At 38.9% G+C, this 110,352-nt stretch overlaps 6 protein-coding genes and 1 long non-coding RNA gene across 15 annotated transcripts; 1 reads left to right on the plus strand and 6 right to left on the minus strand.

Annotated features, from left to right (window-relative positions):
- Positions 1-18,944: 18,944 nt before the first annotated feature.
- On the minus strand, positions 18,945-19,469 carry LOC103711121 (uncharacterized). Its single transcript, XM_008797139.6, has one exon. It carries the CDS (start codon positions 19,464-19,466, stop codon positions 19,098-19,100), a length of 369 nt encoding a protein of 122 aa, XP_008795361.5. The 5' UTR covers positions 19,467-19,469; the 3' UTR covers positions 18,945-19,097.
- Positions 19,470-26,536: 7,067 nt separating this feature from the next.
- On the minus strand, positions 26,537-33,176 carry LOC103711122 (uncharacterized). Its single transcript, XR_604724.4, has 4 exons — positions 33,024-33,176; positions 32,766-32,898; positions 31,287-31,666; positions 26,537-26,895 (listed from the first exon to the last, which is right to left on the minus strand). It is a non-coding gene; the product is annotated as an uncharacterized LOC103711122 (long non-coding RNA).
- Positions 33,177-35,495: 2,319 nt separating this feature from the next.
- LOC103711123 (zinc finger CCCH domain-containing protein 17-like) lies at positions 35,496-50,325 on the plus strand. The gene is made up of 9 exons (XM_008797140.5): positions 35,496-36,070; positions 36,174-36,269; positions 36,349-36,438; positions 36,610-36,711; positions 36,847-36,993; positions 38,709-38,828; positions 38,964-39,023; positions 49,726-49,823; positions 49,912-50,325. Exons 1-9 carry the CDS (start codon positions 35,639-35,641, stop codon positions 50,051-50,053), a joined length of 1,287 nt encoding a protein of 428 aa, XP_008795362.3. The 5' UTR covers positions 35,496-35,638; the 3' UTR covers positions 50,054-50,325.
- A 4,984-nt stretch (positions 50,326-55,309) lies between these two features.
- On the minus strand, positions 55,310-69,237 carry ABCB28 (non-intrinsic ABC protein 8). Of its 3 annotated transcripts, XM_088723660.1 has the most exons (18): positions 68,723-68,862; positions 67,176-67,300; positions 66,591-66,778; positions 65,969-65,992; positions 64,546-64,647; positions 64,137-64,227; positions 62,114-62,214; positions 61,878-61,928; positions 60,043-60,171; positions 59,638-59,700; positions 59,245-59,524; positions 56,965-57,113; positions 56,783-56,872; positions 56,465-56,599; positions 56,317-56,373; positions 56,194-56,250; positions 55,820-56,094; positions 55,310-55,722 (listed from the first exon to the last, which is right to left on the minus strand). In XM_088723660.1, the coding sequence occupies exons 2-17, from the start codon at positions 67,183-67,185 to the stop codon at positions 55,858-55,860; spliced, it is 1,764 nt and encodes a 587-aa protein (XP_088579786.1). In that variant the 5' UTR covers positions 67,186-67,300; positions 68,723-68,862; the 3' UTR covers positions 55,310-55,722; positions 55,820-55,857. The 3 variants fall into 3 exon arrangements, with proteins under 3 accessions (XP_088579786.1, XP_008795363.4, XP_017699281.3); XM_008797141.6 differs by lacking the exon at positions 67,176-67,300 and having other exon boundaries at positions 55,310-55,709; positions 68,723-69,237; XM_017843792.5 differs by lacking the exon at positions 67,176-67,300 and having other exon boundaries at positions 68,723-69,236.
- Positions 66,695-77,341, minus strand: LOC103711126 (cell division control protein 2 homolog A-like). 7 transcript variants are annotated; one of them, XR_016395786.1, is made up of 10 exons: positions 77,163-77,336; positions 76,786-77,034; positions 76,511-76,695; positions 74,609-74,729; positions 73,501-73,674; positions 72,908-73,071; positions 72,716-72,803; positions 72,413-72,466; positions 71,232-71,394; positions 66,695-66,778 (listed from the first exon to the last, which is right to left on the minus strand). XR_016395786.1 is itself a non-coding variant. In XM_088723662.1 (10 exons), exons 2-10 carry the CDS (start codon positions 76,937-76,939, stop codon positions 71,305-71,307), a joined length of 945 nt encoding a protein of 314 aa, XP_088579788.1. In that variant the 5' UTR covers positions 76,940-77,034; positions 77,163-77,336; the 3' UTR covers positions 70,941-71,304. The 7 variants fall into 7 exon arrangements, 4 of the variants coding, with proteins under 4 accessions (XP_088579788.1, XP_008795365.1, XP_017699277.3 ...); XR_015988085.1 differs by lacking the exon at positions 66,695-66,778 and adding an exon at positions 70,941-71,144 and having other exon boundaries at positions 76,786-76,841; positions 77,163-77,338; XR_001879682.4 differs by lacking the exon at positions 66,695-66,778 and adding an exon at positions 70,941-71,144.
- Positions 77,342-87,519: 10,178 nt separating this feature from the next.
- On the minus strand, positions 87,520-91,327 carry LOC103711127 (uncharacterized). The gene is made up of 3 exons (XM_008797144.5): positions 90,199-91,327; positions 88,717-88,864; positions 87,520-88,209 (listed from the first exon to the last, which is right to left on the minus strand). Exons 1-3 carry the CDS (start codon positions 90,868-90,870, stop codon positions 87,662-87,664), a joined length of 1,368 nt encoding a protein of 455 aa, XP_008795366.3. The 5' UTR covers positions 90,871-91,327; the 3' UTR covers positions 87,520-87,661.
- Positions 91,328-102,410: 11,083 nt separating this feature from the next.
- Positions 102,411-103,520, minus strand: LOC103711128 (dehydration-responsive element-binding protein 1E-like). Its single transcript, XM_008797145.4, has one exon. The coding sequence runs from the start codon at positions 103,437-103,439 to the stop codon at positions 102,807-102,809; it is 633 nt and encodes a 210-aa protein (XP_008795367.1). The 5' UTR covers positions 103,440-103,520; the 3' UTR covers positions 102,411-102,806.
- Between the last annotated feature and the right edge of the window lie 6,832 nt (positions 103,521-110,352).

The following is a 110,352-nucleotide window of genomic DNA, read 5'->3' on the forward strand; positions in this document are numbered from 1 at the left end:
TGGAGAATATTCGGTGGGCGCTACAAAGCGTCCTATCTTTCGGCCGGTCGGACCCAGATCTCCGGAGACCGTGAGATCACGCCGGATATTCGCCGCTTGGGTGCGGGAGGGGCCACTATTATCACATGACAAGAACCTGTGATCGAGTTGATGATCATGATCCAGTACACAAGGATGAGGACATCTGCACGTAATGGTATCTTTAGACACTGTTGTTATTTCCTATAATAAATAAAATAGTTAATGCTGTAACCATGTTTGCTGCATGTAATTATCATATATCCTTGTTTTAAGCAAGGCATTGTGATATCGGCTGCTGGTTGGAGGGCATCTCGATCATTCCATCCCTTTGCCGTAAGAAAATAGGTTTGAGATTGGGTTAGAACTCTGAAATGCACCCATATAAAGAGAGGAAAAGAAAGTAGAGAGAAAAAAAAAATTGAAAAAAAAGAAAAAAATAATAAGCAGAAGAAGAAAGAGAAATAAAAAAAATAAAAAAATAGAAAAATAGTAACCAGCCACGTATACTTATCATATATCAAAAGACCCTCCATAATTATTATAAAACCGTTATAAATTAACATTAGCAGTTATTTTACAATTTCGAAAAGGAGAAATTAAAATTTCAATAAAGCTATAATTTTTGCTAAACAATGATTTTTTTTTTTTCAAAAACCTCTATTCATCGTTATGATGCCCCCATTGAATGCTATTTAATAGGCTTTTTGCTTTTGATATAGCAGGTTGTGCTCATGTTAGAACAGCATGAGCTGCCGATGCAAAAAAAAAAAAAAAGAAAGCGCTATTTAGTAGTCTAGCCAGCTTTTGAGTTAACTTAGTATAATATAATAACTACAAAAATGACCACGACTATCATAATATAAAAAATATATTCTTTACCGATGACAGGGAATGTGCAGTGAATATATATAAACAATAAAGTTAAAAATAAAAATTATCACCTCTGTAATCATAATAGCCGTTACAATAAAACAACGACGAAATGGTGGTCGTTTAATTTTTTCCATCATCCACCGATGTACGATGCAGCGGAAGGCCTGGGAGAGCGGGGAAGAAGGGAACGTGGCCCGGTGAGGTGCTTGTCCCGTCGGGAATCGGGATGGACGGCCACAACGAAAAGGTGGCGTCTCGAGAGCGAGAGCCATGGAATCATTAGCCGAATATGCTTGTGAGGTCCATAGAAAGAGAGGATTTGACAGCGGACTGCGCGGACCACCACCGTGCGAGTGGGTCCCGCATAATATCATAACTTCTGACGAAGAAAGTTGGCTTGAACAATAAAAGTAAGTGTGGTGCTTATGGACACGTTTGTGATGTCCATGTCTCAACTTAATATGTTAACTCTTATGTCAATTATTTTCTCTGCACTGACACTGATAAATATAAATAAGTTTATGTATGTATGTATGTGTGTATGTATATATATATAATAGAATTTAAAAGTTGCCATCTAATTTTTGCGGAATCATGCGTGTTCCAAATCTAAAAGCTGGCATTTACTGGGCTTCAGGATGAGAAATAAACATTATGCTGCAAGAGGTGCAAACCTGTAACTAATACGAGTAAAGAAGGCAAGTATGATGGTTAGTAACATGGCAAAGGAAAATGAAAATGGCTTCGTGATTCCCACAAAATGACAAGTTTCATTGGTAAACAAGATGTTTGCTGGTTACACCACTAAAATTTGTCCGTGTTTAAAGAGGATATAACATCTTTGATCCAATCCTTTAAGGTTCAGAAGCTGGGTCAGCATCTTTGAGTTAATTCCACATGTAGACAATGTTCTTATCTGGTGAACCAATTCCTTTGCACCTTGTATTGTTAAATTTTCAAATGGCAACATGTTGCCATGCGTGTTCTTTTCAGAAACAAGCTGTGAAGTGGATAACATCACCAGTCTACTTGGAAACAATGGCCGAAGGCCAGAGGAGGTGGGACTTGGCCTAAACTAACCCAGGGCAGTGGGAGAAGAGAGGAGGAAATGAACATGGGTCCCGGATTGGGTATCGTACGTGTGGGCTCTACCTTGAACAAGGTGGTGGGTCCTTTTCTTTAGAAAATATATGCAATTCACATTTGCGATTTTTTTGAGAATTTTTTTTGATAATGCTAAGCAGCGCACCTTCTGTATGCAGTAAAATTGCTTGGCCCTGATGGATTTCAGCTATTATTTCATATAACTTTTTGGCACATAATCAAGAATGATGTTGTTGTAGCCATATATTAAAGTTGATGCATTTTCCCAAAAAATTTAGAATATATTAAATACATGATTGTTTGTATCTTATCATGTACCTAGACTATACATTTAATTATTAGTCTACCTAGGAAGATGTGGAGACATCTTACGAAAATGTGGAGACACCCTAGAAAGAGGTGGAGATTAATATATGTTCATGAATGGGTTTTCTAGATTCATGTAAAATCCACCTATAAATATCCATTCTTGGTGGTGTCTCTCATCTCAAAAAAAAAAAAAAAGCAATCTATTTTACAAGAAAAAAAAACAATCTATTTTACAAGAAACTGGAGAGAAGTGCTCCAAGAAAAAAAATCTTCTCTAGTTTTCTTCTTATTTCTCAAACACTATCCCCACTAAAATACCTTCTAGTTTTCTTACAACTACAATTTTCCGACCCTTAATTCATTCTCTAACACCATAGCAGAAGGATTGGAAATCTCCATATATTATGCTCACTCCTGAAAAAGATAATGCATTGGTGCTTAAAGATTTCAGACTTATTAATCTATGTAATACAATGTATCTGATTATGGAAAAAGTATTGGTTAATAGAATGAAGGATTGTATAGCATTGTTAGTTTTAGAGGAACAAGGAGCCTTTGTCCCAGGCAGTCATATGTCGACTGATAATATTTTGATTGCTCAAGAGATAATGCACTCCCTCGAGATAGTTTCAAAGAGAAACACGCTTATGGTTATTAAAGCAGATATCGAGAGGACGTATGATAGAATCAAATAGAACTATTTGTTCTAAGTACTTGCTCATTTCGGGTTCCATCTTTGATTTATTGCTTGGATAGGTGGGTGTGTTTGTGACCCGATGTTTTCTATATATTCTAGTAAATCGATCACCATCATCGTGGTTTACTCCAAGTCTCCAAGTTTGGGATTGCGTTAAAGTTGCACCCTATCGCCATTTTTGTTTGTTTTATGCCCAGACATGCTGTCAAAAGCTCTTTAGATAGCTGTGACTGGAAGGGACAGCATTGCATTTCAGCCAGGAAGAGATTTTATTCAGCCCAAAATTGAAGTTAGAGTTAAAGCAAGATATTTGTTCTCTACTATCAATCAGAGTTAAAAACGGGACCAAAATTAGTTCATCAAATGATGCCTGGCTTAACAATACCTCTCTCAACAGAAGGCCTATCCCAATGAAAGCAGATATATCCTTGGAGGACTGGTGTGTATCTAACCTTATTACTCAACCGAGGTCATGGAATGTCTAGCTGTTGCATGAAATTTTTGTTGTAGAGGTGGAAAACTCTAGGAATGATCAAATATTCTATCAGATTGCTACGAATCCGGCTTGAATTGCTGAACAAGCTTTCAGATGGGCTCTTGAGTTTATTGAGGCATCCTGATGCACTCAAATCACTAATTTCTGGGATATCTGCAGGTCTAGAAGCTCTCTTTTGAATTCTTCTATGCAGGTTCCCCTCCCCTTGGATTGGTCATGAAATTTAATTTTGATGCATCTCTGAAAGATGGCCTATGTGGTGCTGGATTCGTGATCAGAAATTGTTCGGGTAGGGTTATTCTTGCTAGCTCAAGATGCTTCCCAGCAATATCAGTTCCATGTTCAGAGTTAAAGGCAGCATGGGAAGGTTTAATGGCAACTATTTTAACGTTAAATTGTTCCAAAATTTTTGCTCGAGGGAGACTCTAACGTTGTCATAAATTGGATCAAAGATAACTCCTATGCTAAGGCTTGCAACCCTTTACTCATGGACATTCATCATATTATTCCAAATTTAGAATTCTTCCGGGCTGATCAGTATTTAGGGAGGCAACTTACGCTGTTGATTGGTTGGTAGGATGAAAGACTAATTTTGATCTCCCATTGGGGTCGTTGATTCCTTTAGCTGAATATGGATGAAGCAAAAAAGCATTACCTGGGTTTCTATGTCCAGCAATTGGCACCGCAAGGCTCTTTTCTTAAAAGATTAAAAAAAAAAGAACGTTGGTATTGCATTGTATGACTTCCTCCTTTATCTTGTTCCTTAAATGCTATGGTTTTTAGTATAAGGTCTGAAATTGTCTTAAATGATGTAAGTATTAGGGACAGTTAGTGTGTTCCCTATTTCTTGATTTTCTTACTCTTTAATAACGAGTTAGTTTATTTACATTTTTCACTTGTTTATAGTTTTATATATATGTGCTTTTATTTTCTCTCTTTTGGAGATAATTTATCGTAGTATGTTCATGATGCCTTCAATAAACTTTTTGTTGACCTCAAACAGGCTCCTATAATATGTGGATAGCTTAGGATATATTGTATTTTAATCTTGATGCCGCTATCTGTTGATTAAATCTTTTATGCACGTACACATATGTTTTTATTCTTTAAAGTGCATGCAGCTTAGGGTTTTTTTTTTTTGGATTTAGACCTGAGAAATAGAACCGTACCATTTAAGACCAACTTCAACCGTACTGGTGACATTTCCGCCACATTATTTTTTGCGTTCCAAACTCCAGTCATATCTGCCGGTGATGAAACTCCGAAACGTAGATGCTAAACGAAAGTAGAGCTTTAGGGAGAAAGGAGCATGATTGAAGTATTACAAGTTCTCTGAGTGGAAACTACGGGCTCGTTTGGCTCGCAGGAAGTATTTTTCTTTTTAGGAATATGATTCCTAATAAGTAGTTCTCAAGAAAAGGATGTCTAAGAAAATACTTTTGGCATGTTTGGTTGACCATGGAAAAATGACAAATTTCTAAAGTACTTATGTTTGGTTGACAATGCACTTTTCTGAGAAAGTTATGTATAATTCCTATTATACCTTTAATAAAAATTAGGTCTTTAATGCCTCTTTAATGCTGAAGGGTCTTTTTGGGAAAAAAATAAAAATGAAATAATTTCCACCTCATAGGAAAGTAATTTTTCCATGTTTCTCATAGGAAAGACTTTTCCATAAAATGTAGGAATTATATTTCCATTAAAATACAATTTTTCTATCTCTTTCCTTTGAAAATTCCAACTAAATAAGAGGCATCTCATTACTTTCTCGTTGACCACACTTTTTTCCTTATTTTTTTCCGCAAACCAAACGAGCCCTACGCGTTATGTTGTGACAACTCCAAATCATGATGCTAAATAGAAGTGGAGCTTTCGAGAGAAATAAGAGCATGATTCTTTTAATATTGCAAGATCTCTGAGTGGAAACTTCATGCTTGGCATTGCCAACAGTTCCAAGGCATTATTAGGGTTTCACACTTCCACTTCTTAACAACGTCACCTTCAAAAGTGTGGGTTCCCCATATTATCTTGTTCTTCCAAGATGCCGTTACCACTCACGTTAAAAAGCGAGAGAGAGAGAGAGAGAGAGAGAGATTGGAACCGCATTTAAATGATGGGAAGTTCGTGTACAATCTGAAGGTAATTTGTCTCCCCTTTTCTTAAAGATATACTGAAGTCCCACAGTTCGATGTAATTTCTGTTATCAGTTTGAGAAGGAATCTCTGACAAGGTAAGAATAGTTTTTAGAAAACATCAGATATATCATGGAGGACTTTCTCAAAAATAAGGCTTGCATTGTTTGTCTCCGGGAAAGAAAAAGATGATAGGATATGATTTTGTTACACACGAAAGCAAAATAGTTAAAAAATCATGATTAGATCGACAGTTACATGTGTTAAATCACGGACTGTTTGGGGGATGCAGACAAACTATATCAAAGAAGTTTTTTTGAATAAACTCTATTGAATTATCTTGGATTATGTAGGGTTGTCGATTTATTTAATTGAATAGTGTAGGATTTTTCTTTTTTTATTGTTTGATTGCATCTCTGTAGGATGCTAGAGTACAAATTTGTCCTAGGGGGAAAAAGATGAGTTGAATCACCTATTTAGCTTTTAAATAAAGATATTAAAGAGTAACATAGGTAAATATATGTGAGGAATAGATTCCCAAATTTTAAAAATAATGTTGTACTCGTACAAAAACATGTTATTATTTTTAGAAGTGATTCGAGCCAGGCTACTGATTTCTTGGAGGTCTTTCTAGTGCCTTTTTTGTTTTTAAGATAAAAACTGCATTGAAGCCCTTCCACCGATCAATATGATGATCAGAAGTTTGGATGTTCCATCCTTAGTTGCATCAAAGATTTGTACATGGTGCTTAAAAAATGGCCTAGTTGAATAATAACACCTTACAACTACAACCTTGGATGTTCCTCTCTTCTGGCATGGATAGTCTCCTAGTAATCTTGATGGATATGCTTCTTTTGCCTATCTAAAATTTTTAACTTTCAATATCATCAAATCTCCTGCTCCATGATAACCATTTTGGCTAAAGCCTATAAAGCATGTCTAATTCTAGCTTTATGAGCCCAGCATTAGCAACTATGGCATCCTACTGAACCTTTTACAAATCTATAGACTAATGCTGGAGGCACCTCCACACTTCCATTCTTAAAAAAAACATTTGCGGCCTGGAAAAGTAAAATGCATAATTTCTATAAAATTTCCATTTGATGCATTGATGTCTATCTGTATCTCTCATATTCTGCAATTATCGAAATCCAAAAGCTAAAAATAAATCAAGAAGCCAATTAATGTCTTGTAACTTAATCTCGTGTCGTGTCTCTATATTACCATTCTATCCTTATAATTTAATATTTGCACCATTCCGCATCAAACAAAAATTAATTTGTCATCATCAGCAACCATGTTTGTCAATTAGCTCAGAATAATATCAGCATTTTATCCAATCTGGTCCAATGAATCATTTCCTCTTAGAGCCCCATGTCAACTTGTAAGGGACAGAATGCTGCCATGGTGACAACATTTCCTACACTAAGCCATTGTGACAACATCATCAAGAAAAATTTAAAACTCTTCCCCTTTTCAAGAAAAATCACACTCTGACAAGTGTTTCCCAAGCGTTATCATCGTACAATGGCTTCAAAAAATTATGAGGAATAGGGACAGAATGCTGCCATGATGACAACATTTTCTACAGTAGCCATGGTGGCAAATCATCAAGGAAAATTTAAAACTCTTGCCCTTTTTAAGAAAAATCACACTCTGACAAGTGTTTCCCAAGCGTTATCATCGTACAATGGCTTCAAACAATTATGAGGAATAGGAGTAGTCAGACAACAAGTATTTTTAAAAGAATTTGAGAGGCATGCCACTCGTAAGACCTTGCTCCACTAAATAAAGCATTCCCTTGGGAAGCTACCCTGTAGCCCGTCGACGCGCGGTGATCAACAATGCGCCTCCCGGCAGCATAAGCACTTAAAAGACATCCGCTGTAAGGTCCACAGCCATCCCACCAAGATGGCAGCATAGCTGAAACAGAATGTCCGCCTTCAGTAGTGGCCTAGATTCAAAATACACAGACGTTGATTAAATTCGGAGATCGGATGCTCTATATCTGGATACTGCTAGTGGGAGTACTACTGGTCCGCTGGTATCAAGGTAGCGTTGGGATGACGTACTCACATATGGGTGTTGATCCCAATTGGAGAAGTTCACAGGTCGGAAAGGGTACGTAAAAATTTACAGCCTGTATTAAACATTCCCTAGTGGAAGGAGGACCTAGTGGGGGCTGCTACACGGGTGAGGTTTCCTCTCTCCCCTCCTACTCTGTACCCCCCCCCAAAAAAAAGTCCACAGCCACACATAACCCACATATTGGTCTAAAAAAATTTTCAGACTTGATACAAAATATTTTGGCCATTATAAAAAAGAGTTGGACAGAGTTCAAAAACGAGATCAGCTGCATTGAGAAGCCGAATCATTGTTCAAAATTTTGCAGCCCATAATTTAGTTGAATAATCTTTTTTTTTGAAATTGAATATCTATTCGAGATCTACAATTTTGGCTAATCATACTAAAATTTTATCGTTTAGGGCCCAAAATTAACTGATCAAATCGAAAGTTTCTTTTTGAATAAGACTTTAACTAAGCATAGCTCTCTATCCGAAAAGAATAAGACGGAGTAACAAAAAATAGAGTTGATGTAAAAGTCGAGATCTACCATCTTAAGAATTTTAGGTTTTCTAGAATATTTCTAAATTTTAGCCTTTTTCAAAATATTTATATTAATTATATTTATTTTAGAATACCTTGTCCTATTCGAACTAGATAAGAAATCCAATCCAAATTGTGGCAGGGGACTTTGCTAGTATTATAAATAAAGGCTATGTACCTCAGTTTAAGATGTAGATGATCAATGAAAGAAAAGAGGACTTAAGTCCTACTTTCTTAATTTTTCTTCATTTTTTTTTAGGATTTGAGTTGAAAAGATCAAAAAAAAGCTTTTTTTCTTCCCGATTAGATCATGTATCATGTCTCCCAGCCCCTCAATCATACTAACAGTTCCATAAAAGTTAAAGCGTGCGATTGGGAGGGATGTCAACAGGAATTAATACCAAATATTTTATCCATCTCCTAACGGAATGGGATAGTTTTAACCTAAATTAAAATAGGAATGGTTTCAAGAATTAAAAAACTATCCAATTTTGGTTTCTATTATGATTTCGATGATTCACTAATTGAAAACAAAATCTGAAACCAAACCTGACACCAAACCCAAACCAAAATCGAAACATAACATATTTGATATTTAATACCCTTAATACAATCCAAAATATTATAATATAAATTTAGTTAGATGATAAATTATATTATAAAAATTATAGATGAATTTTTTAATTTGGGTATTTATATGTGAGAATTTTGAAATAAATAAAAAAAGATTAGATGGTTTCTATTTTTTATTTTAATTTTAATTTTAAATATTAGCTATAATTTTTTTATTTTAGTAACTGTTCAATTTTAAATTCGATTTTAGGAGGTGCAGCCGATTTCGATTCCGAATTTGGTGTTTTCAAATCTGCTGGTTGGCATTCCTAGGTTGAGGATGCAAGGCACTCGGAGGGGCGGAAAAAAAGGCCCAAAGGGTGTTTGGGGCCCATGAGAGGGGGGCCCACGCTCGAATGGAGATAATGTTGCATGCGGAAATCCGTGCACGTCCCATGCTGCAAAGTTTTCTTGGTTCGCTGCGCTCTGCGGTCTCTGGGATGCAGGCCATGTTATGAATTTGATAACAGAGTAAAGGGCAGGAGCGTGCGAGGGAGGCAAGGATTCATTCAAGGCTTTTGATTTCTAATATAGCCATGCTTTGTTTGGGAGCACTAGTTAATTGAGGAGGCTTAGCTGTCTCTGTTTGGATAAAATAATGAATTGGCTGCTGACCAGTAAAATTTCTAATTTTATTTTTTATTTTTTATTTTTATTATTTATTTATTTTTTTTGGGTGAAAACGGCTCTATTGGAATGCATAAGATGCACTGGTGATCCACTAGCTTGCGTCCCATATAGAAAAGCTTTTATGCTTTCTTCTGCCCTCCAAACCTATGTACCAGTAAGCCATGCTCTAAATTATGGTACTAGTAAGCTTTTATGGTTTATCAGGGGCACACCCTTGTATGCACTACGTGGCCATACATAGAGCTGAAATCAGATCAGATACGGATTGGATACTAACTTATCTATATCCATATTTATTTTATTTGATGAATATAGATACAAATACGGAGGTTAGTCGGATCCAAAAATTCATACGTATATTTGTTTTAAATAGATACAGATACAAATCAGATATCAAAAGTAAAAATATAAATTGCATAATTAAATTTTATGACCATATAATCAAAAAATATTATTATGTGGATGGTAAATCAAGATATTAATGTGGCCGTTTATTTTCTTAAAAGTCCATGATTGTCATATAAAATTAAATAAAATTATAAATAAAATCGAATATTCGAATACGAATCAAATAGTTGTATATCCATATCCATATCTATTTTTTATGACGAATATAGCATGGATATGGATATTAGTCAGATACTCCAATTTGTATCTATATCCGAATATATTCAGAAACCAAAATAGATCCGGACGGATATTATTCGATCTATTTTCATCCCTAGTCATGCACCACACCAATCACTATAAGATGCATTCCTTTGGATCCCATTCATCATGCGCTAGTCTGGTGATTGGCCCACATAAATGCATCTTTGTAATTGGCATAGTGCACGGCCATATTGGTGCATGCGGTGCATGATATAATTTCTTCTAAACATGATGGTAATATGGAGAGTCAAATAAGTCTGTCAATTAGTATTATAATAATAGAGATAAACAGAGAGGATATCCATGGTCCTTCAAAAGAGCAATAATTAATAACTGGTGGCTCGGCAACTTTTTTTGGGGCAATCAATGTTGCGTGGTGATGTATCATATGCTTACCAACAATTATCTAGATAGAATTTGATATTACACGAGCCCACTCAAGGGTCGTAGGTCCCATGCTATAATTAGTAGATGGAGATTTGACACATCACTCCCACGTTCCTAAAGGGAGACAATTGAGCCATTAACTTTCTAAATAACACAACCAATTCTATGAGCACCCAAATACATACTTCATGTGGCCCTTGTTCTAGTTGTCATTTAATGATCAAGGCTTACCGATCAAAAATTTCCTTTTGATCTCCCGTTTACAATGGCAATTTTATCTTTTAGTTGCTAACCTATTTACAACACAATTATGTAAAACAAATACAAATATGTTTGTAAAATTGACATAGCAAGAAAGTATAAATGTGTATAATTATATGTGAGGACTAAAAAGTAAATGAAATATCGTCAAGGACCGACCATTAAAATGCAGTCACACCAATTCGCCAGAAAGGAGAGCTCTGCTTCATCTCTGCAACGGTCTGTGAATCGTATTAAAGGTCTTTGGTCATATTCCTAGGATGAACGAGAGCCACCTATTTTCGAAATGGTTGATATAGTGGCCATCCAAGATTGTATAGCTCTCTATTGTGCAAAACGTGCACCGTATAATTTTAGTATAAATAAGATAAATAATGGACTCTCAGCGCCATATACTTGGTTGTCATCATCCTTTGCCAAAACTATTGCTGTCCGGCACAAAAGGCAAAGAAGCTTGCAGCTACAATTTGCGATCGCATGCTCGGGTTTGGGAGATCGTTGGGTACTCCCAACCGGTCGGCCCACGCGGCTTATCGTACGGTCAACCAGGCCAGGGATCCCAATTGACATGGCCCATCACGCGGCCCACGCGGCCCACTCCTGCATTTTAAGTGGGCTTGGTGCAGTTTAAGCGGCCATCCGAGTCAAAACCATCACACTGGATTTGCCTATCCTAGCACTTCGTATGGTGCTCTCGCACGCATATATACATGGCATAAGCACAAACAGGATACCTATCATCTAAGCAATGGTTAGACACATGTTTAGAGATTGTCCCTTGAAGCTTGCATTAAACTTTTTCCTTTCGGTTTTATCGAGTTGTGATTAAAGAGAAGATCGTTTGCCGCCAAGGCGGTAGCTCAGTTGGAACGGAGCTCTGCTTCTAACCAAGCGGTTCCAGGTTCGAAACGCGCGGGCGTCGATTAAATGTGGAGACCGGATGCTCCTAGCCTGGACGCGGGGTCTAGAAGTGCTACTGGTCGGCTGGTAGCCTTGGTGGTGCCAGGTGTGACGTACTCACACATGGTACTCGAGCCAGAGCCCTGTGGGGTAACTGAGCCGGGGCCACGGGTGGGGAGGGTATGAGTAATATATGGCTGGGGCCTGGTGAGCTGGGCCTATACCAAACGGTCATTCTGCCCGAATCGAACATAGTCCTGGCGGGGGCGGGGCCCGGTTGGGGCTGCTACGCGGGGGTGGACTTGTCCTCTCCCCCCTACCCCCTTTTTTTAAGCAAAAAAAAAAAAAAAAAAAAGAGAAGATCGTTTGCTGATTGAAGAGAGGATTAATTTTTATTTTTTATTTTTTTGCATTATTTGAACTAACTTGATCAAGCCCTATTTTGGCCTGAGCTCGCATTTAGCACATGAGATTGGGTTTCATAGAGCTTAGAGCAGGTGTATGGCAATCCATGTTGAGCCCTAGATCACTTGTGGTCCAACCCAACCTGCCTGGTATTCATCCGACCTATCTAGTAGAACTTTAAAGAAAGTCCTCTTCCAAACTTTTTGAACAAAAAAAATGAATATTTAGTATTTTCCTCTGTACACTCTTTTATCTCATCTATTTCACCAGCAAACTCAAACTCCTGAGTTGGAGGCATGAGACTCGAGTCATCCATGTGGGTTTCACCATGTTCTCTTTCTCCCTTAAATGTTTTCGTATGCACTTCACATGTCGAAATTTAGCTTTTGATTTAATTATTTCATTTCAGACTTGACCACGTCTTGACGTCTTGAGTCATTTTGTTCTACAAGCTATACATCGTGTATGGTCGGTCCGCATTCCCCTTTGAGGTCTAGGATTCAAATTCTAATGGCAATCCCACTTTATTTCTCTCAAAAAATCTCAATTTATTTAATACTATCGTGATCCATCTCACAAAACAATTCCCGCACAAGAGCACTGGACCCAACAGCAATGGCTCATAGTTTAAATATTCCCTGGTCTAGTGTGGACGAAGCTCATTTGGAACAAGAGAATCCTCTATTCATGTAACTCTATCTTTGATGCAAACAAGTTAGTTGGAACTACAGAATCCTCTCTTTTTGCAAGTCTTTTTTTTTTTTTTTAAATCTAACTACTTTATAGAGCGCTTGAATAAATACATCCAGTCGTATATGTACCATTGATATATCGTGAAGATAAATTGATAAAGTAAGAAGTATTTCACAATGTAGATCCACTATGATCGGCCACATGAGAAGCCACCCAATCAATCACCTAGTTAGCATATCTGAAAACATACTGAATTGCACATAAGGCAATACTTGATTTAATTCTCCAAATATCGATTACCAATGGATAAATAGACCCTTGATGTTGGGTTCATCCAAAAAATCTGGAGATATCTTCTGTTGAGTTGCCTTCCAATATAATATTCTCTACCTTTATAACAGTAATGGCATAGACCATGCCCTCCCATGCCAACTCTTATTTGAGTCAATAGGACAGTTTCATCCATGAGGAAAGAACCATCAGTTGCAACAAGAGCTACCTTGGATTCCCAATTAACAAATCTTCCTGCACCAAATTAACTCATGTTCCTCGCATTACCATCGAAGTTGAGGCATAGGGGTTCTCATGTGAGGTATACCACATAGAACCTGCAAAAGAAGAATCTCAGATTTTCCTAATACCCATCAATCCCTCCGATGTCTTAGCCTGCATAAGTTCTTGTCAGACTAAGGGTTCAAATCATGGATCCGTATTGCAGTATTCCCTAGTTCACATAGATTATAAGCCAGGTCCGCTCTGATATCATTTTTAACAACTCAGGATCTCACCGAAAATATTTAGCCGAAAGATATTATTTGGGTTCCTTGATCTTATATAAGTACCCAAGATATACCCAGCGAATAACTAATGTGGAGCTAAACACATGCCCAGATGAGTCCTCACTATATAAGAAGTAAGAAAATCTAACCAAGAGAAAACAAGGAGATTAGAAAGGAGAGAAGGTTGTCTATTAAACAATAGCCATACGTTCACCTATAAGCCCTACGCCAAATAAAAGCCCACGGATCCCAACAAGGGTTGCCGTATGGTGCTTGGGCCAACAAAGAAAACCAACCATAGCTCCGTGCCTCATGATATGTGCACCCTTTGTATAATAATACTTCTTAGTGTTCACTCTAAAGTCTAAAATGACGAAGAAAGAGAAGAGAAGCAAGTGAAATTAGATGGAAAGTATATATACATTCCAAAACAACCTTGATTGCTCGGTCATAGCCGTCCATCAAATGATCTTTTCTTTTGAATAAAACATGTCTTCTCCTGAATAAAAAGTACTTGAAGGTACAACATTCTTCTATATCTTTTTCCAATGGGAGCGGGCCTGTTTATATATCTCTCTTCTTGATTCTATAGTTTAAAATACTGAGAACAATTTTTAAATTTATTGGCTAATGAGTACTTTTTTTATACGAAATACACCATCACCCCCTTTGCAAAAAAAAAAAATTACTGAGGGAATGAGAGAGTGAATATTTAACTTGGGAGTGCAATCATTTCAAACAGACAATATTTTGAACAAGGTCAATGGGATCGTAGACATTGATCGTTAAAAAACTCCGTCCTACTATCAAATATATGCGTCATGCACAAGGAATGATGTTGGGAGAGCAGAATTTTCATCAAAAAATTGACGATGCATGCAAAAGTCCATAGCACCAACAAATAGGTCAACCAATTCAGCCATTATGTAGGATCCCTCTAACAATGTTATCCAAATTCCAACTCCTGGCTTAGAGCCTTGGAGGCATAGCATGTAATCTATTTTGGCTCCATGGCATGCAGTTTGACATTAGAACTCTTTTAGTTCACAGAAAAAGGAGAGGAAAATGTGTAGTCAATGTAAAATTAGAGAGTACCTCTAGTTGGAGTTTTTAAAGGAGAAATATAGAAAAGTAGTATTTTTAGACAGAAATAAATCCACTATCTATTTACATCAAACAATACATAGAGTAACTCTCGATATGATAGTAAAAACAAGTCGGACAGGAAATGGTGTTTCCAGTGGCAGATAGGTGAGTAATAGGTAAGAGCCTGCCATAAAGATTTTCTTTTTTCTTTTTCCCCTGAAGTAGTAGACAAGGATTCATCCGCCAGGGTAACTGCATTCCTCGCCACAATAGCAGGAGACAATAAACGACCTTGAAGAATCGGTTCATTCCCGGACTTTCCAAATTCCCCAAAGAAAAAAACCACCAACTGAGCAAAGATAAATAAATAGATGAAGGAGAATATTTCTGCTCGTTGGCCAGGAATAACGACAAATGGGCTGGGCTCTGCAACATTCACTGACTTTAGGCTCACATATCACTACCAGTTAGCAATTAAGCCCATATCATATGCATAGGCCGAGGAGAGGTAGTAGACATAGACGAATGGGTAGTAGCATGATCATGATCTTTCTAGTTGTGTGTGGTCTTGCCTGCCGAATGTGGCTCCACTGTGGGGGTGAAAGGCAAATTTGATTCATGGAGGAAGCACAGAATGTGCAAGCCTAATTGTTCTTGATTTTTTTTTATATGATTTGTAAAAGAAATTAATTAAGAATTATTAAGTTCTTTTTGAATTATTCATGAATTAACTAGACTAATTGAAGAAATCTTTATAAATTACAAATTTTGATGCGCTCTTTTTCTGCTTGTGGTGATGGTTTGCTATAGAATATTATTAGGACCTCTTCTACGATTGTTTTATTAGTGTATACAACTAACCCAACATCTTTTTATCTTTTCTTATGCTTAATATTTTATTTTTTTGTGCTCTTCTTTTTTTTTTTTTTGGATATTCTATCAAAATCTTTACTTCTTTTTTTTTTTGTGTATGTTTTGAGTTTACAAGCTCTAAAAAGCTAAAAAAAAATCTTTTTCTAAAGTAGAGAAAAAAATCCTCCAAGGCACCATATACGTACAGGGTGCGGAGGCCGAGCTTCTATTAGTTGAACTAATTTAATTATTGTATAACATCAATTTGAGTCCAAATTGGTTCACACTTTTATACATCATTTTTAAAAATCTAAAAAAAAAAAGGAGTCTTCTAGAGATCAGATATATTAGAAGCTAAAATTTATGAGAAAAACTTAGAACTTTATGATCTTCAATTTTTTTAGCAAAATTTTTGTATTATTTTTGTTTCTAAATATAAATCAAGAAACTATATAAATATAATATAATTATATATTTTTTATTTCATTATTCTTTCCTCCTGCGCAACGCCCTTCTATCTTTTCCTTGAGCAGTCAGAACTCGTGATAAACTACGTACCTAACCTTGTACAAACAATTAAACCTGAAATGCCTCATATTTCATTGTCGGTTGCTTCCATGGGCATGACGCAAGCCCATCGCCCATCTGCGGCTCCTGTGAACCATTCCATGGAATAACGACAAAGCTTTCTCATCGCGACCCTCTCGGTGGGAAGTTTAAAAAAAACAAATCGCACCTCACGAGCCACATATAGCAGCAAGCCAAGACGCTTTTGTTGACATTATTTCATCAAATCTTTGAAACCACTCTACTCACTCTACATGGTTGCACCCCGCTGCCGAGTATTCATCACTCGAGTAACTTTGTTAATTGTTGATGCCCTCGTGTTTAAGTTCTGCCATTTTCATCTGACTAAAAATTTAAATTCATTCAAATCTAATCATAAGTATCATGATCGACCTATGATCAGGCTTTATAAATTTGTGTTGCAGTATCTCCTAGCCTATATAGGTTATAAGCCAAGTTTGTTGTGATACCATTTGTCAAAACCTATGATCTTACCCAAAATTCCTAGTTAGGAGATATTTTTTAAGTTTCTTAGTTTTGTACAAATATTCAAGATCTTTTCAACGAGTAATCGGTATGGGACTAAACATACATCCGTACAGATACTCACATATCACCCCTATGGTAATAGTGCCACTGCATCTGATGCATGGTAACTAAGTAGCAGACAATATATGTTGAGATGGGTCGGGTGCAGCTGGAAGAAATAATTGACTCTAGAGGGTGGTGACGGTGGGTGACAAAGCATCGCCTAACCTAACCAAAACGCATTCTAAGTTCATAGGCATCTCTCTGGATTGGACACTTGTCAAGTGGGAATTTCGTCTTTAAATGATAAAAAATGATTGCAGAAAGGGTATAGGATTCCAGTTATCCAATATTTACCTTTGTGATTTTCTTATAGAAGGATGGATGACTTCAGAGCCTCTTAGCAGACGAACTACTAGGCCACTAGATTTGAAATTTGACAGCCGAGCATTAGCTTTGTCCATTCCTATCTTATTATAAATCCTATCCTAGAATTATCTTTCCATTAGAATCTCCAAAAGTCGTCACCCTTTTAACTCTTGAACAAGTAAGAAGGAAAAATCTTAGCATAATCCCAATGAGCAAGTGGAGGGTTTTACTGATTAGGACATCATCAGCTTTTGGTAATATGACAGGCAAATGAAAGTAGAATCGGCCATCATCAGCCTACCATTTACATTTGCTATTAGCATCATTTTTCATCTACTATCTTGTTGGCTGCAGCTGTAGTTGTACAGTCTGATCAGCCATGCATAAGAGCCACTTGGACTGGACCTTGGTCCAAGTTTTGGGAAAAAGTTCCGGTCGCCATCTTGTTGTAGTTTAAAACAAGCCGAAACCAACAGGCACGCCATTCCCGACTAATTGGCATCACAGGCCGAAGAACAGGCCTAGCCCATGCCCCATAAGCTGTCTCTCTCTCTCCCTCTCCTTCTTTCTTTCTTTCTTTCTTTTCTTTTTTTTTTTTTTTTTTTTTTTTGCTAAGACGAATATTTCATACAATACGAGTACAATACTTTTAATAAAATTAGAAAACAAAAGGTCATGGAGTGCCCGAGGCAGCGCCTCCTCTCTGGCCCATATGATGCCTCTGGAATGGCCGGCTATGTAGGCAACCACCCAATTCGCATGCCTCTCTAAATACATGCTTAATCTGTAAGGCTATCCCATCCCTCACCATTTCATCTCTTTCAAATGTGATTTACACACTACAACTAGTTTATTACCAATGATTAATATATTCTCAATTTGATGGCTTAGACTAACCATTACTTGAGAAGATGCCTTCCACGAGCCTATCAATACATATGCGTCGATGTCATCCAGTCCCCAGTATCTTTTTCTACTTAGTGCAAATTTGGGCAAGAGAAATTTAGATTTTCTCCTCATTTTTCAAATTAGAGCTCCCAAAACTGCTTTCTTCTATAATTCCATCATATACCCAATTAGAGAACCAGATCGGATAAGAATTTTTTATTTTATAATTAGTTCTAAGTCTTTCTTCTCGCAAAAAAAAAAGTTATAAATGTTCAAGATGTATATGCTAAGAAGAGATTTTGGGCTTTGAGCCTTGGACCTGATGATGACAACCTCAGGATGGTCTCACTGTATTCATCAAAAAACAAATCAATACAGTTTAATCTCTCAAAGCAAGATGAATTAAACTTCTCTTCAAACTTATAATTCTTTAGGCTTCAAGCCATCCATATGATCCTAATTAGCACTCTATCCTCAACTTGTGGACTTTATAGCCTCAACAGCCACATCCAAATCCTAATCAATTCATTTCATCCCGGTTTATTCTTATCGGTTCATCCAAGTCACCTTGTGCCTCCCACGCAAAGCAAGCTGATTCTTGGTTCTTGAGTGACCATGACAACTAGATTGACATTTTTTATCATAGCCCATGTCATAGATAGTTGCCCTGTTAAAATCCTACACGCAAAATGATAGAAAGATGAGAGCAAAATTAAATTAAATTAAAATTTCTACCACGACACGAGTGGTTCGGTTGCCTACGCTCCTTAGTGGGCCCGAATGGCTACCTTCGCCCTTGAAGCCGCGAAGAAGCCCGTGAGAGCCCACGCTCCCCAACCCCTCCATTGCGGCAAACGGCGGCCTACCATAAGCTAAAGACGTGCCATCAATACCAACGAGAATTATTAAATTATGCCAAGCGGTATGGCGTTCCCTCGCCGGATTTCTATGATCCGACTTGCTAAATGACCCACCACCTCAAAAAGGCCTCAAACTCAGGTTTGGAATCCGTATGCCATTTAAGGGCACGCGTTACTAATAATCTATAAGTATCAAGCAAGAATAAAAAAGAAAGACATGACTCAAATATCAAAACGAAAGCAAGGCAAATCCAAAGCTCTATTAATTCTTGAATTGGTATCCAGTATATACGAGCGATGCTCAAATGGTTCATATTTGACCATGACCAACCATGCCTCGGATATTAGGGAGGAAAAGGAAAAAAAAGACGATATAAAGAGTCTCTCTCTCTACCTAGGCTTGGAGGGGGTGATCTTGATGACGAGGCCGGGGAAAACGTCGTCGGGGTCGTGGATGTGCGGGTTCTGCTCGACGATGAAGGGGTCGCCGCACTTGTCGCTGATGGTGTGGAGGGTCTCCCCCTCTCCCACGACATATATCTCGTCGCATGGCCGGCGGCCGACGAGCTTTCCGCCGCGCACCGGTTCGATCGTGTTGTCCACCGGGCTTTCTCGGAGGGAGCTGAGCAAGACGAGGGCCACGAGGGCCAGCGCGCAGTACCACGAGGCGGCGTCGGCGACGGAGATGACAGTGGAAAGAGGTCGCTTTGTGAACGAGGCCATGGTGGTGTTTAATGAGAGGAGTGGAAGAGGAGTCATGGGGGTGGAATTTATAGGGAGGTGAGGGGAGATCCGTCGTGGGCCTTTGTGGTGGGTTCGTGGGGTTTGGGCTTTGAGACACGGGTTTCGCCCTTGGGAATGATCGTACGAGTGACGCATGATGGGTTTTGGACGTTTAGGGGAGTTGGCCGAGTTTGCTCTCGTAAGCTCTGCTTGATTGGGAGTGGACCACAAGACAGAAGTAGAGGCTCACAAGGCATGAAGTGAAGTGGAAGGGAAAGATAGTGAATGCTATTGGGTCCAGAGGGGTGATTTGGATCTCATTGCAGAGTCCAGAGTGTATGGTTTTGTCTTTTTGCAACTTCTTTTATTCGGACCGAGTAATTGATTGGCCAGGGACACTCGTGATTGTGGAAAGGATTGGGAGGAGAATGATCTTCAGCAACAAGGGATGGCTTTCTTATCTCCAAGCTCGTCATCCGAGTCTTATCATATGTCTACAATAAAGCATTTGCATTTCTTTTAAATTTTAGAGAGAGGGATAACTCTTTTGGGGCTCATCTTAGAATTCATAGACAGAATCCAAAATTAGTTTGATAGCCACTAAGCATAAGTTAACACTGATCTTTTATCATTTGTGAATCTTTGTTTATTTAGTTGTCTAACAATGTATGGGTAACAAGTTACAAGAGCATTCTAATTTCGATCTATAGGCACCTTGAACATGGTAGATTTTGATGAAAAATGGGTTTGGAAACAAATAAACGATCATGATGAACATTGTGGATCATCAATTTGATTTGCTTGATAGATGCCTGTCTTGTGGGCATCCTTGGGGTGGATGTCTAATTGGTGAAACACATTCTACAAACAATTTCATTTTTCTGTAAACAAATATCAAATTGCTATTATCCGGAAGGGTTGTTAATATATATTCCTCAATAGATGTGTTCAAACAAGTAACCTTGCATTAAAATGTACTATAAATAAGGTCTCTAATGTAATTAGGTTTGTATTAAAATGTACTATTAGATTAGGTCCTCAAGCAAATAAAGTCTCAACTAATGTATGAGGCTCCCGCTACTTCTTCATCTCTACGCATATGGAATGCATATGATATAAATATAAAACTAGCATATAACCCACGTGATGTATGCAATATAGCGTTTTCTTCTTTTTCCAACTACTTGAAACATAATATGACAACATACCATGTTATAATAAATACAAAGCTTTAATAACCAAATTTCTATTGCATATTAAATAATAAACTTTTAATACTGGGCAAGCAAATTTTTCATTATTAATATTAGAGTCATCAATACCAGCTTCCATAATGGATAGAGAACTCTACACGAGCCTTTTTTAGAAACTTATATCATCAATACCATTGGCTCCAGGCTATGCATGGGTATAGCTTTTTATACTTTTTTTTTTATTTTCAAAATTCAAATATACTAATTGTTAGGGGAATACGGCTTTCCCCCCAGCAATATAGTAACCCCGCCTCCAAAAGGCCGCGTAGCCGCCGACCTTAGATGACTGAGGTCGGCGTCCGACCTCGGAACGACCGACCTCGAGACCTCCGACCCGGAGAATTTCCGACCCCAGAGATCTGTCCTTGTCGACCACCTACTGCGGCCGTACCCCTCCGAGGTCCAGCCGAGGGCCATATCCTGCCACTGCCCCAGCATTTATTATGCGTGACCTCTGCAAACCCCTGGTTCACTCAACAATTAATACGAATCTCCGGCTTACTCAACAATTAATGCGCATGGCTCCTGTTATCTACGGACCTACGGCTCTCCACGGCAAACCAACTCAGCGGAGTCCAGTCAACAGTGATAAATCTCTGATCTCGGCCTCACCTCCGACATCAATGCAATGATTCACCTGATCCCGCACCAGTCCAAGCAACATGCCGAGCCGTACGACGGTCTCGCCGCATCACATCACAGGTAAACCGACCCCCTATAAAAGGGAATCCTTGCTTCTCAAAGGAGGAGAGAAGAAACTCTGAAAAAGACGGTTCTCCTTTTTCTCCCAAAAAATACAGATTGCCCCCCTTCTAACTTAAGCATCGGAGGGCCGGCGCCGGAAAACCCGGCCACCGGCTTTTCTGCAGGCACCCCGACGGAGGACGCCGCCCGCCGACGGACCGCCACTTCCCTGTGTCCACTTGCTGCTCCCCCTCCTCGACCGACGACCGCCCCCGGGTCCAATTTCCAGCAACACTAATCATCCATGCCAATCTATAGAAAGATAGGGTTGTGGATGATTAGTATTCCACTAGACTTTTTGGGACAAAATTATTATCATCATCATCATCATCTTCGTCTCATTACGTGGCCATGATGTTAATGATGGTGGGTCCTCCCACTGGTCGCCTGTTCCACCACCACCTTAAGCAGCTAAGCGAAAACCAAAACCAACTCAAAAATTATCCCAGCCATTCCTTGTGCTCTCATCCAACAATCAGGCTTCCACTACGACGGTGTGCTGCCGGGGACCCGCAACGTATCTTGGAATTTTGTATGCATTATGGTTGGGGGGGGGATGGAAGCAGACAAGACTTGTACATAACTGCCTTCTGGAGGACCAAATATTGTAGAAAAATCACAGGGCTGGGCAAGTGAGCAATTAACAATCGCAATTAATGTACTTGCTTTCAAGGATTAGCAATTTAGGATCAGCAAGAAAGGCTTATTGTACCAAATTAAAAACATACATAGGATAATCATAAATTACTATTACGCATCAAAGCATCCAATTTAGCCATTTTATATTCTTAATCAAATATTAAAATCAGGGTGCGCAAGCACCATTTTCTCAGAAAATAAATCATGCATGAAGATGGACCAAAACAGTACTGGACATTCAGAATTTCATATTATACAGAGACATCTTTTAAGTTTGAATGCCTATTCCAATTTGTTCTAGGAGGACCACTAGCTAGAATCAGATATGACACAAATGGGAGATAGGTTTTTTTTTAATTGAAATGAGAGGATGTTATTCCACCCGTACAAACATGAGATAGTTGATGTGGCTCATAATTTTTTCAGACATTAATGCCATTGTGGTGCATGCAAAGCTTGATTTATTTACGTAACGGAAGAAAAAATTGTTTCATGGAAGGTCCAATGATGTAAACATGTCCAAAACTGCATTTGTTTTTTTGCGTGTATGCAGGGGTTTATCAAATATGGTACGTAATAGTCATCTTTGATACTACAATTTATCGATAGAAAGATAAACATCCTCTTAAAGAAGGCTAATGGATGGATTAACTACCTGCTTCAAATAAAAGAAGAAAGATAGGAGAATGAAAATAGATATTTGTTTTTTAAATTTTTTGACTGTTCTATAGTTAGAAGCAAACTCTAGAGCAGCGTACGAGGCTTCGCTTGGAGGTCATTTGTCTGCAGCCACATGCACTATGCTTATCAATTTTTACTTGTTTAACTCATTAAAAGACCAAGAATGAGATTGAAAAACTAAATATATCATGCTTCGAATTCATAATTGATTTTATACCAAGACTTCAGCAAAAAGATTAAATAAACTATTCTTGTTAAAACTTGAGTTTTTTAAATTATGTGTTTGAAGAGCTCAACTATGTCAAATTATTTTACATAAGGTTGTAGGTCTTTGAAGAGCTCAACTACTTCAAATTATTGCCCTTAAAATTTGCTCAATTATTCCTCTAAATATGTTGCTAGGTTGTCCCGTTGGACTAGTATCCAAAGGTTGCACACCTCTCCTCTCCTCGCACATCCATGTGTAACTGAATTCAGATGAATGACCATTGCATCATTATTTGAATAAAATAAAATAAAATAATTTATTATTATACTACAATTGACCTCTTGTTTTCTAACAAAATGCTCTTCAGAATTTTTTTTCTCGAAAAGCTTCATTGATTCAGTGCATGTAGAAAGGGAGATGGAAAACGGTACCAACAAAATTGATGTCCATTAAAAAAAAAAAAAAAACATGTCCATCCAAGAATGACACCACCTAAGACTTGCACGAATGCCAGAGCCAACAGGGCAATGCCATTTCGGCTATGCCACAGCCAATTCCACGAATCATCTCTCACGGCCGTTCGAGGGATAGTGGGAGGGATAATTAGAGGAATGACCTGCCCACTACAAAGAACCTTTCGGTGTAGATTTGACTCGTAACTGGGGACATGTCATGGCCCATTTTATTCCACCATACTTCCCAACTTATCCCACTGACACACATGTAGCTAGGGTTGCCTGTTTTCTTATTCCTTAGACCTCTCTACTTGAGGTGGTATTTGGTCACCTAAATGAAATCACCAAGATTTTTTTATCTCGAAATAATCTAATTCTTGATGATTTAAGATCACCATATTTGATATACTATATTCTAGTATGAAATATTTTTGGATATCTATGAATAACTTATTTGGTATTCTATGAAAAATCTAAGATTGTTGATCATATAATACCAAAAATGTCACTGATATATTGCATAAAAATATATTTATTAATCATACAAAATATATTACAATAAAAATATTAATATGATTATTAATATATTTCATAAAAATATATTTATTAGTCTTATAAGTTATTAGTTCTATCAAGATATACTAACTGTTATTATATAATTAATATTTTATTTGTACTTAAATCATCATTTTTAATACTAATATTTATTTTTATTAAAAAAATAAGATAAATAGAAATAATATATTAAATAATTTTATTATATAATATAAAATACAATAATATATTTCAACTATAATTTAAAATTATTATTGAATAGTAATATGTTAGGAATATCACTAATAATATATCATTCCATCATACATCAAAAATACAATATTATATATCAATATAATATAATATATTAATGGTATTGATATATAAATTTTTTTGGTTGGACCGAGAAGCATTTTTGTTCTTGAATTTCAGCCAAATATCACTGTCATGAAGTGATCTTGGATGGCCAACCTCAAGGATGGGCATCCTCTTGCTAGGCTAGATGGTGATTTGAGGAGCGCGGATGGTTAGGAATTATTATCACAAAAGATCATCATGAAACAACTAAAGTGATAATCTTACCATCTTTACTTACATTATTCTTGATCTTGAGACGATCATAAAGGTATTGTGGGGGAGGATATGTGTAACCCTTTAAGCCAAGCTTGCAGCACCGGCCATCCGTGAGGCTAAATTAGCTTTTGTGGGGTCTCAGATAATGATGGTTAGATGAATGCCCACCACGTCATTGATCATCTATAAAACAAGCAAACCCTTCTTCCATCCCTTGGGAAGGAATCTTGTATCGAGCCTTTATACCCGTCCTTGTTTCTAGTAGTGGGCACTTTGCAGCGATATTTTTGGTTGCACGCGGGTGGGCGCGACTTTGCCATCCGGCTTTTCCCTTGGTGCCACTGTATCATACTCACCGGCGGGCCCTCTGAAGGTACCTCTAATTGCAGGGAGACAAAATAATGAACGTTGCGTGCTCGTGTTAGACTTGCTTGGATATGATAAACACTCCTTGATGCACGTGCACTACAAGTATGGGAGGATACTTGAATTAAGTAGCTCGAGTATGTGATTAACCTACAAAGCTACCAGTAATAAAGTATGTTTTATTTTTAAATTCATCGAGTAGAAGGTGTTTTTTTTAATACTTAATGAAGTTGAGGTGGATACTAAAGCTATGAATGACTACAAAATGAGTATTTCCGAAGAGGATGGGGAGAATCCCAACCAAAGAACTTTTTTTCCTTTTTTTTTTTTGATAGAAAAGGGTGGTGACCCACCTAGAATTTAAGGATGTGAGCAACCAAAGAACTTGTAATTGACAGAAAAGAAAGCACAAACAAGGCTCCACTTTGGACAAACATGCAAAGCCAGAAAAATAGGCACCAAAAATAGGAAGGAGTACCTCAACATATATAAAATGAACACAGCCAACCGGCAATAGGAAGTCTTAAATCTTTGTTAGCCTTTTCGGTCATGAACTTATTTTATTTTATTTTATTTTTATTTTATTTGCTTTGGCGGATTCATCATATAATGCGTGTATGAATACATCCAATAAGATCAAAAAACACAAACTCATGGAGCACCCGTGGCAGCTCCCCCACTTCTGATCACAGAGTGTATCCTAAATGGTGAGCCGCGTAAACAGTCGCTCAGTCGGCTGTTCTGTTGGCCTTTCTAAATACATGCTTGGCCTGAAAAGCCACCCCATCCCTCATCATCATCTCTATATCGAAGATCAAGAAGTAGTCCGTGCTCTCGCCCCTCAGACCTCCTTAAATCCACTTAAATCCACTTGATCACCGTAGCTGAGCTTATTACAGTCGGAACGTATCAATGCAACAAAAAAAAAAGTTGCACTCTTCTCCTACCGCCGCTCTCCTTCCAAATGCACCGGCAGATCACACAAGCAAGGGAGGTCCCAAGCTCTCTGGCATGCAGATTTAGCTCTCCTCTCCCTACAGAATCCACAGGATTGGAGAATGTCAGGCCTTCCCCTAATTCAATCACTAAGCTTAATGCTCAACCCAAAGAACATCTCAAAATTATTTCAATATCAATATGAACAATAAGGTCAAAATCCAAACCCCATGCGCTAGGAGCGAGCAATTGATAATGATGAAAAATTCTCTCACATGGAATCCCATTGTCTCTGTGTTTCGCAATATGGAGCATTGATCCATCCATATGAGTGCTGTGTATGAATTTATAGTTTTACTGTCAAAACATCGGCATAATGTAAATGCGTGTGCTGTGTCAACCGGTTTGGCAGCGATACAAGGCCATCCACAGTTAATAGTTAGGAAGTTTCTCCCCATCAACAATTTGCAAACGTATTCGTTAAAGTTTTTCTAAAGAAATGCCTGACCAAGATGCAATCACTGCAGCACAATGTCTATCCAACTCTCTTGATTAAAGTCTCTCTGCTCTATTCTTTAATTTTATTGTCCGTCTCAGCTTTCCACTGCTCAAATTGAGTTATAAATTAGGAGAAAAAGATTAGAACATTTACTACTTGGCCTCATTTGGTATAAAATAACTAATGCCATTAGTCAGAAATTGAAATTAGAGTTAACATACATGAAAGAATCTAGCTCTATTTCACAAATAAAAAAAATAGATATGTCATAATACAAAAGACAAGTAAAGAACACAACAGAGACGATTCGCTGATAATGATAAAGAGTTTTCTACAAGGGTTTAAAGGACAATCACAATTAGGGAAAATAAATTCCCTTTTCCATTCAGTCTTGCTTCTACATATTGCATTCAAATTTCTTTCTTTTTGCCTCGCATATCCTCCAACAATCAAACCACAAAGCGGCACATGGAGGCATATTGCACATAATGTGAAAAGAGAAGTGCCTGACTCATTGGAAGAGGACTACTGCAATGCATTTTATCCTACTACCAGTTTCTTTTACCTTGACTTCTAGCTATTCAACCAAAAGGAAGAAATTAATACCCAACCAGGAATGTTAGCATAATATACTATATGCATATATAATGGACAGTAAAACATTGAAATATATTGTAGCTACTGCCATTACCTTCCCAAGCATTATTTTTCTATATTTGTATCAAAATATGAAAATGCTGAAGTAATTTTAGAAGGAATGTGATGCATAATGAATCTTGTTGTTACTAAATATGAAATATAAATGTTGTGGAGAAGAGATAAAAGAAAGGCATAGATAATATATTAGCAATAATTATCAAATTAGGAGAATTATATGTAACTTTATGTGGAAGTATTGGAATTTTATACGTTATATAGAAAGTGGAAGGTCAAGAGATGAAACTGTTCTTGCATTGGGTTCCAATCAATTTATATGGGGCAATATTGCTGTTCTTTCCCTAGAGCTTTGAATCAAAAAAGGGAACTCTAACCATGCAAATGCAATTTGACTTCCTGTGAACATCTTAATTTGTATAACAAAAATATCCCTAAAAATAAAATTAGATATTCTAACAAGTAGATACTAAAATTTTACAAAAGAATAGTGCAAGAAGAGCACCAACATAGTGCAGTTCTTAAAGTCCTAATTCAAGAAAGTGACCGGGCATTACATTTCACCTGCCATCTAATACACTTGGGTTTGATACCAACATCATATTCGAGCAAGAGATACAAAACAATCTAAAGGCAGACAAATCAAACCAAAGAGGCCATAGTGATTATGTTAATCCTTTTGTTAACTATAGGTCATTGATAGCATTCATTAATTATAAATCGAAAACTACCGCAGGTCTACATATCAGAAAACAATATTTTCAAACACTATCACAATAAAATAATAAAAGACATATTGACAAACATCTGGACGCCATAAAGAGCAGCCTTCCATGAGAAAACAAAGGCTCAACTAAGGAAGCCTTCCTGGCATTGCTGTTTCAGCACTATGGCGAGCATAGCAACACGGCAGAGGGGCCTTTGGACTCTCATTGGATAATCGATCTATACCATGCCACCTATGTTGCTGAAGAAGAGATAAAAGACCTAATGCCAGATGGTAACTACTGTCTCAAGCATCAGCCTGATGTGAGAACCATTTGTGAGTAGAAGCATAGAAAGAAGTGAGGACAGAACAGCCCTTTGGTGAAATAAGGGAGTGGAGGGCAGCAAGATAACCCCTCGGAGAAGGAAGCAGAGGAAGGAAGAGTAGATTGCAGGATAAAGCCATCAGTGAGTAACCTAACTGGTTCACCCACAACTGATATGTGAAATAATTTGAGCCCAAATGCTATTTGGCTGGACCCACTTTTATGAACCCAATTAAGGCGAAAACCATTTGATCTCGACCTTCCACTTTTTATATAGGGTATAGATTACTAAGGCTTAGACTAGCAAGTAGCAACCTTGACACTACAAGTAGAAAGCACTATGTAATATAGGTTTTGCTCCCATCGTGCATATATGCCTAGATTGTCTTCTAAAAGTAGTGAACAAAGACTGCATGCCATCCAACACAACATGTGGTTAAACTTCATGAGGTCACACCATGTTCTTCGAATAGAATGCAATGATGTATTTAACACTATTAGTAAGGGATGAAGTTTGCCATCTTGAAGAAATGATCCAACACATTTAAAATAATTTAGACTCTCAGTATGCTTTCTCATGAGCATATTCTCCATGTTCAATCACATCCATCTTCAGAATGCAAATAAATTTCTCAGCACCATCTACATCCTTCCCCCTTGAAACACACCAACAAAGCAGACAATCAAGTGGCAGTGCCTAAATGCTATGATGACCCCTTCCCCCTCTTCTAAATTTTATGGTAGACTGGTAACCAACTTCATGTTTCCTTAGTTCACATAATAATCCATAAAGATCTCTCATTTTGTTTGTATTAAGCCTTGCCGGTTCATATTCAGGAACACTTCCAAATAGCTTCAACTTTTCAACATGCCCAGTTTAGCGTAAGCTCAAATTAGTCCATCTGCTACTTGGATATCATATGTCAATTACTTGGTTTTCATAACTTGAACCATGTTTCAGAACTTTAGAAATCCTTCAGACTCATTGATGGCTGCCATCTGAATCATATTTAAATAGCTTAAATTTACCAACACTAAAGCCAGCTAAGTACTTGATGGAACTTCTAAACATCATTCAACTTGTCTAAGATGCCCTCTTTTGCATAAACTCAAGTGAATAAATCTGCCACTTAAATATCATATGTTAAGTAGTTGGATTTTCATCACTTTAACTATGTTTTAGGACCTAAGAAATCCTTCAGAGTTCAGACTCATTTATGTCTGACATCTGGGTCGTATTTAGATAGCTTAAATTCACCAAGCTAGGATAAGCAAACATTAGAGCAAGCTAAATACTCTATGGGACTTCTAAACAGTTTCAACTTTTCTAATATGCCTTCTTTAGTATAAACTCAAAGCAAATACATTTGCCATTTCGATATCATACATCGAGTACTCCGATTTGCATAACTTGAACCATGTTTCAGAACTTAGGAAATCCAGCAGACTCATTGGTGCCTGTTGCTTAAATCATGTTTAGATAGCTCCGTTCACCAACTTAGTGTAAGCAAGCTCTAGATCCAGTTAAGTACAATATTGAGACATGATTCCCAGTATGATCATATAAATTATATGCTAGTGAAAGGCTACAAGATTTTGAGCTTCATTATGCTTCTATATCTCCTCAAGAACCTAATCGACCTTGTAAAATGATGCCAATCAGCATTCCTGAAGGAAACCAATAATTGATTTCCCAGCAGAAGCATAGATGATGGTCTAAGTCATGTTATCACCTGATTCTGAAATTGACTTTGAAACCTACAGCTTATAACAATAAGTTTTAGGATAGTTATTCAGCCATGTTAAGAAAAATACTTCTGTTTTTGTCTTTATTGAATAAAAGATTCTAGTTTGGCTATTTTAGATAGATATTTATTTCACAAATACTTTAGTGTTTTCATATTTGTGGGTACCCAAACTAGTCTACTAGTCTTTTTGCAACTTGTTTTGTGAAGTACCTGCAAAATCAAGTCATGTGGATTATAGGAACCACATGGTAAACTACATGAATTTTACATGTTGACACACATTATTCAGTTTTAAGAAAGCTTCAATTATCTATGCAAGCATGGACATGGCCTAGCATATAAGATGTTTGATATAGGACGAAAGAGAAAATGATAGAATGAGACTTAAATATCTATCTAAACTACATGAGTTTAGGATTTTGTCTTAAATATCCATCATATATATCCTTCTAAATGTCATCTACTGATAACCATTAAAGTTCCATCTCCTAATCCTTCCATCTAAAATTATTATAAAAAAACATAGTTTTAACCTTCCAGATCTAACTCCTCAACTATATCAGAATCTAAATCCTACAGCCCAACCCTAGTCATCACATCAATTAAGCAAGTTAATCAGCAAAGACTTGAATCTACGCTACATCCTCCTTGATTATCAACCACAATACACAATCTAATAACTCCTTCAAAACTAAAGCCCCAGATAAGCAAACAGCCACCTTTCCTATACCAATGTCAATATCGATCTTTTTCTGAATCACATACATGAGTGGCCTGTTAGCAAGATAAATACTACACATCTAGAAGAATTACTTTGCAATTTCAAACCTAACACAAAAGAATAAAGATATATATGAAGAGATATTAAAGTATCCTAAGATGGCATCGAAAAATATTTAAAAATAATAATTGAAGTAACATCAATGGGCTAAAATGTTGAGGATCAAAGAAGATGAAGGAAAATTTATCAAAATTTTCCCATTTCTTGCTTGAATATTACTCGGATTACATCAAGGGTCCACCAAAATGGAATTTTAAACCCAAATTGCGAGCTGGCATTATTTTTTACCTTTAAATAATTAATCAAAAGATAAATCGAAGTCAAACATGAAGAAGCACCATTACTTTAGGCTTTTGAGTTCTAGATATAATGAAAACATGGAAGCAATGGAGAGAAGAATTTTTGTTTAAATGCATGTCATTGTGGCTTTGATTTTTGACTGTCCTTACCTATGCAACTGTGCTCAGAAAAAAAAGCAAATACATGCCCTTTGTGGGCCTTGAAGCTCGTGAAGTTACTTTAGAGATTATGGGCAAAATAGCAAGTTCTTTCTTGAGTACCCTAGATTTTTTATTATTCCTCTTCAAAATCACATGTCTGATGATTCAAGCTAAAAAGGTCCGTATGTCGGTTTAATTTGTTACTTTATTTATGAAGAATGTCATGAGTAACAACCAGAGGACAAGTTTGTAAGAAGAGGGGCATATAGCTGCATCACATATATAGTTTCAAAATGATAACAAAAATTGCTCACCAAAGATACGTCTGGATGGAAAGCCTTAGTTGAGAAGAGCACTTCTGGAGGCAGTAAACTGTATTGCAATCAAGTAGCAGACACAACTTCTAATACAACAGGTTTTCCATGATTCTTTCTTATATTCTCACGTTCGACCACCATCTTTCCCTGTTCATGTATACTGACATTTAGAATCTCCAAGCACTTTCTAACCACTTCCTCTACACATCTAGCTACTTCTTCCTGAAATGCTTCTATGCCACTTAGAGGATAGATCCTTCCATCCTATATTGCCATTAGCACAAATGAGTTATGCTAGCAGTCTTCTTTTCCTAGATCACGTTTGACATGGATGTGTTTTGATCCCGTGCTCCTCTTTCAGCTCTTCATCCTGATACCTATAACAAGAATAGCATGTTAACTAATCTCTGCATAATAAGTGTACATCTGCTACATGCTGTTTGTCCTCTTTACTTAACATAGTAGTTATCTAATTCTGACAAATTAATTTCAACTTTCAATATCATTCAGTTACCACATATCAGTCGTAAAAAAATTTGACATCCTTCAGTACCTTTTCTTGCCACCCTGTTCAATTTTATCCTATTCTTTCACCTTATTTGATTCACTGCATTGGTTTAATGATTAATCTGAGCACTTCCCAATTTTCGCACATTACAGGGGGTAAGAAAGTCGGACTTGCACTTTTAGCACTCAGTAAGAAGCCCTTGCTAGCTACTTAAACAGCCATGAAAAGTTATAATGCATCGCTTAAATGGACCATCACTTGCTTCAGATATATCATTTATCCTGTGAAGATCTTATGACAGCCTAGCACCAACTTCCTATAAGGATTATTAGAAAGCTCACTTTGTTGTGTAATTCTCTACAGAAGTAAAAATTGTTTCCTTTGAAGAATTCATTATAAAAAAGAAAATTACAGAAGTACTGAAGAAGAGAAAAATAGCGGGTGGGCCTTGGCACCACAATAACCTTGCTCCATTATATCTTGGATGTCACTAGTTTGAAACATAGAAACAACCTATCTGCATGCACGGAGTGGTAAGGTTGTGTACATCTGGCCCTCCCCAGATCGTCTCAGACCCTGCAGTGGTCGAAGCCTCGAGCAGTGGGGCGCCTTCTTTTTTTTAGTAGGGAAATTTTCGAGTAATTGCACGAATGAGAGCTCAGAAGTACATCCAAACGTACGCAGCATGTAATTGTCAAAATCCCAAAAATCCAATGAAAACATTCAAATAACCCAACATGAACCAAATCAAAAGCACCTCTCCATCGGAGCCTCGAGCGCAGTGGCATCAAATTATACTATTCACAAAGAACCACCGATCACGTAATAGAATTCAAAAAAAAGGTGAAAATTTCGACTGAAACCAATGAAAGCATTCAAATAGAACTCCAAATGCATCACAATGCACAAAGGCAATCTTTTTGCCCCTTCAAGGCAATATGAACAGAATAAATAGAGCTATTACTCACAGCTCCATCGGAAACTCAGGCTGCAGGCGCTTCACATTGCCCTGATGTCTAATCGAACTCTATGATTCAGAAAGGAACACGTTCGAAAAGTCAAAAAAGGGGCAAATTTTGGCTGAATCTCCGCCACAAACTCCTGAATTTTTTTGGGAAAAAACATCCATCAAGAGATCGAAGAAATGAAAGCAACAATTTAGGGAAAAAAGTAGAATAATTAGCAATGCAGAAGAGAGAGGCACGAAGATGGAAGCGAGATGGGACCTTGGGGCTCAAAGCGGAGCAATCGAGCAGCCCCTTTTCCGTGGATGAAAGCCCCAGCTTCGCGAAAAGCGGCCGAATAAAGCTGCCGGAAGTGGACGATTTAGGCCCGTTTGGCGGAGCTTTTGCAGGGCCAAGGCCCGTTAGTAGGGTTAAAGGGGGAGAAATTCATTGAGCAAATAGAATATTTTTAATTTAGAAAATTATACAAATAAAAAAAATTTACTGTTCTGATTGAAAGGCAAATTAGATTTTTTTATAAATATCTAAATTCTTATGTATTATCTCATCAGAGTTCTTATAGAATAAAGTTCTATTAATTTGGTAGAGCTGTTGGCAGCAAAATTTTCGGAAATAAATTTTTTTAAAGTTGAACTTTTATAAAAAGCTATTTGCTGTTTAGTAACTACATTTTTAAAGTATTGTATAACTTTAATATGTGTTTGGCAAACAAACTAAAAAAGTACTTTTAGTACGACAAAATGACCATAAAAGATATTGTATAGTATTATACAATAGAGCATAATAAAATATAATATATATTAATAATAAATATATAATATTACTATAATATAATATAATATTATTATAATATAGTGTATGATATTATATACTGTAGCATAATAATATAATATAATTTGATATTATATAACATAACATATCAATATATTATAATATAATGCAATATAATATTATATTATAATATAATAATAAGATATAAAATATTATAATTATTATCATTATATATTAATATTTTTATTAATATAATATTTTAGGAACTATTTTTTGTAATTATAATATTTTTATTATGGGTATTTTGGTCCAAAAAGAAAAAAATTATAAATCAAAATAATTTTTCGATGCATGCTAAAAGTGATTTTCCGAATAAGCTTCATTTTGAAGCTTCTCTCAAAAAGTTGTTTTAGCTTTCTAGCAAAGCTAAAATAACTTCTCGATTTTTTTACCAAACATTCCTATTTCATTCAAAAGTACTTTTGGAGGGTTAGAAAGTGGTTTCTAGCCCACCAAAAGCTTTACCAAATGGGGCCTTAGTATTCTCACTTTTCTATCGATATTAATTTTTATAGGGTTATATATAAAACTTCTAGGTAAAGTTTCCACCAGCATGCCATATTAGTTAGAATTTTACATAATGATATTTATGTAAATAGTGATTGTTTGATGATATACAAAAAGAAAGGGATTTAGCTGGGCCTTTCTAGTTCCACCCTAAATTGTATGGATAGAAAATTAAAGAAAAAAAGGCCAACCTTCTTGGTAATGGACAAGGGGAAGCTATCAATTTAACCAACCAAATAGTGGTAAAAAGAGTGATGAACAAAGTTATTTGATTGAAGGGTTAAAAACATATTTGATCTGCGTTTATTTTATGGAGAGGTGAAATAAAGTTAATCATATGCCTGTGACCCAAATACCTTCTAGTTTTTCTTTTATTTTTATCTTTGAAAGCTAATTTTGTTGTTATAATTTACTATCCCTCACTTTCTAAACCAAACAATGGATAACTTTATTTATATATTAGAAAATCAGAAATAAAGGTGGCATTTATGACCTAACCTACTAACTTAACTCAGAGCCAACCCAATATTATCATATTTGGATTTGGTATGAACGGATCTAGGTCATAAATGGGTAGATCCGGCTTAATTTTTTTATTAAAAAGATCAATATTAGATTCAGAGTCCTAATTTATTTAACTTGTTTTAACCCATTTAATACATATATCAAGTCATACCTTAGACTTGTTTAACCCATCTAACATGATTAAAATCTATTTAACTTATTTAAAACTTATTCAATCTGATTTAACCTACCTATTAAATGGATCATGTGAGTTAGGTTAGTTGTCAGCTAAAATTGTTGGATTTGGATTTAGATTTTTGATCTATTTAATAATTAGGTCAAGTTATCCAATTTAACCTCCATTCAATATGATTTGACCTGATTATTAGTTATAGTTTGGGGTGGTTATAAATGCTTGAATTTATCCACACCCTTACAAGATGACTAAAACTATATATAGAGGTTGTAAATAATTAAAATATATCTATTCACATCCCTATAGGATGACTAAAATTTATATGTATACTCAAAAAATAAAAATTTTATGAAAAAAATCTTAGGAGTTTGGAGAATTGGAGGGTCGCATGTACGGCGGCGATGATAGTAAACGGACGCTAAAAGGACCGACTCGACCCATTTGTGGTCCGTACACGAGTCACCTGACGAGCCACGGCGACGGGGCAGCGCGCGAGCGCGATACGCCGACAGGGAGTAGGATCAACACCGGCCGGAGAGACGGCGTCCGAGACGGTGCCAAGAAAATAGAAAACCAAAGAAGGGCTTCGCTTGCCTCCCTCCGTTTCTTTCCTCGCCATCTCTCCGACCATCATAAGAGAGGGAGAGGACGGGAGAGAGACACCACGAGTTCTCAGATCCTCTCCTCTTGGATTCTCCCCAATATCCCTCGCCTGCCGATCTTCCCTCTCCCTTCTCGATCTCGATCGCCGGAATCTATCGCAGTCCCTCTCTACCCATCACTCCCCAAATCTTTTCCGTACTAGGGTTTTGCTCTGAGTCTGCCTTCTTTCCTTGATATGGACATCGAGGCGGACGACCGGTATGGCAACAAGAGGGTCCACCAGAGGATGGGTTCCTCGGCGACGGCGGCGGTCCCGGACAGGGCCAACAAGGTCTGCTACCACTGGCGGGCGGGGCGGTGCAACCGCCACCCCTGCCCGTTCCTCCACAGCGAGCCGGCGGCGGCACCAGCCCACCACCAGGGCCTCGTGTGGCGGAACCCTAGCGGCGGCGGCGGCGGCGGCGGCGCAAACCCTGGCCCCCCCTCGAAGTGGGGGAAGGGGAGGGGGGGAGGGGCGGCGGGGCGGCTCCCCACCAAGGTCCCAGACAAGGTCTGCAACTACTTTCTTGCGGGGAATTGTACGTACGGAGAGAACTGCCGGTTCTTGCACTCATGGTTTATAAGTGATAGCTTCTCTCTATTGACCCCTCTCCAGGGGCACCAGAAGGTGGCTTTCTTTACCTCTTTATGCTCCTTTCTCCTCGGTTCATGTTCTTTTGATCGGCATCTTTGGTGGGTTTTGGTGGTTTGATCAGGAGTTATCTTGGCAGGTGGTTACAGGGATTGCACTGCCATCAGGGTCGGACAAGTTGTACTCAGGGAGCAAAGATGAATCCGTTCGGGTCTGGGATTGTCAAACTGGGCAGGTATAAATTCTCCTGGCATTCTTTGGCCATGGAACATCAGAGTCATACAATATTTAATCTATCATGTCTGTGATAATAGTGTGTTGGGGTCATTAATTTGGGAGGCGAAATCGGTTGCATGATCAGCGAGGGGCCATGGGTATTTATTGGTCTTCCCAATGCTGTTAAGGTGAGATTGTTTGATAAAATTTGTTCTTTATTTTTCTTGGTAAAGTTTGAAATCCACATTCAGTCTGCTTGCATTTCGAATCGCCTGTAGTAGCTTGGATGTGGATAGTTTTGTTTGCCTGGTGGTGAACATTGTTGTATCCGTCTCAGTTTTGCTTTGGTGGTCATGCAGGCATGGAACACACAAACTGCAGCAGACCTAAGCCTCAGTGGACCTACTGGACAAGTGTATGCTTTAGTTGTTGGTAGTGAGATGCTTTTTGCTGGGACACAGGTATTCCCTTTTCCCCTTAGGTCATGTTTCAAAATTCTACCTTAATTTTGTATCGAGTTAAGTGTAGATGATACAGGTCAACTTGTGGCACCATGCCTGAAAGAAAATCTCATGTCTTTCTTCTCTCGGCTGCAGGATGGACGTATATTAGCATGGAAGTTCAGTGCAGCAGGGAATTGCTTTGAACCGGCAGCATCTCTTAGCGGCCATCGACTTGCTGTAGTTTCATTAGTTGTGGGAGCAATGAGGCTCTACTCTGGCTCGATGGATCATACCATAAAAGTAAATTTTTTTATGATTTTTCCCTGAGTTTAAAATGCAATATATTTATAACTAAGTTGGTTGAAAGGTTCACAAAATAGTACTATGATCCATATTGGTTAGGTCAGGTTGGTACAGTGTCGTACCATTCCATATTGACATATAGTATGCATGCTGGTACCAATCAGGTGCTGGCGAGAGCAAACAAGCAAGAAAGAGATAAGAAGAAGGTGAAGAGAGAGAGAGAGAGAGAGAGAGAGAGAGGAAGAGGAGGAGGAGGAGGAGGAGGAGGAGGAGGACCTCCTAGAGAAGGGTAGCGGAGGGTCAGAGGTCATCAATTGAGGTTGAAGGTTGTCGATTGGGACTGGAGCTATTAGCGAGGTCTCTCATGGCATCGTCGCCAGAAGATGAGGGGATTAGTAAGAGGGTGAGGCGAAGGGATTGGGGGAGATAGAGGGGCGAGAGAAAGGGTGATGGCTAAGATTTCAAAGAGTAGAAAAAAGAGAGAGATCAACTAAATGCAAGGGGAAAGTTGGGGATTTTATAAAAGAGCCCACGTTGGTCTGGGTGAGCTGGGTTTGAACTGTCAAAAATCGAGCAGACTTGGTCGATTCATCTCGATTTGGGCATGTTCAAACCTTGTTTTGTTTTGGGTGGTCGAATTGTCTTGGTTCTTGGCCAGTTTGGTTCAATGCACCTTGCATTACTTGGTTTGGGATAGTTCGGTACATCCTTTTGTTGTGTTCCATTCAGTGGGTGGGTAATTATGATGTTGCTTGTGTGAACCTCATTAAAAACATATTACTACATACGATAATCTAGTGTTGTTAATTTCATGTGTTTGATTGATTCTACATCGTTTTATCATGAAATCTTGAATCTACTTGACCACTAAATGTAGCCTTTTCAGTTACAGAATAAATTTCTCACAATACCTATTCCTCTTGATGTTTTATTTTTTTTAAAGATTATGTATTGGCAACATCCTTTGGTTTGGTTTACATTGCACCATACGGCTACTAAACAATAATTGGCTTGCATCACATTTTCTACCATCCCGATAAGGTACCAATACGATACCATTGGGTACTATGCAAGGGTTGAATGAGCCTGTACAGGTTGGAACCAATCATTTTTGCCTAGTTTTATGTTGTATCGACCTGTACCACCGGGTTACCTTGGGTGTGAGAAAGGGTCTCCCGACGTTATGTCGGTATGGGAGTTGTACTATTCCATGCCAGATGGTTTGTACCGGTAAGGTACCGATAATGGTACAATACCTGGGATCGGTAATGAGTATGGTACCTAGTATTGGTAATTGGTGTACCACTATAGCGAACCTTTGTTTAACAACTGAATAATCCATATTTACTTATGTGAATTTGATTTGTCAAGTTGTTTCAATCATTGAGATGATCGATCTGTATCTTTTTTTGTTTAAACCTCCGCACCCAATGTCTTTTTTGACCTTTAGCTCTCAAGGAAGAGATTAGAATTTGCATCACCCTCCTACCATAGAGGAGGTGTCAAGGTGGCAAATGGCTGGAGCATTATGGCAGTTGGGGGATGCAAGATAATGTACAAAATTTGTGCAATTGATTGTTGACTTTGATGCACAGGATGATTTTGCTGCATCAAAATAAGATGTTTCCTTGCCAACTTTCCTCATTTTTTATTTACTTTACTAGCATAATAAACCCTTTGTTTGATCTTGTAAACATTTCATGATCTTTCAGGTGTGGGACCTTGGTACTTTACAGTGCATCCAGACCCTTACTGACCACACATCAGTTGTTATGTCAGTACTTTGTTGGGATCAATTTTTATTATCTTGTTCACTGGACCAAACAATAAAGGTCAGAATTTTTGGTATATTTAGTGTTAATCACTTATCTGTACCTGTCACTTTGGCTTATCACATCTTTTCTACAGTTAATTGGCACTCAGTCATTAGGACTGTCAATTATTTACTAACTTTTTTGTCTATGCAGGTTTGGGTTGCTACAGAAAGTGGAAATCTGGAAGCCACTTATACTCATAATGAAGAACACGTACGCCTCTATGCCCTAGAACATATACTTGTGAAATTGATTGGCCTTTTTAAATGTTTTCACTTTTTTTGCCAATAAAGAACCTTGCTTTGTAAACTGACAAAATTGTGATATGGTAACATTATAGTGCTTGCTCATATATCTCACTCTGTCACTTCTGTGCAATCATTGTATATGTTGAAGCTTTAACTTAGAAAAACTGCTCAGCTTACTAAAACTAATTATTTCTTTGTTTTGTTTGTTTCTGACATCAAAACAATGTGGTTTCACCACTATCATAAGTTCAAACCATGAAAATCACTAGGATGAAAGGTCTTCCATAGCTTGATATGTTAATTAACTACTATTAAATTTTATTAGAGCCTAATTGAATTTTGAAATCTTCATTAGTATACGGATTATTTTGAGAGAGAATATGTTGGAATGTATTTCAGTTGTCCTGTAGGGGAGGTCTTTGTGGGCTTTGTCATTGACCCAACATCAGGTTTTATGATTTCAAGGATAAGAAAAATTAAGATCCATATTACAGATAAGGACTTAAAGGAAGCATAGCAATGATTTCTGGTTGTGATGTTTTGCTGGCCTGAAGTTGGATCTTGAGGTGTTGAAGCTCCTATTCTCACTTTCTGAATTATATGCTCATGTACAATGTCTATTGTTTTCTTATAGTGTGGGTTATGTTAGGTCCAGGTACCTCCAAGCTTGGATGTGGATCAATTCCTTTAAAAATGAGCCAAATCCTACCCTTCCAAGAATCATATTAGGTCCAAGTTCGGCCTTGTTTAGGAGAGATTCCAAAAGACCCATTTAGTGTACGAGTCAGGTTAGGTATTCTAAGACTTGCACCCTACCTAATGATCGGTTATAGATCATGTCCAGTTAGGGTCCCAAGTAGGTATCGGTAGTTGATAAGCTTTATTCCCTTCATGCCATAAAAACATTTCATTGGCGACATAGATTTAAATTATAATTAGAAATTTCATAAAAATTGTGGGGATATCAGAGGAAGTCAAATTGTCGTGTTCTAGTTAGCTTGAGTTCATTATTATTGGCCCCGTACCTTATTTGTATTATATGATTAGATCAAGTTAGGTTTGAGTAAGGTGCACTTTAGGTTCAAGTCCTTGCTAGTTTGTGTTGATTGTGTTGGGCTAATATTGGTACGGGCATGCCAATATGCTGTGGTATCTTGCATGGAACAAGGTGTCAACCTGTGGCAATGGCACTTAAAACTTTGATCGTTGGACCCATACTTCGGATCTCAGCGGCATCCCTAATTTGCAAGCATATACATTCGACATAAATGACCAAGACACTTTCCTAAGAGTCAACACCTGAAGTGAATAAGTCATAACAAGTTTCCAGAGACTCCAAAAAAGTCAAAATATGGATAAAACTTAATAACATATTAAATGCTCATGCATATTCATGGGGAGATGGAAAGATATCCCCAAACTACAAGAACAAACTATCGATAATTCACTTCATGAAGAGTTCTTCATTTTTAGCCCATGTTGAAATTTGATTTGGGCTTGGGCTGATCTGGGATCAAGTGCTATGCCTAGACATACCTTTGGTGTCAGGCTTTGAAGATTCAGCTTCATGACTTGTAAGGACAGTGTTTTGTTAATTAAAAAAACATGTTTGAATTTGTTAACAACTTCGAAAGTGTTTGTTAAGGTTGGTGGTGTTGGTACGGCGGACCCTAATCTAAATGTGTCTCTTCCTTTTTCGCAGATAACTAAATTACCTATCAGTTTTCAATCTATTTGTCAATCAGGACTAAGATTGTGTCAGGTTATAGAACCACATTTAATCAGATGTATCATGTATAGATTCAATTATCGTTATGTTGAAAAGTTATAATGTTCTTAATATTTTAGGTTTTATGCTACATGCAAGTCTTATCCAAGGAATTTTGGTAAGGTAAATATCATAGCTGTGCTATTGTCCTAGAGGGGAAAATACAGTGATGCTCTTCTGTTTTTATTACGTTGGAACCTCAATAGAGAATACTTTTTTTGGTTTTAAGTTTGCTGTTATAATGGTCAAGTATTTCTCTAGAATGAGGTTTCTGTTCTGAAGAATTGTTGTGTTGGACATTTCAAAATCCTTTTAGGTTGAGATGAAATTTAATTTGGTAAACATTGCCACATTTAATAATGTAACTAATCTGCAAACTTCTAAAGTTTGTTCTCATATCCTAGCATTGTTTGTTAAACTTTATGTTCTTAAGAACAATAGCAAAATAGAGTATAAGAAAAATGTTATTGTTGTCATTTGAGCGAGTTGTCAGGATCATTTGATGCATGTTCACATTGTTTTCTATTTTATAAACCATGTGCATCTTGATGTTCTTAACGGAAATACTCCTTTGAAAATTCTTTGTGGATGGTCATGTGCTAGTCAAAAATTTGAAGCTAATGATGATTTTAACAAAGTACATCTATTTCAGGTAATCTAGCACAAAAGTTAACTATTGAGTCTAACAAATAGGTACCAATCTAATAAGATAGAAGAAAGAATTCTCTTCAATCCTCAACTGGAATCTCTCAGAATAAAATAATAGAGAATGCTACTAATTATTGAAGGCGGAGTTCGCTTTCCTTATCATTAAAGATCTATAAAACTATTACAGGGGTCCTCTATTTATACTATTGATGTATGCCCTTACTTCCCTTACGGAGTCTAGGTCGGATTGCTTTTTTAGTTAAAAGAGGTTACAATTTCTCCTAAATAGTAAATGACTAGTATAAATAATTGGAAAAAGCTAAAATCTTTCTGGAGCAAGATATTGACTTCCATATTAACTATCTTTTGTCGCGTCACTTAATTCCTCTATTTAGGAAATTTAGCTTTGCTAAATTAAAACTGAAGGTGGGAAAACTTTTGCTGCTTCATCTCTCAACTTAATTACCTTGCCTTGCTAGGAAGTTGACACTTCATGCTATTTCTTGGCCTATTCTTTTCCTCGGTCCCCATGGTCTTAATACTGGTTTCACTGATGACTTAAATTTTGAAAAGCCTCAGCTTAGTCTGGATGTTCTCGTGGAGACCTCCAAGGTAATTTATGAAGACTACATGATCATCAATAGAGATTCCTAGACAGATAACCTACTTACTGGATTCATGGTGTAGTCTTGGACATATTAATCATACTTCTGGTAGAGATACTACACCTAATCCATCGATCTTCTTCATGGTCGATGGGGCAAAATTGCTTCTTGATCAAATTTTTGAACATCCTCCTTGTAATGTCAGACATATCATGGTTTTTCATGTAGGAGTTCCATTAAGTAAAAACATGGCTAGAAAGCTTCGAACAAGTAGAAGCAACCTTCTAGACACTGCCATGTCCCTATATGGTAAAATAAGTCTTCAAATGGTCCAATCAATTATCGAAGTTCTCACCATTGACAACTCCATCATATACAAGTATCTTGATTTGAGTGTCGATTTTAAGAGGTTGAAAAGGAGGTTTTTAAGTACCCGTTGGTTGATCCTCCTCTTTGCTAGATGGCTGGTTATCATCCCTCGATGTTGGAAACATCATTGTCATAGGAATTTCAAGTGTTTGAGCTGAAGGCATTAGTCGCAACGTGAGCTTGGTGAGTTGTATGATCTATTTCTCTAGTTGCATGAGACGTCCCTTCGCATTATCATCTGCTAAGCAGCTATTTTCATTTTTTTCCTTCAATGTACTTAGGGTATCAAAAACTATTCTCTCGTCTGCTTGTTGCTTAAGGGTTTGGATCATACATCAAGACTCCTATGCTCTGATACTAGCTTTAATCCGATTAGAAAAAAGAAAAAAATTTCAACTCACTCAAGTTGAATATTCCAAAATTAAATAATAGAGAAGATTAAGCATTTTTTGAAGGAGTGGTTCTAAGCCCTTTACTTTCATTAAAGATCCATAAAACTATCGCAAACAGGTCCTCTAGTTATATTAATGAGGTCTAAAATCTAGGTTTGATTTTTCTTCTAGTTAAAAGATATGACAATTTTTCCTAAAAAGTGATTAATGAAAATAATCATGCAAAAGTTAAAATTTTTCGGTAGCTAGATCTTGAGTTCTACATCAATTTTTCCTAGTATTGCATCATCTAATTCCTTCTAGATTGAAAGATACAGTCCTGTCAAAAGTTTCCAAAGTTTGCAAAATTCGGATTGATTGGGCATTTTGGAGGCTTAAATAGCCTCAGCATTGGATCATCCAGAGCTTGATGAGCCTATGATAGATCACCACATCGTAGATCTTGAAGAGTTATCCAATTTCAAAAGAAAGTACCCCAAACAGCCATCATATGTGAAAGTAATGCCCTCCAGAATTTTTGCTACATGAATTGCTCTTGGATATGGTGGATCTCATTCCTGGACCTATCTAGATGTACTCGAAGTTGCCAAAATGGTATGCAACAGATTTGGTGATCCTCCTGGATTAGATAAGTTGCTTCACATGCTCCATATTATATAATCCTTTCAAAGAGAAATCTCTAATGCATATATTTGGCAAAGGGAGTAGAAGAAACCTTCTGAACAATCTGCATAATCAACTTCAAATTCTATGATCCTATAGATATTAAAGTTATTTACGTGGAAGATTGCATTAGCACATTTTTCTCATTAAATTTCGAATTTTGTTTCTTTTGTTGGCTTAAACCTAGGTTATCATTAGTTTTCTTGTACTTTGTATTGCGTTTGTCCCAAAATCTCTGGTTGAAGTTTCTTCTTATAGTGGCCTAAAGGGAAAAATTGTGGATTTAAGGCTCTTCATGACACAGTCCATGGGAAAAATTTTCCACTTTACAAAGGAATGTGCTATAAGATGTAGGTGGATTTACATTATCAGGTGTCATTATAATGGTATATTTTGAAGTCACTGATTGGGACATGCATAAACCTATCATGTCAACAACTTTGAGATCTTTGGTAACTTAGCATAAGTTGCAAGCTTGAAATTTTGAGTGATAATCAGCACCAGTTCTTATTGACTGTGCTAGACCTGATTGGCACCTACTGGTCGGTACCAAGTCAAAAAGGGTCTAATACCTTGTTTGTTCCCATTTCATTTTCTCTTCATATTGAATTAGAGAATAAGAGTCAAGGAAGGACTTTTACTGTAATCTGTTGGATTCAATAAACTTTTGGTTAAGCCTAGAAACACATTAACCCATGACAACCAACTCCCTCCACTCTCTCTTTTTTTTTTGAATTTTCTATGTGAAAATTCTCAAACATCACTAAAAAGGAAGGCAAAATTTTGTTTGTCTGGGTTGTCTTTTAGAAATGCTGCATTTTTTTATTTAAATCTCAACGCTTCTCTATTTTTATAATGTTTTCATAAATAATTATTCAAAATAAACTAAAAATCATTTCTAGGAGAAAAAATCCCTAGTATGAACAAGCCCAAGCCATAGAAACATTGGTGATAACTGACAGTTTCTGCATCTAAAGCTATGATTGCTGGATATCATATTCCAAGCAAACTTCAGATCTTGGAAAAGAAGGTCAAACTGGTCTAAAGCTTAAAAATTTAGATCGGGGAAAAACTCACAGATGATGGAGCTTTGGGAGTAAGTGGCTAGGCCTGGTGAATTTCTGGTAGGAGCAGGGAATGATGTTTCATTGATAATTTTAATGTCACACTAATCACACAATTTGATATAGGAAAAAAGTTGTTGACATCTTCTCTAGGTTCAAGACATCAAGGAAGGAAATGTAGGAAATCTCTAATTCCATTAGATTAGGAGCTCGAATTCTGGAGTATACTTCAACATAAGGGTATGAGCACTTTGTGGTAAGCATAACACCAAAGCAAGTAGTACATTATATTTGAGATCCATGCACAAACCAACACAACTAAGAAATAGTTGGCATGGTACAAATGGTGCATACGCTGTGCCTACAAGATTGACATGTATGCATAGGCCTACATTGTAACATGTTGTGGTAGTTGCATTTGATGCAATAATAAAACACATGGATGCGAACAATATTCTATATATGGTCTACTATAAAAGGCAAGGGTATATAGGAGTTAGAACTAAATTCCGCATCTTAACTAAATATTTTATTCAAGATGGTCCAGGATGCCTCCTTGTTCATTCCAAATTATTACTAGCCTTTTCTTGAAGCTTCTTCAATTGATGGAAGTAGAAATAACATTGACGTAATTGAATAGTTGGAATGAATTGAAGTGAGGTGTTACACAGTTCGTTTTTAATTTAATCCATTCTCATTAATCTTTTTTATTGTTTGAAAATTATCAATCGATGAGTTCTTCAATGGATTCAAGGATGGAACTCTGGCATGTATGAAGAAATTTTAGGGAAGCAATATACTTTTCCCCCCCTAAATCCTCCAATATTCTCATGAATCAATGAAGTATTTGATAATTGTTCATCTGTAACTTTCATTTTTTTCCTCGGTTGGGGGTTGAATGGCCTTCTTAAGCACATTGTGGTTTACCATAGTGAAATATTTATCAAATTGTTCTTGAAACTATTGATAACAAGGACAAAATAATTTTCTAGAAAAGGGCAGTTATATTTAAGTTTTCATGAATAGAACCCAGAATAATAAGGAAACCATTATGAATACGATAATTTGAGGTTGATAATATTAAGCAATCAATTGCTAATGTCCTGATGATGCTTCTAATAGATCTTGCCGATTTAAGAAAAAATAACTATTTATAAATAAGTCATTTGTGATCAATTGTGGATGCTATATTCTGAAGTTTAAATTATTTTGCTGCTCATTGTTGCTTTTTTTATATAAATGTATTTTTTGATAATATTATGTGAATTATTAAAAATGATGAAAGATATGTGTCCGTGCGTGCTTGCCTATATGCATCTCAAATATGATTGTGATCTTAGTTGCATCTTTTAGTATGTTTTACGTAATATTATGTAGATTATGAATGAAGTTTTTCCTTTTCTCTTTGGAGTTCAAGTTTTAGTTGATCATGCCTATAAATTTTTAGATTTGTGGCACCTGTCCTTAACTTGGAATGGGATATGCCTATGGACAAAGAGACCCTTATATGAGCCATTTGCTTCAAACTTAAATGCAAGTTAGGGGCTAGCAGGAAAAGTCACAAGGTCCCTCTTTAGGGTGGTAACCATGGAAGCTCATCTTGTGGACATGAGACATCGGACATTCAATTAGTGCAGTTTGATCTGCATGGTAAAATTTAGATGATGAAGTATACAAGAGACCCAAGGATTGGTTTCTTTAGCGTGAAATACATGTCTCATAATAAAGATACCTCCCAAACCAGTAAATAAATTTTAATTATTTATAGAATTGAGAATGAATCATAGTGGAGAAATGTCCGTATCAAGGTCTACAGTACTGGAATTGGCACCCGTGCTTGTAGGTTGGTGGTACAGTATAGTACGGTATGGTATGCCCTTGTGCCATGTCATTTTGGTGCGAGGAACCGGCAAGGGAGGGGGAGAGGGAGAAGGAGAGAGAGGGAAAGAGGGAGGGAGAGGAAGAAAGAGAAGGAGAGAGCGGGAGAGGGTGGTGGAGAGAGAGAGATAGGCAAAGAAAGGGGGAGAGTGAGAAGGAAAGAGAGGAAAAGAGAGAGTGAGGGAGAGCGAGAGGAAGGGAGGGAGAGGGCGGCGGTGCCGAAACAGGGCTGAGGGATGGGGGAGAGAGGGCTTTTGAAGCCCTCTCTCCTCCGTGCATCGGACAGGGGCAGAACCCCGGTTTCGAAAGGAAATAGGGGCTTCTGCCCTTTTTTCTTTTTATTTTTTTGAATTGTTTTAAGTGAAGTTGGCAACTGTTGCCAACTTCACTTAAAAAAATTGCATAAAAAGAAAATAATAAGTGAAGCCACTGCCAACTTCACTTAAAACAATTCAAAAAATATAAAAAAGGGGCCGAAACCCTGTTTCCTTTCGAAACAGGGACTCTACTCCTGATCCGATGCATGGAGGAGAGGGCTCCAAAAGCCCTCTCTCCCTCTCTTCCTTCCTCTCTCTTCTCTCCTCTCTTTTCGTCTCTTTCCTTCTCCCTCTCCCCCTTTTTCGTTGGTTTATCTATTTGATGGCCAGAACCGTCCCGGTTGATTGCCGATATGGCTCAGTACGCCCCGAATCAGGTAGTTTGGGATGGTTCCACCGTCCTTGGTCAATGTATTTTCAAAAATGAATTTCAGAGAAATATTGTTATTTCTAAAGAAATGAGCTTCATCATGCTTCAAGTACAACCAAGTGAAAGAAGAGAATTCTGCATAAAAGAAATAAGCTTCACCATGAATCAACTTCAACCAAGCAAATGAAAGAGAACATTTTATATGTTGCCTTCGTAAACTAAGTACGCACATGAACCTAGATATTTGAATGGAGATCAGTTGGGGAGGTATAGTTAAAGCAACTAAGCAGAAAAGCATCGATTATTTAGTAAGCCAATATCCATATGTAAAGAGAGTTCAGAAGAGGTAAATCAAGAATACCACTACAAGTAGTGAAGCCTAAATATGAAGACATGATTCAAACCTACAAAGTTAAAGGTCAATGGAAGATGCTTATGTTTATTGTCTCAAGGGAAGTACTGGAGAAAATGTGGCTTTTGTGCTTTTAAGGAAAATTGTTCATTGGTAACTGCCAGTATACTGGTTGAAATTAAATTATAGAAGTTTAGGAACATGAATAAAAGTATTACAAGGGGAGAGCACCCTATTGCGAAGCAGGACAGGAATGAAGAATTGTGCACTAGCAGGAAAGAATTGGAGATGATAACACAAGTACATGCGATGATCAAGAAGAGTGGTGAAGGTCATGTGGCAGCATGCACTTGACAATGGAAGGTTAGTCAAAGGCATGCATATTAATAAATGGAACCAGAGAAAATTGATTGGTTTTTTTCTTGGTAAAGCAAGGATTGGAGTCAAAATGGTACCTGGTAAGAGTATGATAGACAACAGTTCATAGGAAGAGTTCAAGCACTGATTAGGAATAAAGAAGCATCAAGCATCACACAATCACTAGAAACATCCACCCTCTAAAGGTAGTCTTTCACAACCTTTGCAGGAGGACAGACAAGAGCGAGCTGTAAAAGCAGAATCTACCTCAAGAAAATAAAAATCAAATTCTATTTTCCAAAAAATAAATATTATGAAGTAATGAGGTAAGGTCTTTCATTTGAAAGCCTAGACTGGGGTTCTAGCTCCAGCCACATATTAGTACTTCTGTTATGTTCTAATTATGAGTTTAACACAAATTGTACAATATAAAGCATTGTTCATTGTTTACATTCACCATTTATGCCTTTATTTAGTAATATATGAATATGTTAAAATAGTGCAAGATTTTTTTTAATAAATAAATTACTTGAATTAAAGAATGATTGATCATATACTTTTGTTTGTTGCCTAGGTGATTGCCTTGGATATAGCTAAGTCTATTGCTAGGGTCAACTGGGCTATTTTTTGATAACTACGCTCTCCTCTAGTCATCCGTAGCATATCTCCTCTCCAATCACCCACCTTCAAAAACTCTTTCCTATATCCTCTCTGCCTATAGCTTTTAGATAGCAGTTTATAGTCAGCCTGCCTGACATATCAATAATTTTGTAGGCCGTTTTATGCGGTGTCAAACATTGATATTTTATGCACTACATATTTGAAAATATAATGTATTGTTTGGATTTGTGTGGATACAGGACATTCATGTATTCTTGTAGTTTTTACCTTTAGGTAATCAAGGCTGAATCTCTTCGCATATCATATGTTGTCTATGATCCACCATTCTATTATCTCATACCATGAGGAATTTCCTAACACCTTCACTTTTGAGCTCAAAATGCTTAACAGACTTCTTTGTTGCATTCATCTATCATTTTCTTGTGAACCTTCTTTCTGCTCTGGTGTACTTGATGCCAGTTTCTCCATTAGCATTTCTTTCTGTATCTTTACCATCTGCATACCATGTAGAGCTGAAGCCTCTTGATATTCCCATTGCCTTAGGAAAAGTCACTTGGTCATGCACCAAGTTTTGGACATTTAAGAGGTGGTGCTCACAGTTGTTCTTGGCTTTACAGCTGTTATTGGTTATGAAATGGTTCATCTTAATAAAGTTGCTGTCTTTTATGGACTCCAAGTTTGCTCATTATGGTGGCCCTACGTACATAAATTCTGATATGATTTTCATAATCTAAATTAGGATTCTGTTCTCTGAAGCATATCTAAGTTGAGATGTTAATGTGCTTCAGATAAAATTGTAAGATAAGATGATGCATACCAATTTTGTAATGTGCCATGACCTACTGCTAATTCAGATCATGTTATAGCAGATTTAGGACTTCACAGAGAAATGTTGGCTACAATGATGCTAGATCTGCTTATGTATGGATTACTTTGTAAGTTTCAATGAGGAGAGGACTTCACATTTCTAAATCATTAAATGGTAGTGTGTATGAAAAGATTTTGTTGGTGCTATAAGATCAGCAAACAACTAGAATTTGGCGTGTACTCATTGAGCTTAATGTTCTTGTCTGTCTTATGGTGAGACAATGGATTCTTTTTACCCTATTGTATATTTTATGATTGCTTTGATGGAGTTGGTATCTGTTTGTTTTAGCAGTTTATCTAGAAATGCAACGTGTTTCTGAAGGTAGATATTAGACAGTTGCATTTTTAATTCACCACGGTTGCATGTTACTTAGTTATACATTTATCCTTCTTCAGGGAGTGCTCGCACTTTGTGGTATGCATGACGCTCAAGCCAAGCCAGTTTTACTCTGTTCATGCAATGACAACAGTGTCCGCCTCTATGACCTTCCATCGTAAGTATGCATATATGTGATCTTGAAAGTTGAGACCAAACTAGTTTCCTTGGACTTAAAATGAAATCTCCTTTTGCCCCTTCTCTAGGTTCAGCGAGAGGGGTAAAATCTTCTCCAAGGAGGAAGTGAGAGCAATACAAATTGGTCCTGGTTGGTTGTTCTTTACTGGAGATGGGACAGGTGAACTGAAGGTGTGGAAGTGGTTGACGAAGGAGATGCCAACTTCATGAGTTAATGACAATCCACTCTTTGTATTCTATATTCATTTTCTTATGTAATTTATAAGGGATTTCTTGAAATGCAATTCCAGATGTATGGCGGCCAATTTTGATATTTTGTCAATTGATCTGTTATGTATTCCCTGGAAAGCACATTGTCTGAACAGAATCCGGACAAACGGGATTTAAAAGCTTGTTCTCAGTACTTGGTATACAGTTAACAGTACAATCTAATTCAGGTTCCTGGCAGCCTGGGTCAGGTCTGGAGCTAGCAAAATACTATATATTGAGATCTGATTTCCCATTGCAATCTTTATATACAACCTGAAAGATCTGATTTCTGTGAGAGAAAATCAATTCTTAGGCCAATTTATTGTACCACTTGTGAGTTGGAACTCCAGCCGGCCAAATCAGTGGGTTCTCAAAAATTCTTGCTGATTGAGCTGTAACTAATTCTTATGGATTGAATGAGAATCCTTCTCTACGGCCTTCTTGGACAGGTGGAACCAGCTTTAGCAACCCAATGCTGGACCTAGTTCTTGCAGTTTTCTTTTGAGACTTGTCTCTGCAGCCCCTGCTCTGCCTCCATGAGCAAAGAAAACCAACAGTGTACCAAGGCTGAATCCAGGTCGTGTGAGGGTGAGGGACCGGCCCAGAAGGAAACTGAGATTAGTAATGAAGCTCTGCAAGGATAAGCCGTCGTGATTTGGTATTTCGAGCAGCAGTCAGTTTGCATGCCATCCTTGGAGGGGATTGGTGTGATTCATGGGACTCAACCAATTGGCAAGGGTGGTTAAAAATCCTCGTTTGCAGTTGTCACGCTGGCGCCATGCTAGATTGCGCGATCTAATTGCTCCGTAACTTCTTTCGAAAAATACTAGTATGCAAGTGCAGTGTGTATTAATTGGAACAGACAAAAAAGTGAATGTATAATTTAATAATAACTAATCACTTTTAGAATGTGTTAGGCATCACTTTTTATTTTTTGAATGTTAAAAATTAAAACAATAGTGATTGGGCTTTACTCGATAGGGGGGCCCACCTATGGTCTGGGCCCCACAATCCTGGTATCCCTGGTAAGAGATTCTAATGACTAATAAAATTGTGATGCGCAGTAGTCTTGGCTCTGACATCAGTTATCACGGACTTATAATTCAAAAAATTTAAATTATTGGACGGCGAATTTGTCCAACTTATAAACCTATATGGCATCTTTTTATCGATTGATACAGGGCTATGTCGAGGGGCTATGGTGGTGTTGATGGTGCCAATAGTAGTGGTGTCAATGGTAACAATAATAATAGTAAATCTAGCTCTCATTTTTTTTTTGAAAATTGTTCCAATAATTTTATGATCTTGGTTGTTGGATGACAACCAAAAACAATGGCCATCATTTAAACATTGGTGACATATGACTTAACAAAACAACAAAATTTTCCAAGAAATTTTTATAATAGCTATTAATAAACTATACCATGTTAAACACTAACTGCATTTATAAATATGTCACATATCCAACTAGCTAATTTTCTCTTTCTTTTTTTTTTAAAAAAATAGAGAAACCAACTAACAAAATTCACCTCATTTTATTACCTTTCCTAGAACTTCTTTCATCATTTGTACTATAACTCAAATTGGACATATTTCTTTATCATTTAAAATATATGATGTAATCTTACAAAGCTTGAATATAAAGAAATCAATAAAATGTACCTGAAGAGTTTTAACTGCACGTGCAATCGCAGGAACAAGGAGATGAACTGTAACAAATATAAGAAACTACTGCCAAACAAGACGAGCTAACTATTATTTACGACCTAATTGATTCTTACCTTCTGAAAACGGAAGAGATTGATATAACAAGAGAATTGAAAGGGATCAGATACCTTGTGATGTCAAAGAAAAGTCATTCGCACATGCCTTAGGAGAAGCCTTCCATGTCCTCATTTTTATTTTTCTTTTAGTTCTTCATGTACTCTACTACTTTGGCATCTCTTTTTCTATGCTTTCTATGTCTTGAGTAAAACTATTTTGCATGCTTATGGTAGATTGTTGCAGGTGTTTTTAATTTCGGTGAATGGCACATTCTCATTTGTGCCAATTGTGGGATCTCTTCAGCCAACTTTGTGCCAACAAAACTATATAATGACGTTTTCACTTTGACTGCATACTCGTTACAATGAGCTTTGCCCATTGATTTAGATGCTGTCAAGACTAGTTTAGGCCAAACATGGCCATCATCACCATGTAAATAAACAGTTAATTTCGTGCAAGCTAGTCTGATAATTGTCGAATATAGGCATAAGAATGATCTTGTTTTGTCTCATTGTTAATTTCATTGCCGGGAAGGCGATGCACTATAGCAGATGCAACAATCAATTATTTTAGCATGGATCAACCTCCATACAAAGCTTCATATATTGCTTTTTCTTTTTCACCTTAGATCACATCGGGCTGGAGCTGAAATTGGATTGAATACGGATTGAATACTAGAATATCCATATCCATATTTATTTTGTTTGACGAATACATATACGGATACGAATGTTAGTCGGATGCAAAAATTTATTTCCATATTTATTTTAAACAGATATAGATACAAATTGAATATCAAAAGTATAGATATAAATCGGATAATTAAACTTTATGAGCACAAAATCAAAGATATTATTAAGTGAATGATAAATCATATTGCTAGTATGTTAGTGTGGTTATTTTTTTTTAAAAGTTAATGCGTGCTATATAAAATTAAATAGGATTACAAATAGAATTGGATATTCGCATACAAATTGGATAGTCGTTCATCCATATTTTTTTTGATAGATATAGATATTAGTTATATGCTCAAATTTTTAATTATATTCTAAAAAAAATTGATAGATATAGAGCAGTTCCTCAGTTCTGTTCATTCCATGAGACGTACGCAGAACGACTTTAAAGAATACATTCTTATAATGAATTAGCATCCATGACCAATGGTCAACCAAAATATCACAAGCTGAATCATCTCAATTGTGAGGGGTATCCATTACAATATTCTTTTGAGCGTATCTGTTCCAATATTTGGTAGAATGGAGTGTATCCACGTGTTGAGCATTTTATCTATGATTTAAACATCTTATTTTTACAATATTTTTTTACTAACTAATATAAGCCGGCACCATCGCTAATAACCTGTTTTGGAGGCATGAAGGGAGTTGAGCTTGCCAACCATCACTAATAGGAATTTATTATATACTTGACCCAAAGCAAAAAGATATTAGGTATGGTCAGGCATAACTCGATATAGCTAGATGGGAAATTTGTACGAACAATCTCTTTAAAAGCCATCATAAATGCGCGTTTTTGGTTTCTCAGCAGGCCTCACATGTCAACCATTTGCATGAGCATCTTAACCCCACAACGCGGAGACGCCGGAGAGAGAGAGAGAGAGAGAGAGAGAGAGAGAGAGAGAGAGAGTACCATGGCAGCAAAAAGGGTTAAATTAACCAATAATCTGACTCAGTGAGGATCTTTTAGATGGACTGAAAAAAAAATCTACGTGAAATTCCAAGGTTATATATTTTAGAATAAATTATATATTTTATAAAATTTATAATTATTACACTTACATCAAAAAATATGTAAAACCTACGTTAAAGTTGAATCTATTTACCTCGAAAAAGTTAAAATTGTCTTTGGCTAAATTAAAAAAAACTTTCTGAGATTAAAGATAAAATATAGTTACAATTAATAGTTTGAAAAACCTACGCTTATTTCTTTGAGGTTTATTTTTATCCAATAATTTCACCCATAACAAAATTTTAGCCAAATTATTAACTTAAATAGGACTTAAATGCTATATTAGAAAAAAAATTAGAAAATTACAAAGTAGCCTTAAGTGAAATAACGTCCACCCAAGAAGGAGAACAACCATGAGGCGTCATGGGTCTGGAGCTTGATTTTTATGAATCATCAGAAAATAACTATGCGCCAAGAAAAAAACATAATTCTATATATAGATATAAAAATCCTCATCCACAGCGACGGTGTTAAGAAATCATGTCTACGGTATTAGACAAATAGAACTTAGAATTAATAAATGATACACCAATATTTCTTATCTCTGTAATATGTTGGGCCGAAAAGCAAGAACAAAACCTGATAAAAAAGGAAGAATACTGGTTAGGAATTAAGGATGTTGTCGCCGGATGCTGGTTGGGAAGGAAGCTTGTTGTAGGTCGCTCGTTGGAAAGGAACACTCATGGTGGGGCGGCGAAGAGAGAAAAAAATTCTATATAGTGAATCTTAGAGGGAAGAAGACTCTTAAAGATGAAAGGCTTTGAAGAGATCGGAGTGTCGAAAAAGTAAAAGAGGAGTTTTATTTTCTCATAGAAGTAATTTTGGCTTTTTATAATAGGTAAATTGTTTAATTAACGCTGTCAATTTAATTGGGTGTAACTGGATGTTTTACAAAAGATTAGGTATAAATATAATAAACGTAAACCTTAGAGAGATTTTTGCAAGATTATTTTGATATTTTAAAAAATTTTCTAACGTAACACTCGAGTCCCATTAAAAGTTAACGGTTTGACTAATATTCTGTTAAATTATGAGCTCAAATATTGAATAAAAACAAACCTCAAGAGGATAAGTGTAAGTTTTTCATACTATTGGGTATAAATATAATTTACCCATTATCTTAGAGATTTTTTTGTAATTTACTCTATATTTTATTACCCAATCCAGACCAACTTAACCCATATACTAATTGGGCTCAAAATTGGTCAAACATGACCCAATTAGCCTAGCCCAACATGCTTGCCCAAAAGGTCTGTCTTTTAAAGGGATGTTTGGATGCCGAAGTTCGCTATCCTCAGATTAGAGGTTCCTGTGGATTTCTTCATCTGGCCCAGTTGGTGGCCTACAGTACATAAAATCAAAAGTACAAAAATGATGTTAAAGAAGCCTGCCTCTAGCCACACTTCACAACAGCAATATGCCCCCGATCAGGCAACTAGAATTCTCAGCCGGAATGTGTGAATACCACCAGCCAACATCTATTCAAACTCCATGGTAAGACCGCTCGGATGCTGCTCTGATGGCCTGATCCAAAAATTACGGCGGGGATCGTCAAAAACCTTGCCCTACTCAGGATTGTTACCAAGTCACATCTTTGAACCATTCTCACCACTAAACAACAGAAATATCCGCTAAAACAAAAGAAGAAATTTGTTGGCCCACTGCCAAGTAGCATTCGCTGAACTGAGACAACCATAGTCCGTCATAGAATTTTTAAGCTGGCAATCAGCCATGCTGAAAGAACACTGAGATGTATAATCTGTTTCATGATTTATCTATTGGATACAGTCTCCGTTGATGGATATAAAAAGCTGTACAATTCGAAAAGGAACAAAAAGTAAAAAAAAAAAAAAAAGCAAAGAATTTTGTATCTCAATTTCGTCGTGGATGGGATGAAGCAATCCAGCCAACATGATGGCAACTTTAGGCCTGTACCTCATTTTGCATGTGTTTTTTGATTTTGGCCTGTGGTCAAATCTCCAAAACCCTTTTGAATTAGCTGACAGAAATTGGTTGCCACAACAGTGGTATTTGAAGGTCAATATTGGACAAGAAATGTAGGTCATTGAGCATTTTCCATCATTGGAATCATACCACTCCTTTAGACCTACATTTGGTGTCTGCAAAAAGGATGAAGGTTAATCATGTGAATGACAAAACTCTATATAACTGAGAATCCATGAGAGAATCTACAAATATCCACTTCTAACATCATACCTATTTATATTTCCTGCAATAATGAAAAACTTGAATCCTCATTCGAATGCAAGCCTTTGAGTCCCAACAAGTGAGGCATATTGACCTTTCTGAGCCAACAACTCAAAGTGCGTCCCCAACTCGGTGATCTTCCCATCTGAACAAAGAGCGATTTGATGTGCATTTTGCACAGTGCTTAATCTATGGGCGATCACCAATGAGGTCCTTCCCTTCATCAAATGATCAAGAGCCTCCTGCACTAAGCGCTCGCTAGTTGCATCTAGAGCACTGGTGGCCTACAACAGAAACATATCAAGAATAGTTGAGGCAGAATACTGGGTCCTGATGATAGAGCTAGCAGCCATAAATGATCAGTTTACCATTGGAGGACCTACCTCATCGAGTATTAGAACCGGAGCATTCTTAAGAAGAGCTCGTGCAATAGCAATTCTCTGCAAAGTTAAACCATTAGTTGTGATAATTGACCATGTTCAGTATCATGTAGCTTGACATTATACCTGTCTCTGTCCACCACTTAGGAGGCTTCCACGTTCGCCAACTAGTGTGTCATAGCCCTAAATTAAATAAATAGTTCTGTAATACATATAAAGATGGAAGAAAATGGTGCTGAAGATTCCAAAATACATGAATCTGAAAACTACTGACCTGAGGAAGAGAGATTATGAATTCATGAGCATTGGCAGCTTTGGCTGCCTTTATTATGTCATCTTTGGAGACATCCTCATCTGGTAGCCCGTATGCAATATTTGCTCCCAGAGATACTGAGAAGAGGACCGGGTCCTGCACCAGAAATTTATTTACTTAAAAATAAGTCATGAAATAAAGGAATGGTGGAGCATTAAAAAGAACTGAATAGAAATGAAGAAGAGAATTGTTGGATCTCACAACCAGCATAATAAGCACTAAGCCAGATAATAAGCACAAAAATGTACTGCACTGAACCCTTGGTCATCCAAAAGGTACCTGATTCACTAAGGACACAACCTTAGCCCATTCTCTTTTATCAAATGTTCGAATATCTTCCCCTGCTATAGTTATGCGGCCTCTAGTTGGCTGCAAATACAGAATAACTCATCTCAATTCTCTCTGTTTTTCTGCATTGGACACAAAGATAACGGATAATTTTGAGTAAAATGACATCTTACCTCATAAAAGCGGGCAAGAAGTTGTACTACCGTACTTTTTCCAGCACCACTAGGTCCTACTAATGCAGTTATTTTTCCAGATTCAAGTTTCAGGTTGAGACCATTTAAGACCTCCACATCAGACCTTAAAGGATAAGAGAAGTACACATCTGTCAATAATAAAGAAAATGTAAGCTGAAAAGTTTAATGTAGACCATGTATGTATCTACTGGATAACCAAACAAAGCCATTGAGGAGTAGATGTTGACATCTGACCAGTGCTCAACGTAATTGAGAAAAATAATCAAATTGAACATAGGTGGACAAGATATTAAAACTTTGAAAGAAAATGCACCATCTCCCTTATAGTAAAAATAATGCAGGACTGCTGGTGCATGTATGAACTAAATTAGTAGAACAAAATCATGCAAGGTCAAGCTGTTGGTTGATCTCAGTTATTTCAAGTCACTGTAATCCTGGTAGAGTTAAATTTCTAAATAAATAATAAACTGCAGATTTATAAGGATCCACTTAAATCAAAATGAATAATTACCAAATTAGTTATGCCATATCTCCAATTATTTAACTCGAATTGAATAAAAAAATTTGCTCCAGATGTGACTTAAGTGATTAGCAGAAGTAGAACCTGTTAAATATTAATCCAAAGTAAAGCTTTTGAAGTTATTTCAACACAAAAGCATCGGTCACTATCATCAAACAAAACAGATATAAATCAGTGTAACCTGGACAAGCCATGTATTTTAGAACTTGTAAATTTTGACACCACCGAAATCCTAGAAGTGATGCAGCACATTAGCCTTCTAAAAGGATTGTCATAGTCACTTCATGTCAGCACAAGCATCCATACTTGGCACAGGTTTTTGGAGTAGAAAGTCAAAAATAAAGTCTGGAAATTTGTAAAAAGCAGAGCTTCTCTCCCTTCAATTTTTAATATAGTTTTTATTGTGTTTACCAACTATTAAGTTTACATGCAGCAATTAGAGTGTCTGTTCTGATGCTCATGATATTCAAGAGCTAGAATGATATAGCATAAATTTGCTGAGCATTAAAGAAACTCTAGAATAAGGCAAGCTCACGTATGCTAAGAAATTCTCTCTTTTAATGATCCTAGACTAGTTTTTATAACATAAATTTGTCGAGAATTGGTCCAGACCAATGCGGGAAGATATGCACCCACCCACCACCATGGCAAAAAGGGACACCCCTTTTCTCCACCCACCGCCATGGAATGCCTATGAATAGGGATGGATATGCAACTCCTTGTTTCCTTGGAATACATTCTCTTATCTTGGTGTGGTCTCTCTGCATTCCCATTGAAGAGAGGGCCGTCCATGGGTGATCAGCTAGGCTCTTCGAGGATTCAAAGGTTCTAATTCGAAGTTTGAGGTGTGTATCCTTTGTTTTTCCAGCTCATGTGAATAGAAAGCTTATACATTGTAATTTTTTCAGATTTTGAGTTCAACATCTCATAATTTAGAAGTTAGGATTGAAAGCATGGTATGTCGTACCCGTCCGAACCGGGCGGTATGGGTCGTATCGTACCGTACTGGTTTGATACCGATACCTGGTATGGGTGGCGTATTAACACTCGGTACGCAAAAAAAATCCGTACTATATATGGCAAAGTATGGGGTCCGGTACCAAAATGGAGAATCTTGCTTGAAAGTAATGTCAAATTAGTGTTAAATATCTTATAATACTAGCAGGCACCAATATGTGCACCGACTCATTTCAATCCTTGATTATATGAAGTGGCTTGTCGGATATATTGGTTGTAGATTGTGTCAAAAACTATGTCCATAACACTTGACATCTTATATCAATTGTGTATTCCTATAACATGTCTAAATTTTAGACATGACAAAGAAATACAAATTTTCTGAACTTGTAAACCTGAAAAACACGATCACAAATTCAAAGCTTTTAGTCCAATATCCAATAAACAGCGAACATAAAGAAAAGAAAAGAAAAGAAACTCAAAACTACCCTAAGAAATCTTATATCAAGAGTCAAAATAAAAAAGATGGCCCAGTGCATGAATCTCATGCCATTGCGGGGTTTGGGAAGGGTCAAATGTATGCAGCCTTACCTCCACATGCAAAGAGGTTGTTTCCGTGTTTTGAAACTGTGACCTCTAGGTCATAATCGAGCAACCTTACTGATGTGCTAAGGTTCACCCTCTATATTAAGAGACAACACACACACACACACACACACACACACACACACACACTTCAAAAAGAGAATCAGATGTTTCAGGATATAAACAATCTAATGTACCTTCAAGGCAAATGTCACCAGACCAAGCTAGACTACACCCATCGCTAGCTGATCTCAATGCTGACATGTAATGCATATTTAGAGCTTGATTTTTCGCAGAATAACCATCACTATAAAGTGATCCAACATTAACCTCTTCCAGTTCTTTCGATTGGATTTCTTTATCTAAACCATAAGCAAGTGACTCATCAATTTCTGTTGCAGACAGAATAGAATTAATCCGTTCTACAGCAGCAAAGGTCCCACGAAGATCACCAAGGGTATTCACACCCCCTTGAACCTGTAATGCTTGTTTGTAATAGAGCACAGATAGGCTATCCTAAAAGGACGATTGGAAATACTGGATGTATATCAACATATGGATGTTCAAAAAGCATAATAAAAGGTACTCACAGCAAAGGTTAATGTGAAGGTGTAACCAATGAATGAAGTCATGGTTCCAACAGACAGTTCACCCTGCAATGGAACACATGTGCCAGTCATGCTTGTAAAGGATGATATTAGAACCACAAAACCCTCGAGTCACTGATGGGTTCAAAGCAGTAAAAATGCATGTCAATAAAAAGAGACAAGGCAGGCTGGAAGGCCATCAGAAGTAGATGGTCAGCACATTTAAGAGTAGCAATCATCTGATATCTAGTCAAAAATTATAAAGGCATGAGAATTACATGCATTGTGTGAATACTGATCAGTGTTATTTCTGAAGAAGGTGGCAGATCAGACGCTTTGCTGTTCAAGAAGGCATGTGTATGGGGGTAAAATCATCAAGGAATATTATCAGGAGATGGAGGTCCTTACCGCTTTCACTTTGCTTCCTCCAAGACAATAAAGTGCCATCAGAGAAATGTAGACTACCACTCTAGTCAAGGATTCGTTTGCAGACTTCAATGTTCCAAGTTTTATGCCACTACGCTGGTAAGCAAGTACCTATCAAAGGTTAAAAGACATACAAACTCAGTAAAACAAGAAGGATTAATCCACTCTAAAGAAAGCAGCAGCATTTACTGTGTATATATGTGTTACATGTATACATATAAACATATATGTGCATGCATGCGTGCAAGCATGTTATTATGTGCATGTATATTTATATGTTCATGAAATCGTATGGCATGTATATCTAGAAGCCTTGATTTAACACTGAACAAATATCAGTATCAGCACAATGTTGGTACTAAAATTAAGGCAACACTTATTTGGTGGCAAAAAGTATTGTAGTTTTTTGTATTACCAAAGACTATAACCAACAAGCCTTGTATTATTTTTTTCCCAAAAATCATTAGGTGGAGCCGACCAATGTCCACAGGTTATACATTGGGACACAAGGCTAAAAATTGAACTTTAATCACACCTCCAAATTCCAAGTTTGTAAATATCAGATCTTTGGTTGATCAAAGAATCCAAGCATAGCTCTTTTAATTTCTTAATAAATATTCTTAACTTATCCAAAGTTTGCCTACCAATAAACCACTAAATATGTTCATTATGTATCAATGCAAAACCCAAAGAAATCACATTAAGCAATAAAATGTTTTTCCAAATTGCTGGCAAGCTTCACAATGGTTAGAGTTACCTGCTATTCTCACTCTTGAACAAACAAAATTTTTGTTCCAAAAGCTTTTAGTTGTTGCATTTTGTGCAATAAGTAGGGGTGGCAATCGGGTCGGATCAGACCATAAACGGGTCGGGTCACATGCAGGTCGGGTCTGAAAATCATAAACCTGAACCCGACCTGTTTATTAAACAGGTCAGAAATCACAACCTGAACCTGACCTGTTTATTAAACAGGTAATCCGACCCGACCTGTTTAACCTGTTTAATAAACAGGTAACCTGTTTACCCAACCCGACCCGACCTGTTTAACCTGTTTGCCTAACCTGACCCGTTTAACCTGTTTAACCTGCCCAACCCAACCTATTTAACCTGCCCAACCCGATCTATTTAGACCTGTTTAGATCCGTTTAACCTGTTTAGACCTGTTTAGACCCGTTTAACCTGTTTAAACCTGTTTAACCTGTTTAACCCGTTTAACCTGTTTAGACCTGTTTAGACCTGTTTAACAGTTAAACGGGTTAAACGGTTTAAACGGGTCAGACATCTAAAATCCGTATCCGACCCAATTAATAAACAGGTTAAACGGGTCGACCTGTTTACGACCCAAACTTGTTTAGGCCAAACCCAAATCTGTTTATAGCGGGTCGAACACGGGTCGGATTGGCGGGTCGGGTCATATTTTGCCACCCCTAGCAATAAGTAATAGTAGAAATTATGCTAGCCAAGTCAATTCCATGTTTCGAAGTTCAAAAATTCTTGAGTTGTATATAACAGCATAACCATATTTTTTCCTGGCAATTTAGCAATGTTTTTTTTATAACAGTAATGTTCTTCTCAATTTAATGGAGTTGAACCCCATCCTTTGTATAAAGTATAGCCAGACGGCGTGGGGATATTCATGTTTTTTTTTTGTAAAGAACAACGATTAGTTTTCTGCCTAGTCACTTCCTATTTAGAAAAAGAAAAGTTTTAACATTTTTTTTTATTGAAAAATCTTACTCCCATGCCAGCACTTCCAGTGGTTCAATGGCTTAGGTATCTACTATTCACTGAAAATGTAGCACCCTGAGAAAACTTACCAAATTATCAAAGAGAGACATTTGTCTCTTTTCACCACCAAAGGACCTAACCTGTAAGAGAAAAAGGAACATTAAGTTTTCAGTGAATAGACCTGCTGGATATATCACCAATAAGTTGGATAATTGAATAAGCAAATAAAGCATTTTTTAAGAGAAAAATATCTAACAAATTGAACAGATTATTATAACACCAACAATGAAAAGTAAAGAACAGTCAAAAGAATCTTGAGACTTACAGTACGAATGGCAGAAAATGTTTCAGTTGCACAGTCTGATATGCTTGCTTGGGACATTCCATGAGATTTAAAGATGGGAACAGTTGACCGCTTGAATATAGCTGAACATGTAGAATAATTTGTAAACTAAAAGGTTGAAACAAATAATATATTTTTCATTCATGTTATAAATATGGTGTCAAGACTACAAGTATGGTGTATGAAATATAAAGCTACAAATGGTGAAATATGAAAAATGTTCTATGCTCATTAAAACAATATCATCTAGAGTTTTTGAAGAAGATACGAAAAATTCATCCATGCTTCCTGGTTAAGAGAGAGGCTAATGTAAGCAATGAGGGAATTATTACTTATAACTAACCCTCTCTTAATTATTATGGGTCCTTCAGATTGTCCTAAATCAAACTACGAGGAAAAAATCCAATCAGAAGTTAAATGTTAGTCGTGAGTTCAAAATCATTTTGAGAGATGTACTAGGACAAAACCAATAAGCATTATTCCAACTATTAGGGGTTGGCTAATATGGATCCTTGTAGTCCCCACTTATCCATTAAGGGAAACATCAACGGAGACCAATATCACAATTTCTGTTTCAATTTTTTGAAGACCAGATGAGTTTCAATGGTTTCAGCTACAGTTTCTGAAATTTCAGTTGCAAATTATCAAAAAATATCAATGAAAGTTCAAAAAATAAGAAAGGAAAATAGATGCTTTAGAAAATAAGAAGCATATCATTTTGAGGTATATTACAAATCACTTCAGGGGTTCAGCATTCAAACAATCAAAATTTTTTTTTTTTAAAATAAAATGTAATCATAGTTACATTGTAGTATGTAATTGTGTTGTTTAATTCCAATTTTAAACATGCTAGTCTACATGTCTATGACATTTGGGTTTTAGGTGTCATGTCTACAAAACAAACAATTAATTTACATGTCTTTGTGATGCAATGGTGCAATGCTTCCAAATCATCTAAAAACTCGCAACATCCAGGCTAAATTTAGAGAAAATGCTTCATGACAATTAGAAAAAGAGAAAAAAGTGCATAGATAGCTTATCTATACAATAAATTTGTTCCTAAACTTTTGGTTTGGCAGAAATTAATCAGTTTCAATTGGTTCGAGTAAACATGGAAACTTCTGGTTTCAGTTTCGGCATTTCAGGCAAAACTTCAAACATGATTGTTGTAAATGTCCAAGCCACATTAATCAATTGTTTACTATTCTATCAACTTAACTACCACGCATCCATTAAAGCAACCAATTTAACACAAACATTCTAGATTTTCCCGATATCATGTTATCTGCATGGACCCTATTAATTGCCTAAGGGCCTTATGGTTGGAATGAAATCAATGAAAGTCACTTTGGTCCACTTTCGGGCATGTCTCTGCGAAAGTGAAAAATGAGAGTCATTTTTGCCCGTAGAAGACGGGTAAAATGACTTTAGACCACCTAGGTCCCAAAGTCAGTTGAAATTGGAGAGATTCAAAGAAAGAGGATCTGTCATTTCACCCCACTTTTTCCTCAATCTCGACTATGGTCACATTGTTAATAATAAATACTAATAAAAATATTATTTACTAATAACAAATAATATTAAATAATTAGTACTTAAATATTAAATATAATCTTATTTTATTTAATCATAGTTAATAATATTAATAATCTAATACTATTAAAATATAATCTAATACTATTATCAAAATATAATAATAAAATTCTACTCACACAATTTGTGCTCTCTTGAGACTTCATATATTCATTCAAAGAATGTACAATGCCAAAAACTAACAAGAAAGAAAGGCATGCTGTGAAAATAGATAAAACACTGAGCCCATCATGAAGTTGCATGACATTGTATGTTACATACATATAAGAAAGTACTACTAACTACATCAGGGACAGTAATTCCAGATTTGGATATTAATAATGATAGCAACAGTAGTCCATGTTCACCTGAAAGATTATAGATCGCGTACTAACGGTAAGTATTGATGCAGAATAACATGCAGACTTATTACCTACTAAAACAGCTACGGACACCATTAGCAGCCCCAGCACAGGAGCAAGTTGTGTTGATAGTGCAAAAAGTAAGCATACTGTACCAATAACCTGCAAGATATGGAGAATTCTAGAAATAGTTCATCCTCAAATTCGAAAGGTCAAAAAAGTCAGCAAAACAGAATACAAGACAGCATTGAGATCTAACAGGGAAAGAAAAAATAAGGAAGAGCTTCTATGGTGCAGAAGCTAATACAACAAGAAGTCAAAGAACTATTTAACAGCATAGTACAAGTTAATGATAGAAAAGAAAGCCAGATGGCCGAGTGTCATGAATCTCAGACTAAGAGAATCATAAGTAATAAACATGTATTGGTCAAATTGTTGGCTATACCAAGCTCACGTTGTCAATAGTGTAAAGGAGCTTGCCTCAGAGAGTGCCCTCAGTCCACGATCTCTTGATATATTTTCACTGACAACATCTTTTAGAGAACCCAAGTCAGATGTCAACAAACCAGTCAATTCACCAACCTGTTGAATATTAAGAGCATGTATGTAGCGTAAGCATGAAATCTTGCCGGCAAAGGAACATACCATAGGAGATGCAATACTAGACATTAGATCAGCAATGTTCGTAAACCATATCAAATAAAAACGGCGTGCTTTCCCCAACATCAAATACAGATGGATTACAAGTATAATATCATGTGCACAAGCAGAACTAAAATAAAAAATAATCTTATGCTGCCCTATATCAAGTGTCAGCACCAAGAACTGGACCATCCCAACACTATCAGCAAGGTAGCAGAAACCTTGTTCTTATCAATAGTTCTATAAAAATTGCCAAGAATCCAAAACTGAATGAAAATTTCACAAGTTGTCTCATCTCTCTACCAATTTTTGCATAATACTGCTAGCCTAGCGAACAACTTGAGGAAATCTTTATGGATAAATATTTAAATGAAGTTTCAATGCATATTGATCAATAAATATTGCAAGTTTCAAACTGAACATGTTTGAGGCGTTGGTCACATCTAGTCTTGTGGTGCAGACAATTAACTAGAAAAATGGATGCTTATATACAAAAAAATTACTCATGACATATTTTTGTACAGATGTATAATATAAGTTGTATCATGTATAATATAGCCAAATTTTCCAAAAAATCACCACTTGCAGATATTATAACTGGGTTTCCCACATGTCATTAGATACTACTAATAATTTGAGAGAGATGTCAAGGAAGACAACATATTGTACACTTACATAGAGATTGCTATTGGCATGTTTACAGCAATATAAAATTGCTAGAATACTAATATGTAGTAAGCCTTGTAACTTTGAAATGGTACTTGACTTGCATACCCTATGTTAAGGGTCTGCCAAACCCATACTTGTTTTGTCTCATATAGCAGATCCCCATTGTTTAGAATAAGGCATGTTGCCATGTTCATAATAAGTTTTACATGTTAACTAAGTAGCAAGACTTGAGAAAGTGCAAATTGAAATTCTGGAGGAAAGATATGGAAGGCAAGGGAGCTAACATCAGTTGAAGCATACAGTGTATAGAAAATGAAATTTCCATGAATATAATAAAGCCAATTGATTATAATATAATGAACCTTTCCAGATCATCTATGAAAGCAGCCAATGAGGCATTGCTTATCTCTACACAATTCGTTTTTGAATAATGAAAAATCTTTCATATTGTATACTTCAGAGAATTAGTACAGACTATGATGAAGTGTATATAGCCATATTTTCACTTATATAAAGCTTAGTTTACTATGAATATTACTGTGCAATGCTGCCAGAAAAACAAAAATAAGAAAACTAAAGCTAATGAAATTACCTTATGGCGGTCAAAAAATTCCACCTGCAAAAACAAAAAATGGCAGTCAACTTAAGAAAAATTATCTAATTAATTCACAGAGAAACATAAATAAAGAATAGAAACTAAAGAAGTAATCAAAGACATGAAGTATATAGAATTAACAAGACAGTGAATACCATAGCATAACGTTGTTTGACCTCATCCAAGAACCATCTAACTTTTGATCACTTTGTTCTCTTTTTTTCCCAAAAAAATGCCTTAACCAAAAATAACTTCTCCCTAAGTATAGCATTATTATCCTTGAAACTTTGTATTGTCAACTAAATCCATAAAAAATGACAGTTACAGAACAGTAAACTCCTTCAGAATCAACTTCAAATGGGCTCCAAGCCTAAGAGTCTTGAAATTTCTGAACTCCTTAAAATCCAATGGAAAAGTCTAAGTGCTTGTATTTCATATACCATCTCAAACTTCATATAAGCTACATCTTCATCATCGGATTATCATATGTTCTCTCACTCTGCCATTTCTATTCCTCGAACTTACATTAACACTCCCTCCAGCTTGTTAGAAGGAACCGATGAATATTATTAGCTGGTTGCAATTATAATATAATAGGATTAGTTAAAGGAAATTGTACCTTTTGGATTAATATCCTCCTAAAAATCTGGCCTCTGAGGCTTGCCATCACCTTCTCCCATATAATGGTCATGTTAATAACAAATATAACAGTAAAAATTGGCTCCAGGGTATACAAGACAGCAATTTTGGAGAGAAGTTTCCACAATGGTTCAGAACCTCTTCCTATGAGTATCTCGAAAAATTTCCCTGTTGCAATTTGCAGTATGTGACAGATTAATAATTATGTGATCTTGATAATTATGCCAACAACATGATAAACAATTACAAGTTTTCAAATTCATCTAAAAAAAGAGAAAAATATAAGAGTTGTTCAGTTGAAAATGTTCGGCCACGAAGATTAACCCACGTTAAAAAAAAACTCTGATCAGAAAGAATTAGATAATTTTTAGAGAAAATTCATAGTATCATAAAGAAAATTTTGAGTTTCCTACAAATCTTACAAATGAACGTTCACTGATTTCTACACTCTACCATACGCGCATAAGTTGTGGGTGAAATGTACTTATTATATAGTAAATAATTGGATAAACTAGATAATATGTTGGCAGACAAATGACAGAGAATAAAAGAGAAGGGAAAGGACCTGCTACCATGGAAATCTATCTCATGCCTGGATAAATTTTAGAAAATCTTGTTAAGAATCCAAAAATTCATACAATATTCTTATTTTCTGCCTGGAATGGCAATGCAAGAGTGGAGTAAAAGCACCTGGGATAAAGTAAATATGCAATATTAGTCATTTATGAAATGAAGTTTATGGAAAATAGACTTCACAGGAAGTATGACAGAAAGTAGCTTGTAGGACAAGGGAAATGTATTTGAATAAATTATAAAAGAGAACAAACTCAAGCTCCTCAAAAATCTTGACAGAGACTCAGAGAATGGATATAATTTCTTGAATGTTAATGGAAACTCGCATGGAGTAATATCAGAACATTTTATCCAACCAGACTTGATTTGAACAAGGTCAGTTCATACAATTTGTCAGCATTTAAATGAGGCAATATGACTCACCATGTTGACATGATGCTGCTGAAAGTGAAGAAAGATGTCGAACTACCCAAAGCACTTGCTCTCAACTCCTATAAGTGGGGGTATGGACTGTATCTAGGAGCCTGGAAGAAAATTCAAACCAAAAGATGATTGGTTTCAATTTTGGCACTTTTGGCCATTATTGATTCCCGGGATTGTTCAAAGAATTGTCAATGAGGATGCGGCAACAAATAATGGTGGTCATAGTAAATGCATGAAGCATTTATAGAGATACTAGGATGATGAGCTTAAGATTTAATGCTGAAACCAGAGGAACAGATGTTTCAGGTGATGCAACAGCCCATCAGGGACTAGAGACATATAAAAATATCCAAAATTATTTAGGTCAAAGGACATATTCTAGGAGGATGTCACCATACTAAGGGTGAATGAATATAAACCCAAAGCACAAAATTTAATTTAAAATCTACAATCCGTGTACAAAATTGTTTAAAGAATAAAAGCACCAAACAATATAGATATGCAGAACATAATAAATATGTAGTTGCTACAGTGTATTTATGGATTTTCTCTAACAACATATGGCTTAAAATAGAAGTTTGCAGCATCAAGCATCAATGAAGTAAAAAGGTAACAAAGAATCCTTAGTTTATGTTAGATAGAAATGGTGATATAGACCGAACATTAAAAAATTTCAGTTATCAAAATCACCATGCCAGTAACATATGGTAATATTTTGAACAAAACACATCTAGAGACATGGAAAGAAAGAATGGTTACTTATAATACCATGGGCAACAATAGATCGATTGTAAGGTAGCTTACTGTATAATGCCGTGGTTATATGCATGACTAAGGCTTTCCAAAGAATCCAAACACAAGAATTGTGAGGGCAAACATGGAAGATTGAAAGAGGCAGCAGATCTAACTCAAATGAAAGAAATCATGAAAAAGAGCATCTGTAGATACAGCTTTTAAATAGGTACAGATGACTCGACGATGTGATCGCGCCTGATCTATGAAAACAATGTTCCGATGTTTAGGCCAAAGCCTAATGGATATTTCCTGGTTGATGCCATGAACAAGAAAACTAGCACTTTATCACAAGAATTTCTTGAAGAAAAATAGACTCCTTACCAGAAAAGAGAGGCATCGAGAGGGTGCAGGAAGTGCACCCAACGAGAGAAGCCAGCGAAATAGCCATCCTTAGCTTGTGACGCAAGAGGAGAGACCAGATGCCGCCCCAACTAATGGCGGCGGCCGGGGAGGACACCGGGGGAGCGGGCGCCTCGGGACTCGCGCCCCTGTCGATGGCGTCGGGATCGGAGGCCGGGGCGGAGACATAGGCCGCCCGGGGGCCGCCACCGCCGCGCCGCTGCCCTCCGAGGAGATACGGACGGAGAGGCCTCCGAGAAGGAGGGAGGATCAGGGGCGGGGTTCGGCGAGCGAAGCAGTGGGAGGACGAGAAGGCGGAAGGCCTGGGTTTCGGGAATCGGGAGGACGGAAGGGGGGAAGCGAGAAAAGATGGGAGAGGGAGAAGGGTGGAGGTAGCCATGGGATTGGAGTCCCCACAAGATCTCCCACGCTGCCGCGCCCTTCCTTCTGAGGGGTTCGGGGTTTTCTTGGACCCTTCGATGGCAACGGTCAAATGTTATCCACGCCGGGGTATATGGGAACCCTACGCTCGGCACACCGGTATGGGTCCGATAAAATTGAACTTGCTCTAAAGCCTTAACCCGATTGGGCTTGATAAATGGCAAGCTCTAGTCCAGTCCATTTGGAAAAATTTCTTCCTCCCGTTTGTTGTCGTTTGGTCCCGAAATCTTGGAACCTAAGCAGATGTTGAATTTCTGAAACCAAGTTGATCTGATTCAAGGGTTGGACTGACCTGAACCGACAAGCACTTCCACGGACTCGACCCAACCCAATCCAATTATATGATATTTAAGACTCGGCATAACTAGAAGGAGACATTCATTCTTGATGAAGAAGAAATAGTGATTTTGTCAGGTCATCAAGAAGGTCTAATTCTAGTGACATCAAGTCTTAAATAGGATTAGAAAACTGTCGCCAATCTTAGGACATCAAGAAGGTCTAATTCGAGGAACCCAGTACAAGAAGCAGCCATATTAGGGAAAAGTCGGACAGGGTGCTGCCAAGAGTCAGCCCGGCAGTATATCTGTTGTCTGAGTACTTCAACCACTTGTGTTTGCGCAGTAGGTAAAGTGATGCATCTCAAAATGTTGCAAAAGAAGGGGAGGTAAATAAACAAAAGCTTCGGTCGTTAAACTAAGAGATGAGAGATGCAAACGAGGAACAAGGATCTGCCTTGATCCGGGGAAAACGGGGGAACTTTTCTATATTTTCGATCAAATGTAATAAATAATGATTATGAGAGAGCAATCCATCAAAAGTTAAATCCTATTTGTGGGCAATCTGCACGAAGAAGATAAAAAGAATCCGTAAAAATTTATTTTTCCTCTTCACTGGATTTAGATTGGAAGGATATTGGGTTAATATGGACCCTGCCTAAAAGCCAAAGAGGCTCTAAGGCATTCTAAACACCACTGGTAGCCAGTCACTCGAGTACTATCCTGTAGGCTGGAAATGAAAATTTGCCCTGGGCACTCCAAGATATTTTGTTTTTTGATTTTATTGGGTGCATCCGTACTCGTCTGATATGATCCACCCATCTTAGCAAAAAAAAAAAGAAAAAAAAAATGCTAGTTCCTTGTTTCTTTTTTTTAAATGATTCCAAGTATATATTCGTGGTGATAGTAACGGTCCGATACTCGTGGAAATACTCCCAAGACTCGAATCAGTAGCTCGGTATCTCCCCCAAGCTGGGCTACTGCACAGATCATAAAAGAGTGATCATTTAAAAAATTATAAATCAGGCGGTCCCAAAATAAACAATTTCAAAGACACTAATATTTTAATTTCATCTCTGGTTTAGGCTGCGTTTCGAGGTCTCCAGTCATAAAATCATTACTTTTCCCCACTAAATTCGAAACTTTGGGGTTACGAAAATTGATACTATGTGTTTTATTGTTACAAGGGAAGGTCTCAATTTTATTTTTTTTAAAAAAAAAACATGCTAATAACAAGAGAAAATTATGAATTTGCATAATTTTACTCAAAGTATAAGTTTTAGGCTATTTATGAGTTTGTTTGCATAACACACCCAGTATTAAGAATACTTGGGATGAAGCAAGTTCAGAATCCTCCTTAATAAACCTTCCCAGCAAAGGCCAATGCTAAGAAAGAAAACTGAACAAGTTCACTCAGTTTTCCTGTAACTCAGTCAATAATCCAAATAACTTCTGGTTTCCTGCAACTTGATCAACAACTGATATGACTAACACGTTCATCACTAGAGTGGAAATATAAAGTTTTCTTGTTTGGCAGCAATAGGAATCGGGCAGGGAGTTTTCAAGTGCCTTGATCCTTCAAATGTGTTTTATCGTGATTTCAGCATGAAAGCCAGAAATCTACATAGCAAATGACATTCTGTATATCCTCAAACACAGGAAGAAAAGAGGAGATGCTTTCATGCTATCTGAGTACAGGAAAACCCAAGCATCAGCTCTCCATAAAGTCCAGGAAGCAAGATAAAGAAATGAAAACAAAGGAATTACAAACCAACCTCACAGAAACACAAGGATAAAGCTGCAAAACATCTGACATACTTGCTGATATAATGTACGGAAAAGAGTGAGTCATGGTACCAATCCAAGATCCTTGAAGTACTCATGCTGCAGAGCTTTCCGAGCTGTGATTCTTTTACTTGGTTCCAAGTGAAGCATTTTCTGACAACCATGAGTATCAATCAAATAATTAGAAACACAGCATTTTCATACAGCATTCGACCTATTATTAACAGAGTATTTCTTTAAATAAAGAGAAAAATGCGTATGACCCCAGACATCCCATTCTGAAGTTCAATAGCAGGGTTCCCAAAGTCGTACCGTAAGATAGATTACCAACCTAACATGTCGGTTTTGTAGGTGACCAGCAATGCACATACAAGGAGCAAAAAAAAATGATTGTGATCACAAAATTAAGAAATTCTTTTTTTTGTTAGAACATAATTACACCTGCATTTTCGTTTCACACACCTAGATTGTCTCAAATAAAAAGAGAAGAGAAAGCGCAATCAAGGTTGGTACATTTGCTCAAGAGATAAATTGACATAAGTGTCTTTAAAATGGTGTATGACAGACATCCAACTGGACATCCAATCTGAGTTTGCCTTATAATATAGAAGAGGTACGTTAATAGAGAAGGTCAAACAGTTTTCAGCCCATAAGATTTTTGCTCTTAGCATGCACAAATGTACAATGCATGCGAGGGTAAGATGGATAGTTGTGATCTCAAGATTACAATCTTATCAAATGAATGCTAGATGTAAAGGAACTCCTGTTTTTGGTTGCCAAACTTGTTTCTCTCTTAAGAGAGAAGAGATATCTAAGCTGAGCTAGAGTGCATTCATTAAAAGGAAGATAGTTACAGACATGCCCTCACATAGTTCGGAGACTGTCAGAATCCAGTCAGGAGTTTTATATTACAGTGAAGATAGTGGTGGACTCTTCAAAAATCTTGATTGATTGGTTCCATTGAAAGTTACCACCTTTCAATATTGAAGTAGATGACCCCATTTCAAATGCCATGAATTCTCTGATGCAACCCTATTTTTAGCATCTGAGAAACTAACTTGTATTTAAAGCAGGCAACTATCAAGTGACAAAAACAACTTCAGCTTGCGTTTATATTTCAGTTAAGGTATCTTGAAATATTATCATGTCATTTATAAAAAGCATGACTTACAGAGAGAAGATCAATTCCAGACGGTTCAAGATTTGGGACTATTGTTTCCAGATCCTGAAAAGCATGCAAAGCAGATGTGGATAAAAATTTAGAACATCAATCCAATCAATTATGTAAGTTACTGATGTTATGGTATTTGACCATAGCACATGATGCCCCAGGCCCCAAGGTCACCACAAGGTAGAACAAACATGTATGTATGGTTTCTAGAAACTAGACATGTATCTTTTATGATTCCATAATGCTCATTGGAAGATGAAATCTTAGTCAACATAGGAAAGCAAACACACTATTCTTTCATACCTTCGGAGGCCACTTGGGGAAGGCAGACTTGAAGTCAGCTAAGGAAGTGACCCCTGGCCAAGTTTCCTCATTTGGGGTACCAAGTACTCTAAAAAAATATAATACAACCAAAATAACAAAAATCAGTCTGATAGGTATCAGACCAGGGGTACATAAAAAGTGCAAATTAAGCATGAATTTACTAAAAAAAACCTGAATATCTTAAACAATTCATCAATCTCAGAATCTCCTGGGAATAATGGCCTCTGATTCACCATTTCAGCAAAAATACAGCCAACCGACCACACATCAACAGGTGCGGAGTAATGCCGGGATCCAAGTAGGATTTCTGGTGCTCTGTACCAGAGCGTCACTACCTGAAAAGAGCTCTCAAAGAAGATGAGTAAGAATCTTATACCAGAAAAAAACATATGAATTTCAGAATACTAGAAATCTCCATGAAACATGACCAAACAGTCCTATATATGTGTGCGCATGCATGCGCACAAATGCATTTGTAAGGAGAAAAAAGTCAGACTCCTCAATGCACCTTTAAAAAATAAGAATCTACAACAGGAAAGGCAAAGTACATGTAAAAAGCATTTCCAGCAATGCTAACAATATATATTAATTCTGATGTAATCAAATACTTCTCAGAAAAGAGATTTTCAAGAAGATGGCCTGTGCAAATATGATTCACTCATTTGTGCTAGAAACCAAGCATACGCTATTTACCTATCCGATCTAATTAACAAGAAGTCCAAACTATAGGAAATGGCAAAAATATTAGCAATGGGTAGAGGCACCTCATGAGTAAATGTCCGGACAGGAATGCCGAAAGCCCTGGCTAGTCCAAAGTCTGCAAGCTTCAAAGCATTTGTACGGCGATCTATCAACAAATTCTGCGGTTTCAGATCCCGGTGAAGAACCCTATGAGTATGACAGTAGGCAATGCCACAGAGTATCTGATAGAGATATTTCTGCAAAAGACAATAACAAAATGAATGAGATAAAATGGCCAAGATATGTTCTACTACTAGTCCAAAATGCACTCTTTATCATTATTATCCTGCAAAGAGCCAAATGAGAACAGCAATATGTAATGTCACAATATCTGAATGCTGAAGAGATGTCTGCAAAAGAGAGAGCAAGAGATAAGCTAAAAGATATATCTGAAGCATAGTGTACTATTTATTATTAATCTCGATCAGGTTTTATTTATTTCATGAACATACATTGCCACTACCAACAACATTAATCCACTCTTATGCTAGGAAACCTTCAAAGATCTGTGGCACATGTATGTTCATGACAGATTACATGCAACACACCAAATCAAACGTCGAGTCCAAAATGATTTTTAGCTGTGAATTTTCCAGGTGAAAATAAAGCACAAAATGTCTCATGAATTCAACATAGATTCACAATAATGCAAAGCTCATAACTGACAGACCATTGTTGACTAAATAATATCCAATTACAATTTTATCAAGAGAACTAGTTTGGTGAGAAATTCTAGAACTAGGACAAAAAACATTGTTAAATTCTGATACACTCCAGAAACCTGATGAAGCCACAAGGTGATCAAATATAGAGCAAGATTAAATCTTCTACCATGCTACCTCAAACTTAATGAAGAAGAATAAAATCTTTCACAATGTTAAAGAAACAAATACAACTACAAATGCTGACTCATAGTAGTCTAACTGTCTACCATGCAATCCCTGCTCGGAGAGCTTTTGGAAAAACAGAAATAAATATTTGTACAAAACTCATATTCTTATACATCACTAGACAGGAGAAGCTTTCAAGAAAGTGTATAAAACCATTAGATAACCACTAAACAGTCACACGATGATGTCTGTAAAACAGGTCAATCCAACATGTATATTTATAAGAGGAAAAGGATCTCACTTTAACTAGACGAGGATCTTTAGCAAACTCTGGACAGGAATCCATGTGTTTCTTCAAGTCCAAGTCCAGATATTCAAAAACTAAGTAAATCCGTTTCTCACTGTGAACTACATCTTGCAACCTGTTTTACAGGAACCATTTAAAGTGTAACTAAATATGTGAAAATAAGAATGCAGAAGGCAAGACCGTATAATGAAGCTTGAATATTCAGAATTTGAAATGATAGCGAGGATTCTGATGAACTGAAGCTTTTGAACAGTGACATAATACCCAAAAGTTTCCTGTAGCTTATGGGTTGCAAGAACAGGCAACACAAATACAAACAAATTTTTTCTGTATTGTTTTGTACTCGCTCAGGGATTATTTCATGTTTCTACTTATTTTCAGAGGATTTTATGAAATCCATTAAATTTGATAAAAATATGGCTTCAGGCCAGGCCTAAATGGAGCCATGTTTTTTAATAAAAAGACTCATAATTATGTTTGCATATGAATATTTGAGACACCAACAGATCACTAAAATCCTCCTATTGTTGAGCTTAGCGAACTTTCGTACACATCTATGGTATCTCTAAGGACATCTTCCCATCAAGGAAGCCGGGAAAAATATCACAGACATCTCTTCCTTTGATAGAAAATAATTTACACCAGAGTAATGTTTCAATTTAGGAGAAGGGGAAAAAAAACTTCTCCCAGAAACATGCATGTTCTGTAACCTAAAAAGAAAATTTTAATTTAAGATAAAAAAAAGCATATACTGCCAATTGTAGATAGAAAGCCTATAGCTATCAAGCTGTATCAACAAGCTAAAATGTTTAGATAAAGTTCCAACTCATTAAAAAATACAACTAACAATGGGCTTTACACCCATATAAATCACATGCTCCTCAAAAGATTCTATTGAAAGATTCTTGATCACAATGTCTGCAAGATTATAAGCCAAGAGAACAATTGAGACACGAATATGCCTTTTTCTGGACCTTCTGATAAATATATTGATACTCAAGTACAATATGCTTGGTTGCCAAACGGCACCTTGCTTCATTAGTAAGAGATATAAGTACATTATCATCATAGAGTAACTAAATCCATACATATTAACACCAACAAAAGTACTAAGGATAAAATAGAAATATTTCAAATGCAATGTGTTCCTAGCAAGCTTACAAATTGCAATATTTTCTGCCTTTCTAACTTATTGGGTTCGAAAAGTTTGTAATGGCCCACCATCCATTACAAATATATATATGCTCCGATGTTGATTCAAGGTATTCTCACATTCATTAAAGTCAAGGAATTCAACATCCAGATTGTCAAATCTGCTAAATAAAAAATAAGACCTTCGACCTTTAACTCCCTTCAAGTATCAAATATCCTTTGATTACCTTTTTTATGTGCCATCCTAGGTTTACTTTGGTATTTACCAAGCAGATCCTTAGCAAATGCTAAATCCAAACAGATAGAAGTCATTGCATACATAACCCAGCCATTGTAAAGGCTTGCAAAAGCAAATGCCAAAAATTTAACTTATTACCTTTTACAATAAATGACTCATTTGGATGGCTATTTTCCTTTCCATATTTTTCGAACTTTTTATTCAATATACGTGCTTCTTAAAAGAAGACTAGATCACCAAAGCTCTCTGTTTCTGAACCTTTAGGTATCCAATGCATTCGAATAATTGGCAAGACTTATCATTTCAAAAACATGAGAAGGACATTATATATGTACTTATCTATGTGCATATTGATCCAGCTCTGCACACCTCACAAAAAAAAAAAAAATGTCTTCGTCGCTATAATGTCTCTTATACTGGAAGTATAATTTCCGCAAAAGAAGGCAACGAGAAACAAAATCAAATTAGATGCATGAATGCAAATCAAAATGGCGGCAGAGCACTACCTGACTATGTTGCTGTGCTGCATTTCCTTCAAGAGCGAGATCTCTCTTATGGCTGTGCTGGGAACTCCCTCATCTTGTTGCTCCAGGCGAATCTTTTTCAGAGCTATCGTCTCATTGGTGAGACGGTCTCGAGCCTTGTACACCACTCCGTAGGTCCCTTCCCCAATCTTCTCCACCTTCTCGTACTGAGACCAAAATCCCTCATATTATCACTGAAAACATCACATACTAGTAGGAGAAGAGCTGTAGAAGCAAGAAAGCACATCACTGCTAACCTGGTCCATGCAATCCCAACAAAATCTATGGCTCACGAACACAAGAAATCCAAAACCTAGCATTCCATAAAGAAGAAGAAATGAAGAACGCGAGAAAAGAGCAAACTCGATCCAACCAGAAGAAGCAATTCGAGAGCACACATGCTGCACGCATTCAAAATATATATATGGATCATGATCATGGAAATGGATGCCGTTTAACCCGAAACCAGTTCCCATCGGCGCAGCCTAAGCATTCGAATTAAAACCCTAGAGAAACCGATCAAATCAACTTCAATCATGTAATCCAGCGGGTTACTTTCCACCAGTATTCTTATCCAATAAAAATCATAAACAAAAAAAAAATAATCGGAAAAGAGGTGTAGAGAGCTCAGTACCGAGCTACGACGGAGGATCGGATCCCCGAGACCGAACGGAGTTGGGCGCGGAAACGGAGAAGACAAGAGGAGATGGGATCGAGATTAAGAAACAATAAGGGGAGAAGATGGAGGAATGAGTCGCGTGATTTTGTTTTATTTTTCTTTGGGCGTCGGAAAGAAACGAGTGTGCGTGGGATAACTGACGAGGACGCGCGAGAAATATATATACCGCTTCGCCCCTCTTTCTATGCTAATGAGTAGTCTCGTCGCTGTCAAATGGAGTACTGTTTCTCTCCCTGACTCCCCCCATAAAGGAGTGGTAAATTGGTAATAGTTATAAATTAGCCGCCCAGCCGTCTCGAATGCAGACTTCTTACTTTGTCTTGACACGTGCCATGAGACCACGAGGAACGCAAGAGCAGGGTTAGGATTTGATGCACGAAATTTATCAGGCATTCACGACTTTGAAAGAAGACGTGAGCCTTCTTGACGCCTAGTCAAATCATTTTGTTGGGCAAGTATAGGTTTGTGAGAGTAATCACGGGCATCATGAAGTCTTTCTTATTGTTGTTAATTATGATTAGTTAGATTAGTACTGCCAATGACTCTATCTATGGCATGCCACCACTAGGTCCCGGCCTGCGTCTACCTTAAAAAAAAAGAGGGATTGGATTCCCTGATGATCCGTAGTGGACCAGCAGGTGATCCATTTGCATCCCTACTTAATTAAATGGCCATTATGACAGTTTTAGCACCTCTCCATCATATTATAAAAATATAATATAGATTAAAAAAAAAGCAGTTGTTATAATACATTATTTAGTGCTATAATGATCTTTTATAATGAAACAATGGCCACCTTTTTAGATTGTATTTTTGAAAAATAGGACTAGCATACAAGTAAATGTGATGCATGTTTAGTAAATGATATAAAAATTAAATAAACATAGTAGAAAATAGAGATTGAAGGTGAGAAAGGTTGTTAGAGAGGGAGGTGAAAATATATGAGAAATAAGTTTGCTGGTGATCATTATAAAGCAGATCCAAAAAACCTCACCATTCTTCTTTTAAAGTTCAAATTTTTCTCTAAAACTGATTGTATTGTAAAAAAAATAATATTTTCTATCCAATAAAAGATGAACAAAAAAATACAATTCCATCATTTTTCCCACTATTATCTAATATTTCTATTATAATACTGTTATAGTAATTGTTATAACAATAATTATTTTAATATAAAATATTTCAAAAAAACTTTTTTGAGATAAATAACAATCATTATAATTACTATAATGATGAGTAACAATTTTGATGGAAATCTGTTGCAACTTGTAATGACATAAGGCATATATTTATAGACTTGTTTCCCGGAAGTTTGAGCTACAATCACGGCCACCCTGCTCCGTGTGACGTACCGTAAATGATATTATTATCATATTGATGGTTACTACGAGTGCAACAAGCTGAACCCCGTATCCTCCTCCTCCTCTTCTACATCTTTTTGCTATAAAAAAAAAAAAGAAAAAAGAGAAGAGGAAGGGACAAGCCCACCCCATATAGCAGCCCCTAGTGAGCCCCGCCCTGCCAGAAGAGTGTTCGATACGGGCAGAAATTACCGTGTGTTGAGCACTTCGACCAATTTTACTCATGCCCTCTCCATCTATGGGCCCGGCATGGCTATTTTTTTGGGCTCCGGCTCGAATTCCATGTATGAGTACGTCATATCTGGCACCACCAAAGTTATTAGAGGTCCAATAAATGTTTCTAGGCCCCATGTCCAAATAGTGATCAAAGCCATATTTTAATCGATGCCGCAGCGACTTAAACTTGCAACTACGAGGATAGAAAAAAAATGTCCGGTAGCATAAGGATACCACCTTGGTGGCCAAACCCCGTATCTTCCGGCGTGGCTTCTTGTTTCAAAAGAACACGTAGGTTCGCGTGCCTGCTGTGACTACGAAGACACCAGAGGTTCATGGTGCTCACTACCCCCATGATTTGGGGTACATGCATGGCTTCGGTAATCTTATTTGGGGACACATCGGGCATCGATCTGATCCGACGGCGCCATCACCAGAGCGCCTGACGTGGGAGCGTAGGACATCTGGGGCAAGACCGGATCAGCTGTGGCGGCTCCCACCACCAAAACCGTACAAAGGCGGCATTAGCCGCTGCCACGTTATCCGCTTTCCATGAAAGGATTCACCGATGCTAACGTTCGCCACCGAAAGCCTTATGGTTCAGTGGCCGTGCATCAGGCTTTGGTACGGTGGCTGCTATTTGGTGAGGAATGTGGGACCGATCGCACGCCGCAGGCCATGATATCAAAAGTTTAGAGGAGACCGTTTTAATGGTTGGCAGCGACGGTTGTTCATCTTAGAAGTACCATTTCAAACTTCTAATATTAAAATAACGGCTCTTATATTGGCTGATATAATGACATTATGATGGAACAGAACAGGATAATAATGGAAATATAACCAAATTGTCTTTCCACTCTTTTTTTCCATTGAATAAAAAATATTTATTTCAGACCATACAATCACTTTCTAAGAAAAATTTAAGGCAAAAAAAATTAGCTTTAAAAAACACTAGTATCATACATTAGAAAAAAAAGTAGACTTAAAACTTCCTTTTTGTAAGAATAACACCATTTCCTTTTTGTTGAGAATAACCACCATTACTTAAATCTTTGCTTGACATTAGGAGAAGTATCTGAAAGATAATCTGATGGTGCCTAATATAAGCTTGACCTTCTAGTGATAGTTCAAGAACTAATATTCTATCACCATAACCACTTATACACCAATATAACCCAAAATTAGTAATAGCAACCTATGTAGGTGCAACAGTGTTTTTTTCTTTATGAAAGTTTTTCACCAAAAAAATGATTTGCATTAATGGTAAAAGAAAGCATGATAATTTCAAGCCATGCTTGAAAAACTATAATATTGGTCGTATGACCGCACACAAAAATGAAAATGATATGCTAAACTTGGGGGCTCTTTAGTTGCTCATTTGAGTTATCTATGTATATTGACCTAATAGATGGATTTTGATGGAGACAAAATACTTGAGGGTGATACTAATGATTTTGTATTTTTGGAGTAGTTAATTTTTTGTATAGGGAGCTTAATAAGTTTAAGAGGTTAGAGAAGCATGGAGAAGTTTTTTGAAGAGTTTTGGAAGTTTCTGCAGTAGATGAGTCGACTCCTAAATAGCCACAGAAAGTAGTTAAAAATAACCGTTTCATTAGTCGACCCCTCAAGATTACGAATCGACCCCTAAGATCACAAGTCGACCCATCCGCTCCTAACAACAACACCGGTTAGTTTTTCTGTAAAACCAAAATGGTCATATTCACTCTCAACGGCTATTTTAGCCTATCTAACAGCTAGAAACGTCTTACAACCGGTTGTTGAAGATATAAATATATGGAAACACCCGATGAAGCCAAGAAGAAAAGAGGGGATCAAACAAAGTGAGTGGATAAGGTAAAAAAGAAAGGAATATAAGTCTATCACTACTTCTTGAGCTTCAACTTGAGGATTAATCTGAAGAGTGACTATTTAACTCCTCCACCCACTTCAAAGAGAGCTTCCAGATATTGAGAAAAAGCTTCAACTTCCAATATTTAAGTTCTATCGCAACATAGCAAGCGAAAAAGAAAAAAAAAAGTGTTAAACTCTACTCACCAAGATCACAACTTTCAAAACAATCAAGTTTGAGCTTCCACGGCATCAATCCAACCTTTGTAGAGGTTATATTATATGTATTTTTTTCTTTTTTTATGCACGAGATTAGAATATCTCATATGGAATATTTGGAGTAGCGACACTGTAAAAAATCAGTTAGCTTGTAAGATCTCATTGTACCCATGAAACAACTAGATTGCAGTTGATTGCTCTAGAAAATGGGCTAAGTTTTGTTAGGCTTGAAAATCAGCAAAAGGTTTTTAAGGGTTGGAACTGGGGGTTGGTTTAGTTATATCAGCAAAATATCTTGGTTCTGGTTGATTGCCAGAAAAAATCAACTGGATTTGGCTATGAGCCCGAAAACAACTGAATTGTAATATTATTTAAAGATTATAGTGAAATCCGCCTTGGGGAGTAGATATAGGAGCTAAATTTGGCTTCGAAGCATTATAAAATTTTGATGGTTGATTTGTTTGTGTTTGTTCTTATCTTTTGCATTTATTTATCATTCATTTCACTGTGTGTTCTTAAATTACAGATTACTTTTAATTAAGAATTATTGAAGTTCGTAAAAAGTTTTGAAAAACCCAATTGATCCTCCCTCTTGGGTTGTCATCTTGAGAAACAATGTGATTATCTATATATACGTGTCCGCAAACTCACCAGAATGGTTGGCACAAGAGTTTAGAAAAAACAAGGAAAACATATGAAGATAACTACTAAAGGGATAAGGATTGTAAAATTAACTAGAGTTTAGGCAGCGCAAATTAGACTACCTGGAAAGGAGAGTCACCCTTTTAACAATCCTCGAATAGAAAAAAAAGCCTAAATTTGAAAAATAAATGGAAGGGGAAAACAATCCACCAATATTTGGGATAGATTAAACTTAATAGTAGTCAAAAGTTACTACTCCAAGCAATATTTATGTCTCCGAGAATATTACAAACTAACAAAGTAGAACATGATGAGCAACCTCAGCCAAAGAAAAGGGAGGAAAACTTAAAAGACTTGAGATAGGTGAAAAATTGTAAAAAGGTTAAATTGAGAATAGATAAGCATATAATCAGATGCAACAAAATTAAAGAGAGTTCAAGTGGCTCCTCTAAGTGTGGAAGGTTTCGATGCCTGGGGGGAATGGAAGGGCAGCGAAAGACGGACACAAAGAGAGAAAGAGATCAGACCGAACCCATCCGAAGCCTGAGTGAGATCAAATAGGCTTGACTTTGATCTGATGTCAGTCCTCATGCCATTAGAAACCTTCCAATGCCCCAAGACCTAGCATCAGAAGTAGTATCACTATTTGAAGGTTCTAACGATAGATGGCCCATATACCGTCCGAAGATATCTGATGGTGACCATGTTACCAACTGAAGTCCATAAATCCAAGTCCGAGCTAGGCAAGAGATCCAGAGGATCCGATGATATGCAGCTAGGCCTTAATAGATTACATATGACAGCAACATAACTATTGTTCGAACATTTCCAATAGCAATCTTCCTACCATCAGAATCGAGTCCTTAGTCATCATTGCATGCTTTGAAGGAGCTTGATAGATTCCCACGACGATGAAGCCTTTCATTAGCAAGGCAAAGAGCTACAAATTATCCTTAGTTACCTTTAGATTACTTAATTATCTTCTACCTTTAGTTTTCGAAATTAATTCTCTTTTCTTAGTTTCTGAATTAGTTTAATTATTTGTTTAAAGTAGTTTATCTTACAGTGTGTCAATCCAAAGCTTGTGCTAGGCCTTCCGGCCTACAACAAAGAGAGAGAGGCAATGAAACAATGGTTGCAAATTTCTTGCTAAGATATAGCTTTCGATGATTAACAAAGAAAGAGCTGTCCAAGAAACATCCAAGGAAATGGAAGGAATTTTTGAAAAAAAAATTGAAGTGGAAACCTTAAAACTTAAAAGACAACCATAAATTACCTCGAAATGAGATAATAAGCTAAATTGACGAGAAAGGACGATCAAAAGCTCCAAAAGGAATCAACAATAAAGCAAAGAAAGAGCAAGCTAGATGTAACTATAAAGCGTTCCTATCTAAATTGACTGGACTAGCTAGGATGAGTATTTGTTAACTGCGTGATTGGTGGTTTCAATCACCAATGGTAAAAATTACAACTACTTAGAATTGGGAATATGACTCCAACCTCAAAAATCTCTACATTAGACAAAAGAATGAAACCTAATAAGCATTATCCCTTCTAAATAAGGAGTCTTAGCTAGTTTGTCAGTTTATAATGTCACACATGTAATAGGGGATTTGACATGGACTTCCACCATTAAGCTGAATCAAGTTTATATAGCTTGCTCTGAATCTAGCCCTTAAGAATACAAAATGGATGTAGGTGATTTTATTCCATGGTGGTATCACAAATGATTTGAAGGACCACAACATGGTCGTGAAACTTGAGGACAAAGTGAAATGTAATTATCATTGTACAGTTTTGATAACTCAACAATCAATTGAGAATGCATAATAACATTTGTATATAACCTCTATCACACTGTTGATATACATGAAGTGATCATTAGAAAAGGTAAAGTAAACGAAGAAATTTTTAACTTTTCTCGCAAATTTATTAGTGAACAAAGCAATATGTTGAACACATATGTGCCATCGCTTATATGTAATCATTTAGCAAATTATGTATTGCTTGAAGGTGCAGACATTCAAGTGCTTCGTTCACAGTTAATTTGAATAAAAAGATTCCTAAAATCATAGCATGGCTCCCATACTTATACAGCGATGCGTGTAAAAAAGATCAAACGAACATACAAACATACATATTGAAAATGGTGCTAGTCCAACCATGGAAGAAAAGGAAAACAAACAGAGGAACCTTATCTTCTAGGATTCTTTGCATATGACACAATATGTGGTCGACATTACATACAATATCTTCCTTAATCACTATTTACAAAACAACCCAGATAACTTCAAAAAATTTTACAACGAACACCTTAGGCTAGATTTACTCTAATGGAATAGTGGATGGTTCTGTCTAGGCATTTTAACTAGGACTTGGGTGTGATGTGTGTATGCTCTTAGCTTTTCCTCCTTGGACTAGGGTATTACCCTATCCGGGGTTTTGCTGTGCTGAGGTTGAGGTTGAGTTATTAGTAGGGGCCAGGACTAGCTTGTACAAAATTTTGAATCTCAAACTAAGAATTATTGGAGAATTAATCTCAGCCATACTAACCTGGGAGGATGATGGGAAGGGAAGAGGGCTTGGTCGCCTTTCCTTTTCTTTAAAACTCAGGGGGAAGAAGAATCTAACCATGCAAAAAGGGAAGATTAACTATACTAAAAAGACCAACTAAGAGCAGTCAGGAGAAAGGGATAGAAAGGCTTCCTTGATGATGCTAACACCCTGGCCAGACCTCCTGCAGAACTCCAAGACCCACTACACCCTTCAGAGTAGCAAAAGCATTAAATACTCGACTACCTTATAAGATATGCCTAAGCTAAGCTTGCAACACGGTTACTCACCAAGACTGCTCGATAGTTCTTTAAGGTTGTTTTGGCATTGTGATGCCCAAAGTGTGGTTTGTTGAGGCATTTGGCCTATGTTTAAGGGATTAGAAGTAGGGCATCTGCAAGTCCCACTCTCTTCTATTCTCCTTAGCTTCTTCCCCCCATCCAGCGTCTGTCCTCATCGACTATGCCCCAATGAGAACTATTGCGTTCGAGTTTGTCATCAGTTGAGGGCAATCCCATTTGCAGCCTCGCCACAATGGCTCCACTGCCTGCGCTTGCTCAAGCACCATCTTCAACAATAACCATGGCACTAAGGTTCGATTACGAGGCACAAGAGCTCCTGGCTACGCGATGCCTCATCACCATGCAAACCCTTTTCTTTTGATGAGCAGATCCTCTATGACCACCACATCATCACTGGCTCTGATTCCACTCGTGAATCCTACATCACTAACATCAAAGGCAAGGGAGCGGCATCAAGATATCTGGCTCTAGTTAACTTAATCAACAGGTAGAGCAATCATTTGCTACCTCTGGTTAAGCAGGATCTATGATTAATTTTGCTCACATATTGCAATAATAAACCCATCTCTGCCTGATGCAATTATGCATGCGTTTATGTATGCGCAGACAACATAAAAGAAGACCATAAACCATAGAAAGAAAACCTAGGTTTATACCGCTGCACATCAATGAGATTCCGCTACCATCCCTGGATGTTATCCAGCTAACGCCAAGTGTACCACACATGTCAAACCATTGTTTTATGCCACCGAAGTAGTAAAATCAAATAACCATTATATAGATTTTCAATGAAAAAAATCAATTAGCAATCCAAGCAAAAGATAACCTAAATTCTAATATATTATCCACTAGATCTAAAAGAAATTTAAGCTAATGAAGAATGAAAGAATGAGTCCACAATGTATATCCATCTTATTAATATCTGTGGCCTGAGTATAAGTCCGAGTGAGGCTCATATTCCATTTGATTCCGCCCCTCGTGCAATCTTAATGATAGGTGTTGCAGCTGGAAATTGGCCCGACCAAGGCGTTGAGCTAGCAAAACTATTGGAGGGCTCGAACGATCGGCTGTTTATGCCATAAATGTTGGTCGAAGATTGCGATATATGTCCGAGGTGGCGGTGTGGTGACCATTGTGCTCGGGTGGTGGTGGCTTTGATGCTAGTCGCTCCTAAGATGGTGCTAGGTGGAGGAAACCGCGCTTGGACCTTAGCTTTGACACTAGATTCGACCTAAAACAGTCCTCTTGGCAGAGAGTATCCAACAAGGGATCCTCTGATGCTCAAGTCACATCGACACTCAGGGAACAACGAAGATATTATAAGAACAACAGAGTGGCAACATAAGGACATAAAATGGCTCGAGAGCACTTATTTGGATGGTTTCTTAAGAAATATAGATGAGAGTTGGTGCATGTCACTAAGGGCTCGTTTGGTTCGCGGAAAGCATTTTCCCTCCTAAAAATATGATTTCTGGGAAACAAATTCCTACGAAAAGGATGCCTAGAAAAGTACTTTTAGCATGTTTGGTTGACCATGGGAAAGTGACAAATTTCCAAAGTGCTTATGTTTGGTTGGTCATCCACTTTCCTGGGAAGTTATGTATAATTTCTATTATGCCCTTAATAAAAATTAGGTCTTTAATGCTTCTTTAATGCTTAAAGGCCTTTTTGGGAAAAAATAAAAATAAAGTGATTCCCACCTCATGGGAAAATAACTTTTTCATGTTTCTCATGGGAAAGACTTTCCCATGAAATGTGGGAATCATATTCCCATGGGAATACAACTTTCCCATTTCTCTCCTTTGAAAACTTCAACTAAACAAGAGGCATCTCATTAATTTTCCGTTGACCACACTTTTTCCTCTTCTTTTCCCGCGAACCAAACGAGCCCTGAAGAGTAATCAAATGTGCAGATTGGCAATTTCTTGGTAACCAACTCGCATGTCCCGAAGAAAATGCCTAGATGTTCTGCTTGCGCATCACGTTTCACATATCTCACTCATTCGTTATGTTGTTATGAAAACCGTTTGCGATCATGGCCGAGGGGTCGCCATCTGGGAGGAGAGTTCAAAATCTAAGAAACTCTCCATGCATCTTTGGGATCAGCCATGTGGCGTATTTTGATAACTTGGTTGAAGGCTTGTGGCTAGCTCTGATTGGTTGGTCTGCCATGTTGGTTGTTGTAGATTCTGAGATGTATTATAAGACGAGTGTTTGCCAAGGCATGTGGAGACACAATAGAATTAGAAGTGCCGAGCTTGATTATCTTATGCCTGCCCTTTGCTCAGCTCCACCCTAAGTGGGTGAACATCTGCAATTCAATTAGCCTCCAAGCTATCTAATATCAATCGCATGTATTCGCCTCCAAGCCATCTAACATCAATCGCGTGCATCATGCATGCCTGTTACTAGTATAGATGACTTACGCTCATTTGCTTTAGAATCCTGGATATCTCAAGATGTTGGACTTCCAACCCTGAATAAGCTGGCCATATTCTTCTATAAACTGCACTGCTCCTTTCCTGGCTTTTCCAGTTTTTCACCAAGTTTACATCCACTGGGTAGTCAAATCCCACAAGAAGATCAGAATTCAGGATAGGCCCCATTATTCGTGCGGAGCATATAATCACTAGCTTTTAATCTCTTGCAAACACCTTGAGCAACTTCCATGGCATCATATTTCCATCACAAATCTTATAGCTTGTAGTACCTTGGTTGAGAGTCTTACTCCCATGGTTGTCGACATAGAGCACATACAGAGCTCAATTGGTCAATTGTAACACAAACCATGCGCCCATGGGCTTATCTGAAATGGACGGCAATTGTCGGCCATTCTCATATTTGCTTCTCACTGGGTAGACTTGTGCGGCTTAATTAGGATCTGCTTGAATATTCGATAGAATTGAACTAAATTTTCGACAGAAATTGGATCTGGCCGATCCAGCACACATCTTCTAAACAATGCATACAGATTATGTCTAATATTACCAAATATGAGACCTGGCTCAGCTCATATCAATTGGACTTCTCCTAGTCCATTTCTGTAGCATGAAAAAAAAAATCTATGAGGTTGTGAAATGGACCTTACTTGATCTTATGTTCTTGTGAATCTTGTTGAATTGCAATTCTTCTCTTGCTGGCGATATTCCCTGCCATGGAGACTAATGTGGCTGGAAGCAATTAAACGAAATTTACTGCAGAACTCATAAATCAAAATTTGATTGCTGTTACTCCTAGACAGTATATCCCGCGACATATACAGACACTTCCACATTTCTAAATTGATTTAATCAACGGAGATCGTTAATTATTATCATGATACTAAATCTAGCGCCAGCTCCCCTACCAAGGACCCTAGCATGGCGTCCACCAAATCCACGGCCAACTCCTCATCTTCCTTATCGAGGCATCTCCACCGTCCGTTCCTATCCATCTCCTTAAGCACCGCCACCAAGGGGAGCTCCTCCACCTCCCTGCTCCCTTCGCCGTTGATCCACTCCCTTGCGGCTTTCAGCAACCCAGCCGGCTCGCGTACACCTGACGTAATTCTCGTGCGCAAAAGACAGCTGTGATCAACGCTATCAGAGGAGGAGAGCCGTTCGATGAAGAAGTCCAGCAGAAGCTTCTCGATGCACCCGAGTGCGGGGCCCACGTGCGACCTGGCTTCGAGGTCCTCGAGTAGGTCCCACGCCCTCGTCTCCACGGTGTCTCTGTGAGCCTCTTCTGCATTGTCCGATTCCACGTGGTCTGTCGATTCGGTCGGGTCCTCCAAGGACGAGAACCGATCTTCGAGATCAACAGCTTCCAGCTCAGCGAGGCTCTCGAACCGTCTGATCTTCTGCATCCGCTGCAGCTTTGTTCCTGTACCAGATCGGAGATAAATATTATTTTAGCATACTTACTTCCAGGCCCATCAAAAGTTAAATTTTTTGAATGAGGACGAAACTAGTGGGGGCTTTCACTAAGCACAAGACTGTAGTTTCCGCTTTTTTTTTTTTTGCTGAAAGTTTCCGCTTGTTTTTACCGGACTTCCTCGCTTGAAGTGGAGCAAAGTCCTTTTATTGTTTTTTTATTTGTAGAATAAACACACAGGTTTCATTAGTATATTGAATGGAAGAGGCCGCGGTTTTTTTTATCAAGCGGTCTACGGTGGTTCGTCTGTTCTCTGGGTATGTCTTCTTCAATAGTAAGGCCGGAGGCAAGCGGGAGAAGCTTGCGCAGGGGCACGCAAAACGAAGGCTCAATTCAGCACAAAGGAAGCGGACATGAGAGGGGCCGTTGAGCTTAATACCAATATATTTTACTTGTCGATCCGGGTCAAAACCGTGGGCCAGAAGTAGATGAGTAAAACTGAGAGAGAGCACTCACTCTCGACTTTGGCGTGGCTTTGCTGGAAGGAAGGCGACGGGGACGATTCCTCTTCTTCGTCCTCGGATGGGAAGTCCATCACCGACACCGGGCTTAGTTGCTCCTTCTCCTCTTCAGGCTGGCACCCTAGGCACTCCATCGTTTTGCCCTGTCCAAAAATATTAATCTGTTAATCATCGAAATAGAAGCTTCAAAATGTTTTGAAAATTTTAGAAAAATCTTTATTTCGTTTATATATTCGCTTTTTAAACTTTTTCAAAACCGCACGTTAATAATGATGAATGTATACATATAATACAAGTTGATGATGCACATAAAACTTTACGTAATATTAGTCGTTTAATATTTTTTGCAACATTATTTTTTAGAATATAATTTTATAGAAATACGAAAGCTTGAGCCTCGGGCCAAGGCCACGTTAGCGTGCTATCAGCATCAAAATATTAGCGCCACTTCACATCAAAGCAGCACGCGTGGTGGGGGTTCCTGCTTTAGGAACTGACTTTGGACAACGAATCCACAAACGGGTACAATATAAGATTAGGTCTACAAGGTGATGTTAACAGGCTAAGAAGCCCTTAGCGGTGGGTACAACCGCATAATAGTGGAAGGTCTGCGTCTTAAACAAATCCCCCGTGACTCCTTCCCGGTCCTCACGCACCGACCGGCTCGGTGGAACGCAAATAACCACAGCTTTTCCACTAGCCGACAAAATAAACTACCAACAAAAGACTGCAAATTTGCATCCCCAACTTTCACTTTTCTATCCCATACAAGTCCACCCCACTGCATGGATGTGTCCCACCTTACCATCTTGTGCGGTCGTGCCTAGCTTTCTCGAGGTAATTAACAATAATGGGCGTATACTGCTAATTAATCAAACTATAGTCTTAGTAGTCTAGTACATTTTTAACGTTCATGATCATTGAGTGATCAATTAATTGTAAAGTAGTTTCATACTTAAATCGCCTTCATAAACTTGTGAAGGTTTAGTTTGCCAATGGTTAGTGATGGAATGTAAAGAGCAATGGAGGACCAGGGTCCAGGGGACCACGGGAGCTGTCCTCTTTATCGCCGTTTCCAGGAACCTCTATTGCCGATGGTTGGTGGCCGCTCTCGCCAATCGATTGGGGCGGGAAACGCCAAGGAGCAGCATGGAACGCCGTTGGAGGGGGAAAAGGCTGAGGCTGGGCTGGACCACCGCACCGACGGTGGGGAGAGCCCAGACGGCTTATCATCATCAAGAAGGAATGGAACAGAAATGACACAAAAAGTACGCTGTCTGGTCCCATGGATCCAACAACGGGGCGGGGCTTTTGAATGGAGGCGTCCCACAAACGAGTGGTTAAATTTCCCAAACGTCCATGCGACGGTCCCAGTTTTTCCCGTGGTCCAAATAGTACCGAGCGTGCATTAAAAATTAAGAAAACAATGTACGTAACTATGGAGCCAAAAATAATTAAAGCATTAATTTGACCTCACCTCAGGCTCCCGGTGGCCGGTAGATGTCTCCACGGTAACGGAATCCCCACCGACAGCATTTCTCCCCTTTGGGCTCCGTTTAAGGCTCGGGCTCCGCCGCGGCGGCGACCCCTTTTCGCCATCCCCGTCGCCGTCGTCAGCGGCGTCGATCTCGCCAAGGCACTCGGAGCTACCGATGGACGAGCGCAAGAAGTCCGATCCGGACGAGTAGGACTCGGACCAACTGCTGCAGCTACTGACAACTGGAGAGGGGAAACCGAACGACTTCCTCTCCTCTCCTTCCTCCTCGAACGATTTCAGCTGCACAATGTCTATGACCCTCACTCTAGCCTTGTGTTCTTCCTCCTTCCCTCTCTTCTTCCAGAAGCTCCCTCTAAGCCGCTTCGAGAAGCTCCTGGAGAGGAAACCCTCGTGGCTGGACCGGCATCCGGCAGAGAAGCCGCCGAAGGGGAGGAGCCTGACGGCGTGGATAACGGCGGAGAGCCTCGTGAGGGCGCCCATGGAGCGGGCTCTCACCAGCCTCCCGCCGCCGCAGCCGCGGAGCTCCGCTTCGAGGAGGCACCGCATAGTCGCCGCGTCGCCCCGCCTCGGCGCGCACCCGAACCCGGAGCAGGACTCCAGGTCCGAATCCAGCTCAAGGTACTCCTTGAGCATTAGTGGTTTCTGTCCCATGATCACCTCTTGCGAAACAAACAAAACCTCTAAGAGCGAATGCTAAGAGAAGAGCAACTCGAACGCAAAGATCTGGAAGCGTGAGAAGCGGGGTAAGAGTAGAGCGGCAAGTAGGTGGCTGGACAAGCAAGAGTGGTATTTAAGAGCGGAGAAGCGGTGAGGACGAAGGGGAGAGGTAGCTTCGGAGGCGGAGATCTCCAGATAAAGAACCTGCGAGCCAGAGGCAGTAAAAAAATAGTAGGCAGGAATCCATACTAGCAAGCAAGCTCAGAGAGGAGGAGGAGGAGGAGGAGGAGAAGAAGAGAGGAAGAGAGGAAAAAAAAACAATGACAAGAGGAGACCGCAAGCGGGAGGATGCTTCTTGGCCTCGCACCCTGGGTGGCCGTTTTAATATCAAGGAGGCAGCTGTTTGTAATTTTTATTTTTCTATATTTGTTAATTGGGAAAATTTGAGAGGAAGCCACGTCGGATATATGGTCATTTGGACTTATGGAGACGGGCATGTCAGGACTCAGGAAGGGGGGCGTCTCTGCCTTTGACCCACCCTGGGCGAGGAGTTATTTCTGGAAATTTTAATTTATCCATGGACCAGAAAGAAAAGTGAGGTAAAAAGCAAGGAAAAGCGGAGCATGCGTCCAGGGGGTGAAATAATAGAGAGGATTCGAAAATTTGAACGTGTCCTGTAGCGGGACACGTGGCTGGTGGTGGTAGGGGAGGAGCACGTGTGGGTTGGGAGAAGAGCGGGGGGAGTTGCGCATGTGGGGGCAGCGGGGACTGGGAGTCCCCCGTGACCAGGATCCGATGCTGGAAGCATTGATGGATTGGAGGGAGAGGGACGTGGAGTCCGTGCGCGCGTGTCGGCTTTCGCTCGCGGACGAAACGGATGGTCGCCGCTGCAGTGTGGCTTGCTCCTGGGCCGCTTGATCTAGGTTACAGTGAGGCCCAATGAACCAGATTTACAGGCTATTGGATTTTCTTTTTAATTGTGTTAAGAAATCCATTCGGGTCGGAATGAGTGATTTGTCCTGAGTTAGTTTTGGCAGATCTCTGGATGTTGTAGTCTCCGAGGCTTGAGTTTAGGTACGTTGGAGGGCGGGGAAGAACGATATCACTTTTGCTTGTTGCAACGACTTGTAGGGAAGAGTGTTAGAACGTGACGGTCATGGGTGCAGATTAGATTCTGATACGGCAGGACGGATTGTGCTTTGGGATTTAACTAGGTGCATGAAGGTTTTTATGAAATTTTGATTAATGAATTAGCATGTTGTGATGGAAAAATGAGTTTTGTATATATGCTTCTATGTTTGGTTTATTAATGACGCAATTTACCTTCTTCTCACATCTCTATTCAAATAGTTGTGTACCAATTTGACTAATTGATGAAGTGTTTTCTTGATTGTACCAAGAATTTTAAATTTGAATATGCCTCCAATCATTCATTGGAGGGTTCATGGTCGTTAGTGGAAGCTATCCCTGTATAATCTCTGCGCACCCCTTGTCTCCTAGAAAACTATTTCTAGTCGTTAATCGGATTGCTGACACGTAAGATCAATCGGGTAATAGTAGAACTAGGTCAAATGAGAGAGGAGATTCAATTTTACCTTAGTCAAACAAATTAACATCTCTAATGGAACAAGAATATGGCGAATAAAAAAAAAAGGAGAAAGGGTATAGTAATAACTTACATGTAGAGAAATAAATTAATAAAGATTGATTCTTCAAGATTGAATGATCGTCATGCTGAAGAATCAAAATACAAGAGGTTCATGGAGGACTCCAAACAACTTCTTTGCAGTAGCAAATAGCAATTGGTTGTAAGAAATATTGGAGATGTCTTGATGGTGGTCTTGATCCTCTTTTTATACCAAATAAATTGCATAGAACTATAAGAAACTATTTCCAAACAGCTACCTGGAACCACCGATGCATGTGTTTCCAGTAACCATATCCAATTTCTGAAACTGTCAATTAGAGCTTAGTTTTTACCACATGCACTGCATTCCCGATCCTGGAGCTTAATGGACTTGGTGCAATCACATGCCTGGCAACCATTGCCTAAAAAATATTTGTTCGGTTGAGTGATTTGTACTCATTTGGATGAAACCTGAGACTTAATTAGCCTAATTGGTAAGTTAAAGTCGTTGCACACGATGTTGCATGATAAACTCTGGGCTAAATACCGTCTTAGAAAAAGAAGAAGAAAGAGAAAGGGAAAAAAAAAAAGAAATTGTTTCAAGACAAATTGAGATCGATGAAATGCCAGATATGTGCATATAATGAGTACTTAAATCTTTTGTGTTCCATGTTGATGTTAAGTGCAAAAGTAATATTTTAGTTCCTGCAACTCATTCATTTATGCCTCCAAAATCTTCTTCTCCACTCTTTCTTCTTTTTTTTTTTTTGCTAAAATAAAGGGAAGAGGAGAGTGAGGAGAATCTCACCCGCATAGCAACTCTCACTGGGCCCCTTCCTCGCTGGAGAGTGTTTGATGCGGGTAGAACATTTTTTACTCATATCCTCCCCATCCGTGGCAGAACCCCACTAACATGGCAGCTATATCCCCGTGTGAGTATGTCACACCAGCACCACCTAAGTAATGGCAGACCAGATAGCGACTTCACCAGGTAAATCAGGCGGAGGACATCCAATCCCCGCATTTAATCGACGCCTGCGCGTTTCAAACCTAGGCCACTCCGGTAAAATTAAAGCTCTGTTCCCACCGTGCTACCACCTCGGTGGTACTTCTTCACCTTTTCAAAGGAAGGTACCATATCTTGATTTGCATATCAACTCCTAATGTCGCTACGTGAACACTCACGAGCGATCGCCAGACAAATGCGCCCTAGGAAGGGATTTTAAGTACTGTATCTTTTCAGCAATTTGGATTAAAACATTCATGCATTACAGATGTAAGCAATGAACGTAGACAAAACAATCCCACGTAAGAACAAGATCCGTGCCATCTCGTCTGGTGCACGAATATAAAGTTGGCAGGAAAGAAGAAAACTTCCAGAATATTACGTTCCAAATGACCAATAGAGAACAACGATACAACCAAGAAAATAGTGCATACACGCTGATAGGTGGGACACTGAGATGCATGCTAACTTCACTCCTAGGAACAGCATAAACTTTTTGTTACCTTAGATGCTGCACGAGTGCACCAAGATTTGCCCCTTCTGAAATACATTATGGCGTACCATACTGCGACGTTATTGCCGGTGGGGTAGCTGTCTCTGTAGCTCTTTGATGGGCCGTCCATGGCACTGTTGGACTCAAAAAAAAAAAAAAAAACTCGTCGAAAACAGTAACTTTTAAACCTCAGTGACGACACAGAAGACTGGGAGGCACGACAATTTGCACGACTGAAGAGGATCAAAAGGGTCAAAGGGTTCCAGTCAATTATTAGAATATGAGCATGGTCTCCAAGCCCATCCCTGCTAAACGTAACACGATGGGGATTAACTCAGTGCTACTTGTCACGCTCTGTGCAAATATAAACTTTTTTTATATATATACTCACTTGCACCGTGGTACTTAGATTCTTCAGTTATGATTTTTTATTTATTTTCTGGTAGGGTTTTGACGTGTCCTCCTTAAAAAGCTTAAAACGGCCCCCCAATTAAGACATGCATTATTTTGGTTTAGCGTGTCGGCAAGAGTATAAGCATGCGTCCCTCTCTATATTATTGTAGCTATTACCATATATTGCCGCGGCTGCTACAATAATAATAATAATAATAATAATAATAATAATAATAATAATAATAGCAGCAATAAGGATAATGGTAATAGTGATGGTAATAATAATCAGATGATTTTATAACTGGCTCAATGTTAAAAATGAGATATTAGTCATCTCAATCATTGATCAATATAAAAATTTTATTAAATATCAGCCAAGATGGAAGGTGACATGATTTAGAAAAAAAAATCAAGATTTTAGTTGACAAATGGAAATTAAGATATCCAGATTTTGAAGATCTTGATCAATATACTGGATTTGTTTTACATGATATCTTAAATTATATCAATTTATATTGTTTGTATGATAAGGTCCTAGATTTTTATATATTATCTAGTCAAGTGCCCAGTAACACATAAATCGTGACCTTTGCCGGATTGAAAAAAATGATGATTGTTTTGCATTCTAATTGGAGTAGAAGAAGAATATTAAGAAAAGTACTCGTTGAGTCCCATGATATTATGACATTAATTCCACATTTGAATTTCACCGTACTTGTGATCAATATCATGAACATCGGCCCTTTAGTAGCCAACAAATGCAGATAAGAACCATCTCACATGAATGGCACTGTGGTGGCCCTGAGAATCATTCGGTCTTTAGCTACGACATGGAAATATGAGAAATCAATGTGCATGAAACGCCTGCCACCCACATGTCATGCAATCGGCCAGATTTTCTTGAATTTGTAGGAATGGCCTATTCCAATTTTTCGGACCAAAACATCCCTCACCACATCATCTTGGAATATGTGAAGGAGAAAGAGGGAAAGTAGGATAATAGCATATAATGTATATGAAATAAAATATACGAAATAGCCTAAGAGAGAAGGACCAAAATATCCCTGGCCACATCAATAACATACAATATATATGAAGAACAAATGAAATAAGAGAAAGAAAGAAAAAGGAAAAAAATATTTCTTTCTCTATAGCCATCCATCACCATTCACCACCACCCACGTTCCCATTACTGCCTAGTATCATCGATGATCCCTCAAATCGTCTATCACCTTGTACGCTCCCACCTCTATCTGCCACTATTTTTGATGTCCATTATTATTCACCATACCTCCGATTTCTCACTGCCCACCATCATTCAGGATCTCCATCACTGCTCATCATCCTTAGTAATTTTTACCACCATCTACTAATACCAATGATCTCTACGTGACCTACCATTATTGATGATTTCTACCATTACCCACCATCGTCAGCAATTTCTATAACTAGCCACCAGCGTCAATGATCCCCATCATCACTACCATTGATGATGTTTTCCACACTACCAACCAAGAAGGTAGTAAATGTCATGATTTACCACAATCGGCCTTTTCAATATCACCTATAATTAATGATGATCGCCACCACCATCAACCATAGCCGACAATCTTTATTCATGTCCGCTATTATCGACATTCACTAAATTTGCCCGTCACCAATGTTATCTACCACTGCTCACCGCTGCTGATAATTTTGACCGCCATCCAAAATCATCAAAGAGAGTGGTGGATGATCACCCTCAAAGATGATACATATTTTAAACATAAAATATGTTATGCATATATCATGATTGATGCACATGATTCAATAGAAAGTATTTTTTAGATATATTCTTTCTTGGAGAAATAGATAAAATGTCTATGTGTTGTGGTATTTGATCTCAACCAATTATCAACAAAGATTTCCATCACCATCTGCCACCGACAATGATCTCTAACATTATCCATGACCCTCAATGATCTTTGTTGTCATCTACCATCATTGACTATTTCCAATATTGCTCACAATAATGATATCCATCAATATTTACCACTCTCCTCTACCAAGCATGCACAACCATTAATGATGGATGGTAGAAAATCTTAATCGGAGATAATGCACATATATTTTAAAAAATAATGTATATGATATAAACTATTAATGCACAAGTACTAAACTAAAAGTACTTTTAAGAGATTTATAGAGAAGCAGATGGAAAGTAGTAGTAGAGATCGTTGATGGTGTTAAAGATCATTGCCGGTGCTAGTGATGGTGGAGATCATCGTTAGTGGTGGGTGTTGGTCGAGTTTGTCAACAATGATGATTATGGTGAAGTTCAAAATCTCACTATGCCTGGATATTTTATATAAATCACTAGAAAGGTAAATATTAATACGAAATACTTTAGTTATAAGGGAGTCAACAATTTATGATATTTGTATCATTTTTTTAATATATGTATTATCTTCAGTTATGATCTTTCACCATCTACCATTAGCAGTTGTATGTGAAGGTAGATATAGTTGTTAGTGGTAGGTAATTGTGAATATCATCGATGATGAGCGGTGCTGGAGATCATCAGCAATAGGGGACGACGATGGAGATAGTTGACTATAGTTGGTGGAGATGGAAATCAACGATGGTTGTAGGCGATGGTGGAGGTTGTATTATCACAGATGATATTGGAAAACACCTGTTGTGGTGGGTCATGATGGGTATTATCATGGTAATGATAGAGATCACTGACAGTGATGGCTAGTGTTGGAAATTACCAATGGTGATGACTAATGGAGGTAAAGATCATTGACGATAATGAGTGATAGTGAAAATTACTAATGGCAGCAGAGAGTGATGAAGATCCTCAACGATTGTGGCTGATTAAATAGAGATGGAAGTGCTAGCAAGAGGATGGCGGACATCAACCACAATGGTGAATAGACATGAGGAACACCAATAGTGATGGATGACAATGAGAATCATCGTCGATGATGGGTATAGTTACGATGGTGGATAGCCAAAAAGAAGAGAGTTCTCTTCCTCCATTTCTTTCTTTTTTGAACTATCCTCTTTTTTTTTTTCCGTGTATTTATTCTTATCCCCCTTCCTCACCCTCTTCTTCCCATATTTGACGAAGAGGGAAGGGAGCATTTTGGTCCAGAAAAATTGGAAATGGCTATTCTTCTAAATGCGAAAAAACCTGGTCCAATTCCGGTAAAAGGGAAGATATGATGACCATTGTTGCAAAATAAGCTATCCAAGATACAAAAGGAAAAAAAAAACAAAAAAGCTTGCGGACCCAATCTTGGTATAAAAATAAAAAACTCCATTATGACATGTCATATGAGTTGCCGCAACCCCCCCTTGTGGCAGAAACTGCACCAGTACCGTCAGAGCGTACGTATAGCGTAGATTTCTCATGCTATCATGGTTGGGCCCTACAGCATTACTCGTATTTAAACATCTGTGGGGTACCATCCCAGTCCATTGCAGTGTCTCATCAGTTCTTCAAAAGGACTAGCTTACACGTAGGTTGTGGCTACCGTCCATGTACAACGTCATGAACCGGGACTGGCGCTGATATATGGCATGAGGCCTGTATGGCTCTGCGGTGTAATTATTTAGCTTGCCTTACCGGAGTCCAGGCAATGTCCTCCGCGGAGGAGTCCATTGTCGTTTCACTTTGTTCACTGTTTCTCGTTCCAGGGACATGATCGCATATTTTACTTTGCTCCCAACTCGCGGATATTGTACGCGAATGGAGATTTTCCTTCACGAGCCATTTGACTACTGGACCTTCCTTGCTCTTTCTCCTCTTCTGGATGTATCAGTGTTCTTCGAGCTCGAAGTCTTTAACTTATGTGGTTCAGAAAAAAAATTGTTCTGATTGAAGTATTTTTTCTGAAAGACTGTTGTCTAAATATATTATGTTTAAAATTATAGTTTTTGCATATTTGGTTTTAAGCATGGAGAAATGACATATTTCAGAATGACTTATATTTGAATATTGAAGACATATTTTTCTGAAAAAGTTTTGTAAAATGCTCTTGCTTAATTCTATTTAAAAGTTTAAACGCATGTTTGACAAAAAAAAATTGCTCCAAGACCTCAACAGTTGTCCAAATCCTACCCAGGTTGGAAAGTGGTCTTTTAGTTTAGGATTCGAGTACGGTGTACCAATGTTTTCAATAGTCCACTTGCTGTAACCCGGGTTTAAAAAATTCAGTTCACCGTCTTCGAAGAGATTGACCTTTCCGTCCCCCATCTTCATGGGCCATTTTGTCAATCTAGTTCCAAGTCAGGCGTTTGGGTTCTAATCGATCCTAATTTTGAACCATGAACTCCATGTGCTATATTCAATATGAAAATTTCCTAGGCCCGTGAACAAGAAGCTTAGCATATGACTCACATTATTATCCGCAATGCTCAATCTTATCTGGACATTGAATCGAATATCTTGAATCTGCTGGTTGGTAGTGAGGCAGTCTTGATACAATCCAGCAACTTATTCCGAACCCTTTGTTTGGTTACATGCTCAAACTCCTCCTTTGCTGCCTAAAAGTGGGGATATAATTAGAGATAGAACAAGAACTTCATTCAAGTCACCGATCCCAATTTTTTGTTTGTTAAAGCTCTGAGAAACCGTTCTGGAGGGAAGCAGGAAGGAAATCAGTAGGAGACATCTTGTATAGTTTTAAACTATTAAGTGGTTGTCTTTTCTGCTCATTAGCCATTTAATGCATGGTTCAAGCATTTGAGACATGGTTTAAGCATTTGAGACCTCACAAGATCCAAGCAATATATTAGTGGCCTTAGCTGTCCTAGGAACAAGCGGGAACACCATTAATTAGTTTAGTGCAGTAGTGCTCAGTAACAGCTAGGCAAGGACATGTGAGGAAAACCTTGCATGTTGGCTATCTACTTCTCCATGGCTTCGCCATATATTCCAAAAATCTCGTTTGGCTCTGGAGATCAGCAGCTGACAGTCAACTGGGTGGGGATGAGCTGCCTTGATGGGCCTTGTTTTTTTAATATATATATATATATATATATATATATATATATATATATATATATATATATATATATATATATATATATATATATATATATATATATATATATATATATATATATATATATATATATATATATAGTTTGAGGGAAACTTAGACTGAAAGAGCCTAGCAATATTTTATTGAGATAATGAAAAATATTGTTGGGCATATAATATTAAGGGGAAGATTAAGTAAGTTCTAATTTGCCGACCTGTGAAGAGGACTATTTTTGAGTAATGGATTAAAGATGTATAAAGGAATCCTCTCATCTCGCTACTTCAATCGCGATTCTGTCGTACTGTATTTGCTTCGATTATTTACACATCACGCATGATTGAGGAATAATGCCTATATCATTGATTCATGCAGCCTAATTTGTGGGTTGGATCTCTGGGGGTTGAAAAAACAAATAAATGGCTCAGCCCAACCCAATTCCAAGTTGGGTCAAGCAAGATGTGGGCTGGACTTTCAGAATTGCGTCGCTACCCCATGTCCAAGTCTCGTTGGCGATTATCCGTCTCATCCATTGGAGAAAAAGCATGCGACTCGATATAATTAATGGGCTACGATATTTTGCTTCGTGTTGGCACTGGCGCTGGGCTTTTGCATGCATTTTAGAGGGGGGAAAGGCGTGTTGCTGCCCATAATATTTTCATGGTTAGCTGTTAGTTTTTCTTTCATTTATGTAGCTCCATAAATAAACTCAGTCTTGATTGTTGCCCTTTTATTGTGTTGAGGCCCATTGAATAGAGTAACAACCTAAACAATTGCCTAGCACGTTTCAAAAATGCAAGAATCTGTAGATGTTAATAGACGATCAGGAATCATGGCCTTCTTTTGATTGTCGGTTAGAAATGAAGCAAACATTTAGTTCGGAATCGAAGTCAGAATTGGATTAGAATGGAAATTGGAAATGACCACATTTTCTGATGTCTTTGGTTTGTGACTGAAATCAGAATCACAATCGGAATGAGATTTTCATACTGGGAAAGAGTTGGGCTTGGACTTCGGGTGATTGAGGTATTCTCATTCCCTTCTAAAATCAGATTAGGAATATGACTTCCTCTAACTAATGGCTAGAATGAGATCCACTTATTCTTATTCTCATTCTAGAACCCAATTCCCTCAACTAAACATCCCCTAAGTGAAACATGCCATGCCATACCTAATTCAAAGTTATTTCTTTTTTTTTATTATTTTTATTTTTTGTTTTGCATGCGTAGAATTAATTAAAAAACATTCTGAAATAACTCTAAATTTAATTTTTTAATAATTAGTTAACTCTATTTTTTTGTCATTAATTGCATAGCATGACCATGCCATACCTAATTCAATTGTTTTCCTAAAATAACTAAGAAGAGTCCCACAAAATTTATTTTGAATTTTTTCTTCTACTTGTATGGAGAGAAATATGTCTAAAAGAAATACGTTTTTCTCTTTTTTTTTCCTATGTATGGTGATTTTTAACATATTTATATATTTTTAGCATATCTAAATATTTTTTTAAAAACATTATGGATATTTTAGATGATTTTTCTGAATGTTGGAGAGGGATGGAACTTTCTCATTCTGCTCTGTTTAATAGATATGGAGATGGTCATGTCTATAGCTGCTGCGGAGGGTACTGACATGAGAGATGTCTCACAAACATGCTTTATATTGTTGAATAAATGAGTTGTATCCAGTTTTTTCTTTCTTCAATTTTTTTTTATTTGGTTAGACTTGACCGGCATTTTTGACTGAAGAAAGAAGAGGAAAATCCTACTACAGGCAGTCGCTTCACGCGGAATTAAAAAAATAATCATGTAGGAAATGATTATATTGAAAAAGTTGCCCACTCGGTTCCCCATCTCCTTGTACTACAAACTACAAATCGTTACATTTTGGATTTCCACAAAATTAAATTTTCTTCGTGGACTCCCAAAATTCCATCGTCTTGCACCTACCCCTCTGAAGCAGCCACGGCGGGCTGGACAAGGCTGGCCAGGCTTGTCTGGAACGTCAATCTAAAACCCCAATGTTGCCCAAAAAATGATCCTTATGGAACTGTTGTTAATTATTAATTTATTATATCTTTAGTGGATTGGCCCAATTTAGCTTTGCACTTTGGAGCGGACTCTAAAATAATTGGTTGTTATAGTTTTCATCAAAATACATCGTATCGGCACGAACTGCATAGTTCGGAGCATACTATATTGGTATCCAATACGGATAGTATACTAAAAAAATTTTTACACAATATAGTATCCATACTGTACTAATATGATACTGGTACGGAATTCAGTATCTGGATAGCGAATTTTAGTTTTTATTAACTATTAATGGTTATATTTTTGCTCATAGAATAAGTGATGTTGTAATAATTAAATGATCACAAATAACAATAATTGTTTTTATTATTTCATGACAACCATTGTGCTGAGATAATCAGTAAATAATTTAAGGTGGCTCCTAACCCAAAAAAAACACCGGAACGATATTATTCTCCGTCACTTTTCCGTCCCCAATTATAAGCAAAAGTTTTCGTGGAACATTAGCATTACTCTTTCTGACATTACATTTGTTTCGTCTATGTTGTGTCTCTCCAACATTTCTCAAGAAAAATATGGGAATTGCCCAACACTTGGCCAGGCAAAAGGTGAAGTACAATCACGGGATCCCACTTGTTACTGTGATTGAAAAGGTCAGGCTTCCATGATGGTGATGATCCGATTTCTCGCACAAAACGCTTTCTGAGAAGGTGCTTTAGCGTGGTTTTTTGCTAGAAAAAAGACAAACAACGGCCAGCCTTATCTATTGAGTGGCAAGTAGCAACCCCGTCAAAGTTGCTAACGAACTAAACGGGCCGCAGACGGCCGCCAAACACGGAATCTAATGGCAGCCGAAGCCGCGGAAGCCTCCTGAGCTCTCGAAATTCACATCATATGGACACGTTCTCGAGCCTTCGAAAAGTTTGTCAAACCACAAAATAGGCAGCACTTCATGGTTGGCCCCACAGTATCTTTGTTCAAAGGATGGATATATATTTCCTGTATCCAATTGTTACCGTTGGCATTTCCTGTCTCAAACAACAGCATGACTCTAATTTGAAGATGGTCTTTCATGCATCCTAACTGATTGCCATTAATTATGGAGACATATCGACTCCAGAATACAAAACTATATGCCATTCTCTAACTTTGATTCGACTATTCCTATTAGTCCATCACTCACTCTGCCATTCTTTGATTGGCTACCTTTCTCCCTCTTTATTTATTTCAAACAAACTACTCTTACCTCGTACCGCATTTTTAAAAAAACTACAGGTACAAGTCATTCCGGCCCCCATAAGTAACCTTATTTAAATTATACTGTACATAAAATGCCACACCAGCTTCAAATGGAGTAGCTCCAGAGTGGGACATCGCCGTCGTTTTCTTCCTCATCGGCGTTCATCGGCGGCGGATCGATCAGCAACCCCTCAGCCATGTCCAGATACCCTTGTATCCCAAAGTCGAGACTATCCTCCATGTAGAACGGGTCATCAGCCGCCGCCACCGATGGCCCCGCTGTCATCGCCATTGCCGCATCCTCGCTGCTCTTAGTAGCGTCGGACTCGGTCCGTGGGCGGAAGGCCTCCGCGGCCTCCACGGCGGCCCTCCGGATGTCCTTTGGGTTCGACGAGCTCGGAACGGGGCAGAGCCACGCAGAGTCGGCAAAGTTGAGGCAGGCCGACCGGCCGCGGAGGGCCATGGCAGCCACGTCGTGCGCCCGTGCCGCCATCTCGGCGGTGGGAAACGTCCCGAGCCAAATCCTCGACTTCTTGTTTGGCTCGCGCACCTCGCAGACCCACTTGTCGGCGTTGCGGCGCCGGACGCCCTTGTAGACCGGGTGCCGCGTCTCGCGAAACTTGGTCCGCCCGGCCCGCCGCTTCGGAGGGGCCGACCACACAGTCGCGTATGTCTCCTCGTCCGACGCCGACCGCCGGGTCATCGATGAGTCCACGGAGTCGCTACTGAGGCTCTCCATTGCCGCTTTCTTGTGGAGTGTTCGAGTTGTGAAGTGTTCGAGTTTGGAGTTGGGAAGTGGCAGCGACCGTTGTGTGGTTGGGAGTAACGGGGAGCGTATATAAGTGGGCGGAGCCGGGTCGTTTTCTTACGCGGCACACGGAATGCCAGCTTCGGGCTCGATGGAGGAGCCAGCTGGTTTGGAACCAGAAGGCCAAGACTTGGTAAGGAGGTGGCCTTATGGGCGGGTTGGACTTTTGGGCTCACATTTTTTTTGAAGTTTTACTGGGGGTGATGTGATGGGGTATCAGCTCGTACTCGCTTTGGAGGACTGGTTCGGACTAGGAGAAAACAAGGTTGTTGTGGGGGCCAGTGGGGTATTTATTTGAGGGGACGGGTTGGAGGAGGGAGCGTAGGTTTTCATTTGGGTTGGGACCTTGGGTTGGCGCAGTGGATGCGATGGCCCATGTGGCTTACTGGCTTTTGAGACTGTTAGTGTGAAAGAGTTGAATCGAAACCCCAGGCATAACACAAAGTACAGCTCTTCCAAGCCAACTATTGGCACGCCTCTTTGAAGTCCTCTTTCACCTGTGCTTGCAAACATCTATCTGCACAAGCTCGATCAGAAGATCTGGGCCTTGGAGAAGGCCCAAGGAATGGACCGTTTCCTTGTTGCGTGCTGCCAAATTGGAAGATTTCCACGTCATGGGCGTGCGAATAGTCGAAAATTCACGGACAGGGTGAGCTTCTAGATATGAGCACATTGATGGTGCAAGTTCCATGTTAATCAAGGCTTTATTTGGTATCATTTCCACTTTTCTTTCAAAAAAATTTGAAACAAAAAATCTACTTTTATTTGTTTCAGATTTCTTACAATAAAAAATATGTTTGCTTCCTCTCTCTCTCTCTCTCTCTCTCTCTCTCTCTCTCTCTCTCTCTCTTACTTGTTTTTTTAACAATAAAAGCTTGGTCTTTGGTGGATAAATATTATTATAATCATTATACTCTATATTATTACAATATACATAATTTATAGTTATTATAATATATTATTATAATAATATCTCCTTAATAATTTTATAATAATTATATAATATTTCTTATATGATAATAATATCTAATAATTATTAAAATTATTGCACAATAGTGGGTGTTGGGGGAAAAACCCCAAGTCATACCGCCACGGAGGCGCTCGGCTAGAGAGCGCCGACCGGAAAGGCGCTCGGCTAAAGAATGCCGACCAGGAAGACGCTCGACTAAAGGGCGCCGACCAGAGAGAGCGCCAAGAGGCGCCCAATCAAAATAACCAAGTAGAGATGCTCGGATAGGAAGAGCCGACCAGCGAACGCCGACCAGAGAAGCGCTCAACTAGAAAGCGCTGACTAGAGACAGCGCCAAATAGAGGCGCTCGGCTAGAAGGTGTTCGCCCAAAGGGCGCCGACCAGGAGTACTCGAAGCAACCCCGCCACAGGGCGCCCCTCTGGGCGACCAGCTCGGCTCGGCACCCTTGCCGAGCCGATGCCTTAACTAATACTCCTCCCCGCCAAGCTTTCTCGAGAGGTCCGGCGGCTATACACGCGACTCTACTACAGCCTGCCACTATCTCCAAGCCATCAAGGCATAAGATCTCTGCAGGTATTCGGCACGACCTGCCATTAATGCATGAGACTCCCTCAAGTCTCCGATGCACCCAGTCATTTAATGAGCGCGGCCCAAGACGATCTCCGGATCAATGAACCATCAGAGCGTATGGCTCTCCCTGACCGCCGGTTCATTCGGTAATAAATGCACTTACCATCCACGGACCCCAGGCCCACCACAGCCGGCGGTTCAACCACTCCAACAGGTCCGATCGACCGTGACAACTCCCTGATTCCGGTCCGATTCGGTCCTGTTCTCCACTACGCCATTAATGGGCCAAATCGTGTCCAATTATTACAAAAGAGGACAAACCTCCTGTCACCTCCCAGGTAACAAAAATCCTTCTATAAAAGGAAACCTGGGGGAAAAGGGGGGGCCCCCCGGACAGAACCCTCCTGGACCGGGTGAAAAGAAGCAAACAGCACAGACACAATAGAGGATATCACCCTCTTCATCTTCTTCATCTTATCAAAATATTCCTACTGTCTTCTCCAGATACTCTCTTCCTTGCTCTCTCCACATATCTGCCCCCTCTGACTTAAGCATCGGAGGGCCGGCGCCGGGGAGCCCGGCCACCGGCTTTTTGCAGGACTTACACCCCTCCAGGAGAACGTCACCAGTCGGCGCGCCGCCGACCACCGTCCCTGCAGCGGAGCTCCTCCTTCCCCGGCTTCGCGGTAGCCCCCGGGTCCAATTTCCAACAACAGTTGGCGCTAGAGGAAGGGCCCGAGTTCGCTGCCATGAAGCTAAGAAGCAAAGGGGCTTCCAACGCCTCTCGACGTCCTCCACCTAGTCCTGAGCATTCCGTCCGGAACTCACCACCTCCGGCTGAGTCAGTTCATCAAGTTCGGCCGGAGCAATTCGATGCCCTGGTGCAACAGGTGCAGGCCTTGGCCACCGCTGTCCAAAGCCTGCAACCCAGGGGCATCCCAACGGCACCGCCTCCTCCGGCTCCAGTCCAACCGGAGCCTCCTGCAAGCGGACTTCCCCTTCGAGGTCAGGACTCTCAAGTCCAGGCCTCCCTCTGGAGAGAGCACCCCGTCAGAGGCCATGGAGGCTGGCCACAACCTTCAGAAGCTGAGTCGGTTCCAGGGCAACCAGCACCCGAGCGAACCGTTGCAGCAATCCTCCAGAACGATGAACTCGACAGGAAGGTCGAGAAGCTGGAGCGCCAAATCCAGGCACTCCATAGCAGGAAATCGGGGCGCGATGGCGACTTTGAGTTTACTACGAAGTCGCCCTTCTCCCCGGAGATTGAAGATGAACCGGTTCCGTTACGGTTCAAGATGCCCCAGGTGGAGCCCTACAACGGCAAGGCCGATCCTCTCGACCACCTGGAGAGTTACCGGGTCTTAATGGCCCTACAAGGAGCCTCGGAGGCCATGATGTGCAAAGCTTTTCCGGCGACACTCCGAGGACCAGCCCGGCTTTGGTTCACCGGGCTGAAGCCGAGTACTGTCTCTTCCTTTGAGCAGCTCGGCAGACAATTTGCTGGCAACTTTGCCGCCAGCCAGCCCCAGCGGCGGACATCCGACTCCCTCCTTGATATCAAACAAACAGAGGGAGAATCCTTCAAGGAGTACTTGGACCGGTTCACCGCCGCAACATGGGAGATCCGGGAGCTTGACCAGTCAATCGCCATGTCGGCATTGAAGACTGGAGCCCGATCCTACAGATTCCTCTTCTCGATCGAGAAGAATTTCCCCACGGACCTCACCGAAATGTTCGCTCGGGCGCGGAAGTATGCCAAGGCAGAAGAGGCCGTGGCAGTTAGGCGGGGTGGGACCGAGCAGAACCCCAAGAAAAGACGCCGCGAGGAGCGCGGCCGGCCCAGAAGCCCGTCTCCGCGACGAGCTAAGAATCCGCCCCGCCCGAAGAGTCCACCCCGGTTGAGAGGACCGCCGCAGTAGAGGTCACCACTCCGCCCGAGGTTCCCACTGCAGGCCCGTGCACCTGAAGGGAGGTATGAAAAGTATACTCCCCTCAATGCTCCTCGGGCTGAAATCCTCATGGAGATTGAGAGTCGGGATTGCGTCCGGCTCCCACCTCCGAAGCCAGACACCAGAATCCGGCGTGATATCCGGAAGTATTGCCGTTTCCACCGGGATCACGGCCATGATACCGAGGATTGTTATCAGCTCCGAAATGAGATCGAAGCACTCATTCGCCGAGAGGTGCTCGATCGGTTTGTGCAAGGCCGGCGTGAAGGGAAGAAGCCAGCTAAAGGAGCAGCACAGCCTGAAGGTTCAAATGCCAACAGGCCCATCGCCGGCGTCATCAACACTATCCGAGGCGGGACCTCGGCTGGAGAAGCCTCAGGGGAAGAAGCCTCCTCAAAGCGCCCGCGCACCTCTGAAGCCATCTCCTTCTCAGATGATGATCTAGAGGGGGTCGAAACTCCCCATGATGATGCCGTGGTCATCTCCATGATCATAAATAAATTTGATGTAAAACGCATCCTGGTTGATAATGGAAGCTTGGCGAATGTTTTGTATTTTGGTGCTTATTGTAAAATGGGGATGACAAAAGAACAGCTGCGGAGGATGAATGCTCCGTTAGTTGGATTTACTGGGGATTCAGTCCCAGTAGAGGGCGAGATCGACCTTCTGGTCACAGCCGGGCTCGCCCCTCGTGAAAGTACCGTGGGTATGAGCTTCCTTGTAATACGCCTGCCCTCGGTTTACAATGCCATCCTCGGAAGACCAGGACTCAACGCCCTCCGAGCAGTGGTCTCAACTCACCACCTGCTGATGCGATTCCCTACCAGCCAGGGAGTCGGTGAAGTCCGAGGGGACCAAATGGTGGCAAGGCGATGCTACCTAGCGACCCACGAGGCAAGACGACCAGCCGAGGTGCCTGTCCCAACGACTGACCAGCCCTCAACTGAAGTTATGGAGGCACGGGTCAACCCCCAGAAAAAGCGGGTAGAGCCTGGTTTATTCTTCTTCCCTGACCACGGTTGGGATGCCCCGATGCCTCGGGATGATGGAGTACCTGCGTGGACTCCCTGAAGATGTCCGTGAGTTCGTGATGCGCTCTCCATCGACCAACGAGCTCGGCTCGTTCTCCTACCTTGACCACGGTCAGGATGCCTCGCCACAACGGGATGCCCCGATCCGTCGGGATGGCCCGAGACGTCGGGGTGCGGTCTTAAGTGACCAGACGAGCTCGGCTCGTTCTCCATCGACTTCCACCGACGAGCTCGGCTCGTGCTCCATCGACTATGAGTTGCGGTCCTCTCTGACCAGACGAGCTCGGCTCGTTCTCCTACCCTGACCACGGTCAGGATGCCCCGAGACATCAGGATGCCCCAAACTTCGGGATGCCCTGAGACGTCAGGATGCCCCAATATATTGGGATGCCCTGCCACGACGGGATGCCCCGATCCGTCGGGATGGCCCGAGACGTCGGGGTGCGGTCTTAAGTGACCAGACGAGCTCGGCTCGTTCTCCATCGACTTCCACCGACGAGCTCGGCTCGTGCTCCATCGACTATGAGTTGCGGTCCTCTCTGACCAGACGAGCTCAGCTCGTTCTCCTACCCTGACCACGGTCAGGAAGCCTCGAGACGTCGAGATGCCCCGATCCGTCGGGATGCCCCGAGACGTCGGGATGCTCCGGCTATAGGGAAGCTCGAGACGTCGAGATATGAGTTGCGGTCCTCTCTGACCAGACGAGCTCGGCTCGTTCTCCATCGACTTCCACCGACGAGCTCGGCTCGTGCTCCATCAGCCAACGAGCTCGGCTCGTTCTCCTACCCTGGCCACGGTCAGGATGCCCCGAGACGTCGGGATGCCCCGGTTACCGGGAAGCTCGAGACGTCGAGATATGAGTAGATGCCCCGAGACGTCGGGATGCCCCGGTTACCGGGAAGCTCGAGACGTCGAGATATGAGTAGCGGTCCTCTCTGACTGGACGAGCTCGGCTCGTGCTCCATCGACTATGAGTAGCGGTCCTCTCTGATCGGACGAGCTCGGCTCGTGCTCCATCGACTATGAGTAGCGGTCCTCTCTGACCGGACGAGCTCGGCTCGTGCTCCTACCCCGACCTCGGCCGGGATGCCTCGAGACGTCGAGATGCCCCGGTTTATCGGGATGCCCCGATGCGTTGGGATGCGGTCTTCATTGACCAAGACGAGCTCAGCTCGCTGTCCGCCGGCTCCAGCCGACGAGCTCGGCTCGTTCTCCATCGCCGGATCTCTGCCGACGTCCCCAAAGAACGGAGTCCGAGCAGAGAAGCGTCTTCAGTCGCCTCGGCGCAAGGACGCACACGGTACAAGGTACCCGTTTACTTAATGTTTCTACATTAATGTCTCTATTGTCTATTCTATTCTTGGATCTCTGCCGACGTCCCCAAAGAACGGAGTCCGAGCAGAGAAGCGTCTTCAGTCGCCTCGGCGCAAGGACGCACACGGTACAAGGTACACATTCATTTAATGTTTCTACATTATGTTTTGGATTTCTCTGCCGACGTCCTCAAAGAGTGGACTCTGAGCAGAATGTTTTAGTCGCCTCGGCGTGAAAACACACGACACCAGCACAATTATACTAAGCCTGGTGAATCTCCGTCACGAGCTGACGAGTATTCAACCCGTTCATCGGAAAAGAATCCGACCTGCCCCGGCAATGTGGGGCTCGGACCCAAAGTTTAAGTCCCAGTGACCGCTTTAGAGCTTGGTCGAAATCTGGGCTAGGCTCGGAAGGACTCTCCGAGCCCAAATCCTTTGAGCACAAGCGTTGCTTTATCGCTGGTCGAAGGGCCGAGTAATGGAGCTCGGCAAGCCGAACCTAAACCCAAACCCTGTGGCGGGCGAAATTAAAGGCCATAGAGCCCATCTCCTTGGAGCCTAAAATGGATCCGAGCAGGAAAACTTGGGACTATAACAGAATAGTTTCCAAAAATATGTATTCATTTCAAAAAGGCCCGTAGGCTAAGTACAAAATTCGGGTTCGGCCCTTACAAGTACGGGGGGCCATCCCGACTTTACAAAACAAAACAAAATTACACTCTAAGGCCCGAGCCCGACCACTTCGGCTTCGGCAGTGTCGGGAGCGGCGGGCTCAGCAGTCGGGACCTCCTCGGCCTCGGCAGTGATGGGAGTAGCCTCGGGGCGGCTTCGGTCGCCTCAGCCTCCGGAGCATCCGCCTCCGCATCTGGCCTTTTGACCCCTGCTCCCGGGTGGAGCAAGTTCACGTCAAAATCCGGGAGGAGCCGCCGCAATTGATTGCGGAAATTCCGGAAGCCCTGGATCAGCCCATTCACGCCCTCCTCTTCCAGAAGGTCGCGGAACTCCTC

Source organism: Phoenix dactylifera, chromosome 6 (genome assembly GCF_051530095.1).
Source record: "Phoenix dactylifera cultivar Ajwa chromosome 6, Ajwa_hap1_PhDact_Kaust_v1.1, whole genome shotgun sequence".
Lineage (NCBI taxonomy): Eukaryota > Viridiplantae > Streptophyta > Magnoliopsida > Arecales > Arecaceae > Phoenix > Phoenix dactylifera.

Excerpts from the sequence above, each read along its gene's own strand:
- ABCB28 (XM_008797141.6), bottom strand. The coding sequence starts at position 69,140 with ATGGCTACCTCCACCCTTCTCCCTCTCCCATCTTTTCTCGCTTCCCCC. Across the intron at positions 61,929-62,113 it reads CATTTTCTGCCATTCGTACT|GTTAGGTCCTTTGGTGGTGA; the intron begins GTAAGTCTCAAG and ends TTTCTCTTACAG. Across the intron at positions 59,701-60,042 it reads GAGGAAGCAAAGTGAAAGCG|GGTGAACTGTCTGTTGGAAC; the intron begins GTAAGGACCTCC and ends GTTCCATTGCAG.
- LOC103711127 (XM_008797144.5), bottom strand. The coding sequence starts at position 90,870 with ATGGGACAGAAACCACTAATGCTCAAGGAGTACCTTGAGCTGGATTCG. Across the intron at positions 88,865-90,198 it reads CCGGCCACCGGGAGCCTGAG|GGCAAAACGATGGAGTGCCT; the intron begins GTGAGGTCAAAT and ends ATTTTTGGACAG. Across the intron at positions 88,210-88,716 it reads AAGCCACGCCAAAGTCGAGA|GAACAAAGCTGCAGCGGATG; the intron begins GTGAGTGCTCTC and ends GATCTGGTACAG.
- LOC103711123 (XM_008797140.5), top strand. The coding sequence starts at position 35,639 with ATGGACATCGAGGCGGACGACCGGTATGGCAACAAGAGGGTCCACCAG. Across the intron at positions 36,071-36,173 it reads CTCTCCAGGGGCACCAGAAG|GTGGTTACAGGGATTGCACT; the intron begins GTGGCTTTCTTT and ends TTATCTTGGCAG. Across the intron at positions 36,270-36,348 it reads GGGATTGTCAAACTGGGCAG|TGTGTTGGGGTCATTAATTT; the intron begins GTATAAATTCTC and ends CTGTGATAATAG.
- LOC103711126 (XM_017843788.4), bottom strand. The coding sequence starts at position 77,004 with ATGGGAACTGGTTTCGGGTTAAACGGCATCCATTTCCATGATCATGAT. Across the intron at positions 73,675-74,608 it reads AAGATCCTCGTCTAGTTAAA|AAATATCTCTATCAGATACT; the intron begins GTGAGATCCTTT and ends TGTCTTTTGCAG. Across the intron at positions 73,072-73,500 it reads TCCGGACATTTACTCATGAG|GTAGTGACGCTCTGGTACAG; the intron begins GTGCCTCTACCC and ends AGCTCTTTTCAG.
- LOC103711121 (XM_008797139.6), bottom strand. The coding sequence starts at position 19,466 with ATGACTCCTCTTCCACTCCTCTCATTAAACACCACCATGGCCTCGTTC.
- LOC103711128 (XM_008797145.4), bottom strand. The coding sequence starts at position 103,439 with ATGGAGAGCCTCAGTAGCGACTCCGTGGACTCATCGATGACCCGGCGG.